Genomic DNA, 112,259 nt, shown 5'->3' with positions numbered 1-112,259 from the left:
ATATTGAGTGCTTTTCCCTGATCCAATTCTCTAGTCATCCAATCAAAAAAGTCAATCAGATTTGTCTAACAGGACTTCCCCTGGTGAATCCATCCTACCTCAGGTCGTGCAACCCACCAGATTGTAGATAGTTCATTATCCTTTCCTTTAGCAGAGTCTCCATTAATTGTCCCACCATCGAGGTGAGGCTAACAGGCCTGTAGTTTCCAGCCTCCTCTCTGCTCCCACACCACTCTCATTTCCAGGGATCTATTGAGCAGGTCTTTCAGTGGACCCGCCAGCACATCTATCAGCTCCCTCAGTATCCTGGGATGTACCTCATCCGGCCCCATGGCCATGTCCACTCCTGAGCTCTCTGTAGGGAGCTGCTATATAGACTCTCAGGGGTGATGGCCACTCAAGACCCCTCAAAGGGAGGGGGCTGCATTTGAATGGTAACTTCCCCCTTATACTAACCTGCACTCTTACTAACTGAACTAAAGATTCACCCAGGCCTTAAAGGGATCTGTTACATTATGTATTCTGATTGACTCATTGATTTATTTATTTTATATACCGACATTGGATCTGAGATATTGGTTTACATTCAGGTACCAGAGGTATTTTTCTATCCCCAGAGGGCTTATAATCTAAGTTTTGTACCTGAGGCAATGGAGGGTAAAGTGACTTGCCCAAGGTCACAAGGAGTGTCAGTGGGACTTGAACCCTGGTCTCCTGGTTTGTAGCCCCCTGCTCTAACCAACAGGCTGTTCCTCCTCCCCCCCAAATCAAATACTTCAATGTGATTTTCTGATCACCACCCACTTTAAATTGGATGGACCATGGTAGATTGGCCAGATTATGCCCTTTTGGGGAAGAGAGACTTCCTGGACTTGGTGAGAATGGTCATTGTGGATTTTGACTTTTATCATAGTCCAGGTGTTTATGATCCCACCTTGAAGTGGAGAACACTCAAAGCTGTAATGCGGGGAAAAATAATAAGCTATACTCGTCATTTAAAATTAATTAATTTGGCTGAACAGAGAAGGCGTGAAAAAGAAAACCAGGAGCTATAAAGGGAACACAGGCAGATGAGGTTGGTCAAAATTTACTTGCAATTGTCAAATCTGAAAAAAGATCTTAGAGCCCTCCGAACTGGGAAAATAGATGTAATAAAGAAAGACATTACTTACGAGCACGGAAACAAGCCAGGCGCCCTCTTGGCCAGAGCAGTGCAGAAGAGAGAACCTTGCGCTCATAGATTCAGGGTCCGGTCTCCAGCTGGGTGCTCATGTAAGATAGTGCAGGTATGGGGGAGGTGGTATGGACCTTTTATGAAAATCTTTACAGTAGATCTCCACACAATAATGAGAAGACATAGATTCCTTCCTGCACAGAGAGAATTTTCCTTCCCTGACAATGGAGATGGCAGAATGCTTGAAAGCCACCATCACTGAACTGGAGATCCAGGGGGTGATGGCAGTAGATTGTCAGTTGGTAAAAGCCCTGGATTTGTTGGCAACTATATTGATTTCTTCAAGAAGTGTAGCGTTTTGTTCCTGTCTAGACCTAAGGATATTTTCAGTTACCTTAGGGATTCTCCACATGCAATAAAAAAAATTAAAGAATGCGCACGTTACAATACTCATTAAAAAGAAAGTTGGTAAGATGGAGATTGGGTCCTTTAGACCTAGAAGAACATAGGTCATGCCATATTGGATCAAACCAAGGGTCCATCAAGCCCAGCATCCTGTGTCCAACAGTAGTACTTGGCAAGTACCCAAACATTAAATAGATCCCAAGCTACTATTCCTTATTGATTAATAGCAGTTTATGGACTTCTCTAGGAACTTATCCAAACCTTTTTTAAACCTATATCGTAGATCAACTAGATGTTAAAATTTTGGCTAAGGTACGGCAACAGCGCTTGGTGGGTATGATGCCAGATTGGGTTTATTAAAGGAAGGTAGTCAATGACTCTCTAACATTCTTCATATGACCAGGGCATGAAGGATTACTGGGGCTGTTCTTGCTCTGGATGCCAACAAGACCTTTGATAGGATTCAATGGCCAAACCTCTTCAAAGTGCTAGAGAGGTTTGGATTCCCAGAAGAATTTAATAAATGGATATATGTCCTTTATACCTCTGCCACGGCATATATCCTGGTTAATGGTATACTTACTGCCCCTCCCCAGGTAGCTGGTGGGACACGGCTAGGTTGTCCTTTGCCCCCTCTCCTGTTCAATATGGCAATTGAGTCCCTTGCTCAAGCTGTTCAGAAGAGCGAGAGGATTAGCGGGTTGAAAATAGAAGAGGTGTACCACATCTCTTTATACGCAAACGATGTTCTGATTTACTTGACTCAGCTGGATAGCTCTGCTTTTCCTCTAATGTGACTGCTGTGTGAATATGGGATGCTGTTGTTACCAAATTAATTATACAAAATCTGCGATCCTTCTCCTGGGAGGTGAGACCCAACTACCTAATAGTCTGTGGCAGTTCAGATTGGTTTACATAAGAGCATAAGATATGCCATTCTGGGTCAGACCAAGGGTCCATCAAGCCCATCATCCTGTTTCCAACAGTGGCCAATCCAGGCCATAAGAACCTGGCAAGTACCCAAAAACTAAGTCTATTCCATGTAACCATTGCTAATGGCAGTGGCTATTCTCTAAGTGAACTTAATAGCAGGTAATGGACTTCTCCTCCAAGAACTTATCCAATCCTTTTTTAAACACAGCTACACTAACTGCTGTAACCACATCCTCTGGCAATGAATTCCAGAGCTTAACTATGCGCTAAGGGGTTGATTTTTAAAAGGAGTGCATGCGCACATGGACGCACCAGTTTTATAACATGCATGTGCACGTTTTATAAAATCTGATGGCCACACGCACATGAGTTCCGGATTTTAAAACCCACGCGTGCATGTGCGGGCGGCTCGCGCAGGGGGGAACTTCCCTACCCCCCTGCCTAACCTTCCTTCCCTTTCCCCTTTCCCCTCTCCACCCTGACCTCTAACCCCTATCTACCTACACCAAATTTTTTTATTTCATTACTTACTGCTTCTCCGGAGCAGAAGTAGTTTCCACGTGCTGGCTGGCTGGCTGCCAGCGTGAATTTCCCCAGGATAGCGGCTAATGGCTGCTATCCTGGTTGGCCTCCGACCTGCCCCACCCCTCCCTGGCCAGATCCCACCCCTTTTTCATTGCCCGGCACTTGTGCGCATACCGGGGTTTTTGCGCGTGGCCAGGCCCGTTTTACAATGCGCGCGGTACACGCAAGGCTCAGCCACACACGTAAACCCCGGTATTTACACATGCGGCTCTTTGAAAATCTGGGCTTAAGTGAAAAAGAATTTTCTTTCATTTGTTTTAAATGTGCTACTTGCTAACTTCATGGAGTGCCCCCTGGTCCTTCTATTATCTGAGAAAGTAAATAACTGATTTACATTAACCTGTTCAAGTCCTTTCCTGATTTTGTAGACGTCTATCTTATCCCCCCTCAGCCGTCTCTTCTCCAAGCTGAAAAGTCCTAACCTCTTTAGTCTTTCCTCATAGGGGAGCTGTTCCATTCCCCTTATCATTTTGGTAGCCCTTCTCTGTACCTTCTCCATCGCAATTATATCTTTTTTGAGATGCCTTTTCCATGCTATTGACTCCTCAGCTGCACAAATGTATGGATTTGATGCAAACGGAAAAGATGCCTGCACCAGGAAAACTCTGATTTTTGATAGCCCAACGAACCCTAATTAGCTGGAAAATAACAGCTAAATTTGCAATACCTGGTTTTGTGTGGCCAGATAATGTCAGCCTTCACCGGTGATATTCAATAGCTGGTTAAGTAAAAATGCACTATAACAAAAAGTAAAAAATGAGAAATCTCTCCCAGCCAAGCTGTAGCACCCAACCCTCATCCCTACTCCCCCAAACCCTTCACTAAATAGATTAAAATATTATAATCCAAGTGATCTGACTGCTCCCCACTCCACATCTTTCATGTTAAAATGCCTCTCCCTCCTCCTCCTATCCCCTGCCACCTCCCCACCCTCCCGCAAGCTTTAACGTTGTGGTTATTCCAGCTGCAGACATCCAGCATTGCTCGCAGGATATGAGGCTGAGTAAGCTTAGAAAGCATTGCTGCATGGAGCAGACAAAACCAGGTCCTGCATTGCAGAAAGCATTGGGACAAGCACAGAAGCACTTATCCTGTAAGCTGGCAAGTGCATCAGAGGTTAGGTTAAATTAGGCACATAAACTCCCACTGATATTCAGCAGGACAAGTCTCCCATGCAATGTACTTGGCTTAAGGTTCTCCAGGGACAGATGCACGGATAACGTTTAAACCTAACAAAAACTTAGCCAGTTAAATACTAAGAAAGCACAAACATACGTTTGCTCATCAATCTGAGCACCATTCCCCCCCCGCCCACATCCCAAAATAAAAAACATGATGAAGGGCACTGAACCTGATTTCCTCCTCTTCCCGTCCCAAATTCCCAAGAGAATAGAAAGCAGTGGCAGGCAACAGCAGCAGCAGGAGGACACTACCCCCCCTCCCGCTTTTCCATAAAACACAAGGGCCCCAGATCCCCTCTTAAACCCCCACCCACAACTCCTACTGCTGCTGCGTCCATCGGCCTCAGTCGGCTTTGACCTCTGTGCCTCACCTTTCACCTTTCTCTCTGCTCTCCCTACCGCCGCGTCTGCTTGCCGCTCTCTCCGGCGTCCCCGGAACGGCAATGGCAAGGCTATCCGCCATGTTTCTCCTGAGGGTCTCCTGGGATGTGCGCACGCTCACGCCACCCACGTCTTCATCCAGGTCATGGCGGGAACCTCGGGGGCGTCCCCCTCGAGCGACGTCATCACATCCGGGTATTTACCTGTCCTTCGTTTCCTAACAATTCGAGTTAGCAAGGATTGGATTCGGCTCCGGTCTGAGCTGCTCTGCCGCTTCCGTGCTGCCGCTGGAAGCTCTCTCTGCCCTTCGGGGTATTTCATCTAACCTGGGTACCCGCTCCTCGGGGGCCCTTTGCTTTCTTTCGGGTGCCTATCTGGGATACCAGGTACTCGCTCCTCGAGGGCCTGCGCTCCCTGTCTCGGTGCCTGCAATTCAACTACTTCTGCCTGCTGGGATCTACTTCTATACAGCTTCCAACTTACAGACCGATTCAGTAAAGTCCGCGGGAGAGCAGGCGAACAGGCGCGCAATGCAGTATTTAAATTAGGTGGTGCGGTAGAAACGGGCAAAAGGAGGAGCTAGGGATACTAGCGCGTCCCTAGCGCCTCCTTTTGGCCCAGAGTGGCGGCTGTCAGCGGGTTTGACAGCTGACGCTCAATTTTGCCGGCGTCGGTTCTCGAACCCGCTGACAGCCACTGGCCGACTTCAAATTTTTTTTCTTTTTTTTTTTACTTTTTTTACCCTTCGGGACCTCCGACTTAATATCGCCATGACATTAAGTCGGAGGGTGCACAGAAAGGCAGTTTTTACTGCTTTTCTGTGCACTTTCCCAGTGCCCGAAGAAATTAGCGCCTACCTTTGGGTAGGCGCTAATTTCTGAAAGCGAAATGCGCGGCTTGGCTGCACATTTTACTTAGTGAATCGCGCGGGAATACCTAATAGAGCTATTAGGTTCGGCGGGTTGGACGCGCGTTTTCCGCCCCTTACTGAATAAGGGGTAAGGGAAAACGCACTGTACTGTATCGGCCTGTTAGTGAGTAACCTAACCTTTACCAGTCTGTCTCATCTACAGCTCTGCACTGGGAACCTGCAACCGGATCTCCCTATACCACCATGTGCTGTTAACATCTACCATTGTGAGACGGGGCTCCTGTGCCGAGGGTCCCTGGACTGCTACTTCTGGATCACCTCACTACTGCCACCTCTGGTGGTATCATCCAGCTGTATAATAAAAGACAAATCTCTGTGTTTGCGTGTCTCGAGTCTAGCCTAGTACTACGGTCCCTCACGGGGCTCCTCGCCGTGGGAATGGCCATCACCGCAGTACCCAAGAATCCACTCCAACACCTCAAAATCCTCCTACCAGCACTGGACCTCTCCAAAACCCACAAAAATAAAATTTCTACAGTGTCCCACATTTCTTTGACAGCAATGCTGGCAGCTTACGCTACCAATGATTCTGTCATATAATCCAACCGATGGCGTACGCTGCCAGCGATGCTGTCATATAATCCAACTGATGGCGTACGCTACCAGCGATGCTGTCATATAATCCAACCGATGGCGTACGCTGCCAGCGATGCTGTCATATAATCCAACCGATGGCGTACGCTACCACCATTGCTGTCATATTTATTTATTTATTTAAGGGTTTTATATACCGGCATTCATGAAATGATCACATCATACTGGTTTACAAATAAACAGGGGTGCAATAAATACATCAAAAACAGAAATAACGTGTCGAAGAAAGTAGTTACAATTAACAAGGACTATTGAACTGGGATCAGAGGAAATAAAGATAGTTTAGCAGAGACTAAATTATATACAAGGAGAAGAGGTACAGCTGCTGTGTTGGATATGTTGATGGCGAGGTGCATTAATTTAAGTCCGGGAAAGCTTGCATAAACAGCCAAGTCTTGAGTCTTTTTCTAAAGGTTAGGAGGCAAGGCTCCTGTCTGAGATCGGGAGGGATGGAGTTCCATAACAGTGGGCCAGCTGTGGAGAGGGCTCGATCTCTTAAGGTAATGTGACTAGTGGTTTTAGTAGTGGGTACATGGAGGGATCCTCTGTATGCGTCTCTGGTAGGTCTTGTGGAGTTGTGTAAGCGGAGAGGAAATTGTAGGTCAATTGTGGTGTGTTGATGGATGATTTTGTATATCAAGGATATGGATTTGTAGATGATTCTGAAGTGAATTGGTAACCAATGAAGGTCTTTTAGAATTGGGGAAATATGGTCTCTTTTCCTGGTGTTTGTTAGTAAACGGGCTGCTGTATTTTGTACCATTTGGAGCTGTCATATAATCCAACCGATGGCGTACGCTACCAGCGATGCTGTCGCATAATCCAACCGATGGCGTATGCTACCAGTGATGCTGTCGCATAATCCAACCGATGGCGTACGCAACCAGCGATGCTGTCACATAATCCAACAGTTCCCTGTACGTACTCGGATCAGTCCAGACTGCTGGGTTATGCCTCGTTTCCAGCAGATGGAGACAGAGAAAAACTTGAAGAGCACCCTCTATTAACATGTTGTGCCACCTGCGTCCCTTCAGTATTTCTCTGTCTCCAGCAGATGAAGGTGGCAGAACCTGGGGTCCTCCTATATTTATTTATTTATTTATTTAAAAACTTTTCTATACCGTTGCTAAGTTAAATACCATCGCAACGGTTTACATGTAGGCATATAAATTAATGAGGGTAAAAGCGTACAGTAGTACATTCTAACAGGTGCCGTTAAAGGTTTGGTTACAATATATCATTAGGCATAAACATTTAGCGAAGTAGTTTAGCTGAAAAAAAAATTTTTTCTGATCTTTAAGGGTTTCTGTCATTTAGGAATTCCCTTATTTACCATTTGTTGGATCAAGCAAGTCTAAAAAAAAAATAAATTAGCAAGGTCTTTCAAAAAAAACAAAACAAAACAGAAGAGGGGATCCTGCCTTGCCATTCCTCCCAGAGGGTCGCTAGTTCCTAGGAAGACCATCCCCCCCCCCTGGTTGTAGGTTGAGCTAAGGGTTGGGGGCCCAGTAGCTCGCATACCCCGGGAGATGTCAGCCTGACTGGGTGAGTACTGGTGGTCCGGTCTCTCCCCCTCGGCCTTAGCCTTAGTGACGCGACATTCCTCTGCAGAGGCTTAAAAAAAAAATGTTTGAAAGGCTGTGAGCGGATGATTTTTGCCACGGTTTAGTGTTTTATTTCCCGCTCTCTTCCTCCCGGGCATCCAAGGCAGTTTTTAAACTTTTCTTTTCTTGCCGGCGCTGCTCCCCCCTCTCATCCGCGTGTGACATGATCTGCTGCCTGCGGGGAGCCGGCCTCTCGGCTTTCCTGCAATAACGTTTGTTCGAGGTGCCTCCCAGGCGGGGAGGGTCCCTTTATGGCAGTGGGGAGGTCGGGGTCTAGATCCTGTGCTTTGGCCGTGCAGCCCGGTGCCTCTGTAAGTCGCTCTGTCAGTCGGTCGGCCCCGTTCCTGCTCAGCTCGGGAATGGCGGCCATTTTGGATGCAGTCTTGTCGGCGGCAACACAGGCAGCAGGGGGAGGGGATTCTTCCTCTCCACTTTTTCCTCCCGATCTCATCCTGAGGGTCCCTTGGACTCTTTGCAGGACCTGCAGGAGGAACTGATGACCCCTCCCCTGGGGTTTTTACCACCTAAATACCCCTTTTTCTACTGACTTTGTGCTTTTAATGCACAAAGTCTATTTGGCTAGTGTCGCTCAGCAGGGTGAGGCCCCTCCTCCCCCCGAGCATGTGTTCAGATGACAGAGCCCCCTCTTCCAAAGATTCTTAGGTCGGCGGAGTCGCAGGAAGTTATTAGGATTCGTACGCTGCAAGGTCAAGGAGCTCCGGATCCACCGGACCAAGATCAGGTCCCTTACCAGGACCTCGATCCTCACCATAGCCTACTAGTCGAAGGGGATGATCCGCGGGTGCGTCGCCTGTTTCAGAGGGATGAGCTTGACCCGCTGATATCACATGTCCTAGCCGAGCTGGGAATTAGCCCCCTATTCAGGAGGTTCCGAATAACTCCACGGTGGATCCTGTCCTGGCAGGCTTGCGTGATCTGGCTCATATTTTTCCCTTTCATCCCATGCTGCTGCAGTTGATGATGCTAGAGTGGGATACGCCGGAGGCAGGCCCAAAAGTGGGGCGGGCAATGGACAAACTCCATCCGTTGCCTGAGGATTCCCTGGATCTTCTTAAAGTTTTGAAGGTGGATGCTTTGGTTTCCGCAGTCACCAAAAGGACTATCATCTCTGTTGTAGGTGCAGTGGTTCTTAAGGATCTGCAAGACTGGAAACTCGAGGTCCATCTTAAGAGGATTTTTGAAGTGTCAGCTCTTGAGGTCAGGGCAGCTGTGTGTAGCAGCCTTATGCAATGTGTGAGCCTGAGGTGGGTTCAGCAACTCCTCAGTGCCAGGGATCTTTCTCCCCCAGAAGCGGAAAGGGTGGAGAGTTTGGAGACTGCAGTGGCGTACAGCGCTGATGCCTTATATGACCTTCTCCGGGTCTCTTCCCGGACCATGGTATCAGCAGTTTCGGCCAGGAGATTGCTCTGGCTCCGCAACTGGTCAGCAGACTCTTCTTCAAAGTCCCAGTTGGGGTCGCTCCCCTTTAAGGGAAAGTTTTTATTCAAGGAAGATCTGGAACAACTAATCAAGTCCTTGGGGGAAAACAAGCTACATAAGCTAACAGAGGACTGACCCAGGGGGTCCAGGAATTTCCTTCCTTCTCGCGCTTGTTTTAGGGATTAGCACTGTCTGCATCAAACTAGACCCTCATCAGTTGGACAGAGACAACCTTCGGCAAGGTTGCAGTCGTGGGCTCACTCCTTTCGCAGCCACAGATCTGCCCGAGATGGGTCTCTCAGGGAGCTTCGGGCCCCAAGTCCACACAATGAGATAGCTCCGGCCCACTCCTCGGTTCCATTGATAGAGGGTCGACTCTCCCTGTTTTACGAGGAATGGGTCAAAATCTCGTTGGATCGGTGGGTTCTAAGAGTCATCGAACATGATTACGCTTTAGAGTTTGCTCATCCTCTGCGAAATCACTTCATGGTTTCCCCCTGCGGTTCCCCAAAGAAGAGGCAAATAGTACGTCAGAGAATCTTGGCGCCATCCTTCTTGTTCCCCTTGAGGAGTGCGGAACAGACAACTACTCCATCTGTTTAATGGTTCCCAAAAAGGAAGGTTCGTTCCATCCAATTCTAGTCCTGCAGAATGTCGTCAAAGCCCTCAAGGTTCCGCATTTTCGCATGGAGACTCTGCGGTCTGTCATCGTGGTGGTGCGCAGGGGAGAATTTCTGGCTTCCCTGGATTTATTGGAGGCGTATCTTCATATTGCGATATGCAGGGATCATCAAATGTTCCTGCGGTTCATGATCCTCGGGAACCATTACCAGTTTTGAGCCCTTCCATTTGGTTTGGCTACCATTCCCCGTACCTTCACCAAGGTCCTTGTCATGGTGGCAGCGGCACTTCATCAGGAGGGGGTCCTGGTCCACCCCTATCTGGATGACTGGCTCATTGGGGCGAAGTCGGAGGAACACTGCTGCCTGGTAATTGGGTAATTGCCAGGTTCTTGTGGCCTGCTTTTGGCCTCTGTTGGAAACAGGATGCTGGGCTTGATGGACCCTTGGTCGACCCAGCATGGCAATTTCTTATGTTCTTAATTCAAAAAGTGCTGAATCTTCTACGTTCCCTCGGCTGGGTGGTCAACTATGCCGAGAGCAATCTGGTACCTTCCCAGGTCCTGGAATGTTTGGAGTATGCTTTGATACTCAGGCCGGCAAAGTTTTTTTTAGGGACGAGCCTGCTCTTAAGCTTATGGCTCAAGTTCAACATCTCTTGTTCCTACGCGTTCCCAAGGTCTGGGATTATCTGCAGGTTCTTGGTTCTAAGGCATCAACTCTGGATTTGGTACCTTGGGCTTTTGCTCATATGCGGCCTTTACAAAGAGCTTTGCTTTCCTGCTGGAAGCTGATTTCAGAGGAGTTCCATATCCCTTTGCCACTCCCCGAGTTTGCCAGATCCAGCCTGCTCTGGTGGCTGGTCCTCGATCACCTACAGCAAGAAGTGAATCTCGAAGTGTCTCAGTGGGTAATCATAACCATGGATGCCAGCCTCTCCAGTTGGGGGGCAGTGTGTAAATCTCAGTCAGCTCAGGGCCATTGGTCACGAGAGCAAGCGAGTTGGTCCATCAATTGCCTAGAAATGAAAGTGGTGCGATTAGCATTAAGGAGGTCCTCCCCCTGGTCCGCAATCGAGCAGTGCGAGTACTGTCCGACAATGCGACGATAGTGGCCTACATCAATCGTAAGGGGACATGAAGAGTCGGCAGGTAGCCTCAGAGGGGGACAAGTTGATGGTCTGGGCGGAGCGCCATCTGGCTTGGTTGCAGGCCTCCCACATAGCCGGAGTAGACAATGTGCAGGCAGATTTCCTACGTCGTCAGCATCTAGACCCCAGAGAATGGGAGCTGTCCAAAGAGGCAATGTCGCTACTCTCTTGCCGTTGGAGTGTCCCACATCTGGACTTGATGGCGACCCAGAAAAATGCGAAGGTCCCGTGCTTCTTCAGTCTCAGATGAGAACATGGAGCAGAAGGAGTAGACGCCCTAGTACTCCCATGGCCCAGAGACGTCCTGCTCTACATGTTTCCTCCTTGGCCTCTGGTGGGCAAGGTAATCAGGAGGATAGAGGTTCACACAAGTACAATTATTCTCATTGCGCTGGAGTGGCCCCGGAGACAATGGTATGCGGACCTAGTCAACCTAGTGGTGGACGGTCCTCTTCTCCTTGGACACCTTCCAAACCTTTTGTGCCAGGGTCCAGTGTTTTTCGATCAGGCGGATCGCTTCTGTCTAGCGGCATGGCTTTTGAGAGAAGAAGATTTGCTGTCAAAACAAAGCAGGATGCTGCTGGGAGCAGTACCAATTTACCAGCCTGCCTGTGCTGTTGGGAGTTTAGGAAAGAGCTTGTTGGAGTGGGAGAGTTAGGGGTAGGTGTTTCAAGAAGATGAGGAGGGCGGGTTTGGTGGGAACCCAGAGCCTGTGTGTTTTTTTGAAAATTGGAGAGAGGGTTGATGAAGCTGCTTCAACCTCAGTGGCTCGCAACATATTTTTATTCTTTTTATGGGTGGGAGGGGGAGGATCAGGCACTATGCTTATTATAATTTTTGTGCTTTTGGGTGCTGAAAGGAAGCAGAGGATTGGGCCTGCTCTTCTAGAACTTTTTTTTTTCTTGGTGCTTAGCCAGTTGTATTTTCAATCTAGCCCAGTAATGGCGAACTCAAGTTCTCAAGTGCTACAAATAGGCCAGGTTTTCAGGATATCCACAATGAATATGTAGGAGATAGATTTGCATACAATGGAGGCAGTACATGCAAATCTTTCTCCTGCAAATTCATTGTGGATATCTGAAAACCTGGCCTGTTTGTGGCACTCAAGGACTGGAGTTTGCCATCACTGATCTAGCCAAAGTTATTTGGTTATAGAACTGCTCTGATGCCATTCTAAAGTTACCAGGATAAATTACCCGGATAATGTCAAACATCTGAGTTAGCGGAATAAATTACCCTGGTAATGTCAAATATCTGAGTTAGCGGGATAAATTACCTGGATAATGTGAAATATCTGAGTTAGCGGGATAAATTATCTGGATAATGTGAAATATCTGAGTTAGTGGGATAAATTACCTGGATAATGTGAAATATCTGAGTTAGCGGGATAAATTATCTGGCTAAGAATTCCACCTTGGAGCGCCCCCAAACCACCCCCAAATTATGCAGACAGTTTTACCTCGTTAACTACTTAGCCAGATAACTTGGAGATGATCTGAGCTCAGGAGTTTTGAAAGGCCACAGTTTGTTCAGCATTTAGCCAGACAAACCATTTGAATATTGGCCCCTTAAAGCAAGATGGCAAATATGGCCATAAATCCATCTAATATGCATGCTTTCAATCCTGGAGCTGTTGCATAGACCCCAGCTGATCTGTTTTTTCCTTTAATTCTTTGTAATGAGGGCTCCTCTGTGCTTATCCCAGGCTTCTTGAATTTTGTTACCATTTAGGTCTTCAGCACTCTGTAGGTCGTTGTCTACCATTGACTCTATGCTTCTGTGTTAGATCAATTAGGAACCTAGTGGGACATTTGCAGTGAAGTGCAGGGTTTAGTGGTTTTCAATATAAAGGATATTAGAAGCATGGTGGGGCATTTAATGTGAGTTGGATGGCTGCTTAAATCACAAACAAACTTTCTCACTAATCTTGCTTCTCTTTATTTCAGAATGGGTCCTCCCTTGCCCGTAAACAAACCCCACATTTGCATGTTCACCTTCATCATCGTCAGCAGTATGGTGCTGATGGATGCCTACCTCGTGGAGCAGAATCAGGGCTCCCGGAAACTTGGAATCTGCATCATGGTCTGTGTGGGTGACATTTCGTTCCTGATAGTCCTCAGGTACATGGCTATCTGGGTAGGGGCTGAAGTGAGAAGTGCCAAGAGAGGTTACGCCATGATTCTGTGGTTCCTCTATGTCTTTGTACTGGAGATCAAGGTCTACTTTATCTATCAGAACTATAAGGCAGACAGGAAAAGTCTGGACATCACTGCTCGCAAGGCCCTTACCCTTCTGCTCTCCATCTGCATTCCAGCTCTGTATCTCATTCTAGCTGCTGTTGAGCACATGGACTATGTGACAACCTTCAAAAAAAAAGAGGACCTAAGAAACCGTATGTTTTGGGTCATCATTGATATGCTGGATGTTTTAGATGTTCAAGCCAATCTATGGGAGCCTCAGAAGAAGGGGCTGCCCCCCTGGACTGAGGGCTTGCTGTTTTTTTACTGCTACATTTTGCTATTGATCTTGCCATGTGTGTCACTAAGTGAGATCAGCATGCAAGGGATTAACATCGTGCCACATAAGATGATGTTATACCCAATGCTGAGCATGCTCACCATCAACATGGCTACCATCTTCATCAGGGCCTGCAACATGCTTTTCTTCCAAGATTCCCATTCCTCAGGTATCTTCATGGGCAAAAACATTTTGGCTATTGCACTGAAAATCTGCACCTTTGTACAGTATAAGAAACAGCTGCAGGATATTCCAAGTGGGTTAAGCCTAGATTTACAGCACAATTCCACTCTTCAGCCCCAGTTGACATCTCCAACCCAGTCTCTCACCCCTGAACTGATGGCAAGAGACAACACGTGATCTGGAGAGTGCATACGTTTTGATAATAAATACCTTTGCCCATACATAGAGTTAATCTGTATTGGAAGGAAATGATCTTGCACAGCAGAACATGTGGCTTGACGCCTGTGCTGATACTAAAATGGGTAGATGAGAGTTCCCTGTCATTATGACGCATAATGGGATCATTTTTACGAAGCATGACAAGCACTGAATTACAGATCTATTTTTCTTTTATAACTAGATTGGAAAATTGACAAAGTATGTAAATTATAGGTTAAACAAACAGGTGACAAACTATAGACCTGGATTGCCTGCACTTTTACTGGAAGCTTCTGTCTCACATAGCTCAAGAACTGGCAGCTGGAAGTTCTTCTGGGCCTTGTAACTTCAAATCATCTAGAACAGACTGCACCATTCAGAAATTATCCTGAAACATTGTGAGGTTTGGCATTACTGAGGCTGATGTCCCAGGAAAATAATAGGATCATATATCTCATATGCTATGGAAGAGACTAGAATTATCATACTGGAACAGCCTGGAGCTATGTGAATGGGAGCTGACTGTTTGGAGGGATTGCCAAGGGATTTTAGAGTCTTATGTCTGCCTTTCCAGTGCAGCTAAATTGCACAAAGCAGAGAAGACAGCTCAGGGGTGCTCACCTCACCATTTACCTGACAGATAACAGCTGGATGGTGGGCTGCAGAAACATTTCTTACCTAGCTCCAGGCGAATAGTAGCTGCTTGGTTGAGGGAGCATGCCTCACCGGTCAGTTGGACAAGTGTGCCTCTTTGGTTGGATGGAGGGAGTATGATCTGCCGGTTGGATGTGTGCCTCTTTGGTCAGATGGAGGGAACATGCCATTATGGTCAGTTGAATATACTGTAGACACTTTATAAAAATGGAAGGAGTGTACCTTTTTAGTCGGATGGAGTGAATTTGCCTCTTTGCTTGAGAAAGCTTGCCTTGCTGCTCAGTTGGGGGAGTGTGCACCTTTGGTCAGTTGGAGGGAATATACCTTGATGGTTAGATTGAGAGAGAGTGACTCTTTGGTCAGATGGAGGGAGTTTGCATCTTTGGTTGGATGGAATTAAAAGTGTACCTCTTCATTTGGATGGAGGGAATATGCCTCTTTGGTTGGTTGAGAAACCATGTTTCCAGCTCAGCTGAGGGATTGTGCCTCACAAATCATTTGAAAGGAATGTACCACTCTAGTTGGTTGGAGATCTGTATTATTTGGTCAGATGAAGGGCACATGTCTTTGTTGGTTGAAAAAACATGCCTTGGGTTTCAGTTGGGGGAGTATATCTCTTTGAACAGATGGCAAGAGCAAAGCACTATGGTCAGTTAGATATACTGCAGTCATGTTATTAAGATGGAGGAAGTGTGCCTTTCTGGTCAGATAGAAGGAATATGCCTCTTTGTTTAGATGGGAAGGAGTGTGCCACTTTGGTTGGATAGAAAGAATGAATGTGTCTCTTTGGTAAGTTGACAAAGAATGCCTTGCTGGTCAGTTGAGGGAGTGTGCCTCTTTGCTGAGATGGAGAGAATGTACCTTGCTGGTCAGTTGAGGGAGTGCATGACTTTAGACAGGTGCTGGGAGTGTCCTTAGGGGTCAGTTGAGGGATTGTGCCTCTTTGATGAAATGGAGAGATTGTGCCTTGCTGGTCAGTTGGAGGAGTGCATGACTTTAGACAGGTGGTGGGAGTGTCCTTGCGAGTCAGTTGAGGGAGTGTGCCTTGCTGTTCAGTTGGTGGAGTGCATGACTTTAGACAGATGGTGGGAGTATCCTTGCTGGTCAGTTGGAGTAGTGTGTGTCTTTGGATAGATGGAGAGAGTGTGCCTTGCTGGTCAGTTGGAGGAGTGCATGACTTTAGACAGGTTGTGGGAATGTCCTTGCTGGTCAGTTGAGGGAGTGTGCCTCTTTAATGAGATGGAGGGAGTGTGTCTTGCTGGTCAGTTGGTGGAGTGTGTGTCTTTGGATAGATGGAGAGAGTGTCCTTGTTGGTTGAATGAAGGGAGTCTGCCTCACTGGTTGTTTGGGGATGGGGAGACAAGTCTCAGAATTGATGATTTTCAGCCAAGTAAAATGAACCAATGGAGGGTGTGCTTGTATATCTGCATACAGATAGAGTCTGTAGATACACCAGAGTCATGTTATAAAGTGAACCAATGGAGGGTGTGCTTGTGTATCTGCATACAGATAGAGTCTGTAGATACACCAGAGTCATGTTATAAAGTGAACCAATTGAGGGTGTGCTTGTGTATCTGCATACAGATAGAGTCTGTAGATTTACCAGAGTCATGTTATAAAGTGAACCAACCAATCAACCTTGCTTGGAAGATTCAGATAATATGCATTTTGGGGAGAGAAAATATATCTTATTGTTGGTGGAGACTTACTTTTTCAAGTTCACAATTTTTTATTACATTTTTTAAATAAATTTTGAAATAAAGAAAAGTCATCCTCAGTAAAAAGAAACATAAATGATTAATTCACAGAATTAATCAACAAAAAGCTATCAAACTCTAAAGCTACATCTACAAATCACACAAGAGTAGGATAGACTATGAATCACAGGAGAATAGGACTCACACTAGCGATCACGCAGGAATAGGGATCAGACTAGGAATCACGCAGGAATAGGGATCAGACTAGGAATCACGCAGGAATAGGGATCACACAGGAATAGGACTCAGACTATGAATCACGCAGGAATACGACTCAGACTAGGGATCTCACAGGAATAGGACTCACACCATGAATCACACAGGATAGGGATCACGCAGGAATAGGGATCACATAGGAATAGGACTCAGACTAGGAATCACGCAGGAATAGGACTCACTAGGGATCACAGGATAAGAGGACTCAGACTAGGAATCATGCAGGAATAGGGATCACGCAGGAATAGGACTCTTAGGGATCAGAGGAGAATAGGAGTCAGACTAGGAATCACGCAGGAATAGGACTCACTAGGGATCACAGGAGAATAGGACTCACACTATGAATCACGAAGGAATAGGACTCAGACTAGGAATCACGCAGGAATAGGACTCACTAGGGATCACGCAGGAATAGGACTCAGACTAGGGATCACGCAGGAATAGGACTCACTATAAATCACGCAGGAATAGGACTCACACTATGAATCACGCAGGAATAGGACTCACTATAAATCACGCAGGAATAGGATTCAGACTAGGAATCATGCAGGAATAGGGATCACGCAGGAATAGGACTCTTAGGGATCACAGGAGAATAGGACTCACACTATGAATCACGAAGGAATAGGACTCAGACTAGGAATCACGCAGGAATAGGACTCACTAGGGATCACAGGAGAATAGGACTCACACTATGAATCACGAAGGAATAGGACTCAGACTAGGAATCACGCAGGAATAGGGATCACACTAGGGATCACGCAGGAATAGGACTCAGACTAGGAATCACACAGGAATAGGACTCACACTATGAATAACGCAGGAATAGGACTCAGACTAGGAACCACGCAGGAATAGGACTCACACTATAAATCACGCAGGAATAGGACTCAGACTAGGGATCACGCAGGAATAGGACTCACACTATAAATCACACAGGAATAGGAATCAGACTAGGAATCACGCAGGAATAGGACTCAGCCTAGGGATCATGCAGGAATAGGACTCACTAGGGATCACAGGAGAATAGAACTCAGACTAGGAATCACGCAGGAATAGGACTGAGACTAGGAACCACGCAGGAATAGGACTCAGACTAGGGATCACGCAGGAATAGGACTCACTATAAATCACGCAGGAATAGGACTCACTATAAATCACGCAGGAATAGGACTCACACTAGGAATCACGCAGGAATAGGACTCAGCCTAGGGATCATGCAGGAATAGGACTCACTAGGGATCACAGGAGAATAGAACTCAGACTAGGAATCACGCAGGAATAGGACTCAGACTAGGGATCATGCAGGAATAGGACTGAGACTAGGAACCACGCAGGAATAGGACTCAGACTAGGGATCACGCAGGAATAGGACTCACTATAAATCACGCAGGAATAGGAATCACACTATGAATCACACAGGAATAGGACTCACTATAAATCACGCAGGAATAGGACTCACACTAGGAATCACGCAGGAATAGGACTCAGCCTAGGGATCATGCAGGAATAGGACTCACTAGGGATCACAGGAGAATAGAACTCAGACTAGGAATCACGCAGGAATAGGACTCAGACTAGGGATCATGCAGGAATAGGACTGAGACTAGGAACCACGCAGGAATAGGACTCACACTATGAATCACGCAGGAATAGGACTCACTATAAATCAAGCAGGAATAGGACTCAGACTAGGGATCACGCAAAATAGGACTCACACTATGAATCGCGCAGGAATAGGACTCAGACCAGGAATCACGCAGGAATAGGGCTCACACTATGAATCACGCAGGAATAAGACTCAGACTAGGGATCACGCAGGAATAGGACTCAGACTAGGGATCACGCAGGAATAGGACTCACACTATGAATCACGCAGGAATAGGACTCAGACTAGGGATCACGCAGGAATAGGACTCAGACTAGGAATCACGCAGGAATAGGGATCACACTATGAATCAAGCAGGAATAGGACTCAGACTAGGGATCACGCAGGAATAGGACTCAGACTATGAATCACGCAGGAATAGGACTCAGACTAGGAATCGCGCAGGAATAGGACTCAGACTAGGGATCACGCAGGAATAGGACTCAGACTATAAATCACACAGGAATAGGACTCAGACTAGGAATCACGCAGGAATAGGACTCAGACTATGAATCACGCAGGAATAGGACTCAGACTAGGAATCACGCAGGAATAGGACTCAGACTAGGGATCACGCAGGAATAGGGATCACACTATGAATCAAGCAGGAATAGGACTCAGACTAGGGATCACGCAGGAATAGGACTCAGACTAGGGATCGCGCAGGAATAGGACTCAGACTAGGAATCGCGCAGGAAAAAGACTCACACTATGCATCGCGCAGGAATAGGACTCAGACTATGAATCGCGCAGGAATAGGACTCAGACTATGAATCGCGCAGGAATAGGACTCAGACTAGGGATCACGCAGGAATAGGGATCAGACTAGGGATCACGCAGGAATAGGGATCACACTATGGATCACGCAGGAATAGGACTCAGACTAGGGATCACGCAGGAATAGGACTCAGACTAGGAACCACGCAGGAATAGGACTCAGACTAGGGATCACGCAGGAATAGGACTCACACTATAAATCACACAGGAATAGGAATCAGACTAGGAATCACGCAGGAATAGGACTCACACTAGGAATCACGCAGGAATAGGACTCACTAGGGATCACGCAGGAATAGGACTCAGACCAGGAATCACACAGGAATAGGACTCACACTATGAATAACGCAGGAATAGGACTCAGACTAGGAACCACGCAGGAATAGGACTCACACTATAAATCACGCAGGAATAGGACTCAGACTAGGGATCACACAGGAATAGGACTCACACTATAAATCACACAGGAATAGGAATCAGACTAGGAATCATGCAGGAATAGGACTCAGACTAGGAATCACGCAGGAATAGGACTCACTAGGGATCATGCAGGAATAGGACTCAGACTACGAATCACACAGGATCTTTTGATTTCCAGTCACCCTGAGATTATCGTAGATTGGGGGAGATAGGGCCACACAAATTATCTTCTCTCTCTCACACATACTAACATATTCATTCTTTCACATAGTCCCGCTCTCATATAGATGCCAATGCTTTCACACATACAGGTTCTCACATAGGCTGTTACAGGCACGCACAGAGGCACTAAACAGACATGCACAGCCTCTCATACAGACATATATACACAGGCACACAAGCTCTCACACGTACACATGCACCCAGGCTCACACAGATACACACATGCGCACAGACACGCACACGACTTCTCTTTGCTTCGGGCATGTTGGGATGGGATTCACCACGGCTCCCGCTGGCTTCTTCGTCCATTTGGGCAGTGGTGGGATGAGCTCCACCACGGCCCCAGCAGGCTTCCTGCACTAGAGGGAGGGGGAGAGAAGCTGTGCATGCCTGCATGCAGCTAAGAGGGAAGAGCGGTAGTGGGTGGCAGCTCTTATCATTCCAGGTGTGGAGGGGATAGCCAAGGCTTTCCAAGTTGGTGGGGTATGGCACACCCCGTTTTAAAATTGGTTGTGCCTATGCACTATTGTGCACTTTAGATGCGATGCCCATAATCCCCTCAGCCAACTCTTCACCAAGCTGAACAGCCCTAACCTCTTCAGCCTTTCCTCATAGGGGAGCTGTTCCATCCCCTTTATCATTTTGGTCGCCCTTCTCTGTACCTTCTCCATCGCAATTATATCTTTTTTGAGATGAGGCGACCAGAATTGTACACAGTATTCAAGGTGTGGTCTCACCATGGAGTGATACAGAGGCATTATGACATTTTTCCGTTTTATTCACCATTCCCTTCCTAATAATTCCTAACATTCTGTTTGCTTTTTTGACTGCTGCAGCACACTGAGCAGACGATTTTAAAGTATTGTCCATGATGATGTACAGTCCTCTTCTGGGCAGTAACTCCTAACATTGTGTAACTACAGGGTAGATTACTTTTCTCCTTGTGCATCACTTTGTACTTATCCACACTAAAGTTCAGCCTTTGTTTTGCAATTTTTTAAAATCCACTTGTGATTTAACAACTTGGAATAATTTTGTGTCATCTACAAATTTGATTATCTCACTCATCATCCCCTTTCCAGACCATTTATAAATATATTAAAAAAGCACCGGTCCAAGCACTGATCCCTGAGGCGCTCCACCATCGAGAAAACCGACCGTTTAATCCTACTCTCTGTTTCCTGTCTTTTAGACAATTTGCAATCCACGAAAGGACATCACCTCCCTTCCCAAGACTTTTTAATTTTCTCCGGAGTCTCTCATGGGGCACTTTATCAAACGCCTTCTTAAAATCCAAATACACCGCATCCTCCAACTCACTATTATCAGCATGTTTATTAACCCCTTCAAAATAAATGTAGCAGATTGATGAGGCAACATTTCCCTTGTGTATATCCATGCTGGCTGTGTCCTGTTATATCATGTCTTTCTATATGTTTTGTGATTTTGTTCTTTCGACTAGTTTCCACAGTTTTTTCCAGCACGGACATCAGACGCATTGGTTTATACTTCCCAGATCACTCCTTGAGCCTTTTTTTTTTTTAAAGATCAGGGTTACTTTGGCTGCCCTCCAATCTTCATCCCAATGATAGGTTACAAATTTCCAATAACAGATCTGCAATTTCATTTTTGAGTTCTTTCAGAACTCTAGGGTATATATCATCTGGTCCAGGCCATTTGCTACTTTTTAGTTTGTCAAGCTGCCTTATTACATTTTCCAGCTCGACTATGATTTGTATCAGTTCTTCTAAATCATCATCACTGAATACAGTTTCTGGCACAGGTATCTCTGCAACACCTTCTTCAGTAAACACTGAAGCAAATAATTCATTCAGTCTTTCCGTAATGGCCTTACCTTCCCTAAGTGCCCCTTTAACTCCTCGATCATCTAATGGTCCAACCAATTACTTCACAGACTTCCTGTTTTGGATATATTTAAAAACATTTTATTATGAGTTTTTGCCTCTAAGGCCAGCTTCTTTTCAAATTCTCTTTTAGCCCACATTATCAATGTTGTACATCTAACTTGCCAATGCTTATGGTTTTCCCTATTTTTTTAGATGGATCCTTTATCCAATTTTTGAAAGAAGTTCTTTTGGCTAAAAGAGCCTCTTTCATTTCACCTTTTAACCATGCTGGCAGTCATTTGGCCTTCCTTCCACTTGTTTAGGCCATGGAATACATCTGGAGTGGGATATCAAGATGGTATTTTTAAATAATGCAAGGAGAGAAGGGTGTGAAACCAGTCAATAATGCTGTTCCAAGTAGAATGAAATAACAACAATGCAAAGATGTTTTCAGGACAACAGCCTTATATGATAAACTTCAAAGGAGTTACAACAAGTACAGTCCCCCAACATGGCCGTGTTTTACTGTAGAGGCTGTGTTGGGAGAGACCCACGAAGAACAATTTCCAAAGGTTGTTATCTATACAAAAGACAAAAATCTAAATAAGAACAGCAGCAGCATATATTACAACTAGCAACAACAACATTGGATACAAAGCTCATATCCAAATCGGTGTTCAGTTTATAAGTTTTCCAGATGGGAGGCATCCTGTAGAAAAAATAATAATGAAAAAACAGAGTAAAAAACAGACTAGGAGGCCATAATAAAAAAAAATTCTATGGTAACAAATGAAGCCTTAAACATACCGCATGCAGCTTATAAATTCACAAATTCAAAAGCGTGCTGTAAAAATGTTAGAAAAAAATTAGAAAATATGTATGCAAGGGATGTAAGGAACCTCATGAAAGTACACGGCCGTATTGGGGGACAGCAGAGTTGCTTACCTGTAACAGGTGCGAGCGAAAAATAAAATAAAATAAAACGTTTCGGACCCAACTCCGCGGGGTGGCGGGCGGGTTTCTTGAGGACTACATCCTGCTGTCCTGAGAGAACACCTGTTACAGGTAAGCAACTCTGCTTTCTCCCAGGACAAGCAGGATGGTAGTCCTCACATATGGGTGATTAGCAAGCTACAAGCTGATTTATATTTGTTTAGACCAACAGCGTACAACTTGTGGAACAACTGGGTACTGTTGGGAAAAATGAGGCAGCCTGAAAATCAAAGTAGATGGATGTGGAAGGAGTTGGGATTATACTGGAAGTAAGTTTTTCAAGATGGATTGGCCAAAGTCAGAGTCCTGTCGTCCTTCCTTGTCCAGGCAGTAATGTGCTGCAAATGTGTGACGAGAGCTCCATGTTGCAGCCTTGCAGATGTCAGCAATTGGCACTGAACGATAGTGTGCTACTGAGGTTGCCATGGGAGGTCAGCGAGTTTTTCCTGGACCTCAGGCCATAAATCAGAAGCCTTTAGTCAAGCCCATTGTCGGGCACTGATTCCCGTTGCTGATAAGCGGGAAGCAGTTTCAAAGGAGTCATATGTTGTCCGAACTTCATGCTTTCCTACCTCAAGGCCCTTGTGGAGAATAGCAGTTAGACTCTCTTGATATTGCTGAGGCAATGAGTCTGCAAGGTCCTGAACCTGCTTCCACAGGTTTCTCTGGTATTAGGTCATGTAGAGCTGGTAAGCGGCAATATGAGACACCAACATGGAGCCTTGGAACATTTTTCTACCTAGACCATCTAAGAATTGTTGTTCTTTTCCTGGAGGGGCTGAGGAATGAGGCCTCAAGTGCTTTGCCTTTTTCTGTGCAGATTCAACCATAAGTGAATGATGAGGTAGTTGTGGTTTTTGGAAGCCTGGAGCATGTTGGATGAGATATGTGGCATCTATTTTTCTGTTGACAGGTGGAACAGTGCCTGGATGCTCCCATAGATGGTGTTGAAGGTCTAATAAGACTTCATGCACAGGAATGGCCATGGTTTCTTTAGGCACGTCAACAAATTGCAGAACCTCCAATGTCTTGTGACGTGTGTCCTCCTCTGTTACCAAGTTGAAAGGGATGGTTTCTGACATTTCCTTAATGAAACTGGCGAAAGAGAGGTCCTCAGGAGGAGACCGCAGTCTTTCCTCTGGAGGAGAAGGCTCTGAAAGTAATTCCTCTGATGTAGAGGAATCGGTATCCACGTCTTTCTATGAATCACAAGGAATGTTATGTCGAGATCCGGAAGGAGGGTGAATAGGCATAGACAAAAATGTTGATTGCTTCGATGATGGGTGTATTGGCATCGACGGAAGCTTTGAAGGAATCGATGGCATCGGGGGAATCGATGGATGTTTAGTTCCAGAGAGTCCTGATGGTCCCGGAAGCGGTACAGGCTGCGATGGACCTGGAACCAGACTGGATGTGGTGTTGTCATCCTCCGAGGATCCCAGGATGGGTATCGGGAACTGCGGAGGTCTCGATGGCCAACTCAGCACCGATGGAACAGGCTGAGTCAGAAAGGCACCGATGAGGGCATTGAGTCGATGTAATAGCGGTGCAAACATCGATGGTTCAGTAGTCAGTGCCGGTAAGGGGGCTGGCGTTGGTGGAGGCTGAAGGTTTTAGACGGCATCGAGCACTGCCTGGCGGATGAGGACATTCAGTTCCTCCCTGAAAGCTGGTGGAGATAAAGCAGCTACAGGGGGAGGCAGGCTAGGTGTTACTGGCCTTTCCACAATAATTTGTGAAGACTCAGTACCCGGCACCGGTATTGGTGGGGAATGCCTCGGGGCATCAGGTGCAGAGGAGGATGGAGGCTCCTCTGACTGGACCCTCTTCGATGGTGGCTCGGTGGCCTTCAATGCCGATGGGCCGTCAGTGCTGACACCGGGCATGGGATTGGGTCGATGCTGGTGCCGATGCTTTATCCGGTGCTCGGTGTGGTCTTTCCCCAACACAGAGGATGATGCAATAGAGTCCTGGAAGGCATCGGTGACGGAATATCACCGGCTCCGTGTTGTTCCCAGTGAGGTTTGTTGGTAGATGGGGTTTTAGATGCTGGTGATGACTGGGCAGAAATCGATGGAGCAGATTTTAACTGGAAAAGAGACTCCATTTTATCCAGACATGCTCTTCTGCCCTTGGGAGTCATTTGGGCACATTCAGGACACTGACGGATGTTGTGAGACGAGCCCAGGTATAGCACACACACAATGTGGGGGTCCGTGATGGACATTGTTTGCGGACAGTCTGTGCATTTTCGAAACCCGGTCGCCATGTCAGAGGAAAAGGTGCAAAAACAGTTGGTGGCCTGTGGGAACCGAGTGGCAGGCAGGAACTGGCCGGAGACACGAGAGAGTACTCACCGAGCGACCGAGGTATACGGGGCGTGATGGGAGACCCCTGATAGGTAATTTCTAAGAAGTAAACTTCAAAACTTTTCCGTGAGGAAAAAAGGAGCTCCTAAATCACGAGGCAACTGCAGCGTGGAAAAAAAGAGACTGAAGGGAGACCCCTGTGGCTACAGGAATTATGGCATGCTGAGCATGCTCAGTGTGCCAGTCAAAAGTTCTAGAAACTTTGACAGAAAAGGTTTCCGTGATAGGGCTCCGTCCAGTGACGTCACCCACATGTGAGAACTTCATCCTGCTTGTCCTGGGAGAATGTACTTTTTTATATTCCTTTGAAGTTTATCATATAAAGCTGTTGTCCTGGAAAAAAAAGTACATTGTTGTTCCCTGTACGTACCAGGATCAGTCCAGGACACCTGGGTTGTGACTCCGCACCAGTAGATGGAGACAGACTAAAACTTGTGGGCGGAGCCATATATGCCCCTGTGCCAGTCACAGCCCCTCAGTCTTACTCTGTCTCCAGTAGATGGTGCAGGTCCAGTCACAGCCCTGCCTGACCTGATTCTGGTAGTTTGTCAGGTTTAATTTTTGAGCTAGTTTTGTTAGGTTTAATTGTTTTGTACTAAATTGGGTTTTGTTTTTATTCGTTTCCCGGCTGCCCTGCCTCCCAGGGGAGTTGAGAGGTCCTGAGGGGACTACCCTCCCCCGGTTGAGGCCGCTGCCAGGGCTGAGGGCCCGGCTGTTTCAAGTGGCAGCGTAGGGGGTGACACCGGGGAGCCCGGTTCACTCACCCCCATTGGCACAGGGCTCCAGAACCGTGGACAGCAGTGAGTACTTACAAAAAAAAAAAAAAAAAAGTTTACTTTTCTCTGCTTGTCGGCTCTCCTTTTCGTCACGGCTCCGTCCTCTCTTCATCGGGGGGGGGGGGGGGCCGCTTGCCGTGGGGGCGAATTTTTTAATTTAATTAAGTTCTTTCGGGGCGTTTTTTCGCCGCATTCGCGCCTCATGCCGTGTGGGTTGGTCTGCCGAGCAGGCGGCTCGGCGCACGCGCGCGCCTCTCTAGGGACGGTTTTTGCGCTTCAAGTCTCCCGGGCGGGGAAGGGCCGTCCGGGCCGCGTGGGGGGAGCCATTCCCGGGCGATCCGCTCGCCGCCGCGTGTAGCAGCAGCGTCGGGGGGGGGCCAGAGGAGCTCTTTCCGGCTAGCGCGGGAGTGGCGGCCATTTTAAATTTGGCCCGCGAAATCGCGCGGGTGCCGTCAGAAAATGGCGCCTTCCTCCTCCGCTTTCCCCGCGACGGGTTCCGACGGGGGGGGGGGCCGCTCCAGCGGGGGTGGTTGCCCCTAGAGATGCTAGTTCTGGGCAGGAGTCCTCGGCTTCTGTGTCCTCTCGTTTTCCACGGATTTTTGCGTTGTTTGTTACGCGAGGGCCTTAAACATAGCAGCCGCAGGCGTAGGCAGGGGTCGGAGGCCGTTTCGGGGACCCACAGGTCGGGTCCCAAGCGGAAGAAACGCAAGGGGTCCTCGGACACCAAGACGTGAAGAACCCCGCGGGGAGTCCCGCGGGGGGGGCTCCACAGGCCACGGATAGTGAGTCCTCCGTCTCGGAGGAGGTGAATTCCCATGAGGAGTCCCCGAGGGGGACCGAGGGGACGCCAGGGGGCGGTTCCACCCCGCCCGGAGCGGGCGAAGGGGCGCAGGCTGTGGAGGCCGACGATCCTAAAGTGGTCCGCCTCTTCCGCAGGGAGGAACTAGCCCCGCTTATCCCAGCTATTCTGGCGGAGCTGGGCCCGCCGGTGGTCGCTAGACAGCAGGCCACCATGGATCCGGTACTCCTGGGGACTCACTGGCCCCGCGGTGGGTTTTCCCTTCCATTTCTCGTCGACGGATATTCTGTTTCAGGAATGGGATACCCCGCAGTTAGGCCTCAAGGTGGCAAAGGCCATGGACAAGCTTTATCCTCTGCCGAAGGAAGCGTTGGAGCTGTTAAGAATCCCGAAGGTGGATGCAGCGGTGTCGGCTCTGACCAAGAGGTCGACGATCCCTGTCACAGGAGCCACGGCCCTCAGGGATATTCAGGACCGGAAGCTGGAGGTACAACTCAAGAAGATTTTGAGGTAGCGGCTTAGGAGTCCGGGCCGCCATTTGTACCAACTTTGCGAGGAGAGCCAGTTTGCGCTGGCCTCAGGTCTTCCAGGCAAATGCGGGTCTCTCGGAAGAGGAAGCCTCACAGGCGGATCGCTTAGAGGCGGTGATAGCATATGGGGCGGATGCTCTCCACGATCTCCTTCAGACTGCTGCTAGATCCATGGTCGCGGCGGTCTCTGCGCGTCGTCTCCTATGCCTTCGCAACTGGGCGGCGGATGGTTCCTACACGGCTCACCTCGGTTCGCTTCCATTTAGGGGAAAGCTTTTGTTCGGTAAGGAACTAGATGATTTGATGCTTTCCTTGGGGGAGAACATGGTTTTCAAATTGTCTGAGGACAGGGCTAGGTCCCGGTCCTCGTTGTCCGGTAGGCCCCGTTCTCGTGGAAGCAGAAAGTCGCGCCCTCGGAGATCCTCGGGTTCCGCATACCGGTCGTATCTTGCTCGCTCCTCCCCGTGGTCGCTGTCTTTTCGTGGCAAAGTTCCGGTAGACAGGGGAGAACCCCGTCGGGCGACGGGTCCAAGGTCTCGCAATGGGATGAGGCTGACCCATCCCTCGCCTCTGCCCCAGACCGTAATTCACAACGTCGGGGCGAGGTTGACGTGGTTTGTCGAGGAATGGGTCAAGGTAACCTCGGATCACTGGGTCCTCGACGTCATAAGACATGGCTATGCTCTACACTTTGCTCGAATACCGTCAGACAAGTTCCTGGGGTTGCCCTGCAAGCATCCAGAGAAGAGAGCGGCCGTGCTCGGGACCCTCGGATGGTTGCAAAACTTGGGGGCCATTTCTCCCGTGCCTCCAGATCAACAAGGCACGAGACGTTACTTGCTTTACTTCATCGTTCCGAAGGAAGACGGCACATCCAGACCAATCTGGGACCTGAAAGCGGTGAACAGGTGCCTTCGGGTTCCCCCGCTTCAAAATGGAGCCAATTCGTTCAGTACTTGCCTCGGTGCGGCCCGGCTCTTACCTGGCCCTCGCTAGATCTCACGGAAGCGTTCCTCCATGGGGGGGTCCAGCCATCTTTTCAGAGGTTTCTCAGGTTCTGGCATCCTGGGAAGACATTATCAGTTTCGGGGCCTCCCCTTCGGACTGGCGACGGCTCCTCGTACGGTCACAAAGGTGATGGTCGTGGTGGCAGCTCAGCTTTGGCGAGAGGGCTTTTTGGTACGCCTTTACCTGAACGACTGGTTGATCCGGGCCAAGTCCGAGAGTCAGTGTCGGTTGGCTGTGGACAGAGGCCTCCAGCTGCTGCAGTCTCTGGGCTGGGTCGTCCACTTTTTCAAGAGTCATCTTGTTCCCACCCAGTCCTTGGAATACCTGGGAGCCGTCTTCGATGCGAAACAGGGCCGAGTGTCCCTGTCCGGAGAGCGCGTGCGCAAGCTGCTGTCTCAGTTTAATTATTGTCTCTTCGGCTACCGTTGGTTTGCGTCTACCTGATGGTTCTGGGGTCTATGGCGTCAACGCTCGCGTTGGTCCCCTGGGCGCTCGCTCACCTACGTCCATTTCGATCTTCCTGGCTATCCCGTTGGAAGCCGGTGTCAGGGGAAATCCACCTTCCGCTGCCGCTTCCGGATCCGGCGAGGGACAGCCTACTATGGTGGCTAGTGTTGGAACACCTGTCTTGTGGGGTGTCCCTGTTGGTTCCCACCTGGACGGTAGTGACCACGGACGCCAGCCTCTCCGGTTGGGGCGCGGTTTGCCTAGTGGTCCGCGACGCAAGCGCAGTGGCCCATCAATCGGCTAGAGACCAGAGCGGCTCGCCTGGCACTGCAGTCCTTCCTGCCGTTGATACGGGGAAAGGCGGTGCGGATATTGTCGGACAACGCGACCACCGTAGCCCTACATCAACCGTCAGGGCGTGGCACGGAGTCCACTTATAGAAACATAGAAACATAGAAATGACGGCAGAAGAAGACCAAATGGCCCATCCAGTCTGCCCAGCAAGCTTCCCTCATTTCTTCTCCCATACTTATCTGTTTCTCTTAGCTCTTGGTTCTAATTCCCTTCCACCCCCGCCATTAATGTAGAGAGCGGTGGAGGAGCTGCATCCAAGTGAAATATCTAGCTTGATTAGTGAGAGGTAGTAGGAGTAGTAACCGCCGCAATAAGCAAGCTACACCCATGCTTATTTGTTTTTACCCAGATTATGTTATACAGCCCTTATTGGTTGTTTATCTTCTCCCCTGCCGTTGAAGCAGGGAGCTATGCTGGATATGCGTGAGGTATCAGTTTTTTCTTCTCCCCTGCCGTTGAAGCAGAGAGCTATGCTGGATATGCATCGAAAGTGAAGTATCAGGCACATTTTGGTTTGGGGTAGTAACCGCCGTGGCTAGTGGTAGCGGAGGAAGCGCAGCTCTTGTTAGGCTGGGCGGAGCAACTTCTCGGCAATATCGCAGCATCTCACATTGCCGGAGTCGACAAAGTCCAGGCGGATTCTCTCAGTCGTCATCACCTGGATCCAGGGGAGTGGGAACTGGCGGCGGACGCCTTCCTTCTCATCTGCAGCCGACGCCGGGGGAGAAGGGCAGAGGGGCGTCGACGCTTTGGCTCTTCCCTGGCCGACGGACGTGTTACGGTGATGGGAAAGACCCTGCGGCGCATAGTGCTGTGCCCGTCCAAAGTGATCCTAGTGGCGCCGGAGTGGCCACCTCGTCCGTGGTTTGCCGATCTCATTCAGTTTGTCGGTGGTCGCCCCCCTTCGTCTCCAGGGGTTCGCGGGGCTTCTTCGCCAGGGTCCCGTCTGTTTGGAGGATGCGGATCACTCCTGTCTCGCGGCATGTACAGCAAAGGTTACTCAGATGCGGTGGTGTCCATGCTGTTGAGATCTAGGAGGCAGTCTACGTCTCTGGCGTATATCCGAGTCTGGGTGATTTTTGAGACCTGGGGTCTGCAGCGTGGTGTGGTCCCCTCTTCCGCCTCCATCTCCGAGATCCAAGCTTTCTCCAGGCTGGTCCCGCCAAGGGGTTGGCGTGCAGTTCCCTGCGTGTACAGGTGGTGGCGCTTGGTTGCTTGCGTGGTACGGTTCAGGGGTCCCCCCCCTGGCCCTGCTTCCGGATATTTCCCATTTACTTCGGGGGGCACAGCACTTCCGTTCCCCATTGCGTCATCCCGGTCCGTCCTGAAACCTCAATTGGGTTCTTTCTTTTGAGCCCTTCAAGCGGTCAACGGTTAAGGATCTCACGTTGAAGACCGTATGCCTGGGTGGCGATTGCGTCGGCTCGCCGTGTTCGGAATTGCAGGCCCTATCCTGTAGGAGCTTTTCTTGCACATTTCCGATTCGGGGGTTTCCTTGCGGACTGTTCCTTCCTTCCTTCCTGCCTAAAGTCGTGTCGGTTTTTCATTTGAATCAATCGGTCGGGCTTCCTGCTTTCACGGTTGGAAACTCTTCGGACCTGAACTCGGGGGAATTGAGAATTCTGGATGTGCAGAGATCTCTTCTTTGCTATCTAGAGGTCACTAATTCCTTTCAGGTGACGAATCATCTGTTTGTATTGACGTCGGGTCCCAAGTAAAGTTCTGCGGCGTCCCGCACGACCATCACCCGGTGGCTCAAGGAGGCCATTGGTTCCGCGTACATTGTGCGGGGCAAATCACCGCTGGTGGGGCTTCGGGCTCATTCGACGCGGTCTCATGCGGCATCTTGGGCGGAATCTTCTCAGGTGTCGCCTCTAGGGTTTGACAGGACGGTTACCTGGAAGTCGTTGCATACCTTCATTAAACATTACCGGTTGGATGTTCAGGCTACTGAAGCTGGGAGCTTTGGAGAGAGGGTACTCCGAGCGGGACTCTCTGCTTCCCACCCTCGGTAAGTTTGCTCTGGTACATCCCAGGTGTCCTGGACTGATCCTGGTACGTACAGGGAAAGGAAAATTAGTTTCTTACCTGATAATTTTCGTTCCTGTAATACCAAGGATCAGTCCAGGATCCCGCCCGCAGAGGTACGCTTAAGTAACGGAGAGTCCGCTCATTGTCGTTTGCCGTACGCTGACCCCTTGTTTAGTCGCTCTCCCGGTTGGGGAGTCTGGTTCCTGTAGGGGTATTGGAATTTTTCCGTTTACATTGCAAGTTTTTGTATGGTTAGCTATGGTTGCCTTCTGGTATTTTCTACTTTGACATTACGTATGACTGAGGGGCTGTGACTGGCACAGGGGCATATATGGCTCAGCCCACAAGTTTTAGTCTGTCTCCATCTACTGGTGCGGAGTCACAACCCAGGTGTCCTGGACTGATCCTTGGTACTACAGGAACGAAAATTATCAGGTAAGAAACTAATTTTCCTTTACTTTGTTCTACTTGGAACAGAATTATTGACTGGTTTCACACTCTTCTCCCTGCTAAGTGCTCTCTTGGGTGATAGTTACTCCACACTAAGTTAATTTTTAAATAATGACCACGCCTGATGTAAACTCTTAACCATTGTAGCTGCAACTTTCATTTTTTTCTATTTTACTCATTTTATCAAAGTCTCCCTTTTAAAAGTTTAATGTTAGAGCTGTAGCTTTTTTTTAAAATGTCCTCCCAGTCATTAAGTAAAATTTGATTGCACTATGATCACCAAATCTGATTTCCACTAAGAATTAGGTCTAAAATAGCTCCTCTTCTCATCAATTCCTGGACCAACTACTCCATGTAGCAGTCATTTATTTCTTCTAGAAACTTTACCTCCCTAGTATGTCCTGATGTGACATTTACCCAGTCAATATTTGGGTAATTGAAATCTCCTGTTATTACTATGCAGCAAAATTTGTTAGCTCTCATAATCTGTTAGCATTTCATCGTCTGTCCATTCATTTTGGCCAAGTGGATGGTAGTACTACCCTACCACTATACTCTTTCTCATACATAAGGATTCTACTGTGTATTTAGTCTCATGCAGGATTGTTATTCTGTTGAATTCTATACCATCCCTAACATAAAGTGCCCCCAAGTTGATCCACCATATCATTATGATAAAATTTCCATCAGCCCCTTTGTCACTCAGCCAGTTTTCCCAGACAGTCACTCTAGGTTCCATACCAAGTGTGCTCAATTTTGCAATTTATTTATAAGTCTCCTGTGCTGAACCACAGAGGCCTTACTGAAATCCAAGTACACCATTTATTTATTTATTTATTTATGCACTTCTTATATACCGTGAGTCAGAACACATGATTCTATCTTTACGGTGTACAATATAACTAAAAAACAAGTAGGAAGCAGAAAATACAATAAAATAGATAAAACAATAAGAATAATTAATTAAAATTAAATTTAGTAAACTAAAAACTAAAATAAGATTAAAATAGTTAAGAAATAAATAGATAAGAAATAGCATGTGGATTCCCACTTTCAGTGGTATTTTAAGTCTCAGATCCATAGGCTTGTTGAAAGCACCATGTTTTCAAGTCTTTCTTAAATCGTTTTAAATCATCCTGCATTCGCAAATCTGGTGGCAAATTGTTCCAGAGTTTCAGTCCTGCGACCGAAATTGCCCTTTCTCTAACCTCACTCAGGTGCGCTGATTTTATATTTGGTATCGTTAACAATCTTTTATTGGAAGATCTGAGATCTCGTTGAGGCACATGCAGCTTGATGGTAGAGTTCAGCCATTTATTTTTGTCTTCATGTATAATCTTATGAATCATACACAATGCTTTATGTTTAATTCTGTACTCTAATGGCAACCAGTGTAAAGATTTCAATACTGGAGTAATATGATCCCTTTTCTTCGTGTTGGTTAACAGCCTTGCTGCGACATTCTGTATTACCTAAAGAGGCCTCAGAGTAGATTTAGGAAGTCCCAGCATGGTTGAATTACAATAGTCCAGTCCTGTAAACACTAGTGTTTGTAAACATACCTAAAATTGTTTAATGAAAGCAAAGGTTTAAGACGTTTCAATAGCCTCAATTTATTAAAACCTTCTTTGACTTTTGTAGATACGTGTGTGCCCTAAAATTTAATTCATAATCAATGATTAATCCTAAGTTCCTGGTTATATCTGTTAAATTAAAACTGGTTTGATCATCAAGTGTTATCTTTTTTCCCAGGTTAAAATTTTTTCTATCTAAAACCATAAAAACAGATTTATCCATATTTAGTACTAATTTCATCTGTGCAAGGAGTTGACTTATAATTTTAAAATACACCATGTCTAGCGATCTCCCTTGATCCAACTCTCTGGTCACCCAATCAAATACATTGATCAGTTTCTTCTGACAAGCTTTATCTCTGGTAAAACCCTGCTGCCTTGGATCATTTATTTATTTTAGAGTTTTTATATACCGTCATTAAGTTATTCACCATCATAACGGTTTACAATAGGGCACCTATATCAAAAAAATATGGGTCGTACGTTACATAGGTGGTGCCATTAGTATTTGGTAACAAAAAGGCATTTATTTGGGGGATTGAGTGTTTCAAAGCGCTGGGCAGATTTTATAAATCTGAGCACACGCGTACTTTTGTTCGCGCACCAGGCGCGAACAAGAGTACGCGGGATTTTAATAGATACGTGCGTAGCTGCGCGTATCCATTAAAATCCGGGGTCGGCGCGCGCAAGGCTGCCCAAAATCGGCAGCCTGCGCATGCCGAGCCACGCAGCCTGCCTCCGTTCCCTCCGAGGCCGCTCCGAAATCGGAGTGGCCTCGGAGGGAACTTTCCTTCCACCCCCCCACACCTTCCCTTCTCTTCCACTACCTAAACCCACCCCCCCGGCCCTATCTAAACCCCCCCCTACCTTTGTCGGCAAAGTTACGCCTGCGTAACTTTGCGCGCGCCGGGCTGGCTGCCGCGCTCCATGTTCCGGTCCGGGGGCCCCGGCCATGCCCCCGGGCCGAAACCACGCCCTGCGGTGCCGCCCCCAAAACACCGCGTCACTCGTGACATGCCCCCGACATGCCCCCCGACAAGCCCCTCCATGCAAGTCCTGGGACTTACGCGCGTCCCGGGCTTGTGCGCACCGCCGAGCCTATGCAAAATAGGCTCGGCGCGCGCAGGGGGGGTTTGGGGTAGGTTTTCGGGGGGTACGCGCATACCCCTTTGAAAATCTACCCCAATGTGTCCTGAAGGTTACCTACAGTTAAAAAGGTTGAACTAATTCAGTAAGGAGCGTTAAATTAGGCATTCGGTGCTTTATGCCGCATATCTTTGCTTAATTGCCTGCATCAGTTTTCTTTCTTGAAGGCTTGTATGTAAAGCCAGGTTTTGAGCTGTGTTTTGAAAAGTTTATGATTGCTCTGCAGTCTAAGGGCCAGGGGCATGGAGTTCCATAATATGGGACCGGCTAGAGACAGAGCTCGCTCCCTCACTTGGGTAAGTCTTGCGGTTTTCACAGAAGGAATGGGAAGGAGTGCTCTGTTTGCTGACCTTAGATTTCTGTGTGGGACATGTACTCTAAGTGCTGTCTTCAGCCATTCTGCTTTATCGTCGTGGATAAGTTTGTGTATTAAGCACAGTGCTTTGAACTGTATTCTTTGTTCTATGGGAAGCCAATGTAGGGTGGCGAGTGAATCTGTTATGTGATCTCTTTTGTTTTTTTCCAGTGAGAATTCTCGCTGCAGCATTTTGTAAAATCTGTAGAGGTCTTACTGTAGTGTTGGGTAGGCCTAGTAGCAAAGCATTACAATAGTCTGTGCTGGCGAAAATCAGAGATTGAAGTACAGTACGGAAGTTTGGTAAGGATAGTAATGGTTTCAGTTTTCTTAGTATCATGAGTTTAGCATATCCTTCCTTAACCTTTATTGATACGTGTTGTTTGAGGTTTAGTTCATTGTCAATTATTACTCCGAGATTGCGAACTTTCTTTGCTAAGTCAATTTGTTGGTTGTTATTGAGAAATATTGGAGTTTGTGTAATATTCATGCTTTTCCTTTCTAAGTGCATAAATTCGGTTTTATCAATGTTGATTATTAGCTCCATTTGGTTTAGAAGTTGTTTTATTATTTCTAGATACATCATGGCTAGACCTATTGTTTTTTCAATAGTTTCATCAATTGGTAGAATTGACTGGATGTCATCAGCGTAGATGTAGTGTATGATTCCAAGTCCAGCGAGGAGATGACAAAGGGGTAGAAGATATATGTTGAACAGTGTAGTGGATAGTGCTGACCCTTGTGGGACTCCTGTTTTCAAGGTAATCTTGTCGGATAGTGTGTTTTTAATTTGAACTTGAAAAGTTCTGTTATTTAGATATGATCTGAACCATTTGATTGTTTTGTCTTGTAGACCTATTTCTTCAAGCCAAAAACTGCAATATCGTCTGTTTCAGCGGTGATTCCATTAGTTTGCTCACCACTGAGGTCAGACTAACTGTAGTTCCCAGCCTCCTGCTTACTTCCACTTTTATGAATAGGATCATCCGCCCCTCTCCAGTCTTCCAGAACTACTCCTAACTATAGTAGCATTGCAAAGGTCAACCAGCAGAGCTAGTAGGACTTCTCTAAGTTCTCTCAAGATCCTTGGATGTATCCCATCTGACCCAATCACCTTATGTGGGGGCACTCATTTTACATTGGGAGATTCTGTCTGGGAAATTGATTCCTAACTCTTAGTTTGGAAAATTGCACAATTCTAGAGTTGCCTTCTGTGGCTGAAATCCATTCCATTACCAGTCATGTAATTGCCATTTCCTCAATTCACCATCCAGTGGGGTGTCTTTTGTCTAGAGATAACCGCTGGCTTTCTCAAGTCTAACTGTATGTACCCGGATCAGTCCAGACTCCTGGGTTTTGCCTCCCCACCAGCAGATGGAGACAGAGAAGTTTTGACTGACTCTGCCCTATACCCTCAAGTGCCACCTACAGTCTGTCAGTATTTCTCTGTCTCCAGCAGATAGTGGAGATGCAAAGCCTACAGACTGTAAAGAAAATTAGGGATTAGTTTAAAAAAACAAAACCAAAACAGGTTTAGGAAGTTAGATTAGGCAGTTAGAGCCCTTTAAAAAAAAATAAAGGAGGAACCCAGGGGGTTGACAGGTCCTGAGGGAACCATCCCCCTTGGTAGTTGAGACATCTGGAGTTCGGGGAGCCCAGATCACTCACCCCAGGAGCTGCAGGACCTGCACAGAGCTTCTGTCAGGTTTGACTGGGAAAAAAAAAAAGTGTTGGAATGGTGCTTCGGCCGGTTTCCTATTATTGTGCAAGTGAGCCTCCATTTTCTCCTGTGGGGTAGTCAGAGGTCGGAAGCTGAATTTTTTTTTCCTTTTTGGGGGTTTTTAATAGTGCTGTTGCCTGACGATGCCGAGTGGTGCAGCCTGTCGAGCCTGCGGGGACGCACATGCGCGAGTCTCCCGTGATGGCTTATGCTCCCCCTGCTTTCCCGGGGGGAGAGCACATCTGAAGCCACCAGGGAAGGCGTTTTTAAGTCACGCCGAGATCCTGGGAGGCTCGGGTGGCCGCAACTCTCTTCAGTGGATCCATTCCAACGCCATTTTGGAAATAATTAACGCGGCAGCGCGGGCCGCAGCGGGGGAGGGGGACATCCCCACCACCTTTATCTCCACAGCAAGCGGCCTCCAAGGAGGGCAGACCTAGTGATGAGGCTATAGTCACGGTAGAGGAGAGCCCTGAGGGGGCTTCGGACTCCTCTTCATCCTCCTCCTTTGACTTTTTTATGTTACTGCACAAAGCTTTTAAAGCAAGTGAGCCACCAAGAGGAATGGTTCAGTTCAAGGGGACAAAAGTCCTATTTGGTCCAGAGCCCCGGAGGAGGGGGCTACAAGAAAAAAGCACCCCCTGTGGTCCGTGACACCCCAGCCGCTGGACATTTCCTCCTCAGAGGCTTCCAATATTGAGGCTGGAGATCCAGGGGACAAGCCTCTACCGGGAATGGACCAGGAGGAGACCAGGCCCATTCTACCAGTCATGGCTTCCCAATTCTTGAAGGGGATGATCCCAAGGTGGTTCATCTGTTCCAGAGGGATGAGTTAGGTCCAATTATCCCCGCGGTGTTGGAGGAATTGGGCATTGATGCCCCTCCACAAGACTCCCGGATGGGAGCTACTGATTCTGTCATGGTGGATCTTCGTGGTCCGTCCCTGTCCTTCCCGTTCCATATTTCAGTTATGGACTTTGTTTTCGTGATAGGACACCCCCAGACTTGGGTCTAAAAGTCAGTAAAGCGATGGATAAGCTGTATCCTTTACCAGACGAAGCCCTGGATCTTTGGGTCCCCAAGGTGGATGCGACAGTGTCTGAGGTCACTAAGAAGACCACCATCCTGGTGACAGGGGCAACAGCTTTCAGGGATCTTCAGGATCGTAAGCTCAAAATCCAGCTCAAGAAGATTTTTTAGGTCTCCGCGCTGGGAGTTCGGGGCTGCCATATGCAGCAGTTTCGCTATGCAGGCAGGACTTCGCTGGGTGCAACTCCTACAGAATAACACGTCGCTGTCAGAGGAGGAGGATGTGCAAGCAGGGCACTTGGAAGCCACGGTAGCTTACAGTGCAGATGCTCTGTATGATCTGCTCTGCACTTCAGCCAGGTCCATGACTTCAGCGGTGTTGGCTCGTAGACTACTTTAGCTGAGAAATTGATCTGCAGATGTCTCCTCCAAAGCTCAGCTGGGCTCTCTGCCTATCAAAGGCAAACTGCTGTTCGGTAAAGATTTGGAAGACATGATTCAATCATTGGGGGAGAACAAGGTTCATAGCCTGCCTGAGGATAGACCCAAGATGAGGATTTACTTTCCTCCTCGTCTCGGTTCTGGGGGTCTCAGAGGTTCCGCTCTTCCAGGTCATCGAGCTCGTCGTGCAGACAAGGCTCGAGTAGGCAACAATCCTGGTCCCAGTCCTTTCGGGGGACGTTGTTTCGGTAGGCTGTGGGAGGAACAAAATCTTCCCAATGAAATGAGACCGGGTCCACTCCTCGGTTCCCGTTGTAGGAGGCAGGTTGTCTGTTTTACGAGGAGTGGGCCAAACTCACGTCGGACCAGTGGGTCCTCAATGTGATAAGACAAGGCTACGCTTTAGATTTTGCGTGGTGCCTTCATGACCGCTTTCTCGTCCTTCACGCACAGAAGCTTCGGGCGGTGCAAGACACTATACCCATATGCGATCTCAGGGCCATAGTACCAGTGCCTCCGACGGAGCAGTGGAGGGGCCGTAATTCCATCTACTTTTTGGTGCCCAAGAAAGAAGGCAAGTTCCAGCCCATTCTGGACTTAAAAAGGTTCAATTGCTGACTTCGAGTTCCAAGGTATCACATGGAGACCCTGACGGCGGTCGTGGCGTCTGTGCACAGAAGAGAATTCCTAGCATCCCTGGATCTAACCGAAGCATATTTGCATATCGGGATCAGAGCCGACCATCAGAATTCCTGAGGTTTTCCATTCTGGGAGACCATTTTCAGTTCTGCGCTATGCCATTCGGGCTTGCCACGGCGTCCTGGACCTTTACCAAGATAATGGTTGTGGTGGCGGCGTAAACTCCGGAAGGAAGGATTCTTTGTTCATCCGTATCTAGACGATTGGCTGATTCGGGTGAAATCAGAGGGTCTCTGTCACTCAACGGTACATAGAGTTCTTCATCTGTTTGCAGTAACTAGGTTGGGTGGTCAACCTAGCCAGAGACATCTAGTTCCCTCCCAGTCCCTGGAGTTCCTGGGAGCCCTATTCGACACGCAGCTGGGGAAGGTCTTCCTGACCGAGAAGCGAATAACAAAACTGAAAAGGCAAGTTTGGGATTTGTTGGGCAAGTGTCCTCCAAGAGTCTGGGATTATTTGAGAGTCCTCGATTTGATGGCTTCCACCTTGGAGCTAGTCCCAAGGGCCTTTGCTCATATGAGACCTCTTCAGTCAGCACTGCTATCCCATTGGAACCCGGTATCCGAACAATTTCATCTCCTTCTTCCTCTTACAGACTCTGCACATTCCAGTTTCGACTGGTGGCTCCTCTCATACAATTTATGCCAGGGGGTGACCCTGGAAGTTCCCACTTGGACGGTGGTCTCTACGGACGCCAGCCTTTCCGGTTGGGGAGCAGTTTGTCAGGACAGATCAGTGCAGGGGCAATGGTCAGTGAAGGAATCCCGATGGTCGATACATTGTTTGGAGACCAGAGTGGAGAGATTAGCATTGCAAGCTCTACTGCAGTGTCTGCGGGGGAAGTCAGTCAGAGTTCTATCCAACAATGCGACTTCGGTGGCTTACATCAACACCAAGGAGGAACCAAAAGCCAGCCGGTGGCACTCGAAGCTCAGCTGCTGATAGCCTGGGAGGAACAACATCTCGTGAGGATTGCGACCTCCCACATTGTGGGAGTCAACAACATTCAAGTGGATTTCCTCAGTTGCAACCGTCTCGATCCAAGGGAGTGGGAGCTATCCGAAGAGGCATTCCATCTCATATGCGACAGGTGGTCCACAACGAGCGTGGACCTGATGGCAACATTTTGGAACTCCAAAGTCCCACGATTCTTCAGACGACATCGGGAGCCAGGGGCAAAAGGTGTGGATGCCCTGGTTCTTTCCTGGCCAACGAACATCCTGCTGTATGTGTTTCCGCCCTGGCCTCTGATAGGCAAGGTTCTACAGCACATAGAGGCTCATCCGACAGAGGTGATCCTGGTGGCCCCGGAATGGCCGAGACATCCATGGTTTGCAGATCTAGTCAACCTAACAGTAGATGGCCCCCTGAGGTTTCAGGACCTCCCAAACCTTCTGCATTAGGGACCCGTTTGTTTGAAAGAGGCAGATCGCTTTTGTCTAGTGGCCTGGCTTTTGAGAGGTGACGGCTAAAGGATAAGAGATATTCAGACGCAGTCATAGCTACCCTTTTGTGGTCGAGGAAGACCTCTACTTCTAAAAATAGTGGAAGGCAGCTCTGTGCCTTTATAACCACCCCCAGCAGCAGCTTCTGTGACACTGAAAAAGTCTTGCAGCGTGGGATTTAGGGAAGGTGGCTCCAGCTCTCTATCCCTTTGCTGCAAACGTAACATTCCTGCTGTGGAAGCTGGTGGGAACCGCCGCTGATGCAGTCCCCGCATCACACTGTCCAGCCTCCTGCTCTTCCCCGCGCGCCGCTGATGCAGTCCCCGCATCACACTGTCCAGCCTCCTGCTCTTCCCTGCGCGCCGCTGATGCAGTCCCCGCATCACACCGCCAGCCTCCTGCTCTTCCCGCGCGCCGCTGATGCAGTCCCCGCATCACACCGTCCAGCCTCCTGCTCTTCCCCGCGCGCCGCTGATGCAGTCCCCGCATCACACGGTCCAGCCTCCTGCTCTTTCCCGCGCGTCGCTGATGCAGTCCACGCATCACACCGTCCAGCCTCCTGCTCTTCCCCGCGCGCCGCTGATGCAGTCCCCGCATCACACCGTCCAGCCCTCCTGCTCTTCCCCGCGAGACAGGACAGAAGTGGCCAATTATGGTAGCTTCTACAGTAAATGATTATTTAACTATTGCTTTATTCCAATTTTATTCCTACATTATAATGCTCCCTGCAGGCTTGTGTTTAATTGTATGTTTTTCTTTAAATTTAAAAAAAAATATATATATATAAACTGCACTAAAATTCTAGATGGTGAATAATAAAACATACATAAAATCAAATCATGCACATTAAATACAGTAGGTATGAGCAGTGTACATTCATGAAATCAGCCTTTGGAAACATTCTTCCTCCTCTCACCATGCCTTTTTTTTTAGTACAGGGAATGAGGATTTTTACCTTTATTTTGTTTCATTAATACAGTAAAACATTTTTTGGTAAGCACCAACGCTCCTGTTTGCTAGTCATTGAGAACTCTCACTACTCTCCTAGATGCAGTTCAGCACTGAGAAAAAAATATCTGCCAAAAATGTTCTAATAAATTATTTAATCATTCTTTTACATTTAAAAATGTGCTGCAAAATTTTGACTCAACTCCACCCCATTCGTGTGTTGCAGTGACTGCTACAGCAACCTTTTCTATAATCTTGTTTTTCACTCCTGTTTCCTGCCTGTCGCCTGCATGTTGAGGTGGCTCCCAGAACTGGACTAGAATCAGCACCTTTCTTGTTCAGGATGTGCAGAGGCAGCTGCTAAGGACTGTGGTTATACAAGAGGAAGTTAAACATGGGGGAACCTCCTGTTCCTCTCTCCAGGTAGCTATCAATGAAGGCTCATGCCAGCAAGGGGCTAGACTGGCCTAGAAGCAAGAAGAAACAGGCACCAGAAATTTGGTATTGAAGGGGGGGGGGGGGGGGAGGAGGGCGTAGCAGTTGCTTCTCTCCCATGCTGGATGTGCCTGCCCTGTTGAGACACCACAATGTGGCAGATTAGCAAACATGCCCAGGCTGTAGTAACAATCTTTTCCCATCTCCACTGCTATTCTCTCCAGCAGGGTAATGGCCCTAGGGCAATGAATGCCAGCCTGCACCGCCCTAGGGGGGGGCCTTGCCATGCAATGAATGCCAGCCTGCACAGCCCTAGGGGGGGCCTTGCCATGCAATGAATGCCAGCCTGCACAGCCCTAGGGGGGGCCTTGCCATGCAGGTTCCCGGTGGCACAGGCAGCGAGGAGACAACATATCGCTAATAGGACTGTTTTCTCAGCAATACATTAGGAAAATCTCTGGCTCCTACATGAATAAGTCAGTGCACGTGTAGAGAAGGTCTCCTTTCAAAGCTTCAGTCAGTAAGAGAAAGCCCAGACAGTCTGGCCCAGTATCTGATGCAGGGAGCAACCTCTCCTAACAGACTCTGTCTCATGGTGCGAGAGGTACCGGACACAACCAGGGAAGGCTGGAGAGGGAGATCATCCTGATCAGCAGTTCTTGCTGAATGGCATCTTGCGTTGGTCCTTGCTGGCATTCCTCTTCCGCTTCTTGCTCAGGAAGCTCTGCAGCTTGCCACTTTTCTTCAGCAACTCGTATTTCTCAGCCAGTTCCAGCTTCCTCTTCTCCGCTGTGGAACACAAAAACAGGACTGGTTTCTCATCCTCACATCGTGCAAACATCCAAATGCTTTTCCCTCATTGCTCTACCCCCAACAGCCCCTTACTGTACCTCCTGGCTCTCAGGACTCCCCACCCATGTACATCCTAAAACCCTATTGCCACTCTCACATACAGTCCTGCCCTCAAATAACCACCTCCTTAGGAGAATAGCAGTATGGGGCAGGGGAGGCTATGTCCACTTCCAGATTAAGTCGAAAATAGCTCACCCTCATTAAAACATCTCCTGTCCCTCCCCCTGCACAACCCAACCCTTCCTGCCATGGCCTTTTATGGGCTTCATTAACTCAATCAACTGCTGCAGACTCTGTTGGGAAAGGTGGGCTCTGGAGACTGAACACCATCATCCCAATAGGTCAGGACTTACATTTCTTCAGGTAGAATGGCTTTCTACCCGCTTTTGCCAGGTCCCTCTGCTGACGTTTCAAGACCAGCTGTTGTGCTCGCCATTTCTGCTGACTTCTTCCAGATGCTTCCTGCTGTACCTGATAAAGCAAACCAGACTTAGAAAGATTCCTGTAGTGGGTTCTGCATCACACAGACAAACTAAGAAAACTACAACTCTGACCATGTCTTATGTGAAACAATGTAAAGCTATAGTTTCTGTATAATTTATGTACAAAACAGGTGCTTACGAGAACCCATGAGACAAAATAACAAAACAGAATATATATACCCCTTATATCAGCACAATGAGCAAGATAAATATCTTAATCCCCCAACTAATAGGGAATAATTACACACACAAGTTACCACTTTCCTGAAAAAGTGCCTTCCAAAACTTATCAGTCGTTGGTAACCACACGGATCTCTTTGGGACGGTCGGACTGCGCAGGGAATTCTGGGTTTCTGCCAAGCTTGTTGTGCTAGTCTCTGTAGCTCATAGCAAGAACTCAGAGTCTACCATATACTGGGGTTTATCCTTTTGGACTACACATACTCAGACCGGATATCTTTCTCTAACCTTCCTGAAATAGTGCCAAGCTACTGCTAAGGAAAACTTACTGCGTATGAAAATTGTGGACTTCCTGTCTTTGTCCACCGCTTCTAATTGCTCTATGGTCCAGACGTTCTCTCTCACATGTGATGACTACTAGTTCTTACATTTTCTCTAAATCTAACACATTCTGTAAAACACTCCACAATAAGAAGCAGAAATCAGCATATTTATCATGTCTCAGATAATCCCTACTGTCAAAAGAATGGGTCTGTCCCACAAGCTAAACGTGCAAAACCTATGTCCACTTTATACTAATCCTGGGCAATTGCTAGGTGTTTGCTATGCTTGACTGATTCAGCAGGTCACGGTTAAGATTTAACTCTCAATATGCTAGCTGGCTTTAAGTAAGTAGTGATCCTATGCTTTTAATTAAGTCATATCAACATTTTGTGCTCAGTATCTTGCATGACCTTGAAGCTTGCAAACTTCAAGTTAGAAAAAAAGGGAGGGCTGTGTAGCAAAGGAGGGGGGGAGCTGCAAATTATTCCAAGCTACCTCTAATAAAGGGGGAGGGAAGGGAAAGTTGTGGGCTATGAAGGGAGGGCGGGGGAGGCTACCTAACATCCCCCACTGGATCTCTGTGTTATCTTTTCTTAGCAAAACATATTCAATACTCCCTAACAAGCTATATACTGACCTTGTACCCAATGTCTCTTTTTTCACTTCCTCATTTACCATTTTAAGAATATACTTATACCATATCTTGTCAGTACTAACTTCTGATCATACTTTCACACACACATGGGGCCTTTCCCATACATGTCTGGCACCTCACACTAATACAATCCCCTATACATTTCTATAAAAACAGATTATATCCATCATATCCACCAGGCTCACACCCCTGCCTCACAAAAGGAAAAATTGGTTCTTATTTACTAATTTTTTTTCCTTGAGTCCCTCAGACCAATCTAGGACATGGGTTTCTCTCACCTGCCAGCAGATGGAGACAGAATAAAAGCTTCACTGCACTCTTGGTACTTAAGTAACTGTGCCACCTGCAGTCTTTCAATAAATCTGTAACAAAGCTAACAAAACAAACCACCACCCTAACTCCCTTGAGCTGGAGATTTGATGAAAACCCTTCTTCTGGGAGGATCCAAATTCAGAAGGATAATCAACTAGAACACAGTTGGGTTGGGTTGATGACTTGCTGCTCTGATAAGATGAAAGAAAATTCAAGGGAGTCGTCTTGAGGGTTTGATACTCAGAGGAAGGAAAAGAAAAATTGGTTGATGATTTCTCTTCAGTTGGTCATTATTTACCCCACTCAGCTCTTGGATGTCTATGAATCTTACTAGATCTGCTGTCTGCTTGCCTCTTTAGTCAAAAAAGACACTGGATAGTGTCCATGAACTGTTTTAGTAAAAGTTAGTTGTGTGCTATTAAAATATGTATAAAACATGTCATAGGATTCATATTTAGTTACATTATTTTATGTGAAGGCGGTATATTAGAAAATATATAAAAAAATAAAAACATTTTGAACAAAAATAGTAATTTGATTAATAGCTTGTTAAAGATATTTATGGTTTTGTCATGTATCAATAATAATGTTCATATTTTGATCAATGTATTTACAGTGTATATGACTGAACACTCTTTTGGTAATTTTTGATTGCCCAATTGCTTGTAACTATACACATATATATTCTACAAGGTCAGAATCAACAATAAAGAATCCCCTCGCTGCAATTCCTCACTAGGAGTTCCTCAAGGTTCCTCCCTTTCCCCCACTCTCTTCAACAATTACCTACTTCCTCTATGCCAGCTGTTAACTAACCTTCAACTAAAACATTTCCTTTATGCCGACGACGTGCAAATATTGATCCCCATTAAAGAATCCATTACTAAAACACTCGAGCACTGGGAAATCTGCCGACGAGAGATCAACCTTCTCCTCTCTAGTTTAAACCTGATTCTAAATTCAGCGAAGACTGAACTCCTCCTCATCTCCCGGAAAACAGTAATACCACACAAAGTGCACCATCTAACATTTTTGTCACCCAAGCAAGAGACCTAGGAGTTTTAATCGACAACCCCTTGAATTTAAAAACATTCAACCACCGCACTACCAAGGACGGCTTCTATAAACTGCAGGTACTAAAAAGAATTAAACCACTCCTTCACTTTCCAGACTTCAGAACAGTCCTCTAAGCCGTAATATTCTCCAAGATAGACTACTGCAACTCTATCTTGCTAGGTCTCCCTTCTTCAAACCTCTTCAGATGCTCCAAAACGCGGCGCCCAGAATTCTGACAAACACCAGAAGAAGAGACCACATCTCTCCCATTCTCAAAAATTTACACTGGCTACCAATACACTTCAGAATCCTCCACAAGTCCATTACCATCATCCATAAAACCATCTATTCCCAGGCCCCTCTTAGCCTTCTAATCCCGCTCAGACTACACTCTTCATCAAGACCCATCAGAGAAGCCTACAGAGGATCTCTACATGTCCCCCAAACTAAAGCTACACACCATCTAGCATTCAGAGAACGGGCCTTCTCTACAGCAGGACCATCTATATGGAATGCCATTCCCACTGACCTCAGCCAGGAACTATGCTTACTAACATTCAGAAAAAGGCTTAAGACATGGTTGTTTAGACAAGCCTTTCCCGAACCCAACTGACTAACCTTACTGTCCTAACAGACTGACCGCAACAACCTTAAGATACCTTTCAGCACTATGTAAATAATTATTCCTCTTCTTATGGTTAAATTACTCCTGCTTCTCTTCTTCTTCCCCCAGTTCCAGCTTCCCCTGTTTTATTGTAACGTTTTTGCTTCTCTCCACTTCTTAATTGTTCAAAGTTATCACACCCCCTGTTACCTGTAAACCAGCATGGTGGGACTGTATCATGAATGCCGGTATAGAAAAGCTCTAAATAAATAATAAACAAACAAACATATACACACATCCACAACCAGAAGAGCGGTCTGCAGAATCCAAGGACTGGATTCTGGACTGGTCTGTGGGACTTGAGCAAAGAAAATTAGCAGATGAGAACTAATTTTTCATTCCTTTATCCAGATCAGGCCAGATACATGGGATGTACCTAAGTTTCCCTACACTGGACAAGAGTCTGCAAAACTCACATTCACAACAGCTCTGTGCCAGGCACCCACTGTGTAGAGGACCAAGTGACACACTCGATCAAAGATGCCACCTGGGCCCAAAGACCAGTTGACACCTCCAGGTCTTTACAAATGTATGCCATAAGAACATAAGAACTTGATGGACCCTTGGTCTGACTCTGGGTCAGACCAAGGGTTCATCAAGCCCAGCATTCTGTTTCCAACAGTGGCCAATCCAGGCCATAAGAACCTGGCAAGTACCCAAAAACTAAGTCTATTCCATGTAACCATTGCTAATGGCAGTGGCTATTCTCTAAGTGAACTTAATAGCAGGTAATGGACTTCTTCCTCCAAGAACCTATCCAATCCTTTTTTAAACACCGCTATACTAACTGTACTAACCACATCCTCTGGCAACAAATTCCAGAGTTTAATTGCGCGTTTGAGTAAAAAAGAACTTTCTTCCGATTAGTTATAAATGTGCCCCATGCTAATTCATGAAGTTGGCTGTAGAGGCAAAAACTTTTTAAAATATATCTGAAGCAGAAAGCCTGTGAGGGAGTCAGTTGGACTGTTAGATGATCGAGGGGTTAAAGGGGCACTTAGAGAGATAGGCCATCACGGAAAGATTAAATGATTTCTTTGCTTCGGTGTGTACTGAAGAGGAATGTGGGGGAGGTACCACGTAATGGAGAAGGTTTTCATGGGTAATGATTCAGATGGACTGAATCAAATCACGGTGAACCTAGAAAATGTGGTAGGCCTGATTGACAAACTGAAGAGTAGGAAATCACCTGGACTGGATGGTATACATCCCAGAGTTCTGAAGGAACTAAAAAATGAAATTTCGACCTATTAGTAAACATTGTAACCTATCATTAACAATCATCCATGTACCTGAAGACTGGAGGATAGCAACTGTAACCCCAATATTTAAAAAGGGCTCCAGGGGCAATCAGGAAACTACAGACCGGTTAGCTTGACTTCAGTGCTGGGAAAAAATAGTGGAAAGTGTTTAAACATCAAAATCACAGAAAATATAGAAAGACATGGTTTAATGGAACAAACTCAGCATGGCTTTACCCAGGGCAAGTCTTGCCTCACAAATCTGCTTCACTTTTTTGAAGGAGTTAATAAACACGTGGATAAAGGTGAACCGGTAGATGTAGTATACTTGGATTTTCAGAAGGCGTTTGACAAAGTTCCTCATGAGAGGCTTCTAGGAAAAGTAAAAAGACATGGGATAGGTGGCGATGTCCTTTAGTGGATTGCAAATTGGCTAAAAGACAGGAAACAGAGTAGGATTAAATGGACAATTTTCTCAGTGGAAGGGAGTGGACAGTGGAGTGCCTCAGGGATCTGTATTGGGACCCTTACTTTTCAATATATTTATAAATGATCTGGTAAGAAATACGACGAGTGAGAATCAAATTTGCAGATGACACAAAATTGTTCAGAGTAGTTAAATCACAAGCAGATTGTGATAAATTGCAGGAAGACCTTGTGAGACTGGAAAATTGTGCATCGAAAAGGCAGATGAAATTTAATGTGGATAAGTGCAAGGTGATGCATATAGGGAAAAATAACCCATGCTATAATTACACAATGTTGGGTTCCACATTAGGTGCTACAACCCAAGAAAGAATTAGGCGTCATAGTGGATAACACATTGAAATCGTCGGTTCAGTGTGCTGCGGCAGTCAAAAAAGCAAACAGAATGTTGGGAATTATTAGAAAGGGAATGGTGAATAAAACGGAAAATGTCATAATGCCTCTATCGCTCCATGGTGAGACCGCACCTTGAATACGGTGTACAATTCTGGTCACCGCATCTCAAAAAAGATATAATTGCAATGGAGAAGGTACAGAGAAGGGCTACCAAAATGATAAGGGGAATGGAACAGCTCCCCTATGAGGAAAGACAAAAGAGGTTAGGACTTTTCAGCTTGGAGAAGAGACGACTGAGGGGGGATATGATAGAGGTGTTTAAAATCATGAGAGGTCTAGAACGGGTAGATGTGAATCGGTATTTACTCTTTCGGATAGTAGAAAGACTAGGGGGCACTCCATGAAGTTACCATAGGGGCACATTTAAAACTAATCAGAGAAAGTTCTTTTTACTCAACGCACAATTAAACTCTGAATTTGTTGCCTGAGGATGTGGTTAGTGCAGTTAGTATAGCGGTGTTTAAAAAAGGATTGGGATAAGTTCTTGGAGGAGAAGTCCATTACCTGCTATTAAGTGCACTTAGAGAATAGCCAACTGCCATTAGCAATGGTAACATGGAATAGACTTAGTTTTGGGTATTGCCAGGTTCTTATGACCTGGATTGGCCACTGTTGGAAACAGGATGCTGGGCTTGATGGACCCTTGGTCTGACCCAGTATGGCATTTTCTTATGTTCTTACCCGGATCATCCCTGGAGCCCTTTTTAAATATTGAGGTTACATTAGCTATCCTCCAGTCTTCGGGTACAATGGATGATTATAATGATAAGTTACAAATTTTTACTAATAGGTCTGAAATTTCATTTTTTAGTTCCTTCAGAACCCTAGGGTGTATACCATCCAGTCCATGGTGCTACACTCTTCCCCCCCCCCGCTAGTGATCAGGACCACTCTGGCCCAAAATCTCCCGACTTGCACCTCATCAGGACCAGTAGTAAAGTTATTTGTGTAACTTGGCACGCGTTGCCATGGTCCAGCCTTGCAACATTCAGGGGGTTACGCGCATACGTCTTGGCCCCACCCTGGAATGGCCATTCCCCATCCCTTTCCTGCTTCCTTCATCTTGACGCGTACACAAGTATGTATGCGCGTGCTTCCCGGCTTCTTAAACTTTGTTTTGTTCGTGCATGGCCCTCATATGCATATATGGCAGCTTCAATAGGTCTAAGATCTCTTCCAAAGGATACAGCTTTGCCATTGCCCTGCTAACCTATGGCCCCTGCCCTCCGGGGAATCCATTCCCAGTTAACCAATTTTTGAATCTTCTTAGACAATGGAAAGGCATTAGGAGGACCCCGCACAGTCCATCCAGGACTGAATTTAGCCCTCATTGTCTGACTCCTCTTGAGCAATCTTGATGCCAAATTCCTCCAAAACCTGAGGACTCAGGGAAGCAGCTCCTCTTTCCTAAACAAGTGAACAAATTTCGGGTCATCTCCCTCTGCCACCAGCATTTCATCCGGATCAGGGTCATCCTAGTCTGCATCGGATCAGCATCTGGATCCACCCCACTGGGATCCACCCCCTCTAGGGGCTCTTGCAGAAGGATCTTGTCCAAGGGATTTGTACAATTTTGGATCAGCCTCTGTTCCCGTATCATGCCCCAGACCTAGTCGTCTGAGCACGCTGCCAGAAACCTCCCTCAGTCTCTTGGAAGGACCATCGCTGCTGTCGCTCGCTGGGCTGCTTCCTTACTGCATCCTTTCTAGCCAGAAAGGCCTTATGCAAGAGGATGATGAAATACTACTAATAGAGGATGATGAAATACTACTAATCACCACTACTTTATTAAATATTGGTATTATTTACTGCCCCCCCTGGATGTCTGAATATAGAACTTTCGAGCTTCCTAGAAACTGTTGCAACACTACCCATAGATCTCAATAAAACCATTTTATTAGGCGACTTTAATGTACATATTACTACCCCCCTCAACACTTACAAACTCATTCATGGACTCTGTGTCCGGTCTTGGCTGGGAACAACTCATAAAGACTCCAACTCACACTAAAGGTCAAATACTGGATCTAGTATTTTTCAACCCACTTTTTACCACTCCTATTAGGGACGAAATTACAATATCTCCTATACCTTGGTCTGATCATCACAAAATTCAATTCTCCATTAACATAGCTCATAATACACAAGGATCCAAAAAAACATATAAAGTTTTTCCAAAAGAAAATATATCAACGTAGATACTTTTATCGAAACACTTTCTCCCGTTTTACCTAATACTATCTCAGAAACTATAGAAGACTCAGTAGAAAAATGGAACCGTATTATTTCATCTACACTGGATACTATTGCCCCATTTAAACAAATCCACCAGAACAATAACAAAAAGAAATCAAATTCCCCATGGTACACAAAAACTTTACACTCATACAAAACATCTCTTAGAAAACTTGAACGTAAATGGCGATACAAACAAACCATTGAAACAAAAAATGCTTACCACTGCGCCTTACGCCGTTACAATAGAGAAATAGACAAAGCTAAGAAACACTACTATGCTAATAAAATCTCCAAAGCTAATGGTAACCCAAACATACTATTTAACATCGTAAAACAACTGACTACCTCTCAGTGTGACAATTTCACCGAATATGACGATACCTTTTGCAATAAAATTGCCACTCATTTCAAAACAAAAGAACAAATATCTCTAAAGAATTCTCTCAACTACCTTATCCTACCATTATCAATAAAGACAGTAATGACCAATGGTCCGAATTTACATCCATAACCGAAGACACCATACTAACTATAATAAAGAAACAAAGCCCTCAAACTCTCCTGAAAATCCTTGTTCAGGTACCTTCTTCAAAGCTCTCAGTATACATGCATGTACCTTTTTGTGTTCTTTAGTCAATCAATCTTTAGAGACAGGACAATTTCCAAATAACTTAAAAAAGACCTCTATTCTACCAATCATGAAATCCAAAACAAAAGAAGTAACCGATCTCAATAACTACAGGACCCATTGCAATCACTTACCTCTTTAGCCAAATTAATAGAATCTGCAGTTTTACGTCAGCTATCTGAATTCCTATCAGACAATAACATTCTCCACATTAATCAACATGGATTCAGAAAACGGTCACTCAACTGAAACTCTCCTTCTAGCTTCCTTTGATACCCTATTCCGCGCTTTTGATTCTTACACTGACTACATTGCTGTTTCTTAGATATCTCAGCGGCCTTTGATACCGTTGATCATCACATACTCATCTTCTGGTCTTAAATCCATTGGTATAACAGGTACAGTTCTAAATTGGTTCATATCCTTTCTTACAGACCGTCCTCAGCAAGTTAACATTAATCATCACTCCTCTAATGCTTACACAATTTCATCTGGTGTTCCCCAAGGTTCATCACTATCACCTATACTGTTCAATATTTATCTTTATTACCTCTTTGTCACATTCTCTCCTCACTCGATCTACAATTTAAAATCTATGCAGATGACATACAATTCCTAGTCCCCTACAAAACATCTTGGTCTAATACTCTAAATATGGTTTCTCTTACTTATCCACTATTAATCCTGGCTCTCACCATAATCGCTTAAAACTGAATCCATCCAAGACTGAAATAGTTCATTTAACCTCTATCTCAGAGACTTCTATTGGTCCACCTTCACATTGGTCTATAAACGGAACATCTATCCCTATTACACAATACACTACAAACCTAGGAGTCATCATAAACTCAGACCTATCCATGAAAACAACATATTTCTTTCCTTAACAAAAAATCTTTCTATAAATTACAACTCTTAAAACGTCTCCGTCCTCTTCTCTTTTATCAGGATTTCAAACTATTCTACAATCTCTAATCTTCTCTGGTCTAGACTACTGCAACGCTCTTATTTAGGACTTTCCGATTCTATAATTCATCCTTTGCAAATCGTTCAAAACAGCGCTGCTCGTATTCTGTCAGGTACTCCCATTCGAAAACATATTACACCCATTCTTCAATCCTTACATTGGTTACCAATAAAATATAGAATAAAATACAAAGGTCTTACCATTATCCACAGCCTACTACATAAACCATCTTCCACATGGCTTTGCTCATTACTCCGCATTTATAAACCCACCCGTCATTTAAGATCACTAACTCAAAACCTATTAGACACTCCCCTCTCCACGGACAGGCCAGACTTGATATTACCAGAAGAAGAGCATTTTCTGTAGCAGGACCCACCATTTGGAACTCTATACCCAATTTACTTCGTTCAATATCCAATACCCAACAATTTAAGAAGACACTAAAAACATATTTATTTCAATTAGCATTTAATATCCATCCACAACACACTACTTCAAATAATCAACACTCAGTAACCTAACAATCTCTTCCACATCCTCAACATCACTCATGTTTCCACCTTATGCCTCCCTCCTCCCCATTCATTTTTTCCTACCTTTTCCCTCCCATAAAAAATGTATTATGGCCCAGCTCCACTTCTACTTTATTTAATTAGATTTTTTGTTACCATGAGGTATATACCAGTTATTGTATTTTAATTTAATTTTATTTTTATCTTTAATTTTTAACTCTATTTATTTTATTTTCATTTTACAATGTAAAACCGTTTTGGACAAAAAAACCTTGTTTTGAAAAACGGTATATAAATACTTTTAAATAAATAAATAAATAAATAAAATCCGGTGAAAACTCCTCCGAATCCTCGGCATCATCAAGCCCACTCCCATCTGTCTCTCCTCCCCTGCTAAGGTCCCATGCTGTCGGCAGCCCCATGGGAGAAAGAGCCGGTGGAGAATCCCTGGGCTCCCTGGAACTCACAGTCTTCTGCCTGTGAACCTACGATATTATGGCTGTCCCTTCCAGTCCCCCCCGGGACCTGTGCTGAGGGCCCCGAAGATCTGGTGATCCTCTTGTCAGGGAGCGCATCAAGCAGAGGCTCCCTCTTCCCCTCCGGCACAGCCAGAGCACAGGGACACCTCATTCAGCTGTGCAGACCACAACCTGCACACTCTGCAGGCTGCCATGCTCTGCTTCAGCACCATTACCCGCAAGAGAGAAGCGGCAGCCTAGTGGAAAAAACCGGCCAGGGTGCTTACACACAGGCCACATCTGTGGTCTGCCCTCTGAGCAGCGAGCCTGCACAGGCCCGATGAGCGCACAGTGAAAAAAAAAAGCCTCAGCAACCTGCCTTACAACACCCTGGATCCCCCAGCGGCCACAACAGCTCCCGCTGAAGAAAGGTACCCCTGTCAACGAGCCGCCCCATCCAACGCTCCTGTTTCTTTACTTCTACTCTTTATTAAGTTTTTTTTTAAAAAAAAATAACCACAAAGAAGGAAGGCGGCGTGAAGAAGACGATCTCGGAGGCAACGAGGGAGCCAGTCCCCTGGCTACCAATCCCTCCGGAAGTAGTGGGTTAAAAGCCAGACAATGATAGCCAACCCCCTGCGGGATGGTCCACAAATGTACCTGACACCTCAGGGAGCACCGCATCAAATTCTGACTTCTTGCCTTTAAACAGACTGCAGCATTGCATCTCTGCCATCTGCTGGAGACAGAGAAACACTGAGGGACTGCAGGTGGCACCTCTACATCTGCTGGAGACAGAGAAACACTGAGGGACTGCAGGTGGCACCTCTACCATCTGCTGGAGACAGAGAAACACTGAGGGACTGCAGGTGGCACCCTCTACCATCTGCTGGAGACAGAGAAATACTGAGGGACTGCAGGTGGCACCTCTACCATCTGCTGGAGACAGAGAAATACTGAGGGAACTGCAGGTGGCACCTCTACCATCTGCTGGAGACAGAGAAATACTGAGGGACTGCAGGTGGCACCTCTACATCTGCTGGAGACAGAGAAATACTGAGGGACTGCAGGTGGCACCTCTACCATCTGCTGGAGACAGAGAAATACTGAGGGACTGCAGGTGGCACTCTCTGATATGTAGCAGCGCCTCAAAGTTTTGTTCTCTGCCGCCTTCTGCCGGCAGGGATGAAAAACCCACTTGTCTGAAGTGATCTGGGTATTAACAGGAAAAACACTTTATCCATTGTAAGTCTGAAGTCTGGTGCCAACCCTCCATATGAGTTTCATTAGCATTTGTTTTGGAAAAGCCCTTTGAAGACATTTCAGAATAAGTCCAGTTCCTGCAGATTAAACTCTCCCACCATCATCACCTCTCCCTTCACTGCACACACATGCATGCTTCTGACTAGATCTCTATCCAGCTCTGCAGATCACACCAGCACAGATGTAAAGGTGATTTCTCTTCTCCAAGATAACCCACACTGCCTCCTCCCCCTTCCCCATTTCACTATTCACAGTCCAATTATTTATTCTCCACACTGAAACATTTCTGCAAATAAAACAAGTCAAGCAGGCATTTTACCACGACACTTTCACATCCCACAGAACATGTAGAACTCCTCTGCAGGTTAGAGACGGGTCACAGGGACAGGTGTAAAAGGAAGCTCCTCTATTAGCTAGTGGTGGAAAGGAGCCGGACACAGCGAAGGACAATCAATGACAGGAAGAAGGGAGAAATGGAAGGTCAAGGTGAAGAACAACTTCCTGCTATTTACAAGTTTGATCTGAAGAAAGAATGAGAATTTTAGAAAAGAGTTCATCACAGTCACTGAGATCGGGAACATTAAGCTCACCATTCTCTTTAGGAGCTGCTGTAACTTCTCTTTTTCCACTGGATCCCGAGTTTTCTTCAGCTTCTTCTGAACAACCTAGAAGAGACCACAAAATAGTTTAATCCAGCTTACCTGCGAAACGCAGAACATTACTGAGCTATATAATGTCACAGCATCTCTCCTACACACAACCCTGCTAACATACCCAGCATCCCTCCTCTGCTACCCCCAACCCTACTAACATACACAGCATCCCTCCTCTGCTACCCCCAACCCTACTAACATACACAGCATCCCTCCTCTGCTACCCCCAACCCTACTAACATACACAGCATCCCTCCTCTGCTACCCCCCAACCCTACTAAGATACACAGCATCCCTCCTCTGCTACCCCCAACCCTACTAACATACCCAGCATCCCTCCTCTGCTACCCCCAACCCTACTAACATACACAGCATCCCTCCTCTGCTACCCCCAACCCTACTAACATACACAGCATCCCTCCTCTGCTACCCCCAACCCTACTAACATACACAGCATCCCTCCTCTGCTACCCCCAACCCTACTAACATACACAGCATCCCTCCTCTGCTACCCCCCAACCCTACTAACATACCCAGCATCCCTCCTCTGCTACCCCCAACCCTACTAACATACACAGCATCCCTCCTCTGCTACCCCCAACCCTACTAACATACACAGCATCCCTCCTCTGCTACCCCCAACCCTACTAACATACACAGCATCCCTCCTCTGCTACCCCCAACCCTACTAACATACACAGCATCCCTCCTCTGCTACCCCCAACCCTACTAAGATACACAGCATCCCTCCTCTGCTACCCCCAACCCTACTAACATACCCAGCATCCCTCCTCTGCTACCCCCAACCCTACTAACATACACAGCATCCCTCCTCTGCTACCCCCAACCCTGCTAACATACAAAGCATCCCTCCTCTGCTACCCCCAACCCTACTAACATACCCAGCATCCCTCCTCTGCTACCCCAACCCTACTAACATACCCAGCATCCCTCCTCTGCTACCCCCAACCCTACTAACATACACAGCATCCCTCCTCTGCTACCCCCAACCCTACTAAGATACACAGCATCCCTCCTCTGCTACCCCCAACCCTACTAACATACCCAGCATCCCTCCTCTGCTACCCCCCAACCCTACTAACATACACAGCATCCCTCCTCTGCTACCCCCCAACCCTACTAACATACAAAGCATCCCTCCTCTGCTACCCCCAACCCTACTAACATACACAGCATCCCTCCTCTGCTACCCCCAACCCTACTAAGATACACAGCATCCCTCCTCTGCTACCCCCAACCCTACTAAGATACACAGCATCCCTCCTCTACTACCCCCAACCCTACTAACATACCCAGCATCCCTCCTCTGCTACCCCCATCCCTACTAACATACACAGCATCCCTCCTCTGCTGGACCCCAACCCTACTAACATACACAGCATCCCTCCTCTGCTACCCCCAACCCTACTAACATACACAGCATCCCTCCTCTGCTACCCCCAACCCTACTAACATACACAGCATCCCTCCTCTGCTACCCCCAACCCTGCTAACATACACAGCATCCCTCCTCTGCTACCCCCAACCCTACTAACATACACAGCATCCCTCCTCTGCTACCCCATCCCTACTAACATACACAGCATCCCTCCTCTGCTACCCCCAACCCTGCTAACATACACAGCATCCCTCCTCTGCTACCCCCAACCCTACTAACATACACAGCATCCCTCCTCTGCTACCCCCAACCCTACTAACATACACAGCATCCCTCCTCTGCTACCCCCAACCCTGCTAACATACACAGCATCCCTCCTCTGCTACCCCCAACCCTACTAACATACACAGCATCCCTCCTCTGCTACCCACATCCCTACTAACATACACAGCATCCCTCCTCTGCTACCCCAACCCTACTAAGATACACAGCATCCCTCCTCTCCTACCCCCAACCCTACTAACATACACAGCATCCCTCCTCTGCTACACACATCCCTACTAACATACACAGCATCCCTCCTCTGCTACACACATCCCTACTAACATACACAGCATCCCTCCTCTGCTACCCCCAACCCTACTAACATACACAGCATCCCTCCTCTGCTACCCCCAACCCTACTAACATACCCAGCATCCCTCCTCTGCTACACACATCCCTACTAACATACACAGCATCTCTCCTCTGCTACCCCCAACCCTGCTAACATACACAGCATCCCCCTCCTCTGCTACCCCCAACCCTGCTAACATACACAGCATCCCTCCTCTGCTACCCCAACCCTACTAACATACACAGCATCCCTCCTCTCCTACCCCCAACCCTACTAACATACACAGCATCCCTCCTCTGCTACCCCCAACCCTACTAACATACACAGCATCCCTCCTCTGCTACCCCCAACCCTACTAACATACCCAGCATCCCTCCTCTCCTACACACAACCCTGCTAACATACCCAGCATCCCTCCTCTGCTACCCCCAACCCTACTAACATACCCAGCATCCCTCCTCTGCCCCTACCCCCCAACCCTACTAACATACACAGCATCCCTCCTCTGCTACCCCCAACCCTGCTAACATACACAGCATCCCTCCTCTGCTATCCCCAACCCTGCTAACATACACAGCATCCCTCCTCTGCTGGACCCCAACCAAACTAACATACACAGCATCCCTCCTCTGCTACCCCCCAACCCTGCTAACATACACAGCATCCCTCCTCTGCTACCCCCAACCCTGCTAACATACACAGCATCCCTCCTCTGCTACCCCCAACCCTGCTAACATACACAGCATCCCTCCTCTGCTACCCCCAACCCTGCTAACATACCAGCATCCCTCCTCTGCTACCCCCCAACCCTACTAACATTACACAGCATCCCCTCCTCTGCTACCCCCAACCCTACTAACATACACAGCATCCCTCCTCTGCTACCCCCAACCCTACTAACATACACAGCATCCCTCCTCTGCTACCCCCAACCCTGCTAAACATACCCAGCATCCCTCCTCTGCTACCCCCAACCTGCTAACATACCCAGCATCCCTCCTCTGCTACCCCCCACCCTACTAACATACACAGCATCCCTCCTCTGCTACCCCCAACCCTGCTAACATACACAGCATCCCTCCTCTGCTACCGCCCAACCCTGCTAACATACACAGCATCCCTCCTCTGCTACCCCCAACCCTACTAACATATCCAGCATCCCTCCTCTCCTACACACAACCCTGCTAACATACCCAGCATCCCTCCTCTGCTACCCCCAACCCTACTAACATACACAGCATCCCTCCTCTGCTACCCCCAACCCTACTAACATATCCAGCATCCCTCCTCTGCTACCCCCAACCCCGCTAACATACACAACATCCCTCCTCTGCTACCCCCAACCCCGCTAACATACACAGCATCCCTCCTCTGCTACACACAACCCTGCTTATTTAAAAGTCTATTTTGCAACTTCCTTGCACTTGACGTTCAGAATATTCATACATGTATTTCTCCCATGCTACATGCAACCCTACATTAAGGAAAACAAAATTATCAGGTAAGTAATTTCTCCACTTCCTAGCGTGTAGAAGGATGGACTCAGGACCAGTGGGATGTACCAAAGCTATTCCCCAACAGGGTGGGAGGCTGCGCACAGTCCAGTCAACATCACACGTGCAAAGGTTGCATCTTCCCTGCCCTGCACAGCCAGTTGATAAAACCTGGAAAAAGTGTGTAAGGAGGACCACGTCGCAGCTCAGCAGTTATCGGACAGGAGACAACAGACTAAGCTTCGCCCATGACACTGCCTGAGCCCTAATGGAATGAGCCCTAACCTGAGTAGGCAATGGCTTTCCAGCATCCACCTACGCAGCCATGACCAATGAGCCATAGTAGCCCGCGAAGCCGGAGCACCCTGCTTACTCCCGCCATGGAGAACAAATAGGCAATCTGTCTTTTGAAAAGACTCAGAGACCTCCAGATAATGCACGACAAAATGCTTAACATCCAAGGAGCATAAAAGGCAAAATTCCTCCGCATCCCTGACCTCATCCAGGGATGGCAAGGAGATGGGCTGATTCAAATGAAGGTCCAAGACTACCTTGGGCAAGAAGAATGGAATAGTCCGCAGCTGTAACACCCCCGGAGTCACCCGAAGGAACAGCTCCAAGGCCTGCAGCTCAGAAATCCGATGTGCAGAATATATAGCCACCAGGAACACAGTCTTCAAAGTCAGTAACTGTAAGGAAAGGCTACGTGGTGGTCGGAACGTAGGGCCTGCCAAAATGTCCAGCATCAAATTAAGGACGGACCCAAGAAACAGCAAGGTAGGCGATCCAGTAGAACCGAAGGAAGACAACAAATAGGGATGCCACAAAGAAATTATGATTGTAAAATAATCATTAGGACATAAGCATTGAAAGCCTCATGTCTCTATCAGAACGTGATGGATTTATTTAATTCATAACCAAGGTTTCAATCCCATATTGAGAATACAGATGACTTCACTACTACTCTAAAAACATTTTCTTTATACATATATTTAAACAAAAATTTTTTTTTGCTAACAAAAAACAAATTTATATGAGAGGATATGTAACGAGGAGGCTTAAGCGTTTTAATGAAAAGACCCAACTAAAAGTGAAAAATCTCGAATACAACTAATGTATGAAAAATTAGTGAATGTAGTGTCTAAAATAAATAGAGTAATATGGCATAAAACGCGGAAGAATAATTAAGTGCAGATGAAAGTGTATCTACTTGCATATAGGATGTGAATAATGTATGTGCGATACTTAAATAAGTATAGATCAAAAACTATGCCTAATATCTATTCAAAAATACTGCATATCGAGGACACTTGCTGTGCATTTAAATAGTCAATCATTCTGAATCAATAAAAGAAATTACTGAAAAAATATTTAAAACAAACATCAAAGCATAATACCATACAGTGCCAAATGGTAAATAGTGTTCATATTACTTAGTGGTTTGTTTGTTAAATATAACATGGTTTCACTTTCTTTGCACATTCTTTCCAACCCGGCATTTCTTGGCACTTTAATCTAAACAAAATGGCTGAATTGTTTGTTTTAGGTCTTCGCACACGATTTTAAACCAATCGATATAGGCACTGTATGGTATATGCTTTGACGTTTGTTTTAAATATTTTTTCAGTAATTTCTTTTATTGATTCAGAATGATTGACTCTTTATTTAAATGCACAGCAAGTGTCCTCGATATGCAGTATTTTTGAATAGATTAGGCATAGTTTTTGATCTATACCTATTTAAGTATCGCACATACATTATTCACATCCTATATGCAAGTAGATACACTTTCATCTGCACTTAATTATTCTTCCGCGTTTTATGCCATATTACTCTATTTATTTTAGATACTACATTCACTAATTTTTCATACATTAGTTGTATTCGAGATTTTTCACTTTTTAGTTGGGTCTTTTCATTAAAACGCTTAAGCCTCCTCGTTACATATCCTCTCATATAAATTTGTTTTTTGTTAGCAAAAAAATTTTTTTGTTTAAATATATGTATAAAGAAAATGTTTTTAGAGTAGTAATGAAGTCATCTGTATTCTCAATATGGGATTGAAACCTTGGTTATGAATTAAATAAATCCATCACGTTCTGATAGAGACATGAGGCTTTCAATGCTTATGTCCTAATGATTATTTTACAATCATAATGTACTTATATTCATATTTACGATTTAAAAAAAAATTTTTTTTTACAGTACACTGTACCGTTGAACGGAATCGATAGCAATTTAAGCACGTCTGACGCTTATTGAGGTGTGTTATATTCAATCTTATTGTTTCAAAAGTACTAATAAATAAGAGCCGTTTATAATTTTATTGTTAAAATTTTTTTTATAAGAACATAAGAAAAGAACATAAGAAAATGCCATACTGGATCAGACCAAGGGTCCATCAAGCCCAGCATCCTGTTTCCAACAGTGGCCAATCCAGGCCATAAGAACCTGGCAAGTACCCAAAAACTAAGTCTATTCCATGTTACCATTGCTAATGGCAGTGGCTATTCTCTAAGTGAACTTAATAGCAGGTAATGGACTTCTCCTCCAAGAACTTATCCAATCCTTTTTAAACACAGCTATACTAACTGCACCAACCACATCCTCTGGCAACAAATTCCAGAGTTTAATTGTGCGTTGAGTAAAAAAGAACTTTCGCTGATTAGTTTTAAATGTGCCCCATGCTAACTTCATGGACTGCCCCCTAGTCTTTCTACTATCCGAAAGAGTAAATAACCGATTCACATCTACCCGTTCTAGACCTCTCATGATTTTAAACACCTCTATCATATCCCCCCTCAGTCGTCTCTTCTCCAAGCTGAAAAGTCCTAACCTCTTTAGTCTTTCCTCATAGGGGAGCTGTTCCATTCCCCTTATCATTTTGGTAGCCCTTCTCTGTACCTTCTCCATCGCAATTATATCTTTTTTGAGATGCGGCGACCAGAATTGTACACAGTATTCAAGGTGCGGTCTCACCATGGAGCGATACAGAGGCATTATGACATTTTCCGTTTTGTTCATCATTCCTTTTCTAATAATTCCCAACATTCTGTTTGCTTTTTTGACTGCCGCAGCACACTGAACCGACGATTTCAATATGTTATCCACTATGACACCTAGATCTCTTTCTTGGGTTGTAGCACCTAATATGGAACCCAACATTGTGTAATTATAGCATGGGTTATTTTTCCCTATATGCATCACCTTGCACTTATCCACATTAAATTTCATCTGCCATTTGGATGCTTTAGATTGAGCTTTAGATTATCTACAGATACACATGTATTGTGGATTTTTTAAAACATATGTTGAATTATTTATTAGCTTTTTATTATTTCTTTATATATATAGAATTTTACTGCCCTCACTTTTCAGATATTTTCCAATTTTCAGATTGATGTTGTTTACATGCTTATTTTAATTGTTTTGTCACTTTTATTCTGTTTTTATGTTTTTATAAGTGTCATATTTATGTGATTGAGTTCATGTTTTCATATTTATAATTTTATTATTTATTCCAGATCATTTGTTTTGAATAATTTTATGATTTTTTATGTATTTATGATTTAATGTTTTTTTATATATGTATTTTCTATAGCCCCTGAGGCAGCCACTTTATGTGGCGAAACTCGGCCAGAGTCTGGCAGTTTTTTACGTCTCCTCCAATAAAGAATTGAAAAAGGCTTCTTTGTGGCACCCCTTTTGTTGTCTTCCTTCAGCATCAAATTAAGACTCCACAGTGGAACAGGTAACCTCAAGGGAGGCCTAAGTTGCTTCACTCCCTTCAAAAAAATGGGCCACATTAGGATGAGACAACAAGGAAACACTATCACCAGGCCTCTGAAACAGATAAGAAACACAACCTGCACCCTCAAGGAATTATGGGCCAAGCCTTGATTCAATCCATCCTGCAAAAAATCTAGAATGAGAGGGATCTTAACTGAATGAGGAAGAACACCCCGCTCCTCTCATCAGGCCTCAAAAACTCTCTAAATCTACGTATAACCCAAGGAAGTCAAGAACTTGCACGTGTGGAGTAAAGAGTCAATCACTGCAGAGGAATAACCATGCTTTAACAGGCGATCCCTCTCAAGGGCCAAACTGTAAGACAGAATAGAGTCAGATACTTGTGAAGACCCAGTCCCTGCTGAAGCAGATCCATGTGTGGCAGAAGACAAAGGGGGGCCTCCACTAGGAGTAGTCGCAAATCCACATACCATGGATGCCTGGGCCAGTCCAGCGCCACCAAGAGTACTAACTCCCTGTGGCCTTCGATCCTGTGAATTATCCTGCCCAGCAAAGGCCATAGAGGAAAGGCATAAAGCAATCTATCTTCTGGTCAGACCTGTACGGAAGAGTCTATTCCCAGGGACAACAGATCTATCTTGGGACTGTAGAAGCAAGAAACCTTCACATTTCCAGACATTGCCAGCACAAGAACATAAAATTGCCATGCTGGGTCAGACCAAGAGTCCATCAAGCCCAGCATCCTGTTTCCAACAGAGGCCAAACCAGGCCACAAGAACCTGGCAATTACCCAAACACTAAGAAGATCCCATGCTACTGATGCAATTAATAGCAGTGGCTATTCCCTAAGAAAATTTGATTAATAGCCGTTAATGGACTTCTCCTCCAAGAACTTATCCAGACCTGTTTTGAACCCAGCTACACTAACTGCACTAACCACATCCTCTGGCAACAAATTCCAAAGCTTTATTGTGTTGAGTGAAAAAGAATTTTCTCCGATTAGTCTTAAATGTGCTACATGCTCACTTCATGGAATGCCCCCTAGTCCTATTTTTCGAAAGAGTAAATAAGCGAGTCACATCTACTCGTTCAAGAGCTCTCATGATCTTAAAGACCTCTATCATATCCCCCCTCAGCCGTGTCTTCTCCAAGCTGAATAGCCCTAACCTCTTCAGCCTTTCCTCATAGGGGAGCTGTTCCATCCACTTTATCATTTTGGTTGCCCTTCTCTGTACCTTCTCCATCGCAACTTTATCTTTTTTGAGATGCGGCGACCAGAACTGTACACAGTGTTCCAGGTGCAGTCTCACCATAGAGTGATATAGAGGCTTTATGATATTTTCTGTTTTATTAACCATTCCCTTCCTAATAATTCCTAAAATTCTGTTTGCTTTTTTGACTGCTGCAGCACACTGAGCAGACGATTTTAAAGTATTATCCACTATGATGCCTAGATCTTTTCCCTGGGTGGTAGCTCCTAATATGGAACCTAACATCGTGTAACTATAGCAAGCGTAATTTTTCCCTATATGCAATACTTTGCACTTGTCCACATTAAATTTCATCTGCCATTTGGATGCCCAATCTTCCAGTCTTGCAAGGTCCTCCTGTAATGTATCACAGTCTGCTTGTGATTTAACTACTCTGAATAATTTTGTATCATCCACAAATTTGATAACCTCACTCATCGTATTCCTTTCAGATCATTTATATATATATATATATTGAAAAGCACCGGTCCAAGTACAGATCCCTGAGGCACTCCACTGTTTACACTTTTCCACTGAGAAAATTGTCCATTTAATCCTACTCTCTGGTTCCTGTCTTTTAACCAGTTTGTAATCCACGAAAGGACATCGCCTCCTATCCCATGACACTTTAGTTCTCTTAGAAACCTCTCATGAGGGACTTTGGATTTTCAGAAGGCGTTTGACAAATACACTACTACCAGTTCACCTTTATCCACATGTTTATTAACCTCTTAAAAAAAAATGAAGCAGATTTGTTAGGCAAGACTTCCCTTGGGTAAATACATGTTGACTGTGTTCCATTAAACCATGGCTTTCCATATGCTCTACGATTTTGATCTTGAGAATAGTTTCCACTATTTTTCCCGGCACTGAAGTCAGGCTCACTGGTCTATAGTTACCCGGATCACCCCTGGAGCCTTTTTTAAGTATTGGGGTTACATTGGCCACCCTCCAGTCTTCAGGTACAATGGACAATTTTAATGATAGGTTACAAATTTTAACTAATAGATCAGAAATTTCATTTTTGAGTTCCTTCAGTACCCTAGGATGCATACCATCCGGTCCAGGTGATTTGCTACTCTTTAGTTTGTCAATCTGGCCTACTACATCTTCCAGGTTCACAGTCATTTCGTTCAGTTCGTCTGACTCATCACCCCTGAAAACCATCTCCGGAACTGGTATCTCCCCAACATCCTCATTAGTAAACACGGAAGCAAATAATTCATTTAGTCTTTCTGCAATGGATTTATCTTCCCTAAGAGCCCCTTTAACCCCTCTGACATCTAACGGTCCAACTGACTCCCTCACAGGTTTCTTGCTTTGGATATATTTAAAAAAAGTTTTTATTATGAGTTTTTGCCTCTATGGCCAACTTCAATTCAAATTCTCTCTTCGCTTGTCTTATCAATGTTTTACACTTAACTTGACAATGCTTATGTTTTATCCTATTTTCTTCAGATAGATCCTTCTTCCAATTTTTGAAGGATTTTTTTTGGTTAAAATAGCCTCTTTCACCTCACCTTTTAACCATGACGGTAATCATTTTGCCTTCCTTCCACCTTTCTTAATGCATGGAATACATATGGACTGCGCCTCTAGGATTGTATTTTTAAACAATATCCAAGCCTGTTGAACACTTTTTTTTTTTTTTTTTGTGAAATATGTTTATTAGTTTTCAAAAGTATCAATACACACCATAACTATGTAGTGCAATAACAATAACAATAAAACATACAGTGCACAAACAGATAATACGATACAATACAAAGAGCCCATTGCGAACTAGATATACCCTTGCCAATAAACAAAGAGGTACCATCAGCACCGACCCAACAGTATCAGCCGACCCAAGTATACATGAATATATATAGTAGGTGAGGCGTGTTGAACACTTTTAACCTTTGCAGCTGCACCTTTCAGCTTTTTTCTAACTATTTTCCTCAGTTTATCAAAGTTTCCCTTTTTGAAAGTTTAGTGTTAGAGCTGCATATTTACTTATTGTCCCCCTTCCAGTTATTAGTTTAAATTTGATCATGTTATGATCACTGTTACCAAGTGGCCCCACCACCGTTACCTCTCTCACCAAATCCTGGGTTCCACTAAGAATTAAATCTAAAATAGCTCCTTTTCTTGTTGGTTCCTGAACCAATTGCTCCATGAAGCAGTCATTTATTACATCCAGGAACTTTATGTCTCTAGCAAGTCCTGATGTTACATTTACCCAGTCAATATTGGGGTAATTGAAATCTGATAACATCAAGAGTCAAGAGTTATCCACTGTAATCCATGTTACCAACAACAAAAGTGGACAAAATGAAATTTAGAAATAAAGGCTAAAGAAGGCGTCAGCAAGCCTGACGTTGTATGTTCACACAGAGACACCAACCGGTCTTTTCAATCATTCGCCTTCTTTTAAATTTATTAACTTCCGACAACTTTTTGTTCAAAAAATTTTTTCTTTTTCTTAAAATATCCTCCGTCAGTCATAGACTCTTTAAAGCGGATGTATTTAATTTCAATACGGCCCTACCCGGCCCGTGTTTCACCCGAAAGCTTCCTCAGGGGCGTATGAACGCTATAAATACAAGAGTCTGTATCCTATAACAATAGTAAAACAATTGTTTTACAATTGTTATAGGATACAGACTCTTGTATTTATAGCGTTCATACGCCCCTGAGGAAGCTTTCGGGTGAAACACGGGCCGTGTAGGGCCGTATTGAAATTAAATACATCCGCTTTAAAGAGTCTATGACTGACGGAGGATATTTTAAGAAAAAGAAAAAATTTTTTGAACAAAAAGTTGTCGGAAGTTAATAAATTTAAAAGAAGGCGAATGATTGAAAAGACCGGTTGGTGTCTCTGTGTGAACATACAACGTCAGGCTTGCTGACGCCTTCTTTAGCCTTTATTTCTAAATTTCATTTTGTCCACTTTTGTTGTTGGTAGTTGAAATCTCCCATTATTATTGCACTGCCAAATTGCTTAGCTTCCCTGATTTCTCTAAGCATTTCATCATCTGTCTGACCATTTTGTCCAGGTGGATGTAGTATACTCCTATCACTATACTCTTACCCAACACACATGGGATTTCTACCCATATAGATTCTACTGAGCATTTACTCTCTTGTATGATCTTTATCCTGTTGGACTCTATATTCTCCTGGACATAAAGTGCCACACCCCCAAGTTGATCCTCCCTATCATTGCAATATAATTTGTACCCTGATATAGCACTGTCCCATTGGTTATCCTCCTTCCACCAAGTCTCTGTGATGCCAATTATGTCACTCATTTGCTGCTATACCCTCTAACTCTCCCATCTTACTTCTTAGACTTCTGGCATTGGCATACAGACATTTCAAAGGGTGTTTTTTGTTTGTATTAACAACCTGCTTTTCAGTTGTTAGGGATAATTCGGAAATCATTAGCTTCGGTAATTTTTTACATATAGGCACATGGACTATGTTTGCTTTTAATGGAACCTCTCTGTTGGGATGCCCTAACTCTCCTGTTTCATTAGTATCCTTCAAGGATACATTTCTCCGAATCATGCACTGCTGAGTGACTGTCGGCTTTCCCCCTTGTTCTAGTTTAAAAGCTGCTCTATCTCCTTTTTGAAAGTTAGTGCCAGCAGCTTGGTTCCACTCTGGTTAAGGTGGAGCCCATCCTTTCGGAAAAGTCTCCCCTTTCCCTAAATGTTTCCCCAGTTCCTTATAAAGCTGAATCCCTCTTCCCTGCACCATCGTCTCATCCACGCATTGAAACTCTGGAGCTCTGCCTGCCTCCGGGGACCTGCACGTGGAACAGGGAGTATTTCAGAGAATGCCACCCTGGAGGTTCTGGATTTCAGCTTTCTACCTAAGAGCCTAAATTTGGCTTCCAGAATCTCTCCCCCATATTTTCCTATGTCGTTGGTGCCCACATGTACCATGACAGTCGGCTCCTCCCCAGCACTGTCTATAATCCTATCTAGGTAATGCGTGAGGTCTGACACCTTCTCAGCAGGTAGGCAGGTTATCAGGCAGTCCTCACGCCCACCAGCCACCCTGCTATCTACATTTCTAATAATTGAATCACTAACTATGATGGCCGGCCTAACCCTTCCCCTCCTGGGCAGTAGCCCTGGGAGATTTGTCCTCAGTGCGAGAGGACAATACATCACCTGGAGAGCAGGTCTTTGCTACAGGATCACTTCCTGCTACACCAGGGTGATGTTCTCCTACTGGGAGACCTTTCTGATCCAAGGCAACACTGGGGCTGCCAGACTGGATTTGGGACTTGGCTACTATGTCCCTGAAGGTCTCATCAATGTACTTCTCTGTCTGCCTCAGCTCCTCCAAGTCTGCTACTCTAGCCTCCAGAGATCAGACTCGTTCCCTGAGAGCCAGGAGCTCTTTGCACAGAGTGCACACATATAATCTTTCACTGGCGGGTAAAAAATCATACATGTGACAATGCAAAGACTGGAAAGTCCCCCTCTTGCTGCTGGACTGCTGTCTTCATCTTAGTTTTATTGAGTTCCTAGTTAAGTTTAGGATACTAAGGGAGTTGGAATGAGAGTACTTTAAATTAACAGGTGAATTAGTGAATAGTATGATTTAGATAAGACCCTGATTGACTTTTAATCAGAAAGTGTCTCGTGCTTAAAAATCAAGGGTTGAGTGGGTGGGAAAGACAGACACTAGAATTAACTCTCTCTGGCTTGCTTATTATCTCAGACACACACAAACTCTAAAGAAAATATCCCTTAATTTCACTTTTCACCAAACTTTTATAAGCCCAAAAATTTCTGAAAGCTATACTTACCAATCCTCTTTAACCACCTTTAAATTAATCTTCACTCAGTTAATGGAAGGGTTTGAGAACGGCACACGCTTCCGGTCCTCCTCTACTGCAAAGGGTGCAGGGGGCTCTGGAAGCTGGGTCTGTGGATGTCAATCCCTGGATCTCTTGCGGTGACTTCCGAACTCCTCTCCTGGGGGATGCTGGGAGCAGTATGCAGATGAGCCTTCTGGTCCTCCTCTACTGCAAAGGGTGCGGGGCCTCTGGAAGCTCGAGTTGTGGATGTCAATCCCTGGATCTCTTGCAGGTCTAGGAATGGAAGGCCCCAGCGATCCACAATCAGCTGAAACGTCTCGACTGACAACACTCACTCTCCTGTGTCCAGACTCTCCCTGCTGAGAAAGTTTGCTCTTAAGTTGTCTTTTCCTGCAATGTGAAACGCTGAGATCATGTGCAGATGACCTTCCGCTCATTCCATCAGCTGGTCTATTTCCTGTGACACTTCCTGGCTCTTGGTTCCTCCTTGGTGATTGATATAAGCTACCATAGTCATATTGTCCGACATCATGCGAACCGCTTCATTCCGCAGCCTGTGGCTGAACTGCAAGCATGCCAGCCATACCACCTGGGCCACCAGGCGATTGATGTTCCAGCGGGACTCTTTGGCATTCCAGAGCCCATGGGCCATTAACTCCAGATAGTGAGCCCCCCAACCGTGGAGACTCACATCTGTCATGAGTACCAACCAGGCCGGAGAGGACAAGGGAACTCCCTTTCTCAGATGATCCTCCTGCAACCACCACTGGAGACAGGAGCAGATATTCATCAGCAAGTGGAGCCAAACCCCATAATTCTGAGACTGCAGGTTCCAACGAGATAGAGCGCGCAGAAGAGGACACATATGCACCCTTGCCCACGGCACCACTTCCAGGGTAGCTGCCATCAAGCCAAGAACCTGTAGGTAGGACCATACCGTTGAGCGTATGGTGTTCATCAACTGATGCACTTGAGACATCAATCTCTGGATCCGAACTTCTGGTAGAAAAACTCTGTCCTGTCCCATGTCAAACCGGACCCCCAGATAATCCAATGATTGGGATGTTTGAAGATTGCTCTGGGTCAGGTTCATCACCCAACTGAGCTCCTGCAAAAAGGAGATCACATTGTGTGTCACCAGGCGGCTCTCTTCTTGAGACTTGGCTCAAATCATCTAGTCATCCAAATATGGGTACACGAGGATTCCTTCTTTTCGCAAGGCCTCCACTTCCACCACCATAAACTTGGAAAGTGTTCTGGGACTGGTGGCTAGACCAAAAGGCGCACCCAAAATTGATAATGGCACCCCAACACCAAAAAGCATAGAAAGCGTTAATGTTCCAATTGGATGGAAATATGATCCTAAGATCTGAGGTCACAAATTCCCCCGACTGCATCACCATTATTACAGAGCATTAGGTTTCCATTCGAAAATGAGTTACCTTCAAGTGACAGTGGACCCTCTTGAGATCCAAGATGGGACGAAAGGAGCCTTCCTTCTTGGGCACAACAAAATAAATGGAATATCACCCTATACCTTCTTGAGACATGGGCACCGGAACCACAGACCTCAGTCTGAGGAGCCTTTGAAGCATGAGCTTCACTGCCTGCTTCTTCTGCAGGGAGTAGCAAGGGGACACCATGAACACGTCCCGAGGAATACTGCGAAATTCCAGTTCCACCCATTAATCCCCAGATCTGTTCTCCGGATAATTCCTGGGAGATAAGCTCCAGAAGGTGGCAGCACAGGGCTGCGGACGACAACGCGTGGTTCACCTCAATAGGGACCCTCAGAGACCACATAAGGTCAATACCAGCAGGAGCTTCATACTCAAAACCCTCAGATACCCCAACAGTGTTGCATAGGTGGAGCCAGGGGATTCTATTTCTCGCACTCCTCGCTTCTGAAGAACAGGAGACTGTTGGCGCTAGAATCAGACCCCCACCCTGACGAGAGAGAGAGAGAGAGAGATAATACAAGAAACTCTTCCTCTGCAGTAGCAAGGTACGAGTTGCACAGAGTCCGACCTTGGGCAACACAGCCTATGGACCATGCCCAGGGACAGGCATAGACCACCATCAGCAGGGCATTCAGCCCGCATAAGGAGCATGTGATCGCAAAAGAGTCCATGACAATGGATGGAACATATGGGGGACACATCACCTGTACCACCTGCCATATGAGACAGTGCCACCAAGAATGTGGAGAGGAGATCACAATGAAAACTATATCCTCAGACATCAGCAGGAATACCCCATCAGCAGTTAATTCAGATGAACGCTCTTCACAAGTGAGGAAAGAGTCTGGTTCACAGATGAGCCGTCAGGAAGTAGGGTGTATCAGGAGGTACATGGAAGGGGGAGCCTGCTATACTTCAACACAGTCACCTTCCCATCGTAACATGATACACAGTACCAGCATCACCCTCAGGGCTGGGATGATCTCAACAAAGATACACCTGCCCTGCTTGTCTGTCGACACATATTTGACTGTCATGGGATAGGTTGCTTCCCAGTCCGATGTGCTCCCTTCCTTGGCACATAGCATGGAAGCTGAAAGGGCGACACACGTACCTAAAATTACCGCTAACACTCCAAGACGTCCAGTTAACTCCAGGACAAGGTCTGATAGAAAGGATTGTCAATCCAAGTAGGCCAGGTATCCAGGGTGGGGCAGAAAACACGAAGCTGATCTTTCTTCTGCCTCCCAGGATGCCCATGGGAATAATTTCACTTGCGATATCAGACAAGATATCTGTCAGAGTACATGTCAGTACATTGCGGCTTACCGCTTTCCCCCGCAGGGCTCCCCGGTGCTGTTCCACCCATTAATCCCCAGATTCATGAAGGACGTTCTCGAACTACGTCTACCGGTTCAAACACCACCTATGTTGTGGGTTCCCAACTTACTTCCGGAACAATGGATGCTACAGGCCTTGTGCCCATGGTCATTAGCCATAGCGGACATCTCTCCTGCGAGGTACTGCTTAATCATCTTAACACTAACAAGGAGATTCAGTGAACTGCAAGCACAAGTTCATGGTCCATCTTCATACAGTAGCATTGATAACTCCCCCTCCCTTCCTCCCAAGGTGGTATCAGAGTTCCACCTCGACCAGATAATCAACCTTCTTCCGAAGCTGCATAAATCCAAGGAGGGGAAACGGCTTCCCACTTTGGAGTGTGGGCATGCCTTACCCTACTACAAGAGATGAAGCGTCGACTTGCATGCCCTAACCCATATGCTCCCAGATTACCAGTCTGAGAGAAACATATCTTGGATTACGTAATGCATCTTGTTTTTGCTATAACAAGGTGGAAGAGACCTTACCTATTTCACCAAAGACTCACTGAGCCAGAGCGATGGCACCATCCATCGCCCACCCAAATGAACTACCTACTCAGAACATACGTGATGTCACCACGTGGTCATCACTGTATACCTTTATCTCTCACTACTGCTTTAACCAGCAGACAGATACGGATGCCACAATGGGCCGAACCATTCTTAGGATCGCCAAAAGAGACTGTCCGCAAGGTGTGACAGCTTGAGTGCACATTCTAATAAGAACTGGTATGGATTACCATCGCTTCCAGGGACCAGGGAGCACCTAACCAGTTAGCTGGGGACTCCCCAGAATACATGGCTAATTCAACCTGCTTATCTGTGGAAAAGAGCAAGTTTTCTTACCATAAACTGTGTTTTCCATGGATAGCAGGGTGAATTAGCCATGCTTACCTGCCCACCTTCCTGGACAGTCTCTGGTCTGTGCAAATGCACGCTTGGATAACAGACTGAAGCAGACTGGGAACCACGTGATTAGGCAAGCAGTTACCTGGAGCTCAGCTCTGTGTGCTTGTAGGAGCTCCGCCCCCTAGAGAACCGGAGGACAATCCCCAGAATATTTGGCTAATTCACCCTGCTATCCACGGAACACATTGTTTATGCTGTTCCTCTCTCTGTTCCTCTCTCTCTCTCTCTATTTTTTTTTTCTGTTTCCTAGCTGGGTTCTCCGGGCACCACAGCACTCGGCCTGGCTCCCCAGAGGATCGTGGGCCGGCCCGATGTTCCTGCAGCATTCCCCCCTCTGCCACTGCAGAGTTCGGGGGTTAGAGGAAGGATGGTAGGTCTACCGGAAACAGAGAGAAAAAAAGAGATTAGTAAGAGAGAGGAGACTCCGTGTGCAGCGTGGAGAAAACAAGACTGAAGCAGACTGGGAATCATGTGGTTATATAGGCAAGCAGGCACACAGAGCTCAGCTGTGTGTGCATGGAAGAACTCTGCCATCTAGAGGACTGAAGAACGATCCCCAGAACACATGGCTAATTCAACCTGCTCATCTATGGAAAACAGCTGCATCCACCTTGGGAATCTTCCACGATTCCAAGGTTTGCTCCAGCAAGGGATATAACTTAGCCGTAGCTCTGGCTATCTTCAGGCCTGCTTCGGGAGACTCCTACTCCCAACCCACCAATTTCTTCACCTTCTTCAGTAAAAGGGAGGAAGAATCAGCAGAATCCGTCTCCTCCCTCATCTCCCTGCGCCTTTGAGTCGATCAGCGCAAGGGATTTAGGCCTCGGTGCTGGCTGCTGTGGAGACAACTGAGGCGAGAGATTCCCCTCCCCCACCACGAGCGGAGCCGCCAAAGAGAAGGCTCCCAAAATGGTGCAGTTTCCCGCGCTCAGCGGAACTGACTGGGTGAAGATGCCGGCAGACTGCTGAAAGCCATGGTCACTGACCTCCCACGGAGAACCACCCTCCCGGCGGCAGAGGTTCCTTCGCCCCTGGGAATGCAGGCCGAACATAACCCCTCGTGGGAGAGGCGCACGTGGCATGAGGGAGACCGAATTCAGCACCAAAAGCAGCACCAAAAGCAGCTCCAGTGCTACCCGTGGCCACAATTGCTAAGCAAAGGAGGGCATCTCTTAAATTTGAAATTTTAATTTTGTTTGCCAAACCTGATCAACAGATCTTATCCTGCTCTGTTGTGGTCCTGCTGGGGTGAGTGATCCGGGCTCCCCGGTATCACCCCAAATACTGCTGCACCTTGGCACAGAAGAGCCATCCACCCTGCCGCAGCCACCTCAAGCACAAAGGGGGGATGGTCCCCTCAGGACCTGACAACCCCCTGGGAGGCCACAGGACACTCTCTGCCCGGTCTGTTTTTTTTTAAGAAATTTAAACCAAGTCCTAGCTGACTAGCTCTACTCTAATATATATATATATATATATATTTTTATCAAGTAACCAGTACAGACTGAGTTTTGCATCTTCTCCATCTGCTGGAGACAGAGTAATACTGGCAGACTGTGGGAGGCACCTTGCTATATAAGGCAGAGTCTGTCAAAACTTTCTCTGTCTCCATCTGCTGGAAGGGAGGCAAAACCCCAGGAGTCTGGACTGATCTGGGTACGTACAGGGAATGCATGTTTGCACCTCTACCATCTGCCGGAGACAGAGAAATACTGAGGGACTGCAGGTGGCGCTCTCGGTTATGTAGCAGTGCCTGAAAAGTTTTTAATTCTCTGCCTCCATCTGCTGGTAGGGATCCATAACTTACTTGTCTGGACTGATCTGGGGTATGAACAGGAAGAGCGGGATACGAAGAGCAGGAAGGCAGGCAGGCATGAAAGCCCAGAGATGTGCACATGGGCTCGTTCCCTGATCTTTAGTTGAATTATTCTGACTTTGCTTTCTGCAGGTGTTTGCATACTGCACAGAGTAAAGAATGACCGCCAGTTCTATTTCCTGAGTTATGCTAATTATAACTTTCCACAGAACATTCTCAGGCAAATCAAAAGAACAAAATAACCTCCTCTTCCTCCTCCTTGATATCCCTCAGGAAGCTGTAAGTTTTCTCAAACACTTCTGGGTTGTATTCTCCTGAAAGGTCATCAAAGCGAGGGTCTCTGTGCACCTGCAGGGAAAAAACAAACGCTACTTATCAGCCACCAACCTTATTATCCTACTTTACCTCCCAGGACTTACTCAATACAATAATATAAATTTAAAAAAATGCTAAAAGGCAAGCCGAGTCATAGCCAGAGAAGCAGATGGGGAGGCAGGGCAAGTCTGCTGTCACACACGGTCTGTGTCCTGGAAGCCCATACAGGATGGCATACACAAGTACTGCTTCTATCCGACTGGAGGGATCGGATGCCTGAACAACACTGCACTGGGTCTGAAAGTGACCCCAGAAAGGGAACCCAAGGAGGAGAGGAGGAGGAGGGAAAGCCTACTTACCTTCTTCTTTACAGGAACTATCTGTCGTAGGAAAGGCACTGGCTTCTTAGAAGAGACTTCTATAGGCCTGAAAAGGACAAGCAAGAAAGACACATCCCTAATCAGTCATATGGAAAGAGCCTGTAACTCTGCAATGGGGAGGGATGCGGGGTAAGGCACTGGCCATGCTGTACAGTTCTTATGGTGGGCTGCAAACAGATCATCCCTAGCAACTCTCTTTGGTCGCTACTGCTGTGGGAGGAAGCTTGGCCACGTTCTGCAATTCTTACTGAGTGTAAGATTGGAGGATGCGGGTGATGGATTGATAGGCAGTGCAGATTCCAGACTCTGCTGATAAAACATTCAGAGATGAATTGAAAAACTGGAATTTGAACTCCCAACAAATTCAAAGGTTTGAAGATCAGTTTGAATTAATTGAACTGATGGAGGATACTAAAATGATACAGGTCCTAAACTTAGAGCCCTAAAGAGAGGCTTGGGACTCTCAAAACATATTCATTGGAGGAGAGGAAATGGGGAATGTGATAGAAGCATTCAGATATTTAGCCACATTAAATAGCAGACAGAAAAACAATATGAAGACTTCTTTACTGAGAGGGTAGTAGATGCCAAGAGGTGGGAGTACTGGAGAAAATACTTACCTGATAATTTCATTTTCCTTACTGTTGTCAGATGGACTCAGGACCAATGGGTTATGCTTCCTGCCAGCAGATGGAGACCGAGTCACATTCAAAGCTGATGTCACCCTAGATACCCCTGCAGTGACCTCGGCCATTCAGTATTCTCTTCAAAAAGCCATTGTGGACATACTATTGAAGAACTTGATTAGAATTTGGATACAACTTAATAACTCGATTAAAAACTGGAGACTGCAACTGTACTCAACTCCAAACATAAGTGCTGAATCTCAGCAATACTATAGAGGCCCTGAACTAGAGACAGGGCGATGGGTTACCCATGACCTCATGGAATCGAGATTCCTTGGCACCATGCATGGGCAGACATGGGCGGGATGCTGACTCCATCTGTCTACACTAATGAAAACGAAATCATCATGTAAGTAAATTCTCCATTTCCTAGCGGGTACAAAAGTTACTCTCGAACAGTGCGGGAGGCTGCCTGTGGTCCGGTTAGCACCGCCTTCACAAAGGCTGTGTCCTCTCAGGTCTGAATGTCCAGGCAATAGAACCTGGAGAAGGTGTGCAGGGAAGACCATGTCGCTGCTCGGCAGATGTCGACGGGAGAGAGTAGCTTAGCTTCTGCTCAGGATACTGCCTGGGCTCTAGTGGAATGAGCTTTGACCTAAAGGGGTAAAGGCTTCCCTGCCTCCAAATAAGTTCCCGTGATCTCTTCCTTGATCCAGCGAGCTATGGTAGCTCGCGAAGCTGCTTCGCCTTGTTTTCTTCCCCCGTGAAGGACAAACAAGCGGTCTGTCTTGCGTACCAGTTCTGAACATTCTACAGATATTTAACTGGCATAGGAAGCAGCAGTCTTCCATGTCCTTGCGTCTAAAACAGGGGACAGTAAGGAAATGACTGGTTCAGGTGAAATTCAAAGACTACCTTTGGTAAGGAGGAGGGGACGGTGTGATGTTGTACTGTTCCTGGGGTAAACCAAAGGAACGGTTTTCGACATGACAGCACCTGTAGTTCAGAGATGCAAATAGCCGAGTATATCGCCACTAAGAATACAATCTTTAGTGTTAACAGGTGTAGTGACAAACTGAGCAGTATTCTAAAGAAAGTTCCTGCTAGAACGTCCAATACTAGATTGAGGTTCCATAAGTGGACCGGCCAGTTTAAGAGTAGTCCGAGGTGTTTAAACCCTTTTAGGAAGAGGACCAAGTCCATACGTGTCTACAAGCGGGTTCCGTTCACCTCAGCCCTGAAGCAGGAGAGGGCCGCCACCTGGACCTTCAGGGAATTAAGGGACAATCTTTTGTTCAGGCTGTCCTGTAAAAATTCCAGAATCATGGGGGATCTCGGTTGTTCATGGGGGGCCCCCTGCAATCCTCGCACCAGGCCTCAAATATTCTCCAGACCCATATGTAAGCTAGGGATGTTGAGAACTTCCATGCATGGAGCAAGGTGCCGATTACAGCCGTCAAATATCCATGCTTCGTCAGGTGAGCCCCCTCAAGAGCCAGACGAAAGACAGAATTGAGCTGGGTCCTCGTGAAGAATCAGACTTTGCTGGAGAAGGTCCCTCTGCGAGGGGAGGACTCCCCCAAGGATCCTCCACATGTCTGTATATCACGGGCAACTGGACCAATCCGGGGCCACCAAAAGGACTAATCCTCTGTGGTGTTCGATCTTGTGGATGGTATTGCCAAGTAGAGGCCATGAAGAGAAGGCGTACAGTAAGTCCTCCTCCGGCTGGATCTGGATGAGGGCGTCGATCCCTTGGAGTGCCAATCTAGTCTGCGACTGAAGAATTGGGGAGCCTTTGCATTGTGAGATGTCGCCAATAGGTTGATGGACAGCAGGCCCCAGCGGAGTTGGAAGGCTCTGGTTGACAACATCCATTCCCCTGCGTCCAGACATTCCCTGCTGAGAAAGTCTGCTCTGTTGTTGTCTTTTCCCACGATGTGGGCGGCCAAGATCCCTTGTAGGTCTGATTTCACCCATTCCATAAGGGGGTCTATCTCTAGAGACACCTGGTGGCTTTTGGTTCCTCCCTGGTGGTTGATGTAGGCCAACTTTGTTGTATTGTCTGACATTATGCAGACTGCCTGTCCCTGGAGTGTGTGGCTGAAATGCAGGCACGCTAATCTGACCGCTCATGCTTCCAGGCAGTTTATGTTCCAGCGTCTCTCTTCCTCAGTCCATCACCCCTGGGTTGTCAATTCCTGACAGTGAGTTCCCCACCCTCGGAGGCTTGCGTCCGTCGTGAGGGCGATCCAGTTCGTTGGGGACTGGCTTACACCCTTGCTTAGGGGAACTTCCTGCAGGCACCACTGGAGCTGAGAACATACTTCCATCGGTAGGTGGAAGCGAATCGAGTAATCTTGAGACAGTGCGTTCCAACGTGACACTAGGGAGTGCCGGAGTGGCCGCATGTGAGCTCTCACCCACAATACTACCTCTAGGGTTGACACCATGAGGCCAGGGACCTGGAGTTAGCTCTACACCCTGAAGCACACAATGTTCGTCAACCGACGCACTTGGTATATCAGCTTCCTTATCCTAGAGGGGCGTAGGAAGACCTTATCCTGCTTGGTGTTGAACCAGACCCCAGATGCTCCAAGAACTGGGAAGGCTTGAGGCTGCTCTTGTCGGTGTTCACGACCCAACCAAGTTCCTGCAAGAGGGACCTGACCCTGCTGGTCACCTGGAGGCTCTCTTCGACAACTTCGCCCGGATCAGCCAGTCATCCAAGTAAGGGTGCACCAGGATCACTTCTTTCTTCAGTGCTGCTGCCACGACCACCATAATTTTGGAGCATGCTCTGGGGGCGGTTGCCAGGCCGAAGGGCAATACCCGGAACTGGTAATGGCAGCCCAGTACCATAAAGCGTAGGAAATGCTGGTGTTCTTGACAAATTGGAATATGAAGGTAGGCCTCTGAAAGGTCCAGGGAGGTTAAGAACTCTCCCAGTTGCATGGCCATTATGACGGAGCAAAGAGTTTCCATGCGGAAGTGAATTATCCGCAGATGGTGGTTGACGCTCTTGAGATCTAGGATGGGTCGGAATGAACCCTCTTTCTTGGGTACGATGAAATAGATGGAATAGCGCCCCGTATTTATTTGGGGTGTAGATACCGGGGTTATAGCCCTCAGACTGAGGAGCCTTGTCAGTGTGGAATCCACTACATAAGAACATAAGAAATTGCCATGCTGGGTCAGACCAAGGATCCATCAAGTCCAGCATCCTGTTTCCAACAGAGGCCAAACCAGGCCACAAGAACCTGGCAATTACCCAAACACCTAGAAGATCCCATGCTACTGATGCAATTAATAGCAGTGGCTATTCCCTAAGGGGCGGATTTTCATACTCCGCGAATAGGCCTACTTTTGTTTGCGCTCCAGGCGCAAACAAAAGAACGCTGGATTTTAGTAGATACGCGCGGAGCTGCGCGTATCTGCTAAAAACCTGGATCGGCGCGCGCAAGGCTATCGATTTTGTATAGCCGGCGCGCGCCGAGCCGCGCAGCCTACCCCCGTTCCCTCCGAGGCCGCTCCGAAATCGGAGCGGCCTCGGAGGGAACTTCCTTTTGCCCTCCCCTCACCTTCCCCTCCCTTCCCCTACCTAACCCACCCACCCGGCCCTGTCTAAGCCCCCACCTTACCTTTGTTGGGGGATTTACGCCTCCCAGAGGGAGGCGTAAATCCCCGCGCGCCAGCAGGCCTCCTGCGCGCCGGGCCGCGACCTGGGGGCGGGTATGGAGGGCGCAGCCACGCCCCAGGACCGCCCCGGGCCGTAGCCACGCCCCCGTACCCGCCCCCAAAACGCTGCCGACACGCCCCCGAAACGCCATGACGACCGGGCCCGCCCCCCGACACGCCCCCCTCGGAGAACCCCGGGACTTACGCGAGTCCCGGGGCTCTGCGCGCGCCGGTAGGCCTATGTAAAATAGGCTCACCGGCGCGCAGGGCCCTGCTCGCCTAAATCCGCCCGGTTTTGGGCGGATTTAGGCGAGCAGGGCTCTGAAAATCCGCCCCTAAGTAAACTTGATTAATAGCAGTTAATGGACTTCTCTTCCAAGAACTTATCCAAACCTTTTTTGAACCCAGCTACACTAACTGCACTAACCACATCCTCTGGCAACAAATTCCAGAGCTTTATTGTGCGTTGAGTGAAAAAGAATTTTCTCCGATTAGTCTTAAATGTGCTACTTGCTAACTTCATGGAATGCCCCCTAGTCCTTCTATTATTCGAAAGTGTAAATAACCGAGTCACATCTACTCGTTCAAGACCTCTCATGATCTTAAAGACCTCTATTATATCCCCCCTCAGCCGTCTCTTCTCCCAGCTGAAAAGCCCTAACCCTCTTCAGCCTTTCCTCATAGGGGAGCTGTTCCATCCCCTTTATCATTTTGGTTGCCCTTCTCTGACAGTTTTTTGTGCTGGGAGTGGTAAGGAGACATCATGAACCTGTCCCGAGGAATGCTGCGAAATTCCAGAGCGTATCCTTCTCATATGATGTCCAGTACCCATTTGTCTGACGTGAACTCGACCCACCATAGATAGAAGAGGGATAGTCGGTCCTCTATCTTCTCATCCTGTGGGTGAGTTGGCCAAACTTCATTGGGGAGTTCAGGTCCAACCTGAACCTGTTCCTCTTTTTGGTTGTCGGTACCGAAAGGACTGAGACCTTCCTGAGGGCCAGAAGCACTGGGTGCCCCTGGCCTGACCTCTCATGGGTGACAGACGCCGTGACCTCTTTTCCTTATCTTCCGGTAACTGGGGCACTGGAGATTCACCCCATTTACGGGCTAGCTTCTCCAATTTGCTTCCAAATAGGAGGGTTCCCTAAAAGGGCATTTTCGTGAGGTTCACCTTAGAGGCTGGGTCCGCTGACCAGTTTTGCAACCATAGTTGCCTTCTGACTGCCACCACTGAGGCTACTCCTCTGGCCGAGGCACACATTAAGTCCGAGTTTGCATCCACTAGGAAGGCCGCGGCTGGCTTGATTGCCTCTCTGGTAAGCGCCCCTGATCTATCTGCCTCTCTCTCTCGAGAAGCAGACACGAACGAGTCACCAGGGCTCAACAGGAGTCAATCCGCAGTCTCATTGCTGTCGCGCCAAAGGCCTGCTTAAGGATGGATTCCAATCACCTATCGTGGATATCCTTCAAGACCGCTCCTCCCTCTACTGGGATAATTGTTTACTTTGAGACGGCACAGACCAGGGCATCCACTCTCGGGAAACGCAGGCCTTCCTTGACTGCTGGATCCCAATGGTACAAGGCCTCCAAGGGCCGACCTCCTTTAAAACTTGCTTCTGGGGCATCCCTTTCCAGGTCAATCAACTCCTGGATAGCTTCCAGCATCGAGAAATAGCAAGAGGACTTCCATAGAGACACCAGGATAGGATTCCTCAGTTCCGACATTGGGAATCCCAGGCACGGACCCTGAATCTTCAGGGTCTGGGAGACTAGGGCCGATAATTCATCTCTGGAAAAATCGAAGCATGGTCTGGCATGGCTCCAGGCATGGAGGAATATCCCCGTCCTCCAATGAATCCGCATTCCCTTCGTTGTCTGTGGTGTCTGGGTCCCTGTCAGGGATACCCTTGGAGAGGTGAGGCATGTCCCGAGCCACTCTGACAGGGCCGGGAGGGTGAGGCCTTCCCAGCTGGTGCTTGGCCTGGGCAGGGACAGTAGCTGACTATGCCTGAACAAAGGCTCGCTCAAGGAGTCTCAGAGTGCAAGGTTAAGAATGCTGTGAGGGCATCGGTCGATAAAAGGAACTCTATAACCAATTCATAAAGTCTCTGTTTCCACCACAAAGTGTTCTATTACACTTCATGCGATGGCACTTTTCAACGGCAGGATTCTGTATCTCTTAGATATCCTTTGGGAACAAACACTATCGTCATTTGTAGACAAAAATGTTTGTTTTTTTTACATTCTTAACCTTGCACTCCGAGACTTCTTGAGTGGATATCCCCAGGGAATATACATTGTATTTGAGTAGATACTCAAAGACATTATTCAATGTCAAAGAGCCCAACTTTGGCCAGAGTCGGGAATATTGAATAAAATTTCCAAGGCATCGGTCCAGTTTTTGTTTTTCCATTTCCGTGGCTTTCCTGGACCGGTTACTGTCTTGTTTTGTGGACCTTGAAAGAATTCCAACCAATAAAAGTTCTGAGAGTCCAGCCCTCCCTGGGCCTCTTCACAGTGCTGACATAGGAAGGATTCCAGATCAGACTGTGCAGCCCTAATATGGCAGGCAGCACAAAGGGAGTGTCGCTTGAGCTTCTTTGCTGCTGGGGCCATAATACTCTGTATTTTGTATGTTCAGCCGGCTAGTGCCTCTCGAGCATGTACAGACTCGCCCGAGCGCGCGTAAATCTAAGCAGCTGGTTGAACGTGTAATTATGCGTGTGGTCATGCACATGGTTATGCTCGCGTTAGGCGCTCAAAGCGCCAGCCCGCACCACTCGTACCGATGGGGGAAAATGGTGCCACACCAAACTGCGCGCAAGATGGCGCCACTGCAGCCAGCCAAGTGGAGTGACCACCTAGCCTGAAGTGGGGTCTAGCCCTAACGGGATCAGGAACAACACTGGTATGGTGCGCCGAGCAAGGAGACCAGAGGAAAGACTTACCGAGGCCCTTCCACATCTCTGGATAGAAGTTCATCACTACTTACCTGGGCTCCTCGCTTACTGGCTGAGTACAGAGACAATCTCCGGCTGCGAGTGGAGAGGACTTTGGCCGTCACCACTGCGCTCGTCTTCCTGCACCCGCTGCCTTTCAGCTGCTTCAGCAGCAAAGTCCATGCCATAAACCGGCTACCGGACCAAGGCAAACCTCCGAGGGATCTCGGAAATCACCTCAGGAATTCTCAACTGGGGGAGGGACTTTAGGTATCACCGCAGGAGAGCGGGGCTCAATCTTTGTCTGATTTCAGGTAGAAATTTAAAGGCAAACCTTTTCTCTTTTAAAGTGTACTGTGTTCCCGATAGGGAAAACACAATCCACATCTGCTAGGGAGATGGAGAGATACTGAGGAGCTGAGGTCACTGCAGGGTGATGTCAGCTTTGAAACCTGACTCAGTCTCCATCTGCTAGGAGGGGAGCACATAATCCATTGGTCCTGAGCCCATCTGGCTACACGCTAGAAAATTAGAATTTAAGCACACGGATTACTTATGTGGAGTGTGTCGATAAGGACAAGGGAGGGGAGGAGATAGGACAGATAGGGTAAAGAAATGGGGAAGGATGCCTGGAGGTAGGTCTAGCTATGAAAACAAATACCCTGCCTACCTGGAAAAGCAAATTTGCTTACTGTAAACAGTGCTCTTCCTAACCAACAGAATGAATTAGCCATGACACGTGGGGTGATGTCATTGGACTGTGCTGAATGGACCTCTCTCTCTCTTAGCTTATACAGCTTTTATTGTAGTGAGCACATGCAGGAGGCGCAGTCTCCTGAACCCTTCAGTTGATTTTAGAGTTAACTTTAGTTAAGTAATCAACTCTCCAGAGAGGCAGGGGGTATTTAGTATAGCTAACTCTTCCTTCCTATTTGTACCCCAGTTCAGTCCAGACAAGTGGGTTTTGCATCCCTACCAGCAGATGGAGGCAGAGAACAAAATTTTTGAGGCACTGCTACATAACCGAGAGCGCCACCTGCAGTCCCTCAGTCTCCAGCAGATGGTAGAGGTGCCACCTGCAGTCCCTCAGTCTCCAGCAGATGGTAGAGGTGCCACCTGCAGTCCCTCAGTATTTCTCAGTCTCCAGCCGATGGCAGAGGTGCTAAACCTGCAGTCCCTCAGTATTTCTCAGTCTCCAGCAGATGGCAGAGGTGCTAAACCTGCAGTCCCTCAGTATTTCTCTGTCTCCAGCAGATGGTAGAGGTGCTAAACCTGCAGTCCCTCAGTATTTCTCAGTCTCCAGCAGATGGTAGAGGTGCCACCTGCAGTCCCTCAGTATTTCTCAGTCTCCAGCAGATGGTAGAGGTGCTAAACCTGCAGTCTGAGTAGTTAATTAAAAACAAAACAAAAAAAAACCAAAGAGAAAGATTTTGTCCAGAGACAGAAACAGTCTGCAGTACTCCCTGAGGTGTTAGGTCCTTCATGGACCATCCCTCACGTGGAGTCGGGTGAGATGGGGCTTGGTAATCCCTGGACTGGCTCTGCCCGCATCATCCCGGAGGCCTGATAGCCAGGGGTCCTGGCTCTCATTACCTTGAAGGACTTCACTTCCACACCAAAGGCCAACAGCAGGAATGTATACCCTTTCTTTTTGGGGTAGATTTCTAGTGCTGTGGCTCCTTTTAAAAAAAAAACAAACCACAAACTGGCAAAGGGATGGTATCAGTGGCCGATTGGGTAGAGCTGCTGCACGGCAGTGATCGCAGTGAGGAGAAGTTTGAGTGCCTGACGATGCTGGGAGATTCGGGGCTGGTTGGAGGTGGTGCTCAGGGTCGCTACAGGAGTTTTTGTAGTGCCCGGCTCAAGTACGAGTGCCCATGCGATAGGCTCGATAGCACCGGCTTCTCAGCATAGGACGGCTGCGCTTTGCAGTGCCTGAGCCTCGGGGAGTGAGGGAGCCTCCGCAGAGGCTGCAGGGTCACTCACTCGGCAGGGCCGCTGGCGGATGCTCCCATGGGGGGGAAGACGACGCAGTGGCCTTTACCAAGGCAAGGCAGGCAGACATCGTCTGCAGAGTCCAGGGATTCCCCCTCCTTCGCTTTCCCTGATGATGCAGTCATTGGGGGAGGATTTTGAGTGTGTGTCGGGGGGGGGGGGGGGATCCAGAAGAGAAGCCAGATGAGGATCTGAAGGATTTTGTACTGCTTCTCCACAAGGCCTATTTGGCCTGGCGGGGAGCAACTTGGAAGCGGCCACTGAGGGGGAAGCCACATTGTCCCTCGAAGAGGTCCAAGTTGGCCCCAGCTGGGGGTTCAAGGACCTCATTTTGTTGCCTGGGGCTGGCGCATCCCTCGTGAGGGGGGGGGGGGGGATGCTGAGGATTCACAGGATTCGGACAATCCGCTAGTGGCAGGGGATGACCCGGGAGTGGACTTTTCAGCGGGCGATCCAGTCAGCAACCCAGGGGTGAGTAAAGATGTGGGTGAAGCAGACGAGGTACCGGTTACGGAAGGAGATGACCAGAAGGTCGTCTGGTTGTTCTGGAAGGAAGAGTTGAGACCTTTCATCCCACTCATCTTGGAAGAGCTGGGGATCAATGTCACCCTGGAGGATTCTGATAATGAAGGTGTGGATCTGGTTCTGGATGGCCTAGGGGATCCGAAGATTTTTCCATTGCCCAAGGTGGTGAAGAAGCTAATAAACCAGGAGTGGGATACTCCGGAGGCCAGCTTGAAGGTCAGTTGTACCCACTGACGGAGGAGACCTTAGAGCGCTTGCAGCTGCCTAAGGTAGATGCAGCAGTTTCGGCTGTCACTAAGACAACTATCCCAATGGCGAGTTCTGCTGTGCTAAAGGATGTTTGAGACTGCAAGCTGGAAATTCAGTTTGAAAAGGATGTTTGAAGTTTCAGCCTCGAGTCTCCAGGTGGCAATCGGTGGTAGCCTGATGCAGAGGGCGTGTTTGCGTTGGGTGCAGAAGATTCAGGAAAATGAGCCACTCTCAGTGGACTCCAAACCAGCAGCCTAGTTGGAGGCTGGGGTGGCCTATGTGGTGGATGCCTTACATGACTTGGTCCGGACATCACCCAAGAATACGTTCTCAGCGGTAGTAGCACAGACTCCTGTGGTTACGAAATTGGTCAGCAGATGTGTAACCTTCCTTTCAAGGGAAAGCTGTTGTTCAGAGAGGACCTGAAGCAGTTGATAAAACATCTGGGGGAGTCCAAAGGGAATAAGCTGCCAGAGGATAAGGAAAGTGTCAAAAAGACCTTTCCTCCATGGTCCCGTTTTCTGAATACGAGGTGTTTTCGGTCTGGAAGGAGTGCCATGGTATTGGGGCAGAAGCACACCTATGGAAGACAGCAGTCCTTTCAGGGGTCATGCAGGACTTCCATGGATACTTCCAGTCTGGGGACCGGAGGAGGGAAGACCCCCACAAAGAAGTCGGCTGGTCCACTCTTCGGTGGAAGCAGTAGGAGGAACATAAGAACATAAGAACATGCCATGCTGGGTCAGACCAAGGGTCCATCAAGCCCAGCATCCTGTTTCCAACAGTGGCCAATCCAGGCCACAAGGACCTGGCAATTGTTTATTTTATTTAAAAGTTTTTATATACCGCAAAATAGGACAGGATCTGACCATCTAAGTGTCTTACAGTAAGACATTCACAGTTAGAAGACAAACCAAGCTATCAAAATTAAATCACATTTACAGTAAAACATTAGTAAAACAATTTCTGCTGCTAGTACGCGGTAAATAGTTATTGAATATTGTAAGCAATGCTATAATTACCCAAACACTAAGAAGATCCCATGCTACTGATGCAATTAATAGCAGTGGCTATTCCCTAAGTAAACTTGATTAATAGAAAGAGGCTGTGAACGGGACACACAAATTCTAATGGTTAACCATCTCTTATGACAGAGCACCCACTGATCCTGAGTGATGTTGACTCACTCCCTGTAAAATCGAGCTAGACAACCCCCTATAAAAGGAATGATGGACTGGGCCGGCCTTGCCTCATTGGGAGGATTTCGCCCCTGTAGTCCCACCTCTTGTGGAAGCTCTGAAGGGCCTATGACCGCCACGAAAGGACTGCCCCCAGGCCTGACCTGGAACAGAAAATTGCTTCTGTGAAGCTGGGGCTCCTCTCGAATGACGAGATCTTCTGCCTTCCTGAAAATGCGAGCTGGACAGAAAGGACTGCTTACTCTTAGGCCTGTCCTCCAGCAACTTGTGCACCTTATTGTCACCCAATTGCTTGATCAATTGCTTCAGGTCATCCCCAAAAAAATATGACCTTTGAAAGGCACCGAACCCAATTGGGACTTGGACAACACATCCGCCGACCAGTTACGCAGCCACAATAACCGCCTGGCAGACACAGTGTAGGCCATAATATGAGACAAAGTCCTCACCAAATCATTCAAAGTGTCCGCTATGTACGTGACAGACACCTCCATGTTTTCCGCCCTACTCTCTTCATCATCCGACTTCACCTGTCCATCCTGAAGCTGCTATACCTAGCACAAACAGGCCCATTGCATGAAGAAGGAACAAATGGCTGCCTGCAGACTCAGAGCGGACACCTCAAAGATCCTTTCGAGATGGATCTCCAGCTTACAATCCTGAACATCCTTCAATGCCGCGGTTCCAGCCACATGAATAGTCGTCTTCTTAGTGACTGCCAACACTGCCGTGTCCACTTTTGGAATAGAAAAATGTTCCAAGGTCTGTTCAGGCAAGGGTTAAAGCTTCGACATCGCCCTTCCACCTCTCAAGCCGGCATCGGGAGTACTCCATTCCCGATCCACCATCTTTTTCACAGACATAAGGGAATGCTGACGCGGGACCACGAAGACCATCCAGGACCGGATCTGCCCCCATCTATGTCAGAGACTTCCTGAGGTATCTTTAGCCCCAGCTCCCCAAGGACCCGAGGAATCAGAGGACATAATTTTTCCCTCTGGAACAAAAGGAGAATCTTGGGGTCGCCCCCCTCAGACACCGGAACAACCTCCACATCGTCCTCTGGAGCACAGTTGACCACATCAGCACCCTGATCCTCCGATGCTGCCCTCAAATCCCTTGGGGGCCTCCAGGGACCCAACAGAGTCATCGGTATTGTCGTCCGCCTGAGCTGGGCCCAACAGACGCTGCATCCCAGAAGGCATGCTCCCCCTGGGACCGACTAGGCCCAGCCGCCAACTCATGAGCCCCCGGGGACAAAACTGGCCCTGCCTGCTGGTACCCTAGACCCTCCTGCTGCGCTAAATACACACTGTGGAGGAGCAGAATAAACTCTGGGGTAAAAGTGGGATGCCGACAGCAAAGGTGACACCCGAGCCCTGAGGCTCCCTGAAGTCAGCAGTCCCAGAAGCACTGCCTCCCCTGTGCCTCCCTCCCCCTCCACTGGGCCTACGTGGACCAGGGAAAGTCTCAGGGGAAAATCCTCCTCCCCCTCTGCTGGCAAAACTGCCAGGGAACCTAAAATGGCCGCCATTCCCGCGGCGGAGCCCAAGGGCCTGACGCAGCTTGAGCTTTCCCCAGAAGGAATCCTAATCGCGGCCGAGCCGGCACTGTTCCTTCTGCGTTTTGCAGAGACCGGAAGCTGTGATGGCCCTTCACCCCCCAAAAAGCGCACGCCGATCATAGCCAGAGGTGGTTTAAACACCCAGCAGGCCGCTCCATGAACCATGACCACACAATGGAACAACGATCATCCCCCGCCGAGCACAAGCGCCACCGAGAACCGAGAGGATCAAAGAGCCCGTCCCTCGCAGTCAGCTGATCACACAGAGGGAGGAAAGCCGCCCTGCAGAGCCCTGAAAACCTTACCACTCAAGCTGCTTACCCTATTATTTTAATAAAAACTTTAAATAAATATTAAGGAGCTCCCCTCTCCTAAAGCTGAGGGGAGCTGTCCAGCTCAGCCAGAAACAAGGAGAGGGAGACACCCAAAGAACAGCTGACCAGATCCAACAAGCTGCCCAAATAGCCTCATGAAGGGGAGGAATCTGGACCACCAGATTTACACCCCATGGACCAAACTGGAGCGTGCATACAAAAAAAGTCACCAACCTCCAGCTCGTCCACCTCAACCAAACAGGGAAAGGTTCCCCCTGGGAACCCCACACCCCTGGGAGGCAGTCTCGCAAGGAAAAAAAAAAGAGAGAAAAGGGCAGACTACAGAACTGCAGGTTAATGCACCCTCTGCCATCTGCTGGAGACAGAGAAATACTGAGGATCTGCAGGTGGCACTGGGGTTTATGAAGCAGTGTCAGTGAAGCTTTCTCTGTCTCCATGTGCTGGCAGGGATGCATAAACCCAGGCATCTGGACTGATCCGGGTACATACAGGGAACTCAAAGTTTTCCATGCACAGGAGGTGAGCCTCTTTCCATGGAAAGAACACTCTAGAAGGAAGGGTCATGGGATAAGAATAAAAGAAAACAGATTCAGGAATAATCTAAGGAAATATTTCTTTACAGAGATGTATGTAGCAAAGGATGGAACAACCTTCCTATGGAGGGGGTGGAGACAAGACCAGTATCTGAATTCAAGAAAGCATGGGATCTCCGAGGGAGTGGTAGGGATTATAGAGCCGAGTCGCTGGTGTGGATGGGTAGACAGATAAGACACAGTCTTTTTCTATCATCACGTTTCCATGAAGTCTTTCTACCTATGGAAAACCTGTTATCCTGAAAACAACTCAGCCTGTCAAGGTGCATAGGAAATAGGAATAAAGTAGTAGAACACACACACACACGACTTCTGGCCACAGGGTTAAGCTGCAGAGCACGCAGGGATCCAGGGAAGCCATAGCTCGAGATATGTATGATTACCTGTTCTTGTTTAGTCGTGCTTTCTTCTTGGGGCCATCTCTAGCTCCAAGTTCTGCTCCATAAGCCACCTGATTATACAATTTCGTCCCCACTTTGTTCTGAAGCTGTAACAGTTCTTCAAATGACATTCCAGAGAGTTCTGTGAATGAACAAGTCACCATAACTATTCAGCAAAAGCACAGCCACTACACACAGGGGTGGCAGATGGGAGTTGCTTAAGTCTTCCCTCCATACACTGTGCTGAGATGTATGGATTAGAGATGTGAATCGTATCCTCGATCGTCTTAACGATCGATTTCGGTTGGGAGGGGGAGGGAATCGTATTGTCGCCGTTTGGGTGTTTAGAGTATCGTGAAAATCGTTAAAATCGTGAACCGGCACACTAAAACCCCCTAAAACCCACCCCCGACCCTTTAAATTAAATCCCCCACCCTCCCGAACCCCCCCCCAAATGCCTTAAATTACCTGGGGGTCCAGCGGGGGTCCGGAACGGCCTCCTGCAATTGAATCGTGTTGTCTTCAGCCGGCGCCATTCTGCGCCGCCATTTTGCAAAATGGCGGCGCAAAATGGCGGCGGCCATAGACCAACACGATTCAACTGCAGGAGGTCGTTCCGGACCCCCGCTGGACTTTTGGCAAGTCTTGTGGGGGTCAGGAGGGCCCCCCAAGCTGGCCAAAAGTCCCTTGGGGGTCCAGCGGGGGTCCGGGAGCGATCTCCTGCCGCGAATCGTTTTCCGTACGGAAAATGGCGCCGGCAGGAGATCGACTGCAGGAGGTCGTTCAGCGGGGTTCCGGACCCCGGCGCCGGCTGAAGACAACACGATTCAATTGCAGGAGGCCGTTCCGGACCGCCGCTGGACCCCCAGGTAATTTAAGGCATTTGGGGGGGTTCGGGAGGGTGGGGGATTTAATTTAAAGGGTCGGGGGTGGGTTTTAGTGTGCCGGTTTTCCTGCCCTCCCCCTTCCCCCGATTTACGATTTTTTGACGATAAATCGGGGGAATTGGTATTGTATCGTGGCCCTAACGATTTTTGACGATTTAAAATATATCGGACGATATTTTAAATCGTCAAAAAACGATTCACATCCCTAGTATGGATGCTGCAGGTTCGCTCTTGTGCTGAGTGCTGGCCATGCTTTGCACTCAGCACCTCCTGCTGCTATTATTCCTCTCTCTGGCTCTCACCACCACCTTGTCACACTGCTTTCCTGTCTTCAGAGGCTTAGCCATGACCATCCCAAGGTCTCTCTAGTACTTGGTGCACATCGGTATCTCATGCCAATCATGTTCTGCTCCCCTGGCTTCCTGCACCTCCAATGCACAACTCTAATCTATAACTCTCGAGCAGCTAACAGGACAAGATCTCCAATGGAAAGAGTATTTTAAAATCCAAACCAACAACATGTGGGTTGCCCTAGTCTCGCATGATCCTCCTAGAATTTATTTTTTTAGAGTTATAAATCTTCATAATCAACTGTTTCAACTTACTTTGCATAAATTTTGAGTCATTTGCAAATCTGATCATCTCACTTGTTGTTTCCTTTTGCAGATCATTAATGAATGTTAAATAGCAAGGTTCCCTTACAAATCCTTGGGGCACTCCTCTATTCACCTCCCTGCATTGGGAAAAGTATCCATTCAGTCCTAGCCCATTTCCTATCTTCGAGTCAGTTACCAGTCCACAACAGGACACTGCCTCCTGTAATTTCTGAAACCCTACCTACACTGAATGCTTCACCCTTATTCACAGGTTTCTAATACAATGGGAAGGCACAACTTCCCTTTGATAAATCCATGCTGGCTCTTCCCCATTAAGCCATGTTTATCCGAATGCCTGTTAATTCCATTCTTAACCATAGCTTTCACCATTTTACAAAGAACCACTGGTCTGTAGTTTCCTGGCTCACACCTTTTTAAAAGCTGGCGTTACAATGGCAGATTAGAATGATAGATAATAAGTAACAGGTCTGCAGTTTCATATTTTAATTCTTCTACAAATCTGGGGTGAATACCATCAAGTCCTGGTAATTTGCTATTTAGCGGCACCTTACAGTATTTTTTCTATTTCTTTTTCCTCATTTTATCAAAGTCTCTCTTTTGAAAGTTAAGTAAATCTACTGCTCTAGCATTTAATGTCCTTGCTTCCAATTATAGTCAAATGTGATTGCGTTATGATCACGATTGCCAAGTGGCCCCACCATCGTTACTCCTTGCACCAAATTCTACATTCCATTAAGGATTAGGCCCACAATAGTTCCCCGATTATAGTGGGGGGGGGGGGGGGGGGGACGGGACAATAATTTGTCAGCAGTTCCAGAAACGGACAAATCAGAGGGAATTCAGATGCACTCTCTTTCACCAGCGGATGTCAGTTGCTGGTGCATATGAACTCTGGAGGTACATCCACCCACGAAACAGAAAATACACATTGTTCTCACACCCTTATCATATCTATACCAGAAATTATTTTATTTGGGGTGGCAAGACACTATTATCAGGAGTGGTCTTGGTGAACCATGTACCTGTGTCACCTGTTCTTTGCCGCAGCAGAAATGGGTAATGGACGATTCCCTGCTAAAGGATGAAAAGAACGTTATGCTTGCTAAGGAGAATAGCTACAGTTCATATTTAACGATTAGAATGAATCTGAGTGACTAAGCAAGTGCTGGAGAGAATGTGGGGGAATAGGATCCCATTTTTTTAATATGTGGTGGACTTGACCCTTGATCTCTGGAAGGAAGTTCTTGCATGGATTCAGGAGTGTTAAGCGCACTCTACGCTTATGGCCAGGGACACAAGAACACTTAGACTCAGTAGAAAGTATAATTTCTTTTTATTAATCAGTATAAGTATTCTCGGTAGATGCTGGGTAATGGATGCCCTTTGCCTGACAAACTGACCAGCATCTCACTGTATACAGGAAGTGACCCTTCTTTTATAGATAACATTCAATACTGGAGAAGGTTCTAGAGATTTGCATGATTGCCCAAAGGATCATTTACATAAGTTGTAATGTCAACTGCATGATAAGATCATCCCTAACTACCCCTGATTAGTTTCCCCAGGAGGTGAAGCCCATTTACCATGGCTTTCGAGATATCCTTTGTTCTGTTAAAATCTTACTGGTCAAGATAATTAACACGTCTGTAGCTGTGTTGATACAAACTCCTGAGAATAGTGCCTGAAGCTCCCCATTGGTTTCTTCTTTGTGACCCTATGAATAGGCCTCACCTTTCTGGTGCCAGCTTGTTTGCCTTTATAGATATCCAGGGACATTCTGTAAGTCACTCAGTCCATTCAGCCCAGGCAGGCTAAAGAAAAGCAGAGGCTTCTGGGGATTTCCTTCTCCATGTTGGTTTTCTGTTCAGGCATACTTCTCAGGAGGCAACAGAAATACAAATGCCATTTGATCCAGGAATAATTCTACTGGGTCTTCCATTACAGAGTATTACTACTTCTCTTTTTCGGAGGGGGGAAGGGGGCCATCCCTTTAGTGAAAATTGGTTCTTATCTTAATTTTTGTTCCTGGAATACCACAGATAAGTCCAGACAAGTGGGTTTTGCATCCCTACCAGCAGATGGAGGCGGAGAATAGAAACTTTTCAGGCACTGCTACATAACTGAGAGTGCCACCTGCAGTCCCTCAGTATTGACCTGTACCCAAGACTACCTTCCCTAAACTCCAAGGATTTCTCCCTCTAGAGTTAGATGAGGAATAAGTTTGAATCCCCAACAAAACTTAATCCTCAAGTTAGTGCAATGAAAAAACTTCCAATCTTAAAACAGCTTAAAACTATGTACAATCTTGCTCAATTTCTGCATCACCCGCAGCATCCAGAAGTGGGAAAAGTCTTTCATAAGGGGATGGGAGTCTGGACTGATTCATCCTATTCCAAGAACAAAAATTAGCAGGAAAGAACCAATTTTCCTTTCCTGTTCATACCTCAGATCAGTCCAGACAAGTAGGTTCTACTCAAGCCCCTCTACACTGGGTGGGAACCGAAAGACCCACACGCACAACACTTTCACCAAACGTGGCCTCTTCCAGGGCCCTAACATCCAAATGGTAACCTTTAGTAAAAGTGTGCAAAGAGGACCAAGTCGCTGCTCGACAAATCTCCTGCAGAGAAACCCCTTGACGCTCCGCCCAGGAGGCTGCCTTGCACCTGCATAACTTCTAGGACCAAGCAAACCTTACAGATTCAGGCCAAAACAATCGCCTCCTTCTACCATCTTGCAATTGTGCTCTTAGCAACTTTGCAACCCTTCTTTGGTCCACTGAAAAGATCATCCAATCTCCAAAAGTCATTTATCACCTTGAGATACCACAATAGGAACAGACATATGCAGTAAATCAGACATCAGGCATGGAAAGCCCGGCAATTGCACCGTCTGGCTAAGATGAAAGCTCGACACGACTTTGGGCAAAAAGGAAGGCACCGCACGCGAGACTGCCATCCAAAATCTGCAAAAAAGGATCCCTGCACGACAAGGCTTGTAGCTCCGAAATTCGCCTAGCCTAACAAATCACCATGAGGAACCCAGTTTTCAGGGTAAGGTCCTTGAAAGATGCTCTTCTTAATGGTTCAAAAGGGAGGTCCACACAATACTTGAAGAACCAGATTAAGAATCCAAGACAGACAAATTCTACGAACCGGAGGATGCAAGTGCTTTGCTCCTTTAAGAAAATGTACTATGTCTGGATGTGACGCTAGCTGCCATCCTTGAAGTCTCCTTTGGCAACAGCCAAGGCTGCTACCTGGACTTGGAGAGAATTATAGGCTAAACCCTTTCACAAACCATCTTGCAAAAAAGACCAAGACTTGGGCAATGTTCACCTGCAAAGGATCAGCATCATGAACTCCACACCAGGACTCAAACACTCTTCAGACTCAGATATACACCCAAGTAGTAGAAGACCTTCTAGCCTGAAGTAGAGTAGTAATAACTGGCTCTGAATACCCCTTCAAGCAGAAGCGTCGCCTCTCAAAAGCCAGGCTGCTAGACAGAAGTGATCCACCTGCTTCGAAAAGATGGGCCTTTGGTGCAGCAATCCCCTAAGGTGGCTTAACTGGATGCGGGTCATTCACCACCAGCTGGACCAGATTCGCAAACCACAGACGGCACAGCTATTCCAGTGCCACCAGGATCACTCTTCCTGGATGCTACCTGAAGCGCCGTAACACTCGACCTACGAGCGGTCATGAGGGAAATACATAGAGCAGAAGTCTCACTGGCCACGGCTGAACCAGAGCGTCAATACCTTCGGAGCCAAATTCCCTCCGGTGGCTGAAAAATCTGATCGCCTTGGCATTCTTCTGCATTGCCATGAGATCGAACTGGGGCTCGCCTCACCTGCACCAAATGAGGGCAAACGCCTCCGCTGACAGCTCTCATTCTCCAAGGTCCAGCTGTTGCCTGCTGAGATAATCCGCCTGCACGTTGTCCAGACCTGCCATGTGCCAAGCTGCTAATACTGCTAGATGGCGCTCCACCCAGATAAAGAGATCCTGAACCTCCTGAGCTACTAAATGACTCTTCATTTCACTCTGCCGACTGATATAGGCCATTGTCGCTGCACTGTCCAAGAATACGCACACTGCATGCCCTTGAATCCAAGGAAGAAAGAAAAGCAAACACCTTGTGTACCACTCTTGTTTCCAGATGGTTTATTGACCAGGACAGCTCCACCGCCTGCCTTTGGGCCATTGAAAGCTGACATACTGCTCCCCAACCACTAAGACTGGCATCTGTGTTCACAACCACCCAGTCCGAAACCTCTAGATCCATTCCATTCTCCTGACTGGGAAATGACAGCTACCATGAGAGACTGGATCTGGATTGCTCCTGGAGCGGCAACGGTAGCTGAAACTCTTCCAACAACGGATTCCAACGGGACAAGGAGCACGTTCTGAAGAAGTTGCATGTAAGAAAAGGCTTATGGAACCAATTCCAGGGTAGAGAACATGGAACCTAGCACTTGTAAATAATCCAGACTTTGAGGACCAACAGATCCAGCAGCTGAACCACTTGTGACTGCAACTTGACCACCCTCTCTGGAGAAAGAAACACCTTGCCTAACTGGGTGTTGAATCATGCTCTCAGATATTCTAGTGACAGACTGCTCCAGCTAGCTCTTCACCAGGTTTGTCACGCAGCCTAGGGACCTTAAGATGCTTTGTAACCCATCGAATTGAACTGTGACATTATCTCTTTTGTTTTCTTTTGTTCCATGTAATGCTCTTAGGCAAGTTGAACTGTTTCACTGTAAACCGGTTTGATTTGCATCCAATGCAAGAAGATCGGTATATAAAAAACCAAAAATAAATAAATAAATAAATCTCTGACTTTGCCTGAATGAGCCAATTGTCCAGGTATCCCTTCCCTTCTGAGGGCTGCCACCGCCACCACCTTTGTGAACGTTCTTGGTGCTGTCACCAGCCCGAAGGGAAGCGCTCAAAATTGAAAACATTTTCCTAGCACCGTGAAGCGTAGAAATACTTTGAAATCGTCAGCTCAGTGTGCTGCGGCAGTCAAAAAAGCAAACAGAATGTTAGGAATTATTTTATTTAACATTTTTTATATACCGATAGCCGCTTACACATCGTACCGGTTTACATAAAACAGAATGGAGGGCCACTAACAGGCATATCCTTTACAAGAAGCACAGAACAGTAAACAGATGAACATCTAAAGTAACTATGGTTAAGCATTTAAAAGGGTAAATAATAAATATATAAATCGGCAATTTACATAAAAAATTAGAGGTGCGTATTTAGCAGGGGGTTAAAGGGAGAGTCTTGTTATGGCAAACGATTTAAAAGGGAATAGAGTGAGAGGAGGGGTGGGGGGGGGAATTAGGCAGAAGTTCTTAATACTTTGCACTGAAATTGAGCAGAAATCATAGAGTGAAGGCGGGGGGAGGACAAAAAGGAGGGGAAAGGACTAAGGTATAAGAACTGGAGGACGTAAACTTATGGGCATAAAACTGGAACAAGTCAGTCGGGGGCACTTAAATAGGAGCTGAGTGTGTACAGGTGTAGGTCTATTTAGGTAGACAATTATTAGGAAGGGAATGGTGAATAGAACGGAAAATGTCATAATGCCTCTGTATCGCTCCATGGTGAGACCGCACCTTGAATACTGTGTACAGTTCTGGTCACCGCGTCTCAAAAAAGATATAATTACGATGGAGAAGGTACAGAGAAGGGCGACCAAAATGATAAGGGGAATGGAACAGCTCCCCTATGAGGAAAGAGTAAAGAGGTTAGACTTTTCAGTTTGGAGAAGAGACGGCTGAGGGGGGATATGATAGAGGTGTTTAAAATCATGAGAGGTCTAGAACGGGTAAATGTGAATCGGTTATTTACTCTTTCGGATAATAGAAAGACTAGGGGGCACTCCATGAAGTTAGCATGGGGCACATATAAGACTATTAATCAAGTTTACTTAGGGAATAGCCACTGCTATTAATTGCATCAGTAGCATGGGATCTTCTTAGTGTTTGGGGAATTGCCAGGTTCTTTGGTCTGGTTTGGCCTCTGTTGGAAACAGGATGCTGGGCTTGATGCATCCTTAGTCTGACCAAGCATTGCAATTTCTTATGTTAAAAATAGCCTTGAATAGGAGAAAAAAAAAAAAAGAACTCCGAAGCCGTCCCAGCCCCGAGACCTGCAATCAAGCCCCGCGTGCTTCTCTTTTTACCCCCGACACTGAGCCGACCACTGATCAAAAAGAAACCTGCACTACACTTTATTTTATTACAATAAAGCCTAATCGAAAGTGGAAAAAAATGAAATAGCTGCGCCACTTTGGTTCTTGCACCAGCTGCTCCATGAAGCAGTCATTTATTTCTTCAATAAAACTTTCCTCCCTAGCACATTCTAATGTGACATTCACCCAGGCAATATTGGGGCAACTGGAAGCTCCCATTACTGTGCTGACCCAATTTTTGTTAGCATTTCATGGTCCATCTGTTCATTCTGCCAGGCTGATGGTGGGATACTCCCAGCACTACACACGTCCCCATCACACATGCAATTTCCACCCATAAAGACTCCACAGTGCATTTACTGTCCTGTGACTGTACCGTCCCTAAGATATAACATCACTCCCCTGCTAATCTGATCTACCCTATCACCGCCATACTGCACTATTGTTGCGTTCGTGGCTGCTCTTCGCCCTCGCTCCACCCTCTCTACCTCTGTGGCGACTCCCTCCGGGCCTGATGGACGGCTTGCTGCCGCGGCGTCCCCGGAACGGCTCGACACCGCGGATCCTGATGACGTAGGGCGCACGCGCGCTCCAAAGTATGTACCAGCAAGGGCGCGAACCTCAGGGACGTTCCCCTGTATTGACGTCATCCGCTTCCAACATTAAAGGTCTTCACTTGCGCTTACGATTTGAATTAGCAAGGACTCTGACAAGGATACGAATTCGTCCAAGCTACTCTGCCTCCTCGGATTTACCAGAGGTACTCGCTCCTCAGGGGCCTCGCTCTTTTCTTTATTTCAGATTACAGATAGGAACCGGTACTCGCTCCTCGAGGGCCCATGTTCCTGGACACTCTGAAGATTCTCTACTGCCTGGAAGCTATCGCAGATACAGACATTCGTGAGTTACCATCGCTCTCTCAGAGCTTTCCCTGGAACCAGGTACTCGCTCCTCGAGGGCCTAACCCTTTCCAGCTACTGAGCCTCTTTAAGACCTTATGTGAGTTATCATCTAAGTACTGGTTATGAACACAGCATACCCTGTCTACTCACTATCTACAGTCTCTTTACAGCTCAGCAACCCTGGGATCGCAGTTTCGGTACCTGAGGGACTTCAGCCCTGCCGGGCATATCAGCTCACTACTGCCACCTCTGGTGGTTCTACTAACCTGTCTAATAAAGAACTATCTGTGTCTGTCTCCATATCCAAGCCTAGCCAGTGGTCCCTCTCAGGATATCCTCCTGGGGGCGCTGCCATCTGCCATTGGCCCAAGGATTCACCTATTTACATTCCTTTCCAGCTGAGTACCCTCTCTAGCACTCCGCTGGTACAGATTGCCAACTCAGCAGGCTGTATCATAACATCAGCATAGCAGATCCTAACAGATTGCTAACTCCTCCCCTCTGGAGGAGCAGATTTACATCAACTATACCCAAGGATATTAAAGCTTTGCAAGAATCTATCACACTGCTCTGCGTGGGACTGTTTCACGTTCTGATAATCTTTTTATTTGGAGAAGAGTAGGTAGGTCCTAGCCATCTGGCACAGGCTACAGAACATCCTGAAGCAGCCTGAGGATCTTCCACTATTTGAAGAATAGGATCACCTATTAGTTACATCATCTAAAACTAGACTAAAGAAAACATACAAGAACATAAAAAAAACCACTCTCAGATATTAGTCATGCAGAGGGCTCCTCTCCCATTACAGGGCAAGGACTACCCTCATCCCTGGTAAGACCTCACTAGGAATTTTGTGTACAACTCTGGAGACCGCACCTTCAAAAGGATATAAACAAGATGGAGTCTGTCTAGAAGGAGGCTAACATGGTCAGTGGTCTTTGTTCTAAAGAATATTGGGATAGACAAAGATCTAAAACACATATACCCCCAGAGGAAAGATGAAATAGGGGAGGTATGATAGATATTCAAATATCTCAAAGGTTTTCATGCTTTTTTCAATGGAAAGGAGGCTCTAGAGCAGTGGTTCTCAACCTTTCTAATGCCGTGACCCCGAAATACAGTTCCTCATGTTGCGGTGACCCCTCGCCCCGCCCTCGCCCCACGAGGGCGGGGCGAGGTGAGGGTGGGGCTTTGGTCATATGGGGGCGGGGTTATGGATGGGGTTGGATTTTAGTGCATACTTATTTATTATGACATTTATAAACAGAACCACCATTCCTCATAAAACAATAAAATCAAGAAAAATAAAGCATCAGTTATAATAGTAAAACCATACTAATAAAAGAATATTTTAAAATTACTGATAAATAGAATTTCTATTAATTAAAATCATATACATTTTTATAATTTCCCAAACACCAATAATATTTCAAAACAGCACATATATCAAATAACACACAATAATTAAAACTAATAAGGATTTTAAAAAGCCCCTGCTGTCCATACGTGGGAGCTCTTGATTTCCAGTCACCCTGATATTGTCGAGGATTAGGAGGTTATCCTCTCTCTCTCACACATACTCACATGTCCATTCTCTCTCACACTTACACTGTCACATACATACACATTCATGCTCTTATACCCACCATAACCTCTCGCTCTCACAGACACTGACACACTCTCAGGCTCTAAGACACTCTCTCCCCCCCCCCCCCCCCACTCACACACACACACTCTTACTCCCCTGGATTTTCTCATACACACTCATGCTCTCACTCTTACTGGCTCCCTCACAACCTCAGAGCCTCTCAGATAAAACTCTATGCAGCAGAAATAATGCTGAATGTTGAGAATTGTGTTATGCAGACTAATCTGGAAAATGCACTAATTTCTACATGAGTCATAATGAATCAGTCCTCAGCTGCAGGCATCAATTGATTATCCTGGCTCCCTTTATGTTTGCCAAATACAGTTCATGTGTAACAGCAATCCTAATTCTCCACCAGATCAAGCTGATTTCACATCCCACTTCATACTTTGTCACCTCCAGCTGAGTCAAACAATTAATCTAATTACTGCCACTGCTGCCACGTGGCTATTGGGGAGGCACTGATTGCTGCTATTGGCACTGAAGCCCATTCTGCTGCCTCCTCTGTGCAGGCCCCCTGGGTTTCCACTTCCTCCATGTTGATCTCGTACATTGTGAGATCCGCCATAGAGAAAGTGCTACTCTTGCACATTACCAAAGATTACATGTGCCAATCAGTAAAAAGTAATTTATTTTTTTTTTACATCTGCTTCCCTTTCTAATTTTTTGCCATTTCCTTTTATATTGCCTTTTTTTCTATTTCTTTTCTCTCCACCTGTCTTCTTCCCTCAAACACACAGTCAGGTTCTCATTCTCACATGTATTTCTCTCTCACACACACATACACAGGCTCTCACTGGCACAAGCTGTCTGAGTCTCACACACAGGCTCTCTCACACCCCCACATGCTGCCTTGCTCAAGCACAGGCTCTCACTCTTACATGCTGTCCTTTCACACACACAGAGGCTCTCACATGCTGTCTCTGCAAACACACACAGTCTCTCAACTCATCTCATACTCGCACACACCTCTCTCTCACCTCTGGGCCTCTTCTTTACGGGTTGCCACAGGATGGGCTCTGCAGTGGTCCTAGTCTTCCCGGCCCCGCTGCTCCTCTTCTGCACGCGGCTGAAGCGCCTCTTCTACCCACGCGGCTGACGCGCCTCCTCCTTCCTCCCCGTGCGGCTCCAGCAACATTTGTCTTCCGGGGCAGGGCGGGCAGGAAGGAAGTAGGAGGAGCACCTGCAGTGGCTGATACACCTCCTTCCTGCCTGCGCGGCTCCAGCAACATACGTCACTGCAACGCGCTAGCTTTTTGGGCCATGTCTCTTCCCTTTTGGGGTTGGAGGAGGCAGGTCGCCAGCTTCGCCCCGCCTCCCCGCAGCAGCCGCGGCGCCGCGGACCGGCAAAAAACCCCAACGGCCCGGTACTGGTCCGCGGACCGGTGGTTGGGGACCTGCTTTAGGCGACCCCTGCGTTTTGGTCGTTCGACCCCCGCCGGGGTCGCGACCCACAGGTTGAGAACCGCTGCTCTAGAGTGAGGGGTCATGGGATGAGGGTGAAATGGGGTAGATGCAGGAGCAATCTTAGGAAATATTTCTTTACAGAGAGGATGGTAGATGTATTGAACAGTCTCCCAATGGAGGTGGTGAAGTCAAGAACGTGTGGGATAAGCACAGGGGGATCTCAGAGGACATGGTAGGCATTGAAGAACCGAATAAGTTTCTGCATGAGAGACTACATAGGCCATATGGTCTTTTTCAAAGGTCATGCTTCTATATTGAAATGACAAGGGTGGGTAGCACCTTACAGAATAACCAGTTTATTGAGGCATAAGCTTTCCAGGCACTCCAGGAGAGAGGGGGTGCCAACATGGCCATTGGGCTTGGGCCTACAATGTTCAAGGGGCCTACGTTTATTATTTATTTTATTATTTTTGGGTTTTTATATACCAACCTTCTTCTAAAAAATTACAAATCAGACCGGTTTACAATGAACAAAAACAATGCAAAAGAGCGTTAAATGGAACATTGCGAGAGAACGAATAATTGAAAAGGAAACCGGGGCTACGAACTTGCCCATTGTAAAAGGAAAAGTACTCTACATAGTTAATAACATTAATAAATACGTAAATAGTTATTTACATCCGAACAGGGATTGATCAGTACTTAATAATTTGAAGTTAACAGGAATCGTCTAGGGTATGGCGGGAGGATAAGCTGGGTGGAGAGCAGAGATTATGATTCTGGGAATGCTTGTTTGAAGAGGCAGGTTTTGTTTTTTCTTGAATGACAGATGACATGGGACTTCTCGGAGGTCTGGCGGGAGGGCATTCCATTGAGCGGGGCCTGCTATGGAGAGGGCTCGTTTTCTAAAGGATGTTTTCACTGGGGGAATATGAAGCCTGCCTTTATAGGCTCCTCTGATTGGTCTGATAGAGTTGTGAGGATGAAGCTGGATGGTAAGTTCGATAGGAGAGAGTTCTTTAAGGATTTGTGGATTATAGTGAGGACTTTATAGAGAATTCTGTATTTGATGGGAAGCCAGTGTAGATTGTAAAGGATAGGAGAGATGTGATCTCTTTTTTTTTGTGTTTGTCAAGATCCTGGCCGCTGAATTCTGCAGCATCTGTAGAGGTTTGATGGTGTTTGCTGGAAGGCCGAAGAGCAGGGAGTTGCAGTAATCGATTTTTGAGAAGAGTATAGATTGAAGTACCAGACGGAAGTCGTGGAAATGTAAGAGGGGTTTCAATTTTTTTTTTAGAACTTGCAGCTTGAAAAAGCATTCCTTGGTGGTGGTGTTAACATATTTTTTGAGGTTGAGACGGTTGTCCAAGAGAATGCCTAGATCTCTTACGTGGGGCGAGTGATTAAGGTTATGAGGAAGCGACAATAATGGAGCATTGAGTAGAGGGTTGTTGTCATCTTGGGAGATTATGAGGATTTCTGTTTTATTTGTGTTGAGGACGAGATTGAGGCTGGAGAGGAGAGTGTTAACTGATTGGAGGCAGCTGTTCCAGAAGCTTGGGGTTTGCTGTAGTGATTCAGTGATCGGTAGGAGAATTTGTATATCGTCCGCATAGAGATAGTGTGTAAGCTTTAGCTTAGAGAGAAGGTGGCAGAGAGGTAGGAGGTAAATGTTGAAGAGGGTTGGTGAAAGGGAAGATCCTTGTGGGACCCCGTAGTTAGAGATGACTGGGTGAGATTCTTTATTGTTAATTTTGACCTTGAACCAGTTGAGAGCCGTGCCACTTTTGTTCCGCAAAATTTTTAAAAAAGCTAAATATATCTATTTCTAACATTGTAATTGAATTTGCTAACAAAAAAGCTCGTCAAGCCTTCTTAAATAAATAAAAATTATTTGGGAAAATTAGAAAATGAATTCTCTTATTAAGTATCACATCAGAACCTTACATAGGAGCCTACTTTTCTTAGCTGGCACGGGCCTAATTCCTGCTCTGTCCGGCCCTGCTTCCAGGACAGAGTCCACCATCAGGTGCCTCAATAAAGTGCTTCGAACTTTGGGAGGAGAAAGGAGGAGAGGACTGAAGAAGGTACATACTCCTTACCGGTACTCTCTGTACCTTCTCCATCGCAATTATATCTTTTTTGAGATGCGGCGACCAGAACTGTACACATTATTCAAGGTGCGGTCTCACCATGGAGTGATACAGAGGCATTATGACATTTTCCGTTTTATTCATCATTCCCTTTCTAATAATTTCCAACATTCTGTTTGCTTTTTTGACTGCCGCAGCACACTGAACCGACGATTTCAATGTGTTATCCACTATGACACCTAGATCTCTTTCTTGGGTGGTAGCTCCTAATATGGAACCCAACATTGTGTAACTACAGCAAGGGTTATTTTTCCCTATATGCATCACCTTGCACTTATCCACATTAAATTTCATCTGCCATTTGGATGCCCAATTTTCCAGTCTCACAAGGTCTTCCTGCAATTTATCACAATCTGCTTGTGATTTAACTACTCTGAACAATTTTGTGTCATCTGCAAATTTGATTATCTCACTCGTCGTATTTCTTTCCAGATCATTTATAAATATATTGAAAAGTAAGGGTCCCAATAAAAAATAAAAGCATGGGAGTAGCTTGCTTATTGCGGCAGTTACTACCCCGAACCAATTAAGCCTGTTACTTCACTTTGAATACATATACAGCGCAGCTCACTGTTTCAACAGCAGGGGGAATGAAAATAAGAGGATTTACATTTAGACATCTACCAACAAGGACTGAATTGCACAGGCTGGGTAAACAAATAAGCGTGGGAGTAGCTTGCTTAATGCGGCGGTTACTACCCCTAACCAATTAGCTAGATACTTCACTTTTATGCAGTTCCAGCACTGCTGTCTGCATCAATGGCAGGGGTGGAAGGAAACTAGAATAAAAAAAGTTACCAATAAGGGTCCTGACCTCAGCGGTCAGAGTAACAGATAAGTATGAGAAAAATAAGCTTGCTGGGCAGACTGGATGGGCCGTTTGGTCTTCTTCTGCCGTCATTTCTATGATTACGACTTCTCTTTATTTCTGTTTCCTATTTACCTGTACTGATTTATGTACAGCTTGCTGTCATACTGTATTCAATTTTGATATTACTTATCTTTGCTGATTTATTATCCATATATTTACAACATTTAGTAAGCTAAGTTTTGCTTTACCAGATTGTGTGTAGAGTATTAAATGACATAAATATAAAATATAACCTCATACGGCCACCATGCACAGGAGGTAGCAAGTGCCAACCTCATCACGAAGATAAACAGGAGGGAAGCTCAATACCGCGAGGGGGTGAGGGGAGGTATTACCACCCCCCTTCCTGTGAGGGGGAAGCAGGGCCCCGATCATGGAGGGGAGGGGGAAGGGCTGTAGTTAGGTGACAATACTGGGGGATACCCCACAGAGTGCTGGTGATTCACCTTTCCTCAGCTCTTCCGGTTCTCTTGCAGTAGGAGGGCGGCAGGCCTGACTCTGGCCTTGCTCGTCCTCACTGGAGCTGCCGGCCCAGGCTGGCTCTCTCTCCTCCTCCTCCTCCATCCGTTCCTGAATCCCACCAGGCACACGCGGTCTCTTCTTCCCTGTGCGGGCTCGTCTCACGCCGGCTCTGCCAGGCACCTGATCCCACTGCATCTGGGCTGAAGAGCGATGCATCCTCCTTCGGATCAAAAGCTCGCTGCAGGACCCGGAGAAGAAAGGAGCTCAAATCAATCACTGCTGAGTTAAAGCAAGTCCCAGCACCAGGCAAACCACAGGTACACCCACCCTCCCGTGTACCAGGTACGTCACAGGTAGAGACACCCACACACACACCCTCCCGTGTACCTGGTACGTCACAGGTAGAGACACCCACACACCCACCCTCCCGTGTACCTGGTACGTCACAGGTAGAGACACCCAGACACACACCCTCCCGTGTACCGGTACGTCACAGGTAGAGACACCCAGACACACACCCTCCCGTGTACCTGGTACGTCACAGAGTCACACACACCCACATCCCCCCTCCCGTGTACCCGGTAGGTCACAGAGAGACACCCCCCCTCCCGTGTACCCGGTACGTCACAGAGACATACACACACACCCTCCCGTGTACCCGGTACGGCACAGAGACATACACACACACCCTCCCTCCCGTGTACCCGGTACGGCACAGAGACATACACACACACCCTCCCTCCCGTGTACCCGGTACGGCACAGAGAGAGAGAGAGACACACACACACCCCCTCCCGTGTACCCGGTACGGCACAGAGAGAGAGACACACCCCCTCCCGTGTACCCGGTACGTCACAGAGAGACGTACCGGGTACACGGTACGTCACAGAGAGAGACACACACACACACACCCTCCCATGTACCCGGTACGTCACAGACAGCGAGAGAGAGACACCCCCCCCTCCCGTGTACCCGGTACGTCACAGAGAGACACACCCCCCCTCCCATGTACCCGGTACGTCACAGAGAGATACACACACACACACACACACCCTCCCGTGTACCCGGTACGTCACAGAGAGACACACACCCCCTCCCATGTACCCGGTACGTCACAGAGAGAGAGACACACACACACCCCTCCCGTGTACCCGGTATGTCACAGAGAGACACACACACCCCCCCCTCCCGTGTACCCGGTACGTCACAGAGAGACACACACACCCCCTCCCGTGTACCCGGTACGTCACAGAGAGACACACACACCCCCTCCCGTGTACCCGGTACGTCACAGAGAGACACACACCCCCCCCTCCCATGTACCCGGTACGTCACACAGAGACAGACACCCCCTCCCTCCCTCCCGTGTACCCGGTACGTCACAGAGAGACACACACCCCCCCTTCCCGTGTACCCGGTACGTCACAGAGAGACACACACACCCCCCTCCCGTGTACCCGGTACGTCACAGAGACACACACACCCCCCCCCTCCCGTGTACCCGGTACGTCACAGAGAGACACACACACCCCCCTCCCGTGTACCCGGTACGTCACAGAGAGACACACACACCCCCCTCCCGTGTACCCGGTACGTCACAGAGAGACACACCCCCCCCCCTCCCGTGTACCCGGTACGTCACAGAGAGACACACCCCCCCCTCCCGTGTACCCGGTACGTCACAGAGACACACACACCCCCCCCCCTCCCTCCCGTGTACCCGGTACGTCACAGAGAGACACAAACCCCCCCCCTCCCTCCCGTGTACCCGGTACGTCACAGAGAGACACACCTCCCCTCCCGTGTACCCGGTACGTCACAGAGAGACACACACCTCCCTCCCGTGTACCCGGTACGTCACAGAGAGACACACACCCCCCCCCCTCCCGTGTACCCGGTACGTCACAGAGAGACACACACCCCCCCTCCCGTGTACCCGGTACGTCACAGAGAGACACACACCCCCCCCTCCCTCCCGTGTACCCGGTACGTCACAGAGAGACACACACACCCCCCTCCCGTGTACCCGGTACGTCACAGAGAGACACACACCCCCCCCCTCCCGTGTACCCGGTACGTCACAGAGAGACACACCCCCCCCCCCTCCCGTGTACCCGGTACGTCACAGAGAGACACACACACCCCCTTCCCATGTACCCGGTACGTCACAGAGAGACACCCCCCCCCTTCCCATGTACCCGGTACGTCACAGAGAGACACACACCCCCCTCCCGTGTACCCGGTACGTCACAGAGAGACACACACACCCCCTTCCCATGTACCCGGTACGTCACAGAGAGACACACACACCCCCTTCCCATGTACCCGGTACGTCACAGAGAGACACACACCCCCCCTTCCCATGTACCCGGTACGTCACAGAGAGACACACACCCCCCCCTCCCGTGTACCCGGTACGTCACAGAGAGACACACACACCCCCCTCCCATGTACCCGGTACGTCACAGAGAGACACACACCCCCCCTTCCCATGTACCCGGTACGTCACAGAGAGACACACACCCCCCCCTCCCGTGTACCCGGTACGTCACAGAGAGACACACCCCCCCCTCCCTCCCGTGTACCCGGTACGTCACAGAGAGACACACACACCCCCCTCCCATGTACCCGGTACGTCACAGAGAGACACACCCCCCCTCCCTCCCGTGTACCCGGTACGTCACAGAGAGACACACACACCCCCTTCCCATGTACCCGGTACGTCACAGAGAGACACACACCCCCAGAGGAACGCGGCGGTAGACCCGGGCGCACACACGCAGGAGCCTCTGCCACGCGCTCCGCCAGACCCAGTTACATCACAGTGCGCGCGCTCCGCTGAAGGAAGGGGGAAGGGCTGAGCGTAGCGGGCGCAAGAGAAGTCTCCCTGCCGATAGCAGGAGCCTTACAACTCTACCTACTGCTGCCGGCACACAGGAAGGGGAAGTGACGTCAGGATCAGGGCATCCCGGCAGGAGGGGGCGGAGCCTCAGTGCACTCTGGGAGGAGAGGGCGGAGAGAGGGTGGCGCTTGAGTGTAGGGAGGAAGGGCGGAGAGAGGGTGGAACCTCAGTGTAGGGGAAAAAAAAGCAGAGCCTCAGTGCACTCTGGGAGGAGTGGGCGGAGCCTTAGGGAGGGCTCAGAGGGGCGGAGAGAGGGTGGCGCTTGAGTGTAGGGAGGAGGGGCGGAGAGCGGGTGGAGCTTGAGTGTAGGGAGGAGGGGCGGAGAGCGGGTGGAGCTTGAGTGTAGGGAGGAGGGGCGGAGAGCGGGTGGAGCTTGAGTGTAGGGAGGAGGGGCGGAGAGAGGGTGGCGCTTGAGTGTAGGGAGGAGGGGCGGAGAGCGGGTGGCGCTTGAGTGTAGGGAGGAGGGGCGGAGAGCGGGTGGAGCTTGAGTGTAGGGAGGAGGGGCGGAGAGAGGGTGGAGCCTCAGTGTAGTGAAGAAAAGCAGAGCCTCAGTGCACTCTGGGAGGAGTGGGCGGAGCCTTAGGGAGGGCTCAGAGGGGCGGAGAGAGGATGCAGCTTGAGTGTAGGGAGGAGGGGCGGAGAGCGGGTGGAGCTTGAGTGTAGGGAGGAGGGGCGGAGAGAGGGTGGAGCCTCAGTGTAGTGGAAGAAAAAGCAGAGCCTCAGTGCACTCTGGGAGGAGTGGGCGGAGAGAGGGTGGAGCTTGAGTGTAGGGAGGAGGGGCGGAGAGAAGGTGGAGCCTCAGTGTAGTGGAAGAAAAGCAGAGCCTCAGTGCACTCTGGGAGGAGTGGGCGGAGAGAGGGTGGAGCTTGAGTGTAGGGAGGAGGGGCGGAGAGAAGGTGGAGCCTCAGTGTAGTGGAAGAAAAGCAGAGCCTCAGTGCACTCTGGGAGGAGTGGGCGGAGAGAGGGTGGAGCTTGAGTGTAGGGAGGAGGGGCGGAGAGAAGGTGGAGCCTCAGTGTAGTGGAAGAAAAGCAGAGCCTCAGTGCACTCTGGGAGGAGTGGGCAGAGCCTTAGGGAGGGCTCAGAGGGGCGGAGAGAGGATGCAGCTTGAGTGTACGGAGGAGGGGCGGAGAGCGGGTGGAGCTTGAGTGTAGGGAGGAGGGGCGGAGAGAGGGTGGAGCCTCAGTGTAGTGGAAGAAAAGCAGAGCCTCAGTGCACTCTGGGAGGAGTGGGCGGAGAGAGGGTGGAGCTTGAGTGTAGGGAGGAGGGGCGGAGAGAAGGTGGAGCCTCAGTGTAGTGGAAGAAAAGCAGAGCCTCAGTGCACTCTGGGAGGAGTGGGCAGAGCCTTAGGGAGGGCTCAGAGGGGCGGAGAGAGGATGCAGCTTGAGTGTACGGAGGAGGGGCGGAGAGCGGGTGGAGCTTGAGTGTAGGGAGGAGGGGCGGAGAGAGGGTGGAGCCTCAGTGTAGTGGAAGAAAAGAAGAGCCTCAGTGCACTCTGGGAGGAGTGGGCGGAGCCTTAGGGAGGGCTCAGAGGGGCGGAGAGAGGATGCAGCTTGAGTGTAGGGAGGAGGGGCGGAGAGCGGGTGGAGCTTGAGTGTAGGGAGGAGGGGCAGAGAGAGGGTGGAGCTTGAGTGTAGGGAGGAGGGGCGGAGAGAGGGTGGAGCCTCAGTGCACTCTGGGAGGAGGGGCGGAGAATTAATGAGGGCTGAAGGGAAGAGGTGAAGCTTGAGTGTAGGGAGGAGGGGCGGAGCCTGCACAGGAGCCTCACGTGGGCTCTGCGCTGGTACCCGGAAGTGCTGTGTAAGCGGGGATCTGCTGTGAGAGGTGGGACGGGAGGGAGTGGGCGCAGGCCGCTGGACTTATTCAAGCGAAAACTGTTCCCCGTCCTGCAGCCGTCACATCCACCTTTGGCCAGGAGTTCACAGCAAAATGTTGTTGCTGATCCTGGCCTGTGGCTTATTTGGATATTATTATTATTATTATTATTATTTGGATAGATTAGAAGCAAGGGAGGTTTCAGGGCTGGAGCAGTTAGGGGTGAAGGGTGAGAGAGGGGGATTGACAAAATATGAACTGGGTTTTTTTGACTGCTGCAGCACACTGAGCCGACGATTTTAAAGTATTATCCACTATGATGCCTAGATCTTTTTCCTGGGTGGTAGCACCTAATATGGAACCTAACATCGTGTAACTATAGCAAGCGTAATTTTTCCCTATATGCAATACTTTGCACTTGTCCACATTAAATTTCATCTGCCATTTGGATGCCCAATCTTCCAACCTTGCAAGGTCCTCCTGTAATGTATCACAGTCTGCTTGTGATTTAACTACACTGAATAATTTTGTATCATCCACATATTTGAGTCCCTCACTCGTCGTATTCCTTTCCAGATCATTTATATATATATTGAAAAGCACCGGTCCAAGTACAGATCCCTGAGGCACTCCACTGTTTACCCTTTTCCACTGAGAAAATTGTCCATTTAATCCTACTCTCTGTTTCCTGTCTTTTAACCAGTTTGTAATCCACGAAAGGACATCGCCTCCTATCCCATGACTTTTTAGTTTTCGTAGAAGCCTCTCATGAGGGACTTTGTCAAACGCCTTCTGAAAATCCAAATACACTACATCTACCAGTTCACCTTTATCCACATGTTTATTAACCCCTTCAAAAAAGTGAAGCAGATTTGCCTTGGGTAAAGCCATGCTGACTTTGTTCCATTAAACCATGTCTTTCTATACGTTCTGTGATTTTGATGTTTAGAACACTTTCCACTATTTTTCCTGGCACTGAAGTCAGGCTAACTGGTCTGTAGTTTCCCGGATCACCTCTGGAGCCCTTTTTAAATATTAGGGTTACATTTGCTATCCTCCAGTTTTCAGGTACAATGGATGATTTTAATGATAGTTTACAAATTTTTACTAATAGGTCTGAAATTTCATTTTTTTAGTTCCTTCAGAACTCTGGGGTGTATACCATCCGGTCCAGGTGATTTACTACTCTTCAGTTTGTCAATCAGGTCTACCACATCTTCTAGGTTCACCGTGATTTGATTCAGTCCATCTGAATCATTACCCATGAAAACCTTCTCCATTACGGGTACCTCCCCAACATCCTCTTCAGTAAACACCGAAACAAAGAAATCATTTAATCTTTCTGCGATGGCCTTATCTTCTCTAAGTGCCCCTTTAACCCCTCGATCATGTAATGGTCCAACTGACTCCCTCACAGGCTTTCTGCTTCGGATATATTTAAAAAAGTTTTTACTGTGAGTTTTTGCCTCTACAGGCAAATTCTTTTCAAATTCTCTCTTAGCCTGTGTTATCAATGTCTTTCATTTAACTTGCCAACGTTTATGCTTTATCCTATTTTCTTCTGTTGGATCCTTCTTCCAATTTTTGAATGAAGATCTTTTGGCTAAAATAGCTTCTTTCACCTCCCCTTTTAACCATGCCGGTAATCGTTTTGCCTTCTTTCCACCTTTCTTAATGTGTGGAATACATCTGGACTGTGCTTCTAGAATGGTATTTTTTAATTATGACCACGCCTCTTGGACATTTTTTTTACTTTTGTAGTTGCACCTTTCAGTTTTTTTCTAACAATGTTTCTCATTTTATCAAAGTTTCCCTTTTGAAAGTTTAGCACGAGAGCTGTGGATTTGCACACTGTTCCTCTTCCAGTCATTAAATCAAATTTGATCATATTATGATCACTATTGCCATGCGGCCCCACCACCATTACCTCTCTCACCAAGTCCTGTGCTCCACTGAGAATTAGATCTAAAATTGCTCCCTCTCTCGTCGGTTCCTGAACCAATTGCTCCATAAAGCTATCATTTATTCCACCCAGGAACTTTATCTCTGTAGCGTGTCCCAATGATACATTTCCCAGTAATATTGGGGTAATTGAAGTCTCGCAGGATACATAGGTGCAGGCAGAAATTTAAGTCCTGATACAGTACTCACAAACAAGTGTATAAGTACAACTTTTTATTCTTCAATGTGGCAACTCCTCTGATTCATACAGGCAGTAGGTTAATGGCGTCCCCCGACACGGTTCCCGTGTTTCGCCGCGGGCTGCATCGGGAGGGCGCGCCAACAGGGGTTCTAACAATAACTGTAAAACAGAAGTATACATCAGGACAACAGCGTGGGACTTATAGCCGAATAATGAGTATAAAACTTAGGATATAAAGCATTCCAACATACCTGACAGCAAAATGCCTTAAAAGTGACAGGGAGCGCACTACCCTTGAACGCTGACAGGTATTTAAAGCTGATTAAGCGCGCCAAATCAGGAGGACAAACCACGTGGGAGCTCACGGCCCCGTTCATTGGTTGCCATTCCTGTATTACAGCGCTGCAGGACTCATCCGATCAAAATAAAGGACTCTGCACAACAGGCCACTTTAAGTAAACAAAAACCACTCAATATCGCGATTCAGACCCTTGGGGAATACTGAGTCTAAAGTGAAGATCCAGCGTTGTTCAACCCGACCCAGCTGTTCTGCATAGTTACCTCCTCGGGGGGGCCGTGGAAAAACCTCAAGAACACTGTAGGAAAGATCTGAAAGCGTGTGTGATTTTTTTACCCAGTGATCCACGAGGGGTTCCTTTTCTCGCGAGTGGCGGATATTTGAGCAGTGCTCTATAATTCGAGTTTTTACCATGCGAGAGGTTTTCCCAACGTAAATCAGCGGGCAGGGACAGGTGATAACATAAATGACTCCTGATGTGGTACAATCAGAGTACGACAATAACTTAAAAATTTTTTTAGAAACAGGGTGACTAAAGCTCGTGGATGGAGAAGTGTGAGAACATGCAATGCATCGGCCACACGGATAATGGCCAATTGCATTGTCCATATTTCTGGAGATGGGAATATCAGTATGAATCAATTTGTCACGTAGGTTTTTACCTCTACGAAAGGTAAATCTCAAGGGACCTGGGAACAAAGTATGTAAAGATAGAGCATCCCAATGTCTACGGATCATTGTTGTGATCTGCCGACTGAGGGTTGAAAAAGGCAGAATACAATTTGTAACTAACTGGTCATCCCGGGATGATGGTAAAAATAAAAGATCCCGATTCGTATGTAAGGCCCGCTTCATTGCTCTCTTGACGATATACCTCGGATACCCACGTGAGATAAATCGAGAGGACATAACTTGGGCTTGTTTGATAAACTCGGACCTGGTGGTACACAGTCTACGAAGCCTGAAAAATTGCCCTGTAGGAATGTTCCTTCGTAGTGTGCGAGGGTGACAGCTGTTGAAGGCCAAGAGGGTATTCCTGTCAGTTTCCTTACGGTGGATGGTGGTCAAGAAGTGGCCATCGTCCACCGAAACAAGGACATCCAAGAAAGCTATCTGAGTCTGGTGTATACAAAAGTTAAACTGTAAATTGGGATCACAGGTATTGAGCCAATCAATGAACATAAAAAATTGAATTTCTGTACCTAGCCAAAGTACACATTTTACACATTTTACCTTCAGATCAAAGGGACCGCAATGGGTTCTACAATGGCCCCGAGTCTGGCCTGCTTATTTGTGGCTGAATTTGAGGATCTATTTGTGTACCAAGGAGAAGGTTTTCGACATGTGCCATTGTGGCTCCGTTATATAGACGACATTTTTTTACTTTGGCTAGGTACAGAAATTCAATTTTTTATGTTCATTGATTGGCTCAATACCTGTGATCCCAATTTACAGTTTAACTTTTGTATACACCAGACTCAGATAGCTTTCTTGGATGTCCTTGTTTCGGTGGACGATGGCCACTTCTTGACCACCATCCACCGTAAGGAAACTGACAGGAATACCCTCTTGGCCTTCAACAGCTGTCACCCTCGCACACTACGAAGGAACATTCCTACAGGGCAATTTTTCAGGCTTCGTAGACTGTGTACCACCAGGTCCGAGTTTATCAAACAAGCCCAAGTTATGTCCTCTCGATTTATCTCACGTGGGTATCCGAGGTATATCGTCAAGAGAGCAATGAAGCGGGCCTTACATACGAATCGGGATCTTTTATTTTTACCATCATCCCGGGATGACCAGTTAGTTACAAATTGTATTCTGCCTTTTTCAACCCTCAGTCGGCAGATCACAACAATGATCCGTAGACATTGGGATGCTCTATCTTTACATACTTTGTTCCCAGGTC

At 47.3% G+C, this 112,259-nt stretch overlaps 2 protein-coding genes across 3 annotated transcripts in view; one reads left to right on the top strand and one right to left on the bottom strand.

Annotated features, from left to right (window-relative positions):
• Positions 1-16,239, top strand: part of LOC115086653 (transmembrane protein 121-like) — a 20,335-nt gene extending 4,096 nt beyond the window's left edge. Inside the window, exon 2 of the mRNA XM_029592794.1 lies at positions 12,945-16,239. Coding sequence (XP_029448654.1) covers positions 12,946-13,875 — 930 coding nt within the window. The 5' untranslated portion in view covers position 12,945 and the 3' untranslated portion in view covers positions 13,876-16,239. The remainder of the gene's footprint in view (positions 1-12,944) is intronic.
• A 24,036-nt stretch (positions 16,240-40,275) lies between these two features.
• Positions 40,276-106,239, bottom strand: LOC115086651 (ribosomal RNA processing protein 36 homolog). Of its 2 annotated transcripts, none has more exons than XM_029592791.1 (8): positions 106,112-106,239; positions 103,179-103,432; positions 88,038-88,176; positions 73,928-73,994; positions 73,497-73,601; positions 54,294-54,368; positions 42,192-42,309; positions 40,276-41,775 (listed from the first exon to the last, which is right to left on the bottom strand). In XM_029592791.1, the coding sequence occupies exons 2-8, from the start codon at positions 103,408-103,410 to the stop codon at positions 41,636-41,638; spliced, it is 876 nt and encodes a 291-aa protein (XP_029448651.1). In that variant the 5' UTR covers positions 103,411-103,432; positions 106,112-106,239; the 3' UTR covers positions 40,276-41,635. The 2 variants fall into 2 exon arrangements, with proteins under 2 accessions (XP_029448651.1, XP_029448649.1); XM_029592789.1 differs by having other exon boundaries at positions 105,936-106,152.
• Between the last annotated feature and the right edge of the window lie 6,020 nt (positions 106,240-112,259).

This window comes from Rhinatrema bivittatum, chromosome 3, assembly GCF_901001135.1.
Source record: "Rhinatrema bivittatum chromosome 3, aRhiBiv1.1, whole genome shotgun sequence".
NCBI classification, from domain to species: Eukaryota; Metazoa; Chordata; class Amphibia; order Gymnophiona; family Rhinatrematidae; genus Rhinatrema; species Rhinatrema bivittatum.
This window is presented reverse-complemented; position numbering and strand designations above follow the sequence as displayed.

Coding starts and splice junctions, on each gene's coding strand:
- LOC115086651 (XM_029592791.1), bottom strand. CDS start 103,410: ATGCATCGCTCTTCAGCCCAGATGCAGTGGGATCAGGTGCCTGGCAGA. Junction 73,602..73,927: donor TAGTTCCTGTAAAGAAGAAG/GTAAGTAGGCTT, acceptor TTTTCCCTGCAG/GTGCACAGAGACCCTCGCTT. Junction 41,776..42,191: donor GCCATTCTACCTGAAGAAAT/GTAAGTCCTGAC, acceptor TGTGTTCCACAG/CGGAGAAGAGGAAGCTGGAA.